This window comes from Sarcophilus harrisii, chromosome 5 (genome assembly GCF_902635505.1).
Source record: "Sarcophilus harrisii chromosome 5, mSarHar1.11, whole genome shotgun sequence".
Taxonomy (NCBI): domain Eukaryota; kingdom Metazoa; phylum Chordata; class Mammalia; order Dasyuromorphia; family Dasyuridae; genus Sarcophilus; species Sarcophilus harrisii.
The window spans coordinates 111,062,787-111,206,965 of NC_045430.1; the positions used below are offsets into that span (position 1 = coordinate 111,062,787).

The 144,179-nt window shown below is 32.5% G+C and overlaps 1 protein-coding gene across 2 annotated transcripts; it reads right to left on the bottom strand.

Moving 5' to 3' along the window:
- Nucleotides 1-286: 286 nt before the first annotated feature.
- On the bottom strand, nucleotides 287-99,689 carry EPS8 (epidermal growth factor receptor pathway substrate 8). Of its 2 annotated transcripts, XM_031938361.1 has the most exons (21): nucleotides 99,562-99,689; nucleotides 97,603-97,676; nucleotides 82,449-82,516; nucleotides 80,846-81,007; nucleotides 77,953-78,102; nucleotides 74,828-74,910; nucleotides 72,491-72,627; nucleotides 69,469-69,539; nucleotides 67,942-68,068; nucleotides 64,992-65,080; nucleotides 63,125-63,199; nucleotides 57,788-57,936; nucleotides 48,398-48,581; nucleotides 40,811-40,944; nucleotides 33,341-33,449; nucleotides 25,124-25,267; nucleotides 18,431-18,454; nucleotides 13,830-14,055; nucleotides 5,413-5,593; nucleotides 4,233-4,362; nucleotides 287-1,572 (listed from the first exon to the last, which is right to left on the bottom strand). In XM_031938361.1, exons 1-21 carry the CDS (start codon nucleotides 99,618-99,620, stop codon nucleotides 1,459-1,461), a joined length of 2,490 nt encoding a protein of 829 aa, XP_031794221.1. In that variant the 5' UTR covers nucleotides 99,621-99,689; the 3' UTR covers nucleotides 287-1,458. The 2 variants fall into 2 exon arrangements, with proteins under 2 accessions (XP_031794221.1, XP_031794220.1); XM_031938360.1 differs by lacking the exon at nucleotides 18,431-18,454 and having other exon boundaries at nucleotides 99,562-99,635.
- Between the last annotated feature and the right edge of the window lie 44,490 nt (nucleotides 99,690-144,179).

The window sequence follows — 144,179 nt, forward strand, 5'->3', positions numbered from 1 at the left end:
AAAGACATTTAACTTGCAGTACTTGGAATCTAATGGAGGGCAAAGATATGTGCACAAATAACTATGCTAGAAAGAAGAGTGAGATAAGTACTAAGAGATCCAAAGGGCTCTGGGAAATTTGAGGAGAGATAATACTTTAACCCCTAAGACACAGGAAGAACAGAGAAGAAAGGCTTTAAAGGAAGTGTAGCCTGAATTGAACCACAAAGGGAATAAAAGATTATCACCACTACCTCACTCTTCAGTAAAAAAATAAATAAACAAATAAAAACAAACCCACAAATAATTAACATACAACAAATATTGTTTATTGCAGACTTTCAGTTGACATGTGAAGAAGGCACTATGAAAATTAATGAAACTAGATAATCTTTCTAAATGGATTTATGTTAAAATATACAACAATTGTTACATAGCCTCTGTTTATATATGTGAAACAATAGAACATTTAGTGACAAAAATCATTGTTTCCAAAAATAACGCATACTGGAAATGGGTTTTTTCTCCTTCTTCTCTCTTTATCTAAAATTAAAACATATATAAATTAAATACTTTCTTTCAGAAAGAAAAATTGACACAGATCAACACCTAAAATGGCCCAAACTTCTTTCTTACTATCTTCCTGCAAGTAAAGATGGAGGCTTTTCAGTTTAGGAAAAATACTGTGATACACATCAAAACATTTTTTCTGGTTATTTTTTAAATAATATAGTGTTTTTGCAAGTGTGTATTTGTGTACTTGTGTGTATATGTATGTATGTGTGTACATTTTTCCCTTGTGCTTTTTCATATAGAATGATTTGTAGTCAGTAAAACAGGAACTAAATAAAAAACGGGCTACAGATTGCATTCTCAATAGCTCCAGGAAAAACAGAACACCTCACAAAACATTTCTATTTATCAGAGGCCTTGTTGCACTTTTCAGTTCAAATGTTTCCTCTTTTCAGAGATTGGCATTAAGAACTTTAAATAAATCTGCACGTCCTGTCACTGAACATGTGAGATTAGAGACCTGAGTGAGCTGAAGTCCAAACCAAAGCAAGCGAATACTCCGAATCACAGATACCATTGTGACAGACCAAAGTTAAATGATTTGAATTAAGAGCCATATACATTTTACTACTGTCCCTGCTTTGTTGTTGCAAATCCAAAGCTACAAAATATGGCTGCTTCATTGTTGAGAGAGAATTAAATAATCAATTGAACAACACAGCTTTTATGTTGCTGGATGAAGTATTTTTACAGTTTAAAAAAAAATCATTTCAAGCTCTTCAGTTTTCTACAAGTATATGTAAAACACAGGCCCAATGGCACATTCAGCTGTTGACTCAGGTTTTCATTATTTCTCTATGGCAAAAAATGATGTGTACCAAAAAACTATCAACATGACATTCTCTTCATGGCTTCCTAAAACAAAGTATTTTGGAATAATGCCAAGAACACTGGAGTTAAAAATGATTAGTGACTGTTTCCTTCATCAAAAGATTCTACTCCTGAATCACTGGCAGCTGCACTAATTTTTTCTTGCCGTCTTCTCATAATTTCTTGTAGCTCAGAGCTCCCACTGTTGTCCTATAAAACAAAACAAATTCACAAACAATGGTTACTGGATTATGTGGGATGAAAGTCTGTAATGAAAATAACTCCAATAAGTATTCCCAAGTGCTTTTCAGCTAATAATAAGGTATGGATTTTGAGTTTAAAGACCTAGATCTGAGTTTTTCTCTGATTATTACTCATAGGTTGATCCTTCTCAGCACTCAGTTTCTTCCTCTCTAAACTGAGGGCGGGTTAGATTAGATGGTTTTTATGTTGCCTTCTAACTTTTAAATTTTTATTGTCATCTCCTATGAACATTACCTTTTGGGGTAAACTGAAGGCTCGCTTACCCATTAGCTCTGTTCTTTGGGTATGACTAAAGGAACTTTTAAATAGGAATCTGATTATTATGACAGACATATTTTTATTTAGGTGATTCTTCTGCCAGAGGCATGGATTCCTGCCAGAAAATAATTGATTTCCGATCCCTTTATTTCTGTTCACTTTTCCCCACTGTGATCTTTTATTCCTCTCTTGAAGGTAGGTTGACCCAAGGAACATTGTTTCACTGCTTTAACTGTTTGTGAATGGGACAGAAATAAGGGTTGCCTCAGTAGGTTAAGTTGTAGGCATGGAAGAACACATAGATGATATTTAGAGATCCTAAGTTGTAAATTTTGAAATTTCTATTGCTCCTTGAACAAGTAACTTACATATCTATAATAAAACCAGAATCCTGGGCACCACTTTAATATTTACACAGTATTGAAACAAAATTAATTCAGAAAGTTTGTAGTCAGTTTCTGTGATCAACAAATGGAAATTGGTCTTTATGAAACCAATAAGGCAACTGAGGCCTCAAACTAAATAATAAACCTTATACTAATTTTGAAAAATAAAATTTTTCTTTATTAAGAATGGTTATAAAATTGTTTTGGGCTGGCTAACTTCTCAAATGATATTATATTCACTTAGGGAGAATCCAGTTACAATTTCAATTTCAAACCATTACAACAATTCCAAATAATTTATCCTTTTTGATGTATTATACTTAAACAAAGCTACAGCAGTTCTGAAATCTAGCAATAAAAAGTATACCACTCATATAGCACACTTTCAGGATCCAAGGTGATTTAAAGGCCTTTACCCATTAAATTTGATAATCAATTTGATATAGAAGATAGAAGACAGGTCTCAGAGTTATGAAGACCTCTTAACAAATTAGCTACATGATTCAAAGCAAGTCATTTAATCTCTAAGCACAAGTACTGAGAGTCTAAGATGCTATTTTGCAAAGCAGGTTTGGTAGGAGTTTCCTTAGCATTTCTCTATATCAAGAAAATCATGGGCATAGTATACATAGGCATACATGTGCACACACACACACATACACAGAAAAGAAAGAAAGAGAGAAAAAAGGAAGGAAGGAAGGAAGGAAGGAAGGAAGGAAGGAAGGAAGGAAGGAAGGAAGGAAGGAAGAAAGAAAGAAAGAAAGAAAGAAAGAAAGAAAGAAAGAAAGAAAGAAAGAAAGAAAGAAAGAAAGAAAGAAAGAAAGAAAAGAAAGAAACAATTTTTCTTTAAGACATAACTAATGTCCTCAGCAAGATAAGATTTAATGCCTGATTATTAAAATGGTCTAGATCCCAGCTTCTTAAACTGTGGTTTGAGACCCCTCTTGTAACTGAATGTGGGGATTGTGAAATTGTGATTTATTATCAGTAAATGTTTGATTTGTATATCCATTTATATAGCTATTTACAGGAATCATGTAAAAATTTCTTAGAAAAGAAGATCACAAATGGAAAAGTTTAAGAAACGCTGGTGAAGATGACCTCTTATTAAGGTCCTTCCTAGACCTTTGATAGTATATTAAAACAGGGTATAATTAGCTTAGTATCTTAGTTTCCTGATATCAAACAAGAAGACAGAAATATAGGAAAGTTTTAAAGCTTTAAGCCAAAGCATGGATCCTTAATCCCTGTCCCTAATGCCCTGGAGATATGGCTTGGGTTCCAAATACCACCTCCTGTTTAAGGAAGATTTTCGCATCCCTGAGGAGTCAGATATGGTTTCATGATTCTTATAGAGTTCACAGTTGGGAGACCTAAGAGATTAGAGGAAAGTTCACCATGGCTTTGGGGATCCAAGTTAAGCACTGAGTCTCTAAAAGACCGAATGCCTTTGCCTCTTTGTCTTTAGATACAACATAGAATCCTTGGTCTGTAAAAACCAGCTGTCCATATTTTTCAAACTTACAATAGGGGCAACAAACTAAAATTTGGAGAGATTGGAAAGAAATTAGGGACAGGTAATTATCATGCCTAAAACCAAATAAACTTATGAGTTCTCCACACAAAACATGCATTTGAGTATTTAAAATTATGAATTATGCAAAAATTATTTAATTGACTTAGAATAAGACAAGGTTTATTAAAAGGCAGTCAGGCTCCATGGTATATAAGTAGTAAGATGAGAATACTCTACTGAGTGATCAACAATTCTGTAGGGGTCTTTGTTAAATTAAATGGCTATCAAGGATTTGGGGGTTTTAATCAAAAGCATTAATTTCACAAAAAGTAGAGACACAAATAATTTGTATAGCACAAGGAAATTATTCATGAGTGTAGCAGTGATTTTCTGTCTGCAGAACTATTAATCTGAAGGCAGTATTATTTATTTCTTCTGAAACATACCTCTAATGCAGCTTTCTGTACAGTAATTTGGCTAAAGACTCTTGCCCCTTCAGGGCAAACAGTCCTCAGTTCATCTTTATTGAGAGAGAAAAGTTGTGCACCAGTCAGCACTCCAAGGCTATTTACAGTTCTAAAAAAGAAAAGATAAAATGTTAAAATGCCCATGATAAGCAGAAATCATTAAAGAAATCACCCAGAAAAAGGATGTATGTGAGAAATTTATCTCTTCAATACAGGCCTTTTGGGAGGAGGGGAGCTGAAATTTTCCCTAACTAGAAATCTCTGCTTGCTATTAATCCTACACCCATTAACAGCATAGTTCAAAATGATGATGAACAGCATAGTTCAAAATGGAATGAAACATTCTGAAATGTTAATAGTGCCTTAGAAATCATTTCCCTCTTGTTTGCCTTCTTCTTTCCTTCCTGCATGATATTATATTCTAAATCTTTAAAAACTGGTCATCAGTGTACTGTGTGAAAAGCAATGTTCTATTATCCAGAACTAGATAGCAGGATATTTACATTTTGTCTCAGGGACTCAGGGGATATATCCCCCTCCCTCCCAAATCTACTGGGATTCTGCAGTTTGCCAGATAACTGGGAAATAAACTAAAAATAAATCAGTGTGTTTATTTTTTTTTTATTTTAAAAAAGCCTTTAGCTCATAGATAAGATCATGAGAAAAGGGTTACTAAGGCAGATGTGATCTGATATGTCAAATAATCTTTGGAGAAAGCTTATTTCTATCTGTCTGAGCAATGACGCCAGGGTAGGATACTTGTATGTATATTCTATGTGGCCTAGAGGGTCCTTCTGCTAACTCTAGTTGTCCTTTTACAAAGGGAGGGAATAAAGTAGGGACCCCAATGCAACTGTCAGTTTATTCTAAGGAACACAAAAATAAACAGATATTCTACAGATAGAAAGATGAGGCCAAGGACCTTGACTGTTTCTGCTTCTTTCAAATATTTTCATAGTTACAGAGTACAGAGTAAATAAAACAGTTATTTACTAAGGGGAGAATATAGTCTCCCATATAAAACCATTATTTAGCATCATGTTGGTGTTTTGGGAAAATAATAAGTTTGCCTTCTAGGACTTTATTTAACATCACTCATCTTAATGTTTTGAGGAAGAAGGAAACTTCTAAAAGGGAAAGTTTACAGAGTCAGACTTACACTGGGTTGAATCCCTTTGATTGTAACCACATTTTCACATCTTTTGGTGTGGAATCATAAGTGATATTGACAATGGGCACATTCTGTCGTGGCACATGAAATTTTTTCTGGGCAGCACTTCGACCGATTGTCAGTCTATGAATAAGCTCATCTTGTACTTCTTCCATCTGAGATTTCCTCCCTACAAATTAAAATTTTGCACCTTTAATCTCTTAGATTACAGAGTTCAGATTTTTAGAAATGAAAGACACCATGGAGATCATATTATAATAGGATGAGGATCCTATCATTACAGATCAAGACCTGGAAGGAACCTGAAAAGCTACTTCATCTAACCCTTTCATTTGATGGACAAGGAAATTGATGCTCAGAGAGGATGTTGAGGATTTTACAATTTAGCCAGTCACACTTGGCAAGGATCTGAGGTGGAATTTTCATGTCTACTGACTCTTTTCCACTGCACCACCCTGTCTGCTCTTCATTTGTATCTTCAGGTTGTATCTTGGCCAAGTACTGACTCAAGATTATAGAGTCAGTAGTGATGAAGTCAGGCCTGATTTCCTGAATTATTATTTTAGTATCCTTGAATACACAGTTTTGGGTAACACATAGTTTTTACTACTTTTTGTTTCAAAGAGAATTGGATGAGAGTAGAAAGAGGCTAAGAAAAAAAACCAGACAAAATATTCACTAACACAATTAGATTCTTCCCCCTAATTTAGTCTCCCTTAAAAACAAACTCAAAAGAACTAAAACATTTTCATCTTCAGAGATGATATACCAGATAGAACTTTTTTTATAGTTCCTAAGATAAATCAATTTGCATTGTTATACCCCTCCCAAATGTCTATATTTTGTAAGATCAAATCTTGCTTAAATAACTGAAGTTTGAATTTTACAAGTGATAAGGAAAACACCTTATTCAATTTTTAGGCAGATATAATTATAAAGCAGCTTTTCCTTATTTAAACTGAATATCCCATCCTAAATCTATACTCTAGAACCTTGTTCTACACTTTGGGAACATGTTAAATACTCTTTTGATTTTTAGATGCTGATATTTCTTTCCACTAATTTGAAATAAAAAAACATACTGACATTATAGTCAATTGCTCGTTATGTCTACAATGTTTTTGTTTATATGATAAAACTTATACATGGGTTAGTAGATCTTTTCCTCATTTCTTCCTGTTCTATTTTGACAGAAGCAGAGTAGTATATGAGCAGTGGGCAATAATGGGGAAGGTTCTGGCCATGATGAGCTATTGCCAAAAATACACAGTCATCTGTGTCCACCTTGACAGCAAAATCTGTTTCTAAAATGTAGATGAAATTCAAAAATTAATTCAAGAAACTACATAAAAACAATTTAAAAGAGGAAATAATTATAAACAGGCTGGGTTTACAAAAAAGAAAATAAAAGGGCATACTTAAAACCCATCTGCTTGTATGACCTCATCAGTGTGATAAATCTAAAATTCTTGAAGTACTACAAAGGAAAACCATTATGTAAATATAAGGTATTGTTATATTATTTGTAAAGGAAACTAAGCATATGGATAATTTTCAACAGGTTTGTTTATGTTTTATATGCCAATAAGGAAATATCATCCCTCCATTTAATGAAAAGCAGACAAATAGTGAGTCATAATGTCAGGAGGTTTCTTAGTTCCTCATAAGATTCTAACCATGCTTTTCCCCCATTGGATTATTCTCCATTTCTGCACAACTGGACATAATACATACTGTTCTAACCTATAAACTGTTCTAAATAGAGATTGGGTTCTGATGAACTTTGATCTAAAGAACAGAACTAGAGGTCTATAATGTCAAGGATTACCATGTTGAAAGGAAATAAACGAAACTCTTCAGACTTAATTAGGAAAAAAATCATGGGGCTGTGATTTTCTAAGAGGAAACTCCTCAGGGTATACTAGCAGGAATATTCTTTTGGAATTTCTCATTTAAAAACATTGTTTTGTTTGCTTCTTTAAATAATAAAAATTGAAAACACATGTAGTACATAAACACATATACCCAAATACCCCTAAATCCAACTTTCAAGGCCTCTTTTAATTTCACTGAATGTTATTCCTTGTTCGTGTAAAAATATAACCCAACAACAACAGTCTTTCATGAGCTTCCTACTATACAAAATTGTAATTTACAAGAATTAAGATCTAAGAATTTCAATAGGACATCATCCTTAAGAAAGCAAATAAAAATATAAATCAACTGTTTTATTTCCTTTTTATTCAAAATAAATTAGGACAGGCCCAAAGGAAACAGATTGGCATAGAGAAAAGAGCATAGGATTTAGAGACAGAAAACTTGAGTTCAACAGCCAGGTACACCACTTACTACTATGTGACATCCTTAAGCCTATTTCATCCATACCTGTAAGAAGTGTTTTATAAACTTCATACTATTATGTAAATATAAACAACTATTACTATTATTCTCAAAAGGTTCCCTCACCTTACAAGAGATGATATGGAGAGGAGAGGAGAAGAAAGGGGGGGGGGAGGAGAGGAAAGGAGAAAAAAAGAAGGGAAAGGAGAGGAAGGGAGGAGAAGACAGGGTAGGGGAAGAGAGAAGATTCACAGGATAAAACTTTGGAGAATAACCACATTTAATAAGAGGGAGATGGCCGCCTGAGGAGTAGTCAGAAAATAACCAGAGAATGTGATAAGAGCAATGCAGAGTCCAAAGGAGAAGAAAGTACAGGAAGAGGAAAGGATCAACAGTGTTAAAAGCTATTGGGAGGTTAAAGACATTGAAGACGGAAAACACATACACACACACGGATTTATCTGTTAGTAGAAAATGCACTCTATTGATTGTACTAAATAGCCTCCTCTAATGTGGAAAAGAGGAGAAGAAAAAATCTATGTGAATATATTCAATATTTTCAATAAAGGGGGAGGTGAAGTGAAGTCTTAAAAGAGGAATGAATGAATGAACAAGCATTTATTAAGTGTTTATTCTGTGCAAATAATTTTTTAAGCAATGCAGACACGAATTGAAAAAGCAAGACTCTTTTAGTTAATAAAGATGGAAAGATTCAGATATAAATCAAATGAAAAAGTCCCATGATCCTTGTTGGTAACTCTGGGGAATGAAAATAAAAAGAGATGATGATCAACATGGCAAGTTTTGTAGAAGAAGAGAAAGGCACAAAGGGTAGATGTAGTTTGGATAATGATGGGGATCAAGATATCTTCTAAGATCCAAGTAAGGAGCAGAGGATGAGTGAAGATGCAGAAGTTTATAGATGTGAGGGGCATGAAGAAGGGAATAAACATTTATATAGCACCCACTACATGCCAGGTATTGTGCTTTAGAAGTATCATCTCACTGGATCCTTACAACAACCCTGCAAGATAGGTATTATTGTTATGTTATAATTGAAGAAACTGAGGCAAACAAGTGTTTTTCCCAATGTCACATAGCTAGTAAGTATTTGAGACTAGATTTGAACTCAGATCTTACTGGCTCAACACTAGCCACTGTACCAACTTTGTTGCTTCTTATATGAAAAAAAGAGAAAGATAAAGAAGTTTATGGTTCAACCCTGAAGTCAGGAGGACCTGAATTCAAATTTGACCCCTGACACTTACTACTTACTGGCTGTGTGACTTTGGGCAAGTCACTTAACCTCAATTGCCTCAGCAAAATAAATAAATAAATTTAAAAATAAACAAATAAATGAATGAATGGATAAATAAATAAATAAAACCTAATGATAAATGTGCTTGTTATTTTCTATAAGGGAGGAAGGTGAACTAAGGTCTTAAAAAACAAATAAGTGAATGAATAAAGAATTTATTAAGTTTTTACTATATGCAAAGCACTTTATTAAGTCATATAAAGTAGAAAAGCAACATTTTGCTCTCAAGGAACTCATATAATTCTAACATTAATCAATGTTTTAGCTGAAAATCAGATGGAAAAATCCCATGGTCTTTAAGGTAGAGTTGCAAAACAGATAGTAAGGCCATTTCTACTAATAAAATCATTTCTGTGACAGTGCTAAGGACTGTGGTGGCAAAAACTTTGCTTTCTTCGGCTTCAGTGAATTGTGGCTCTCTAAAGCACTCATTAGAACAAGTTACAAGATAGGATTTCCACAGAACTTGCTTCCAAATATTGTTTGAGGGATATTAGGCTGAGAATAATACTATCCCTAAACTTCTTGGGCTGTGTCCATAAGGGTCTGAGGAAAAGTGCTCTCTCTCCCTCAAGGTACCTTGTTGCTATAGTTAGGCTGGCTTGCTTCTCTCTGTGTGTAGTTGTGAGTTGATAATTAATTGGTGGGGATGACAGTTCCTTTTTCTGTAGGATTTATTTCCTTAGATGATAGCTTGACTGAAAGCAGGACCAGTGTGTCTGAAGGTGATACCACATCTAGGATACCTGCTTATTTGTAGCAGCTGATTAGGAGTTGCTGCTGGTAGGGATGGGGAAGGTAGGCTTCCTCTCCACAAAAATTTCTTTTCTCAATAATGGCTGTGGAAGATAAATTGGAGACAGGTCTAATAAATTGTGATGAACTGTTAGTCCTAGACTTGTAGAGGAAAGTTGGTGCAGTTTTTTTGTGATGTATGGCAGGGGCCAAATGAAGATGAATTAAACAATTGCTGTGATGTAGTGAGAACTCATGTGGCATTAGGCAACCAAATTTGAATTGGATCCAATTTGAATGATTCTATTGACTTTCTCTAGTAGTATCCAGTAGTTTGTGAGTGGAACAGGAAATATAAAGAATTGAGATGACCCAAGATTGAGGACTAGTAGATTATGAGCAACAAGGAGACAAGAGGGCAAGGGATTCATCAAGGTGCCTTATTGAACTAGTTAACTCTAGGATTAACATATAAAAGGAAGAAAGTAAGAAATGAATAGATGAGAAATACTAGAAAAATGAGGAAGTACTGAGGGATCAGAGGTCACAGTGAGGATATAAAGCAAATAGAATGTGAGAGTGGGAGAACTTGTAGGATACAAGGTGTGGTTCAGAGAGCAATATTTCAGTTAAATTGTGAAGGTAAAATGGTTGTGATGATAGAAGATTTAAGGTATCATTCATTACTCTTGGAAGTGCATGAGGCAGAAGAAAAACTTAAATCATAAGACATTATGTTAATGAAAGAGGAGGCTAGTGTAATAAAAAATTATGAGCACAAATACCGTAGTCTTGAAAATTGGCAACAAGATTTCTTACAAACGCATTATTGAATAATGGAGTGTTGACTAGAGATTGACAAATGATAGTAACTAAGATCACACTAATATAGAGAAATGGAATGAACTTCAAAAAAAAGAGATGCTAGTAAAGTGATGGGCTAAAACTGGCAGTGAGGAAGTCCAGAGACAAGGTATAAACAGTATTGAATAGAGAAAAAAGGGGGTAAAAGGTATTTTAAAAAGAAACACTTAATTTGTGAATATAAGCTATTTAATCTTGCAGAAATTCAGTTCTCATTTAAAATTTTAAAAATTAATTTTAAAATACCATTTCTGCCATTTCTGTGTATGCTTGCCCTAATACAGCTGGTTTTCCCTTTTTGTTCATTTTGTCATTAACACCTCCTTTATAAGTATATTCTAGACTGTGATGTTAGAATCCAAATGTTGTAGCTCTACTGTCCTTGATACTGAAGAGATAGTAATGTAAATCTTTACAGGTCATTTCTATCTTTCATTTGCTTGGTTTCCTTTCAATTTCATACTTAAATGATGCTATAATATCTTTATTTAGTTGGATTTGTCACCGATCTTTCTTTAAATTGGTTTTTCTCCTCTCCTCACTGACTCTTACTATTTTATGAGGCACTAATGATTTTGCCATCATTTTTCGTAAGTTTAAAAAATGCAATTGATATCCTTTGTTTTTATATCACCTTCATTTCCAAGTTTATGACTCCCCCACCCTAGTCCTAAGCCATCTCTTGTAATAAAGAATAGAAATAACTGCAACAAAATAAGCAGAACTATAGGAACAATGTATTCAATGAAAATCTCTTGAAGAGGAAATTTTTTAAAAAAGACTTTAGAATACCAATAATTGCAAAACAGGGGTTCAAAAAGATGAATATAAACACCCTACTCAAGTAGTGACAGATTAGGTGCTTAATGAAAATTTTCAGAGATCCATTTTCAGGCATGATTGATGTGGGAAGTTGTTTGTTGAATTATGCAGTTATGTGTGAAGGATTTTTTTTTTCTTTAAAACAAAATCTGCTCAATTTTGGTGGATAGTAGAAAAGATAGATTAATAAGAAAAAAACTTTATTTCAAAATAAAAATAGTAAAAATTTTTAAATTGAAAGGAAAGAGGAAAAAAAGCAGTACATTAAAATTAATGTCAAATTAGTCTGCCAGTATATAATAAATTCCCTACCTAGGAGTCCCCGTTTCTCCAAAAGGTTTTACAAATAAATTTATATTTAACAATATATATTTTCCTTAGTTCCTATAATTCTCTATTTAGCAAATAGTCAAATGGTTATTGAAGGACTTTTTAGGGTTTTGGTTTATCTGTTTAATTTTTTCAGGGTGGGGAAAATCTTTTTGTTATAGCAAGAGATTTATATTAGTTCAATGGTTAATTTTGATATTATACTGGCTAGCCAATCCCCAATTTTCATTACTAACAATTTTGTTAATTAAATCAGATTTGGAATTGTTTTAATTATACTCTATATCCCTTTTAAAATTTTTTATTCCATTTTATAACTTTGAGTTAATTCTTAGTTTTTACAAGTTGAAGGTATAACTATACGTATTTAGCCGATTCATAAATTATTTTTACATCAATAGCCATTCAATTAAAAATAATCGATGAAATATTTTGTGATTTTATCCAATATTTACCATATTCAATCCCTTCTGTTTTTTTCCATAAAAACTATTCATAATATATGTACAGAAAGTTTCTGTGTAGCAAAAAAAAGTTGGTCTTTCTTATTCTTTACTTCTGAATTATATTTTTCATTGCTTTCATTCATTTTAACCTTTGCATTGAAGTTCCCTCATATCAAATTATATGATCATTTAACTGAAGGTTTATTGAGTTCTTTAGAGAATTTCTCTACATCTGCAACAGATATCAGTTTATAAACTTTCTCTTCTTCCTCCATCCAGGATTTTTTCAAAGAGAGAAGAAATCCAAGAACAGCCTGAGAGAATGGGAGGGGCAACTGAAAGTTTTTGTAGAGAAATAGGGAAGCTAGACAGGAAGAGATTTAAAATTAGGAAGAGGAGAATGATTGTAGATTCCAGTCGCCAGAGAAGAGTAAAGGATCAAGGATATTGAAGGCATAAATATTAGTAAGAAGAAAGGTCACCTCTTCACCAAAGAATGGAGAAGGTGAGATATGATATCAATGAATTTTAGGATATAAGATATATAGGAAGAGGAAATTCATTGTGAATTCCCTGCAGCAATCTCCCAGAGGTGCTGGGGGGAACAAATGAGATATTTGTTAAGTTCTTAGTACAATGTTTAACACATAGCAGGAACTTAAAAAATATTTGTTCCCTCCCTTTTCCTATTCCTGTTAATTTTGTAATTTTTGTAAAATATATGGCAAGTTCTTCTTCAGAGAGAGAGATAGTAAGACAGTAAGGGAATAAGATAAAGTTTGGGAGAATCTGGAAAGTAGAATAAGTTCAATTGTGGAAGACTGAAAGGATTGTCTTGCTTAACTAAAAACTTAGTTAAAATTAAATAACAAATTAGAAGAGGATCCAGCCAATATATTTATAAAACTTTTCCAGGATTATTCAGCAGTATATGAGTAAGAGTAGAGAAAGTGGAAGAAAGGAGTAATCCAGGGGTTTTGGAAATGATTGATGGTAGCTTCAAGATTAGAGTGTAGTTGACAATCTAACTCTAAGGTCAAGATTGTGAAGGGAGAAAAATGAAGCCTGAGCAGCGGTGATGGGCAGAAAGAACATTGAAGGGATGAACAGGAAGCAATGAAAACAACTTTAAGGTGAATGAGATCTGGAAAAATATGGAAGAACAGAAACTGACAGTAAAATATGGGAAATGTCAGACTTCCTGATCACGAATTGAAAAATATATTAAATTATGATTGTCAGTACATGCATTTGAAGTAGAACAAAGGTGTCTATTATAACAAATAAAAAGATTGATTACTCAGGTTGCTGGAATGTTTGTGGGGGATCTAAACATGCATACTAAAGTCCTCGAATATTAGGGCAAAGTTTCCTTTCAATAGGAGACACTGTGCTTCTTAAATAGGTTTTTCAAACCATTTGAAAGACAATATATAACAGTATACAGAAATATATTTATGTTAAAAATTCATCACTTGTAATAAAATTGGGAATGCATTTAATTCATTCACTAAATCATAGATATTTTCCCACCACCTTCAGAAACTTACGATCTGCAGGAAGCTGTTTATGTCTCTGGCTGTCTCGCACAATACTGCCTGCGCTGTCACTGGAGTTGCTGTTCTGGCGAGTTACATTTGTTGGTACCTTTGACACATTAATAGGAGCTGGTACAGATGGTGGAAGAGGGATAGGGGCTGTTATTGGTGCTGGAGGAGGTGGAGAAGGAGCTGAAGGAGTATCAGTGGGTCTGGGACCATAGTCCATCCTTTGTTTCTAAATAGAATCCCAAAAGTATTAGTTTACCACCAAAGATTAAATAACAATAACAACAACAATAACAACAAAAAACTGTGAATCTTTATATAGCTATATATAGCTGACATTTTTACAGAGCTTACTATATGTTAGGCACAGTGCTAAGCTCTTTACAATTACTATGGCATTTGATCCTTATAACAATCTTAGGAGGTAGATACTATTATTAACCCTATTTATAGTTAAGGAAACTGAGGCAGAGGTTAAGTGACTTGCCCAGGATCATAAGCTAATGTCTGAAGCCAAATTTGAACTCAGATTATTTTGACTTCAGGTCTACCACTCTTTCCACTGTACCAACCAGTTGCCCCATAGAGGTCCTTCAATAAGAAATCATTGGGTATATTATTTTCAATTTCTTTTCAACCACAGACACTGTTTCCAAAATGCCACAGGTTATATCTTGATAAAGATGCAATTTTTAAGGACTTTATTTATAGCACAATGTTAAAGTCCAAATTAGTAACACAGTATTAAGTTTCCAATAAATACAAAAACTTCAAAAATATTACAAGTTCCTCACACATCAGTTTATTTACATCAATCCAATCTAGGGTTATTTTATTAATTATTGTAATAGTCATTCAAAAGTCAATATCCACTGCAGCAGTAAAATATCATTATACTACATGTTCTTTATTTTAAATAAAAATGTGGCATAGAGGAAGATATAAACTCAGATAATTGAATGATTTCACATCTTTCTCCCATTCCATAAGAAGGTGATGTTGCTTTTGGGAGATCAATGAAATATTGTTTAATAATAAAACATCATAATGCTATTTATGGTAGACTACTATTTTTCAAATGATTTCCCTTTCTATTATTACTTTATGGTATTATGCCAAATGAGACACTCTTCTTATTAAAAAAGCAATATTTTGGAAAGTCAAGTTAAATTTATAATATAGTCTTTATCTTTACACTTCTGATTATAGCTTCTAAATAGAAACAAAAATATTAATATGGAATTTTTTGTATTAAAATTTAGATAGATTTAGTATAAATGTAATGGTTAGATTATTTTAATTGATCTTAAAATGATTACAATCTGTAACTATTACAGTTACTGAAAAAATGTAATCAAAATGCTGTATCTAAAATAATCATTTCATTTAATTGACAAATGTACTATGATATACTCCAAATTTTTAAAAACTACCCTTTTCAATATTCTAAGAGATCTTGCATTATTAAAACATCAGGACAAGTATAAGTACCATGAGATATAAAAGGAAATTCCAGTTAATACCTTTTTTAAAAAATTGACAATTCTAGCAGAAGTACATTTGCTTTCAATACTGTACTGGCACAAATATAAGACAAAATTAAATATTTTAATAGGGGACGAGTGACTTGAAAATGCACATAAGCCAGTGTTTCATTTAAATATGATCCAGAAAATTACCACTTTAATTCTTTGTAACTTTTTCTTCACAGTTGCACTTTGGAATGCTGATTTAGGAGTGAATTTTTAAATTTTATGATATTACTCTAAACTGTGCCTTTTATATGTCAAGGGGTAAAGAAACAGTGAGAAAGGATAGAAGAATCAGGAAAAAAAATCAAGAAGTACCAAATATGATAAGGGGAAACATGTTAATTCTACTAAAAGTCATATAATTCTTCCTACATTTGTGCCAATAGATAAAGCAATTACAGAACTATGAATGGCAAATACTACCAAAATAAATTGTTTATAAACAAAAAATCCAAGAGATATAAGATATGTCTTTAACATGTTAACTCTAATACATAGTAAATTCTGAGCTGTCATGTTCACAAATATTTCTGAAGCAAAATTAATAACAATTAGCATTTATATAGCACAATAAGGTTTTCAGAGGTCTTTAAAAATATCTTTTTTCTATCCTAATAAAAACCCATATTCCTATTTTTTTCAGAGGAGAAATTGATGCAGAGAGCTATGGAGTGTATTGCCCATAGTCATACAGCTAGTTAAGTGTCTGAATTTAACTCTGGTTTTCTGTATTTTAGTTACTCTGCTCCATTCTTTGGGCCATTTAATTACTTTAAGAAGTATAAAAGATTAAAACCTTTTTAGAGTTCAAATTTGGAAATGCTCATTGATGTGAATGCTCCAATGCATTGGCATTTACTCTCCTCACAAAACCAAGAACCACTAGTGTTTGCTATTCTGTAAGTGATTTCATTAAAACAAATAAACAAAAAATTGAAAATATTGGGTGTCACTGTCACAGCCGAGTATGAAGGCAGATATTCTAAAATCTTTCTGCCTCAAGTGTCTGACTTTGTTTCATAATAAAATTGCCAGGTAGAGATAAAGGGGAACAGGACAATTTAGGGAGTGATAGAGGTTATATAATACACAGAAGAAGGAGATATATGTAATCATGCACCTTCTACAAGTAAAGAGACCAAATTTTTTTTTACTTTATTAAAAAAAATCCCACATAAAAATTCTTAAATGATTACATTTACTTAAGATTTGTCTTTTTAGGCACAACATTTTTATTTATCAAAGCAGTAAGAAATAAATCACAAAATACTGTCATCCCTTCCTCATTTCCCTCAACTCATCCTCTTTTCTCAGTTAGAACAATATCCAAGGTTGCTTATTATGAAAAATAAACATTGTTTGATATTGGTTTGGGAGTGTTATTTGGGAGAGAAAAATGAACCAGTATTTATTTCTTAACTAATCTTTATCTCTCTCTCTCTCTCTCTCTCTCTCTCTCTCTCTCTCTCTCTCTCTCTTATTTCCCTTTCCTTTTATCTTTATCTCTTACTCTCTTTGTTACAGAAATGAAGAGTTCTTAGCTCCAATGAATTCTAATTCTGTAGAGCAGTGGTGTCAAATGCGAATGAAATGGGGCTCAGTAATCTGTACCAGGCCATATAATGACTTAGTTTTAAAATGTAATATGTTCTATATTTTATTACATATTTATTTATTTTGCTCAATATTTACCAATTACAATTTAATCTGGTTCAAGATCATTTGGGAGTACTGTGGGTTGCATATTTTTATACCTCTTCTGTAAAATGTATCAGGTGCCTGGAATTTTTTCTCCCTGGGTTTCTTAAAAAGATGGGAAGAAAAATAAAATTTTCTATAAGAACACAGCCTTTCCAACTTCCATGAACTGATACTGAGTGAAGTGAGAAGAATCAGTAAAACATTGTACACAGTAAAAACAGGATTATTTGATGATCAATTGTGAGGGTCTTGGCTCTTTTTAACAATGAGATGATTCAAGGCATTTCCAATAGAGTTGTGATGGAGAGAGCTGTCTGCACCCAGAGAGAAGACTATAGGGACTGAATGTAGATCACAGCATTATAATTTCACCTTTGTTGTTGTTTGCTTGAGTTTTTTTTCTTTCTTTCTCATTTTTTCCTCTTTTGATCTGACATTTCTTGTGCAGTATGATATATGAGGAAATATGTTTAGAAGAGGTGCACATGTGTAACCTATATTGGATTACTTTGTGTCTCTAGGGGAGGAAGGAGGTGGGAATTTGGGCAAGGTTTTGCAAAGGTAGATGTTTGAAAACTATCTTTGCATGTATTTTGAAAAAGGACTTTTAAAAAGAATATAACCTTTGCATTATTTCAAACTTTTTCTTGTTATTTTTCAGTCATTTCAGGCATATCTGACTCTTTGTAACTCCATTTTTTTTTGGCAAAGATACTAGAGTGGTTTACCATTTTCTTTTCTAGATTATTTTATAGATGAGGAAGCTGAAGCAAAGAGGGTTAAGTGACTTGCCCAGGATCATATCATCTTTCTATCTGAGTTCAGATTTGAACTAAGGGTCTCCTGACTCCAAGTCTGTGTTCTATCTCCTGCTCCTTTCTCCAAATATACTACTCATAATAAAAATGGTCTAGGTTGTTCTATCATTCTAAGGGACAGAAGTTTTAGGAAAACAAGTTAAGTCTGATGCAAAAGACTGCTTCATTTTTATCTCACCCAATTTCTAGCACAGTACTCTGTACTTAGTAATGCTTAAAAATTGAATAGAATCTAATTGATTTTTTTCACTGATTGTGTAATTTTAGGTATTTTATAAGTCAAAATAAAACTCAAATATTAGTGGAGCTTGCTTAGAAGGCAAATCAAGGGCTAGACAGATGTATATGAAGTCATAATACTATTTTATAAAGATTACTTTGTAAAATTTAAAGCTGCAATGAATTTATAGGCTCTTGTTCTAAAAATCTAGAAGAAACTGAAGACTCTCGCTATAACTAAACATAGTTGACACATATCAAGTGATGAAAAGCCAAAAGATGAATCCAACCAAGTAGTTTAAAAACAAATTTTCGTGAAGGAAACATGCATTACCTCAGACAGCTCTCCAAGTAATTGCTATTAAGAAAATGGAGCAAATCATATACATCAGATGAGAAAATAGAGACAATGAAGAAAACAATATTATGATTACATGTTATATATGAAAACAAAAAAAAATACTTTAGTTTTTTTTGTTTTGGAGGTTTTTTTTGGTTTGTTTTTTTTTTTTTTTTTTTTTTTTTTTTTTTGCTAATGAAATTCTTTGGAACTAATACTGGAAGCTTTTCTGATTGGTCCTCAATACTACTACCTATTGTAGGAAATTGAAAACCAACACAAAAATAGGCTTTGTTTTGTTTTGTTCTGAAAGCACTATTAGCTTAAATCTTAGGTTTAGACTATTGAATAATAAAATAAAATGGGCTTCCATCTTATTCTTCCTTTTTTATAACTTAGGAGTAAGAAAATGCATACTTTATTAGACAAGTTTTCCTTGATTTGGTTTTTTTAGGTTTTTTATTTCTTTCTGTTTTTAAGGATTAAACTTAGTTACATTTTCTAGAACCCATAAAACCCATAAAAAAAGATTAGCATGACTATGCTGTTGACTAACAGCTCCTATTTTCTTTGCAGAAAATGCAGGGGCAATGAGTTTCAAACAGAAAACTTGACTATATGGGATTGTACACTGGTGACAGAATTTGGAAACTGTCAACCCTCTATGTGAGAAACTGAAGTGTTATAATTTAATACATATTGTAGGAAAATAGTTCAGGAGAGAACAACTAATATTCAAAGATCCTTTGACAGACAGAATAAATTTGAAAAAAAGAATGATGTATACTAAAAGAGGAGAAGTAGAAGAAGTAGAGACCTAATGATGTATAAGAGTACTGATATCATTCAGTATCTTAGACAACCAACAATCCATGAATATTGCAATTAATTGTTAGTGTCTTCTCCTTCAAATTATTTTTTATTCACTTATCTGTACAGAATGATATTTCTCAGTAGAATAAAAGCTTCTTTGAACTAATGGCTGTCTTGATGTTCACCTCTTTATTCATAGGGCTTTCTTTGCACATGGTAGGAATTGAAATCATTTTAATAAATTCAACATTTATCTAGTGCCATGTGGGCAGAGTATACTCAGTCTATATCCCATAAATACAAAAAAAGCCCATCTCCCTTTCTCTATCCCTACCCCAACCACACCTTCATAAACCTCTGAAAATACTCAATTGAGTCTTAAAATTGCTGGAGAGAAAAATAATATAGAAACAAGCCTATTATCCCACAATTAAAGGAAAAGCTTAAAAATGTAAAAGACACTGGAAGTGGTATCACAATGGCATATCTATTCATGCTAAAATATAACTGTAATATGACATCATATCATTCTCTGAGAAAAATGTTTTTGTGGCACAAAGATGAAAGAGCATGAGAGCAATATTTAATGTGAAGATGTCAGAGACAAGGAAAGAAAAGGAACTAACATGTACTTTTTATCCAGAGCAAAATCTTGAGGGGACATAAGCTTCTTCTTCCAGCAAAGTTTGTTAAAAATCAAAGCCTCTTTTATTTAAAAGTAAAAAGAGTTATAGAGAATTGGTTCATATATTATTTTTCTTAATGTGAAATGCATGGGTTTAGCTCATTTTCAAAGGTGAAAATCACTTTACTTAGCTAACTTCATATTGTGCTTTAATTAAGCCATTTCTATTCTGAAAAACTGAACCCTACATTCAGAGAATTCTAGGTGTATTCATGCCAACTTACATAATAGAAGTGATGTTTGAAAGGAGAAATTAGTTTGAAATAATAAATTGAATTATTGAGTAATAAAATGAGTTGCCCGCAGTTGGAAAACAAACTTATGGCAGAGTCACTTCCATCTCCCATTCTGATACTTTTCTAGTGATATCATTTTGTCATACAAAGCACTATGCTGATTAACTTTTCCCCAAAACTCTTGCTACCTTTATCTATATTTCTGTGTGAGTTTTGTTACCTCTTTTGCTAAGTTTTTAGAGGTATCAGGAATGAGCATAATGTCAGCCCTACAACCCTACAGAGTAGGCAGACACATGATGTGATTTCATAGTAACTAAGAAATGGAAGAGACTCAGAAGAAACACCTTATCCAATCTGTCCATAACTTGCAGCCCATTCAAGATTGCTGTCAAGTGGCCACTGAGTTTCTGCTTAGAAAACCTCCAGCAATGGAGTATCTTGGAAACTTACAAAGTAACTCATTCCAAATACAAACAACTCAAATTGTTGTTTCTTGTATCAAGTTTAAATCTACTTCTCTTTTAACTTCCATTCTTATTCCTGGGTTTGATTTTTGAACCCAAGCTGCATGATATAATCTCTCTCCTATATTAGATCCTCTCAAATATTTAAGCATACTAGAATTATTATTTTTAATGTATATAAATTAACACTAATCAGTAGACAAGTATATATATTTTTTATTATTCTTTTTTAGTAATACATTTTTCAGTGCAGGTTCCCCAAGTCTTTCTTTGGAAAGCAATTACTTTTAGTTTCCTTGGATCTCTGACATAAGGGACTCCCAGAGTTTCAGAGCTGAAAAAGCCCTTAAAATGGTCTAGTTCAATTTCTTGTTTTATAGAGAAAACTGAGGACCACAAATTAAGGTGACTTCCCCAAGCATATCTCAATGCTTGCTTGATAGGAAAGTTAGCATCCAAGATATTAGGAGCACAGTGGTAGCAACAAACATGGAGGTTTACTGGATTAAAGCTTCCCTTGCTATTGTTGTTTGGTTATTTCAACCATGTCTAACTCCTCATAACTCTTTTTGGAATTTTCTTTGCAAAGACATTGTAGTGGTTTGTCATTTCTTTCTTTCTATAGCACTTTTTTTTTTACAGAAGAGGAAACTGAGGTAAACATGGATGATTTGCCCAATGTCACACTAGTTTGAAGCCAGATATAAAGATTTTGAAGATGAGTCTTTCTGATTCCAGGCCCAAAACTTTATAAATTACACCTAGTTGCCCAAGAAGGTTCTCTGTGTACCAGTAAATTCAGATCTACTAGTTGAGAAATCCTATTGGCATTTTATCAATGATGTGGCCCAAATTTTGTCACAGCTACATTGAGTTGCAAGTGTTTATCAATTGAGACTTTTCTGTGTGTATCAGAGATATTTTTGACTGAGGAAATCTATATCTTCCTCAGATTAATGCTTTTAAAAGCATGAAGTACATAGAGTTATAAAAGAAAGCAATCATATTGAAAATAAATTTGTCAAAAATGTATTTTTGACTGGGACTTTTTCCTGAGGCCCAGTTTCCTCATTTGGAAAATGAGAGACAGTGGGGAGTTGGACTTGCATGCTCCTAAGTTTCTTTTCAGTTGTAGATGTATGGTCCTATGACCTTATATTATCACTTCTAAGGGAAATCAGAGTGGCAAGATGATTTATGTAACTGCTTATTACCATGCATTGCTGCTTATATTATTGGAATTAAATCAGTTTGTAAAATTCATAAAATAACAATTTCACTGCTTTATCAATTTTAGGAAAAAAATTCCAAAACATAGCCTAAGCAGAGTAAAATCATCATGATCACATAAGTTTCTCTAACATAAATGGAAAATTTTTGACCTTCAAAATGAGACAAAGATAGAGAGAAGGAATGAATGAACCTAATCTTAAAAGAAAGTAATTACTTTTTTAAAGTAAGGCCCAATGCTAAAACAAATCAAAACTAAAACTTCTCCCTCCTACACATACACACACACACACACACACACACACACACACACACTTAGTCACTCATGCACACACAGTTTTAACACACTTTTTTTTTTCTATCACTACATGTACAATCACAAACAGAAATGTGCATATTTAATTCAAATCCTACTGAAAAGTTTTTAAAAAGCTAGGAATGGGCAACTCTCAGATGAAACACATTTATCATCAGAGAAGAAAGACAAATTTAAAAATTTTAAAAGTCTCTGAGCTAAATCAAAATTGCTTGTGAACATGAGAAGTTATTTACAGAAACTCCAGATAAATGGTGTCATTTGAGATATAGTTTTGCTTAGAAGAAGGAAATGTACTTGTTGTTTAGCAAATGTCTTCCAGCCCTTTGCATGAACATTTCTGGCTTATGACTTGGCTTATGATACTAGCCAGAACACAGAAGTATAGAGTCAAACCCAATTGAAAAGCAAAATAAGATCTGTGGATCTTGAAAAGTAGAAATCTGGATTTAGAAGTCTTAAAAATAGACCATAAAAAGCAATCTTATTTAATATTCATCTTTTAAAAAGAAAGATAGTGGAAAAAAGTAGATTTAGAATATGAACTTATGGTCTTAACTCCCCATAAATCTGTCTTATGTATACTTGGCATATAGATGCTTACATATTTGTTGACATGTTTACTAGAGAGTGTTATTTTGCCAAAGTTTGCCCACTCCTAGCTATCACGCACCAAAGAATGAAAAAAAAAACCCTCTAACAGATAGCCATATCTATCTAGGTACAATCAGATAGATATATATTTATCACCACAAATGGAACTCCTTGGCCTGTGCATGCCTATAAACATGCGTGCACACACATGCACAAATGCAAACAAATACAAGGATCCACTGGGAGAGTCTTTTCCGTGCAGTAAAACCACAAGGTTAAACAAATAAAAATTAATCCAGCTAAGTCAAAAGTGCAGACATAAGTTCAGTTGAAGCAGAAATTCTCAGTTGCTGGTTAAGCAATAAGTAAACATGATCTCATGGATAAGCTAAGAAACTACAGCATCCAGAAGGTAAAATAAGATTTATATTACAGCAATAACATCCTAAAGACAAACAACTGGAAACTTGTTTTGTTAATTGTTGCTGTCTTTCTTTTTTCAAAGCAAAAATTTCTAAACCTAAGATAGAAAGTTAAATTCAAAGTCCTATAAGAAATGAAATTTTTTTTAGGTAAGGTAAGCAATCCCATACCTTAAATAATTCAAACTCCTTCTTTGGCATTAACAGCTAATAACAAATGATGAACATAAAATTAAATATTTAATATATCATACCCACAGTTTGGATAAATAGAAACACATTTCAATATCAGTTTTCCTTTATCAAAAGTATATTTGACTTATCCATCTATATATCTATCAGTATGTATGTATATATAAGTGTGTATATGTGTTAATTTAATATATTGAATATATATATATATATAATTCATATTATGTATGTTAATTCAATCTTATCAGAAATTACATCTTATATATTCTATGTGGCTATTTTCATGAATTATGGTGAAATCTTGAGTCACTTGAAACAAAGGGAAAAGTCCATCACTGTTCTAAACTTACAGTCACCAACTGATTAGCCAGAAGTATGAAGATAAAAATTTTGTAAGAACTTTACCACAATTTCAGATTTAAAAAAAAATTACTTTCAGGCCTGAAATGTTACCATTTCAAAACACTAAGACAAAACTACTTCATGGCATATCCAACATACTTTTTACACATGTTCATGCCATTATCCTTGGACCTAATGTAAATCTGTTTACCAAGTTTCGGGCAGTTAAAAAACAGTTCTAAGAATTTGACAAGAGAATTATATTAACCTTAAGGGCCACATGTGGTATTATGTCAGGAACATAACCAAATCAAAAGCACTATAATTCAAAAGTCCCAGGAGTGAAGAATGTAGGTTGAAGACATAGGGAAGATGTGAAAACCAAGGTCATAAGAGTCTAAACTTGTTGCAGAGAGATATCTGATATGATTCGATAATATATATATATATAAAAACACACATATATACACAAACATATCTCTATATGTATGTGTATGTATATATATTCTATCTATATTAATTTTGTGTATATGTTGTATTTTAACTTTTAACATAGAAAACAAAGAAATTTTACAGCCAGACTAGCCATCTATCTTTGATAGTCAATGCAGATTAGAACTAAGCAGAGGTTACAGGAAAGCCAAGTTGCAGGGTATATAGTATCTAAATATTAGAATTCTTGGATTATAAACCTCTCTAGGCCTCAATTTCATTATCTGTAAAATGATGTTACTAGGTGATCTTGATCAGGCCTCTCAGCTCTGAATAGATGTTCCTATCTTCCTATCATATTAGGTATAGTCCTCTAAGCTCTACTTCCTAAAGTCAAACAGGAGGGAATATGGTAATGGCAATGATGAAGGAGTGGGAACTTTAATTTTCTAAAAGATAGGAAGATCTTGAAAATAACATATGTGGAAAACATCTTGTAGGAAAAGTTATTTATTACCAAAGTTTGGAGTAATGAGTTTTTTTCCTTAACTGAAATATGTATGTGAGTGTGTATATATTTATATGCTAAGCACAAACATGTCACTTCTTCTTACTGTAAGAGATATTCTAGAATTAATTTCAGTGATTAAAAGCCAAAATATGATTGTCTTGCCTTTCTTTTTTAGACTGGATTTGTGATTTCATTGATGTATGTTGCTAATGTTGAGGATATTCCTCTTCTAAAACAGAATGATACCTTCTCTGCCAGTTGCAGTCTTGAAGAGTTGTTTGGGAAACTAAGAGAATAAACAACTTTCCCAAAATTGCACAGCCAAGAAGTAGCAGAGAAGAGAATTAAATTTAGGTTTCCAACTCAATGTCTATTACACCATAAGGATCAATTTGGACCTTGTCCACAAACAAAACAGTAAAAATTATATTAAGAAATTAATGGTACCTGTATAGTATGAGTATAAGGTGGATCAGCACGTCCTAATCCGGGTTCTTGGGGTCTCATAATATCTAAAATGTTATTTGGCACAAATCCAAAGTCTCCACTTGCACTTCGAACCTTCCACCATTGTTTTTTATCATCGAGAATCTGTCAGGAAAATTAAAAAACCACTTTAATAATAATATTAATCTTTGACTATAATTTCATTTTCATTATAATATTAATATTAATCAAGAATTTTTCATTTCTTGAACTATGACAAATGCCATTCTTTAATTGGCAAAATTAGCAAAAAATAGCAATAGTTAAATGTTGGGAGAGTTGTGAAATGATAGGTACGCTAGTATATAATTGGCAGAACTATGAAATGGTACAATCATTTTGGAAAGCAATTTGGAATATGCAAAGTAACTAAAGTGTTTATTTCCTTTAAGCAAGAGACTCCATTACTGGTCATATACTCCGATGAAGCCATTGATAAAAAAAAGTTGCCATGTGTACTAGAATATTTTAGTAGCATATTTTGTAATACCAATTTAGAAAATAAGTACAAACCCATCAATTGAAAAATAAATAAAATTGTGGTACATGTTTGTAAAACTGTAAAAAATGATGTGTGTTGTGAATACAGACAAGGATGGAAAGATCCTAATAAATTGATGCTAAGTAAAGTAAACAGAGCCAAGAAAACTGTATACTTATAATGTAGTAATGTATAACCACATGAAAAAAACAAACAAAATTATTTAGGTCAAGCTGCTCAAATGAAGAGGTGTGAAAAGATACCCCAGGCCATCGCTTATGGATAAGAGAGGTCCATAGTGTTATATACATCTTTTGTGGTCTTTAAAAATACAATTTATTATACAGAATGACTTACAGGGGAGAGAGAGGAGATGCTATATTGGAGATAGCAGTGATAATATGAAAAAAAGACATTAATAAAAACTTTTTAAAAAGATTTATTTTTTTTATTATTTATCTTGCAATTCTGTCCTTCTATTACTCTCAGAATCAAAGTGAGAATTTTCATTACTAGTTCAGTAGAGATCAGTGTTAATTCAGCTAATCTATATAACACAAATGCATCTAGACTCAGCAGGATTGCTTTGTCCACCTGTTTTCTGGTATTGTTAGATGATGTTCATAATCATGATCATATTTGAGGCTAGGAGGGAAGAAGGTAAAAACCATTTAAATACATTATGATTCCAGTCATTTAAGTCTTGTTTCCCTAAACAAGGCTTCCCTTTGCTTTTACCTTCAAACATAGCTTGACTATGATAGTCTAGCTAGAGCTCCCTAAGTGAGCAACATATTTAAAGGTAAAAGCAAAAAAACCCCGAGGAACAAACTGCTATATATTACATGCAACTACTTATATATCTCTATATAAATCATGGTGTTGAGATTAGGCAGATTGTAAATTTTAAAGTGACAAATTGGTTTGAACTTCAAATTCATCTTAATTGATTTAGTATATTTACATACACACACACACATGTACTGGCAAATAATGAAAGGCAAAAACAGTCCTTGATTGCAAGGAACTCTTCTAATGGGAAAGAAAAATGCAAACAATTATATATGTATAAGATATAAACATATTTACAAACACATATAATGGATATGTAATAAGTATGTATGTGTGTGTATATATATTTATATAATATGTTTTATATATATGATATATTATATATAATATATGTAAATTATATATATATATGTCTTTTACATATTTAAAGATGCATATGTTGCTTCATCTATTAGCCTGAATTCCTTATAATACCTGGCAAATAGTAAGTGCTTAATAAATACTTGTTGACTGCGTACCCTAAGCAATATTTCTTTTATCTTCTCATGTGCTTACCAAAGTAGTCCAGCCAACATCTTGGAGATCTTTCTAGTTTTCTTCTAACATTATGAGAATATTGTTGCTTTAACCAAGTCATCTACCCATCATCTCTCACTACAGGAACAGTCCATCTTTTCTTCCAATCATATATCTGACATTTATCTTACTCATATTTTTAAAAGTTCCTCATTGGTTACACATTGCAATTGACTCATATTTATATCATGTTCAAAGGTTTACAAAATATTTTGGGTATACTATCTCATTTGAGGGACATCTAGGTGGCACAATGGATAAAGTTCTGGGCTTGGAGTCAGGATTTGGTGAGTTCAAATTTGTCCTCAGATACATTTACTATCTATGTGACCCTAAGCAAGTCACTTAACCCAATGTACTTCAGTTACCTAATCTGTAAAATGAGCTAGTGAAGCAAATAGCAAATCACTCCAGCATCTTTGCTAAGAAAACCCCAAAAGGGGTCACAAAAAATTGAACATGATTGAAAAACAACTAACAACAACAACAAAAACATAAATATCAAGGAGGACTCAAAATATATAACAAACTACTAGTCCAAGAAAGTATATATACATATACATATATAGATTATATATATACATACATATGTGTATATATATATATATATTAGTGGAAAAAATTATATTCATGAATGCCCATCTTTTCTTTACTTCCTTATAAATTGTTCTCTGCTGTGAAATTTTTTTTACTTTATTCTTTTCCTCCTCCTTCCCCCAAACCAAGCTATAGTTAAGAAAAAATTTATTTATGTATACTTAGATGTGTATGTGTATGTATACACACACACATACATACATAAAAACACATACCCCACTCCTCCCTCCTCATACACACCCACACACCTTTCCTATCCCTACTGTCTCTGCTTTAATTTTGCTCTTTAACTTGCCTTGCTATTACTTAACCTCCCACACCCATAGATCCCTCCCTTGTCTTCTTCGCTCACAGTTAGCTTCCCTATCTGCCCATCCCTATACCCTTATTTCTTCACAGATTCTGGAGGTTGCTATACCCTTTATGATTTGTAAGCAGTGTTGCTTATTAAATTCATCCCCAATGTAAGTAGGTTTTCAAAACTATGAGCCCGTCTTCCCCCTCTAATGTCTGAGTCTATTCTTCCTCTGTACCTTGGTTATATAACATTATTACCTTTTTTACCTTAACTCTACCCCAAACTTTTTTTAAGCAACCCTATCATTGATGTCAAACTTAAATATATGGTGTACTTTTCATATATATATATATATATATATATATATATATACATACATACATACACACGTACACATACACACACCCACACACAAACAATTTGTCCCTGTTGAGTTCCTAAGGTGATCTTTGATTTTGGCTCTTAAATGATAAAATTTCTATTAAGTTTCGGGTTGGTTGAGAGAAAGTCCTGAAAATCCACAAGTTCATTGAATGCCCATATTTTCTTGTTCAATATTACAGATAATTTTGCTGGATATATTTTTGGTTGCAGGCCTAGTTCTTTTGATTATTATTATTATTGTGGCTGCTAAGTACTGTACAATGCTAATTGTAACTCAAGCATATTTGATTTTTTTTGTTTCTTGAAAAATTTTCTCTTTGATTTGGGGGTTTTGAAATAATATTCCTAAGTGTTGTTCACCAAGGATCTCTTTAAGGTAGTAATCAGTGGATTTTTTCTATTTCTACCCTCCCCTCATGTTCTATCATTCCAGGACAATTTTCTTGGATTATTTCTTGCATTATTGTGTCAAGATCCCTTTTTTTTTGGTCACAACTTTCAGGCTGTCCAATTATTCTTATATTTTCTTTTCTTGCTCTGTTCTCCAGATCTGTCATTTTTCTTAAAAGATGTTTTGCATTCTGTTCTATTTTTTTTTTCATTCTTTATAATTTGTTTTGTTATTTCTTGGTCTTTCATAGCTTCACTGGTTTTCCCTTGAAGTCCCTTCAAAGATTTATTTTTATCTGTGAGACACCGTATCTCCTTTTCTAGTTGCTTGACTTTTTTTTTTTTTGTAATCTTGTTTTTCTTGAATGGTTTTTATTTTTTTTTTTTATTTTTCCTCAATGTTTCTCATTTGATTTTTAAATTCTTTTTTAAGTTCTTCTATAAATTCTCTCTGGGCAGGGAGCCATTTCACATTACACTTTGGGGCAGAAACTTTTTTTTTTTTTTTTTTTTTTTTACTTCAGTATCCTGCTCTGAAGATGAACTCCAGTCTTCCCTCTTTCCATAGTAGATTTCTATGGAGTTATTTCTTCTTTGCCAGTTCATTTTTTTTTTTTTAATAAGAGGTATTAGTGTAAACACCTCTAGTCATGGGGGGAATGGTGCCTCAAGCTTCCCTTCAGTTTTCCCCTCTGACAAAGAACCCCAAACCAAAATCTCCCCCCTCCTACAAGTGTCCGCAGTCAGCAGTCTCCCTCCCCCACTGCTTCTGTACTCACTGGGTGTGCTGGTTTCTTCTTGCCCAGGCCATAGCTCTGCAGCACAACTGGGCCTTGCGTTCCTAATCAGCTGAAGTTCCCTCAGTCTTACCAGACTCAGGAGATGAAAGTTTCTAAAGTTCTTGCAGAGGCTATAGCCAAACTCAGCTCGCCCCAGGGCTCAACACTAGATGTTTCTGCAAAATTAGCCCAGAGGTGTTTGCTCTTCAAATGGGTTAATTGTCACCCTGGGGACTTTCTTCAGATCTTCTTGGGTTGTACCTGGAGGACTCTGGTTCTGCCCTAAATCTTGATTTTTCACCAGTCAATATTTGCCCTGAGGTACAAATTTGTTCTATTTGTGGGGGAAATCTAGAGAGCTTGAAATTTAGTAATCTACTCTGCCATCTTCCCAGAATCCTCCAAATATTCACTTTTAAAATATTTCTTATTAAATTGTTCAAGGGCACTAAACACATATAAATTATTCTTTTTAGAACTTAATTAAATATCAGTAGTGATTAATTCTAAAACAACCAAATAAATATAAATAAGAGACTAGACAATTATGCACAAGTGATAAAATAATATAAGTAATACAAGAAATTTAATATGTCTTTCATATTTGAATTATTTATTGTTGTAAATGAAATAAAAGGCTTATAGAAGAGGAGGCATTTTAAGGAATTAATGAAAAGGAAAGAATGCACTGGATGAGAGGAAGAGTATTCTGTGTAAGAAACAGGGCTTTGTCCAAGGATCTGATTCAGAAAAGGACTACATGCATGGCCTTTAAAGTCCCTTTCAACTCTAAACCCATCTTAAGAATCAGTTCAAGATAGTAAACAAACAAACAAAAGATCCATATCATAAGTTTGAACACCAGAAAAATCCAGATAGTTTTAATTAAGTCAAAATCTAAATAAATTTCTCTACCAACACGAGGATTATAATGATTACTGAATGGTCTTTGTAAAGTCATTTTGTTTGTCCTTGACTGATTGTTCTAGGTTAGGTCACCATCATAAAGAAAATAATTTAGTTAAGGGGTGGAAAAAGGAATAAACTTTTATATAATACCTACTATTAGCCATATACTGGGTTAAGTTTTGCAAATATCATTTCATCTCATTACCTCAATTAAAATTGTTTTTTTAATTAAGGTTTTTTTTTTTTTTTTTTTGCCTACATGATACAAAATGAATATTTTGCTCTATTTCCCAATTGACCTGATCAGTTATTTGGCTTAATAGAACATGTACAGCATAGTTTTGCTATGCCTTAGATCTAACCTTTGCTACACACCATATTACACAGTTAAATAAATATCATTTGTGTTTTACAATAAATAACAGTCAAATAGAATTTCTATATAGACATCTCATCTTCAAAGCCAACATCAGAGAAATGAAGCCACTGTTCTTGTTGAAGCAGTATTTGGGAAATTAAAAGAGTGCTTTGGAATAAAATAAAACCAGGGATAGGATCTTGATCCTATGGTAGGGGAGGGGAAAGGAGAGAAAGAAAGTAGAATCACTTGAATTTTTGTGTTTGGAAAAATATTTATATTCTAGAATTTACAAAGCTTCTTGCTGTTTGCATTAATTAGAAAAAGAAATATAACCAAAAGTGAGTAGTATCAATAGAAACTTCTTTAGCAGTTGCAAACAAGTCCATCAAGTTTTCAGCTTCGCCTCTGCTATAATATAAATACAATGAAACAGTATTCCACTATCAGAAATAATAAAAGTTAGGAATACAGGAATTGGTAATAAGTTATATCAGTTGATTAATACTTTGCAAAGCACATTTGTTTACTAGAACATTTGTGTGTGTATGATGTTCCAGAAGTTTTAAAGCAATTTTAGTCTATTAAAGCTTAAAAAGTTATTAAATCTTAAAACTTCACTAAGACTTTTGGGACATTCATATAAAAGTGCAAAGAATTCCATACTAGATATCTGAACAGACATCCAAACAGACCAGCGTTTTTTTCTCTGACAATGTTGCTAATTTATAGAAAATTATATTGAGTGGGAAGATTTATATGAAATGAGGCAGAGTAAAGATATCAGAATCATAGAAAAATACCAATTGCAAATATGCATATTTTAGTAGCAGACACGAAATGTTATGTTTTGAAGATCACTTATGCTTAGAGAAAAATATATGAGAAAACACACATATATTAAAACAGGGAATACCTCTTCCATCTAGATGCTCTCTCCCCCTGGTTTTTGTAACACAATTCTTGGTTCTCCACCTGTTTCACAACTCCTACATGTCCTTTGCTGGATTATCAGCCTTTTCGTATTAACCTCTCCAACTAAATCAGGTCATATATCAAGGTCCCTTTCCCCCTCTATATGCGTGGTCATCTCTTCATTTCTCATGGGTACAAATATTAATTTTATGCAGCTAACTTCCAAATCTATATTTATAGGCCTAATAATTGCTGTCTTCTGGAAAGGACTTCTATTTAAATGGGCTATAACCGTCTTAAATCCAATATATCCAAAATAAAAGCTATTATTTTCTCCCTCAAAAACCATACTCCTCCTAACTTCTTTATGTCTACTCAGGACACGACCAACCTTTCAATCATTCTCATTCACGAACTTGGAGTCATTTTTGATTCCTTCCTCTTTCTCAAGCTCCCATACTTATTTAGTATCCTAGTCTTACAGATTTGACCTCAACAGTATCTTTGGTCTCTCTCCCCTTCTTTTAACTTACAGAGCTTTTGTTCAAGTCGTTATTAACCCTCACCCATACTACAGTAAAAGAATTTTGATTGGTTTCTGCTTCCATTATCTACTCTCTCCAATCACTCCTTCACCCTGCTGCCAAATTGATGTTCCTAAAATAGATCCATGTCACTTCACTGCTCAAACACAAGAGGTTCCTTATAGTCTTCCAAGATAATGTACAAAATCCTCAATCTAGCATTCGAAGCCCTCTCACAATATAGCTCTAACCTACTTTTCTAGTTTTATTTCAGAATACTCTCTTTCACAATTTCTATTATGGTCAAAATGACCTGGTAGTCTTTCCTGTACATATTAATTCACTGCTTATTTCTGTTTATTTGCCATGAGGTGATCTTCATGTCTGGAATGATGTCCCTCCTCACCTTGATTTCTGAACCACTAAATTCTTTTAAAACATAGCTCAGGTGGAACTTCCCAATATGAGAAGACCTTCCCAATTCCCCCAAATAATGGTACAGGCTTGGCTTCCTCTTAAATTATTCTGTATTCATGTTTTGCATATATTTTATATTTACTTATTTTATAATGTTTTTATTTCTCCCAGTAAAATATAAATTCCTTGAGTGCAGAGGCTATTTCATTTTTGCCTTTTTAGTTCTAGCACCTAACATAGTGCCTTCTAGACAACAAGCAATTAATAAATGTTTGATAAGTTAGATAGACACAAAAAATAGATGGAAAAGAGAAAAACCAGAGTTAACTTTTTATTAAAACTGAATTTCAAATAGTTCATGGGAGATATTGTTGAAGCTTTTCATCCTATATATTCACACTCAGCAGCAAAACAAAGATAACTGGCTTCTCAAATAAATAAAGGACCAGAAAAGATATAAAATATATAGATAGTTTTTATCTAATTGAATTTCTACAAATAAGATAAAAACTCTAATTAATCATATGCTTATAATGGTAAGCCAGCTTTGCACTTGCTCTTATATCCTCAGCTTAACAAATATAAGAACAACAAACTTTTTTTTTTTTAAGCAGAAGTACTTATCTCCCAAGGTTGTTGCAAGGTTCAGACAAGTGTGTAAAAGTGACTTTCAAATTTAATGTGCTATGTAAATGACAATTATCATTGTTACCATCATTATAATTATCACTTACAGTAGGAGTTGAAAATACCATTACCTCTAATATGTCATCTTTCATTACAGAAAGCTCACTGCTGTTCCTGGCCACAAAGTCATACTTGGATTTGGCATATTTCTTGGAAGGGGCTTTGAGTAGGTCATAATTCCTGAAACAAATGAAAAAAGTTATTTCTGGATGTTAAAAAAAAAATCCATCAAAAGGAAAATATCTAGGGAGTCTCCAACTGAATACAATATTTCTTAGGGCTAAATGTTATAACTGTCAAGGTTGTAATAATCTAGATCATCATTCATTCATATCATTTCCCTACCTTCTTTAATTCTACTTTCTTGTTCCTTAGCATATAGGTAAAAGTTCATTAGCATTTTTAACAAAATGGATGACACAAAAGAAATCAAAAATCAAATCAAGTAAATTTTCTGCTTAATGCTATCAATTGAAGGATTTTAATTTGTCTATGGGTTCTACTTACTCAAGCTATGTAATCAAGTTATTCACAAGGCCTGTGAAAAGAGTTATGCACAAGTTAAACAAAAGGCCAACTTGCTGTGTCATGAATATGATACTGAGTAGGTAAATATCTTGCAGTATGGTAAATATAGATTTTTTTTTTTTTAAATGGGAACTTCAGCACCCAACTTAGTTAAGTGAGATCTTGTAATAAGATTGACCTTCATCACTTCAAAACAATAAGAAATGTGTCAAATACTTTCTCCTCTCCACACTTTCTCCCATAGGAACTAAAAGAAGGGGAAAAAAAGAAATTATATATCATAGATGGGGGAAAAAGCTGAGACACTAAGAGAAAATAGAAAACAAATATCTAATACAATGAAGAAAATACTATGAGGCTAAGATATTGTGAGAAGAAAGCTCCAAAAGAAAAAGAAACTACAGTTAGAATTGAAGAAAAGAAAACAAAGGAAAAAAAATCCCTAAGAGTGATTGGAAGGCCTACACTCCCCCCTCCCCAATTGAAGATGAGATAAAGAGAAAATATATAGCTCTCAATAAAAAAAATTAAAGAAGAGATTTTATGGCAGTACAGAATTTGGACACAATTTTTTAAAAAGCTTACAGGAAATAAAGCTCAAAAATTTTACAATATAGGAAATATTAAAGCAAAACCAAAAGATAATAAAATATGAAAACAATGAGAGCTCTTAGATTTGGAATCTGGGATTCAGAGGAATAATCTAAGAATCAGTCTACTCTCAAAATTATTAATTATAGAGATGGAACTGATCTACATCGATAGAGGGAATTTATTGATTGACAAATTCCCTATATTCATGAAATCACAGATCAATTTCCTATCCAATAAATTACTCAAAGTAATACATTAAATGAATTTTAAATTTTAAATGATTTTTGAAAAATAACGAAAATTCAATAAAAGATCAAGAATGTAAATAAAAAACATTTTGCCAAATTAGAATTATTATTATTAATGGTTAGTAACTGACATTTATCTACATTTAATTTTTAGATTGGTTGATCAGGAGAATGCTGTAGACACAGTTTTCTCAGATTTCAGCAAAGCATTTGACAAAGTCTTTCAGGCCATTATTATGAAAAGATAGTTAGAAATGGAGTAAATGATAACAGAGTCAGGATAAGTTAAAATGAGTTGAATAGATGGATCCAAATTTTAATAATTTTGTGTTAACTTGGAGAAGGGTTTCTGATGGAGTGTTCCAGAGATATGTTCTGGGTCATTTGATTTTTAATATCATTATGAATGACAGAGATAAATACAGAGAATGGTAGAGATTCAATGTTAATCAAACTGCAAGTGACACAAAACTAAAATGAGAGATGACAGAGTCAAGATTCAAAAAGTTCTTGACAGACAAATACACTGAGCCAAACTTAAAAAAAAAAATAATATGGGGTAAATATATTGTGACTATTTTTAGAAAAATTCCACTTCAAAAGTACAAGACAGGGAAGACATGTCCAGACAGGGAAGACATGTCCAGTTTGTCAGAAAAAGATCTGGAGGTTTTAGTAGTCTACCAGTTCCATACAAATTAACAGCAAGGTATCATAAATGCATACAACATTGGGCCTGGAGTCTAGATCTGAATTCAAATCAATTTCAGACATTAGTTGTGCGATCCTAGGCAAGTCATTTAATCTCTCTCTGCTTCAGTTTTCTTATCTGTAAAAATGGAATTAATAATAGCATCTATTTTTAGGAACGTGAGAATCAAATGAGATAATATTACTAATGCATTTTGCAAATCTTAAAGTGATATGTAAATGCTAGCTATCAGAATCCTCCAAAAGTTAGGTAACTTAAGGTTACACAGTTATAGTTACTACTTTGTTCAAAGTTAGGCAGAGAAGATGTGTTAAATAAATGTCATTATTATCCATATTTCATTTATACATGCTTCCTTCTCTATTCTCAATGTTGCTCATCTCTCCTCCTTACAGTTAACTGAGTGTGTGTCAGATTGTGAACAAAGGGTGAGATAAATGTTAGACACTCTCTGGGAAGTTTTTTCATTGTGATTGGGCAAGCAAAATCTTCTGTAGCAGCATTCTTTAAGGCCAGTTTAACCCTTCAACTTGTCTCAGAGAAATAAATCAATGTTCTATGGGGCCATATAATTAGATGTAGTCAACCAAAAAATAACAATTAGAAATAAGTTTAGTTCTGTCCAGGACTTCATATAAAAATCTATAATGTATCAGAATATGCAATTTCAATTTCTCATTTAGAACAAGAATAATGAGCTTGATATTTATGTTAAATGTGAAAGGCAAGGAAATTGAATTAGCAGTTTAAAAAGAACTCCAAAATTATTCCCCAGATTCTAAATAATCATTCAAATGTCATGGTATAAACCACAACACAGTAAATTCACTGATCAGTGAGTAGATTTCATATGTTATCTGCACTTCATTCTTGGCACATAATTAAAATCCTGTGGTAATACAGTAATTGTGATCAAGATGCTAAATCTCTCTTTGAACTTTAAACAAGAGAAGATCTTTCAGAGACCTTTGAATTTCTACAATACAGATGCTAGCAGATGGTTATGAGAGCTTCTAGATCAACTTGCTGGGCTTTAGAAAGTGACAGTTCTATATTTGGGGTTTTAAGGAAATTTCTCCAATAGAGGATACCTATTGAGAAGATTAAAAACACCTGCAAGGGTATGGGCTTGATCAAGAAGTTTCTTTAGAGTAGTAAGGCTTTGTTTGGAATTTCTGATTCTGTCTTCCTATGGAAGGCTTTCCTAGCACTTCCTGGAGGGACAGAACTCAAGCATGATGAATAAAATTATTGGCTTGGATTCTTGTTGAATAGATCTGTGGAATGGGCCAATTCTTCCTTCTGGATTACAAAAGAGATTATTCATTACTTGCTTGGGACCTTTTTGTCCTTGGGAGATTTTTTCTTTTTCTGGAGGAAGGACTAAAACAGGTAGGAATGGTTTTGGAATTTAGGGGTAGGAAGTCTGTTCTTCCCATGAAAGCTGGCTTAGCACAGACACAAATGGAAGCAATATGTGCTCTTGGGCACCTGAGCCATAAAAAGAATTTCTAGAATCTTGTCTCTGGCCTTCTAACCCCAGAGTAGCAGTAGTAAATTTTCTCTGACAAGAGATAACAACTGAAGGAAGGGAACCCTCTGATGTAAGTAGTTTTTAAAACCCATATTTCTGAAAGTGTCTGGTATTTCTAAAACCCAGCCTTCTAGAAAAGGGAGGGTCCCTGGCAATTTAATCCTCAAATTTAGTCTTCTAGTAAAAAAGGCATATTTCCTGGGTAGCAGAGGTAGGGAAAGAGAAATCACCTCTTAATCAAACCCAAGTTAGTGTTGTGTCACAGTTCCCTTTTGATGTCCTGACCTGGTTTCTCTATTGTCCTATTTAGTTACTCTGCCTCAGGTTATAACCTTTCCCTCTTAATGTTTGATGAGATAAAGGTCTACCTCAGTTGCTCTGTCCCCAAACCCCAGGCTATAATCATTCCCTCTTAATGGTTGATGAGATAAAGGTTTTATATCTTTAGGTTATAGACATTCCTTCTTAATGTTTGACAGGATAAAGGTTTATCCATTTTGGATGTCAGAATATCAGTAACTTCCCTCCATTGTGTCATCCTAGGGGCCTCCCTGCCATTAGGTCATCCCCATGCAGGTACCTCCCCCATTATGTCATTGTTCTTGTTATCCTATAAAAGAGTCCTGCTGTCCGACATTCAGGGCTGGATTCTTTGAGAAGATAGTCTCGTTCAACCTTGGGACCAACCATGAATCATTTGGTCCCAGTATATCTCACCATTTAATAAACTATTAAATTATTCTCTAATCTCTGTCTTGCTCAGTTTCTCTGGCATTACATTAGGAAGGTAGAGATTCCAGGTTTTTACTAAGAGAAGAGGATTTCTTGGACAATGAAAGTCTCTTAGAAAGAAAAGAAAATGGCTACCAGATCTGGAAGAAGTGAAATGAAGTTTAAGCAATAATATGGAGAGGTGGGAAGGGGAAACTTGAACTTTTACCATACATCTTTACCATAATTTATTTAAATAGTATAGACTGAATGATTGAGGGATTACCTCTCTAGCCACATCTAAATTCATTTCTTTTATGATAAGGACCCCTTATACAGTACTATCCTAAAGGCCTACAGAATGCCGTCTTGTATGGGATACCTGAGGAGAAAAGTGGGCATTTTAAAGGTTGCTTGTTTAGAAGTCCACAGTCTGTTTCCCTTCTGAGGGGGTAGTGCCATAAGGCTAGATGCCTATTTTTTTTTTTTAATTTTGTTGTTATTGTTTGCTCTTTTGTTTTTTGGGGGAAGGGCATTCAAATGGAACTCACCAACATGTTAAAAGATCCCTCATAACAAGCTTGAGTTTGTTTCCTTTCTCAGCACTTCTGGAGGGTGTTATGTCTATAGAGGACACTTCAGGCAAGGTAGAATTTATCAGAAAAAGAGAAGCGTGGTAATATTTATGGGCTATTTTGAGTCCTTTATGCATTGTCTACATTTTTCATGGGATTCAATAAAAGCAGCTCTGCACCTTGTAAATTGTATTGTCACACTGAATGGTTGTATTGGATGTAGGAACCCATTAAATGATGTCTTTACCTCTGTGATGTTGCAGTGGCAGTCCTTCCTATTTCTAATGTGCTCCTTCTCTACTTCTGTCTCTTAGAAGTATGCTTACCGATGTACATATTGTCTCTTTTCCTGGAATGTAAGCTCCCTGAGGATAATATTTTTGTGTTTGTATTCCCATTGTCTAGAATGGTCACTGGTACTTAACAGGTAGGCTTAATTAATGCTTTTTGATTGAGTGCTCTAAGGAGATCTAGATCTATGAGATTACACTTGAGCTATAAACTGAAACTTCCCAGAAGGAAGTCTGAACAGCACAAAATGAAAAACAAAAACACAAACAAAAACAAAAGGAGTAAAAACCTGGAGCCCAGATTGTATGAGCCCAGAGTCTATTTGATGGACTAAAGGCTGAATTCAGTTTTCTCTGTTTTTATGCAAATATTGTGAAAAATCTTTTTAAAACATCTTCTGTTGGGCTACCAAATACAAATGCTAGAAAGGCAATTAATCACTAATGTTACATATTTAAAAATTTATGGAAAATTATCATGGAAAAAACAGCTCTAAAATGTTGACTATGGCTAATAACAGGAATTGAAAGATTCCAAGGAGTTGAACTGATCTTTAGCACTCCTAAAGTATATTTAATCTAAATACATACCAGCCTATTTGCTAATACAGAGCAGTGTAGCATAGCAAATGAACTTTTCCCATTGTTTATTAGCTTTGTGACAATGGACAAATAACTTCTTTGGGTATTTCCACATTTATAAAATAGGTATAATAATACAGTGAGATAATATATGGAAAATGTTACATAAAATGAGTTACTATTGTTACTATTACTGTATTTGGATAATGGTTTAACTTTACTGAAAAAACAACTTCTTAAAAGTTTTCTCAAATTCTTATACCACAAAAATTTTTATAAGACACAAAAATTCATGCACTTTAATTCAACTTAATAGTAAAAATCTTAATCATTATGTAGGTTCTGAAAAAGTTTGCAATGTATGACATTAAATTTGAGCAAAAAAATCTCTTAAGAATAGTTTATCTTAAATTAATCTACAAAGCAGCAAAATAAAAAGATGAGAGAACTGAAAAGGTAGGATAGTAAAAGTACCTTTGAGTTTGACTGAAATTCAAGGTTTGGGTAGAAAATTACAAAAGATGGCTTTGTCAGTTGTATTTTTTTTAACCTCTAAGTGAATACAAATCATTTAAAAATCAGGAATCTTCTTGGCTCTCCCACTATTCTACTTGACTACTTTCCCTTGCTTTTCTTTCCTTTCCAAAATAACAAGTGCATGGGTGCTATCAGTTTGAATCAATTGCTTTCTTCCCCTCTTCCTATTTTTGACTCACTGCTGGAAAATGTTCAAGAAGGACAATATATGTAAAAACAAATAGAGACTTCTTTGAAATAGTAAAACTTTCAAAGAAAAAAAAAACCAAACAAACATATGTATATAAAACTACAAGTATAAACATTTCTATCCCAATTACAATAGTAAAATTCTGTTCTTTCAACTTGAGAAAACAAAAAGTACTGGAGAAACTTATATTTTGAATTCTAATTAACTCATTGCTTCTAATAGAGGTCTATAGTTTAATAAAAGGCAAACTCATCAAAAGATATTTTACACTGAGAATGGAATTAAGTGATTTTTCTTCCTCTCCCCCACTATCAATGGCATTTTTTCAAAGGAATGATCAATCCTTAAATAGTAAGGGTCAACAATTGGTGCTAAATCTATGAATTTATGACCTATGATTTCACTTGTATAGAAAGCTAATCTTTGTGTAGAAATTCTCTTTCAATGCAGATCAGCATTGTTTTTGAAACTTTAGTAATAATTATTCGCAATAACGATTAATAATAATAGAAACTAGCTATTATATATGTGGTCTGTTAGTATAGGTAGCATTTACAAAGCACTTTAAAGTTTGCAAAGGATCTTACAAATATTATTTCATTTGATTCTGATAATAACTCTGGGAAGCAGGTATTATTATAGTAAAATATGATATATAATACATATAGTGTATAATAAATAGTATAATATAATTATTACATATCTATATATATATGGAAAACAATGACTTTCTCAGAGTGACACAACTAGATGGTGTCTGAGGCTGGATTTGAATTCATATCTTCCTGATTCTAGAGCTAAATGAGCTGCCTAGCAAACTGCCCAGAGTGCTAAGAAGTCACGCAGTTTGCCCAGTATCTCAAAGCCAGTATATGTCAGAAGTAGGACTTGAACATAGATCATATCTCCACTAACAGCAACATCAAAGATGTTTTTAAATTATTAATAGACTGAATTTACAGAAGCAGAGAAGAATATATCACCAACAATTGGTAGAAAAAAAAGACAAGCACAAATTCTCAGTGGTCACTGAATGTTACCTGTCTACATGGTGGTTATAAGGCTGCTTAAAAGCAAGGGCAGCTTCCCCTTGGTCCAGTAAAGGCCCTCTTTTGTGAGCTGTATTATTGAATGCATACCCATCAGGTGGAGGATGCTCTGGTACATTAGAATGCTGAAAAACAGATAAAAAAAATGAGAAATTATTACAAAATTATTCTTTCATATAAGTGTAATGTCAATATAGTAATGCTAGTTTTTTAATAAGTATCTATAATCAGGTATGTATTGGTAAATATTTAACAATCAGATCTCCAAGGGGGGAAATGCATGCACAAAATACTTTTAAGTTTAATCTGAATTAATCTGAATCTGAATTTGAATGAACAAATTTAATTTAATATGCATCATTTTCTCAAGACTGGAGAATGAACAAAATAATAAACCAACCCCTAATCTATGTACATTCGCCAATGCTTAAGGTGTAAATGTTCACAATGAACATTTAACAATCAGCTGGAGCTGGTTTGATTTAATTCTAACACATCCCATCCCAGAAAGACATTCATTTAATTAGCGTACCATTTTCACCTGTTGATAGTTATTTTAGCTAATCATGACATACTGGGATTATATTTTTATCAGATATGGCTTCAAATATGTCATCAACATAAATGCAAAATCTTCACTCTAAACTGGAGATTCTTAACTTTTTTATGTCACAAGACCTCTCTGACAGTCTGGTGAAGTCTGTGTATTATTATAGTCTGTTGCCTACATTCAGGACCAAAGGAAATGCTAAATTTTAGCTAAAGGTTTGTGAAAATAAAGATATAATTTTTCTCTCCTTCAAGGTCATAGATTCCTTTTGACATCCTTGGTTAAAAAAAAACAAACAAACCCTGCTCTACATATGAAGAACAAATTTTTCCATCAGGGTTGCATAACAGTATTATAGTTTAATATTATATAGACAATTTTATAGAATATGGCGAATCAGAAAAATCATGAATATTTTCTCTATTATTAAAAAGAGCAAACCCAGGCAAAGACATTTAAACTAAGTGAGAAGTAAAACATATAAGCCATCTTTTCTTGATCAAAGTCATTTCTATGAAGGAATTAGTTCTACTATTTCTAGTTAATCTAACCAGACCAGGAACAGAAAGGGGAATTATGGTTAGGATCAGGGCTGGCCTTACTTTATTGGCAGATAAAAGATGCTAATTTTTAAGTGAAATTTCAGGAGCTTATAAAAAGACCTCTCCCATAACAGTCAAAGATATCTAAAATAATGACTTGGTTTTGATGCTAGAGGTTCTCAAATTACTCAGTTCTGTGCACTAAAAATGACAGGAAAGTGGGGGGTATTAGGAGGAAGAAAGAGAATAGAGTGATACAAAGGACAATCTTTAATGATAAAAAATTATGCTATCTCTGGCCAAAAGAGTACAAAAGTAGTACCAATAAGGTACAAATCTGCCACTCTCCAGTGCTCATTATTTATAATGCCGAAATACAATAGGAATGCCTTAAGACCTACATAAAAAAGGTGGTCATGAATTAGGTTACCATAGCAAAGACTGTCTTGTCATGGAATTAATACATCCATTAAATTTTAGAAATTACTTTTACTTGATCTACTTCTCCTCCAAGCTCAAGGCTTGAAATATTCTAAAATGTGGTTAGTGGTGTTTTCTTTTTTCATTATTTTTTAAACCAATTATAATTTTGACCAAGCACTTGTTACTATAGTAACACTAATGGATGTTATTGTCCTTCCTGAGGAGGAAGATGACCAGCTATAGATAATCATCACAGCTCTTTTCTCCCCATTCTCTTTGTCTCTGGAGATGCAATAAAACACCCTGCCACACATAATTAGCTTATTTTTAAAAATCTGGGAGCAATTTAATGGCTCCTCAGCTTTATATATGCATCCTCTGCTACTTTAGGGAGTTTATATTAAAAAATTAGGATCACAACAACAGCAATTATTGGGATACAGTAAATTCTTTTATACATAACATGAAAAATAGTTTACATGATCAAAAACATTTTAAGATAGATATGTCATTACAGTATGAATTTTATTGGTGAGGAAAAACTTAGACAAAAATTAAATTTTAGAAACAAAGCAAGAAAGGTTTTGATTACTGAAAGTAATGAACAAGCATATATTAAGGATTTTCTATGTGCCAAACAGTACTAGGTACTGAAAATGAACAACAACAGGGAAAAAAAAAAACACAACAGTCCTGCCCTCAAGGAGCTTATGATCCAAATAATTAAAAGAAATATAAATAAAACAAACAAGATGCATGAGGAGTAGATGTATCTTAACTTTAAATGTGAGAGTACTAGCAAATAAGATCTCCCACAGAAAGTAATACTGTAGCTGAATATGGAAAAAAGCCAGGGATCCTAAGAGCAGGTGGTAAAGAAGTAAAGCATTTCAGGAATGGGCAAAGACAAGTACAGAAGCATAAAGACAGACAATGAAGAGTTGTATGTAAAAAATAGCAAGTGGGTCAGCATGGAGAGACCATAAAATAGATGAAAGGGGTGCAGGAAAAGAAACAAGCATTTATTAAGTGCCTCCTGAGTTCCAGGATCTATATTAAGCATTCTACAAATAATTTCTCATTTTCTCACAATAATCCTATGAAGTAGATACTAGGGTCCCCATTTTACAGTTGAGGAAATGAAGGCAGTCAGAATACTACTGAGGGTAGTATGTGTGAGAAGATTAGGCAGGAAGGGGTTATGTTATAAAGGAATTTAATTGCCAAACAAGTTTATATTTGATTCTAAAGATAAAAGGAATTTATTGAATAGAAGTGGAAATGTGGTCAAACTTGTGCTTTGGAATGAAATGAACTCATATCAAAATGCTCCTGTATTAGTTGAAGTGAGATGATAAGAAGCCTGAAATAGGGTGGTACCTGTGTGCAAGGAAAAAAGGGGATGTATGAAATAGATCTTACAGAGGTAGAAATCCCAAGTATTTGGCATCTGAATGAATATGTGGAATGAGAGTATAGATTTAAAGATGACACAGAGATTGCAGATGTGGGTAACTGGAAGTAGTGGTGTTCTCAATGATAATGGGAAGTTTGGAGGATGGAATGAGTAAAATGAGTTCTGTTCTGGAAATTTTGAGATTGAAATACCTATGGCATATCTACTTTGAATTGTCCAATAGACAACTAATGATGAAGGACTGGAGCTCAGGAGAGAGACTAGAACAGGATTCATTGATCTGAGAACTATCAGCAAGGATATAATAGAATCTATGGGACCTGATAAGATTATAATCAATATTGTTTAGGAAGAAAAGAGGTCCTAAAAAAGAACCTTTGGGGATATCAACAATTAATGTGCACAATATGACTGAAGATCCATGCTTAATCATATTTCTTTCTGGAAAAACTTCCAAGAGAATGAAATTTCATAGGAATATTTAGTCATAAAGCAATAAGAGAGGATATATTTATATATATATATATATGTTTGCTAACTAATCCCCAATTACTGTAATCTTATTACTTAATAAAGGGGAAAAAGACCTACCTCTTCACTAGCCATTTATGGCTAGAATTAAAAAAAATTTTTTTGTGACCACTAAATGTCAATAGAAATGAAAAGAATGGAATAGACATTTTGTTGAAAGCCAGATATTTTATTTGTTTTCTTCTTTAAAAACTATATGTTTATTTTTAAGGCCCCTTGAATTTTCTGTAGTTCATTCCATTTTGTTGATAGCTACAGAATCAATCTACAAGACAACAGATAATAGAAACTTAATTTAGATATGTGTTCCTATTTAAAAATAATGCAACCAGATATTAATTACTATCTACTGCTAACTCATTCATCTGAGTGTTTAAACAATTATATTAGGACCTTTATTGAAAGGATTAAGTAGCACTCAAATTGACTGCTTGCTAATTATCTACTTTTTGTTCTTTAGACAGGGAAATCAGAGAACAGAATGTGAGAAGTGCTTTCTGTTCCAGTTTGATCTTATTTATCTAATTTAGATCTTCAGGCTTGTCACTCAACAAAATGGAATTAATTTGGTTCAAATTAGTGGTCGCTTTATTATTCTAACAAGTCAGAGAAAGTCATGGAAAAACAGTATTTCCAGAAAATATGGCAACAAGGGGAAACACCATACTACCTGGGCCATCTCTTTGAACTTACTGAAACAAGAACAATGAATATTGGAAGGGAGCATGTAACAGATCTGAGGGAAAGTTTAATGTCTCATGGTAGTACAAGGGGTCTAAAGGCAACAAATCTAAAATATTAATTGAAAAAGTATTTTAAATTATGGAACCTTATGTGATTTGCAAAAGAGATCATATAATTTCCTCTTCATCTCCCAAAGTAAATATTTTTGAATAAGGCGACTGTAATGAATTTACTATTATCATCAATTAAGAGCCACTGAAGCAAATCAAATACTACAGGCATTATATTTGGAAATTTCTGTGTCTCTTATAAACTTATAATTATTACTAATCAAAGGGTTTCCTCCCTGACTTCAAAGTGCCTCTATGTTTCTTATCCTAATACTCCTACTTTTCTCTTTTTTTCTTACATCCCCTGTCGTATATCTCAATCTTTAGCTTAGATTTCAAGACTAAGGCTCTTAATCCAGGATCCATGTTTATTTGTTTTTTCATATTTTTTTAAAACAGTTTTTCAAATTTTAATGTTTAATGGATATTCAATATTTTTTCTTTTGGAATTTTTTTTTTTGTAGTTTTCTTTTGGAATCCTATATATTTATTTTACACATTTAAAATCATTATTCTGAGAAGATGTTGATAGGCTTCATCTTTCTACCAGAGGGCCATAATAGAAAAAAATGTTAAAAACACCTATTATGGACATCACAGAATCTCCATAGTATTGGGATAAGATGTGTGTGTGTGTGTGTGTGTGTGTGTGTGTGTCTGAAAAACGGCCAGATTCATTGTTTTTCTTAGTTTTCCCACATTTATATACTTGCTTCTACATATTTGTGTTTTCCTTCTTACTGCCCAGCCATACTTTCTTTTTTTTTTCTCTCTATCTGACCAATTTCCACAGCTGCCATATTTAATAGGTACAGAAAAAATAGGAAATGAATTGATACATGCTTTTAGGTGTGACAACCTGTTTCCCATCTCATTGTATGACTTCTTGTTTCTTTCTTTTTTTTTTTTTTAATGTTTTTCAAATTTTATTTATTTATTTATTTTTAAATAGCCTTTTATTTACAGGTTATATGTATGGATAACTTTACAGCATTGACAATTGCCAAACCTCTTGTTGCAATTTTTCCCCTCATTCCCCCCCCCCCAGATGGCAGGATGACCAGTAGATGTTAAATATATTAAAATATAAATTAGATACACAATAAGTATACATGACCAAACCATTGTTTTGATGTACAAAAAGAATCGGACTCTGAAATATTGTACAATTAGCCTGTGAATGAAATCTGAAATGCAGGTGGGCAAAAATACAGGGATTGAGAATTCAATGTAATGGTTTTTAGTCATCTCCCAGAGTTCTTTCGCTGGGTGTAGCTGGATCAGTTCATTACTGCTCCATTGGAACTGATTTGGTTCATCTCATTGCTGAGGATGGCTAGGTCCATCAGAATTGGTCATCATATAGTATTGCTGTTGAAGTATATAATGATCTCTGGTCCTGCTCATTTCACTCAGCATCAGTTCGTGTAAGTCTCTCCAAGCCTTTCTGAAATCATCCTGTTGGTCATTTCTTACAGAACAATAATATTCCATAATATTCATATGCCACAATTTATTCAGCCATTCTCCAACTGATGGGCATCCACTCAGTTTCCAGTTTCTGGCCACTACAAAGAGGGCTGCCACAAACATTCGTGCACATACAGGTCCCTTTCCCTTCTTTATGATCTCTTTGGGATATCAGCCCAGTAGTAGCACTGCTGGATCAAAGGGTATGCACAGTTTGATAACTTTTTGAGTATAGTCCCAAATTGCTCTCCAGAATGGTTGGATGTATTCACAATTCCACTAACAAAGTATTAATGTCTCTGTTTTCCCACATCCCCTCCAACATTCTGCATTATCTTTCCCTGTCATTCTAGCCTGACTTCTTGCTTCATTTAATTCATGATTCATGTGTGGTATCTGGAGTCTAACTACATTGACATACTTGTTCTCTCCTTTTCCACATCTCTAAACTCTTGGATACCATCCCTCAGTCATTCCTCTTTTACTCTAGTTTCAAAGGAAGAGGAGGCCCTTCTTTTTATCAAGGCCAATTCTTTTACATGTACTCTTGTTCCTATCTCCCTCCCATTTTTTCCTAGTAGATAATATCCACAATCACCTCCTCTCTTTATTTCAAGTTTTCCCTATACACGGACTCATTCCCTGATGCCTATAAATATTCTTGAGTCTTCCCTATCCTTAAATGACCTTTTTATTGTCACTCTTCAATTGTTCAGTCGATTCCAACTAAACATGATCCCATGAACTTCATCCATGAGGCTTTCTTCACAAAGATACTGGAGTGGTTTGTTTTTCCTTCTTCGGTTTCCATTTTACAAATGAGAAACTGAAGCAAAGAGGGATTTTGATTTGCCCACACAGCTTACATGTGTCTGAGATCATATATGAACTCAGATCATCCTGACTTCAAACCTGGTGCTCTGTACCTTAACAATTCCTCAAGCAACCCCTTCCCTTTCATAGACAAAAGCTAGAAAAAAGTTATATACATTCATTGCTTGTATTTCTACTCCTCTCTTTTCTTAATCTTTTTGTAATATGGTCTCTAACATCATCCATTTATTGATAGTTATCTCTGAGGTTACAAGGGTCCTAACTATAAAATATGATTGTCTTTTCTCAAGATCTCAGACTTCTAGATCTGTTTGCAAAACATGAAACTGTTTATTTACTTTTTTCCTCCCTGAAGAATCTTCCCTTTTTGCATTTTTGTAAACATTGATCTCTCTGGATTTTCCTTCTCCCTGTCAGACTATTTCTTCCCTTCTACTTTACTGGAACATCATTCACATTATGCTTTCTTAATTCTGAGTGTACTTAAAGGCTCTGTCTACAGTTCTTGTGTACCTTTCTTCCCTCCTTTCAACTCAATATTGTCTAAAATAACTCAGCTTCTTCCCTCTAAAATATATCCTATGACTAAGCTATTTCTGTTTCTGTGCTATTCCCTCTTTCCATCCTTCCTGTCACCCAAGTTCATAATCTCAGTTTTATCCCTAATTTTTTACTCCTTCTCTCACTACACATATCCAGTCAGTTGGCAAATCTTCTCATTTCTTTCTCCACCACATGATTCACATGTGCCTCCTCTGTACTCATTCACCCACTATTTTCCTTCAGGGTTTCCTCAGCTTTGTCTTGATTATGAAAACAGTCTCCAAATTGGTATGCCTATTACATGTTTTTTCTTCCTTTAATCCATTTTCCACACAGTTGCTCAAATGATTTCTCTAAAGCACAAGTATGACCATGTCATTTCCCTTCTCAACCAACTCCAGTGGGCCCAGATTACTTCTAGTATCAACAGAAATTCTTCACAACCTGATCCTAACTCATATAGAGTATTCTCACCTCTGTGGATAGTCTTTTCATTTCTTGTTTACGCTGATGCTCTGCTACATTTGCCACAGATTCAGCCAACTGAAAAAGATCTTGGTCCATTGGTGCTCCCATGAAGTTCAGCATAGGAGGTTCCCAACCATTGCGGAACCGTGGCACATAGGGTGGAATAAATTGTTCTTTGGGCCACTCCGCTCTAAATGAAAAAATATAAGACATGTAAACAATTACATTTAAGATCATTTTTATCATATGTGTACAAACTATACCCAAGAAACAAATACTGCTAATAATTATTTTTCCCTTTTCTATCTCCCCAAAATTCATGCCATAAATATGTTCACAATATTTTAAATAACTACATAATGACATACATAGGAAGAAACACAAATAAATGATATAATATTCTGTAAATTATTTACATTACATTACCTTAAATAATGAATTTCATTTCTCTATTGACTCTACTTTCTGATGACAACTTTAGAGGTTTTTAAAATCAATATGAAGAATTACAATTTAGTATATTTTTAGAGTACTATACAAAATTTCAATATCTGATATAGTTTCATGCCAATATAAAATATAATCATATTCCAACAATTGAATTATCTTTTATGAAAGGATACATATTCCAAAACACTCATAAGATTTACATCTTTAAAATTATGCAGATTGCTAAAATGAATCAAGATGATTATATATCAACATATAAACCAGACAAATTTTAATCAGGAAAAAGTCACAGAATGCATTTGTAATTATAACCTGTCCCAACTTATTACCAATCAATTCAGAAAAGAATAACCACTTCTTTAGCCATGTAGGAATTTTTCATTTATGAAGCACAGAAATAAACATGACACTAACATTTGTACTTTTTTTTACTGTCATTTTTTTTCTTTCTCTATCATGTATGATTCAGTTTTTACCTTTTAAAATATGTACCATTTACTCTAATATTTCTGTGAACTTCTTCATGATCCCTTAATATCTGAATAGTTTCCTTATGTTGATCATCCATTGCCTAAGGCAGTTCAGGGAAGGTATTCTTTATAGGTCAATGTGATTTGCTTATGATTCTGAAGCCTTTGAAATGTTTGTGTATCCAGTGCTATTTTGCCTTTTCGTATGTTTACACAGTCCAGATACTATGGTATTTGATTTTCCTATCCAGCTTGGTTGAACCTTAATATTCACCTAGCTACAGGGTTTTATTCTTCTTGCACAATGTCGTAATGCAATAAACCAATTAATGTATTTATATTGATTAATGTGACTTATTATCTAAAAGTCCTATGTTTAGAATTCATTCATTGTGTCACTTTAGTCCAGGGCTATTGGTCTCAAAAGGTAGGTAAGCATCTCTGGGTTAGTTAAAACTCTGACAACATCTATCAGCTGCATATCTCAGAATCTGAGACTTTTGAGCCTTGGGGTAACTCCATGAGAGACGTAATACATTCTAGTATTTATCATTTGCCCAATAAAAAGTTCATGTTTTCCATGGGTCATAAGTTTGGCAATACATTCCTTGGCTCAGGATTGGTACCTCAGAGGTATATTTTCTATTTCTCAAAATACTTTATACAATTATGATCTGAAATAACCAACTGCTTTTTAAAGACATAGATAATACAGAGTAAATTAGTTTTGCTAACTTTAGGTTCAATACATTTAATAAAGTTATATAGAAAAAAAGACTTATCAAGCACTACTTCTAGGTCTATTAAATCTATCATAACTCAGTTATTTAATAAACATCTAAATTTGCTGTCCCTTATTTTATTTTTCCAAATATATGCAAAGATAGTTTTCAACATTCACCTTTGCAAAAGGTGAACATTCACTTGGGCTCCAAATTTTTCTCCCTCATTCACCTTCCATATTTGTCATGCTACACAAGAAAAATCAGATAAAGGGAAAAAACATGAGGTAAAAAAAAGCAAACAACAACAACAAAGATAAAAAAAAAATACTATGCTTTAATCCAAATTCAGTCTCCACAGTTCTCTTTTTGGATGCAAATGGCACTTTCCATCACAAATCTATTGAAATCGCCTTGAATCACTACATTGTTAAAAAAAAAAAAGAATCCATCACAGTTGATCATCACATAATCTTTTTGTTACTGTGTACAATGTTCTCTTGGTTCTACTCACTTGATTCAGGCTCAGTTCATGTAATCTTTCTAGGCTTTTCTGAAATCTACCTGCTCATCATTTTTTATAGAACAATAATATTCCATTATATCCTTATATCATTACTTATTCAGCCTTTCCCCAACTGATGGGCAGCCACTAAATTTCCAGATCCTTTCAACTACAAAAAAAAAAAAAAAAAAAAAAAAAAAAAAAAGAGCTGCTACAAATATTTTTGCACATTTGGGTCCCTTTCCCTCTTTTATGATCTTTTTGGGATATAGACCCACTAGAGATGCTGTTGGATCAAAGAGTGTGCACCATTTGATAGCCCTTTGGGTATCTAGAACTCTCTTTTCCATCTCTGTCTCCTAGCTTCCCTGGAATCCTTCAAGTCTCAACTAAAGTCTTGCCTCCTGTAAGAAGCCTTTCTCATTCCTCCTTAATCCTAATGCAAACCCTCTATTGATTATCTGCATATAATTTAGCTGTATATAGTTGTTAGCACATTCTTTCCCCATTAAACTGTCAGCTTCTCAAGAGTAAGAACTCCTCTTACTACTTTTTGTTTCTAGCACTAAGACCAGTATTTGACACACAGTAAAAGCTAGTTTGTTGACACAATAATCTTCTTATTGAAAAATTGATTTGCGTAATGCAATACAAAAAAAGTTTAGATCAAATATTTCTTTGCATAGGGAACTCGTGAGTGAAAGCTCCTCTGTCGATGCAGATTGGCACTTTTTCTATAACTTATAGCCTTGGAGAGTTATATAGAACTCTGAATATGATCTTCCCAGGGACACACATTTAGGACACATCAGAGGCAGGACCTTAATCCAGATCTTCCTGGCTTTGAGATTGGTCCTTCAACCATTTATTACTCTGCCTCTCTATCCATAATGTCACACTCCAATAAATAACTTCTGTTGTATTTTTAAAGCAATTTGTATGACTTTGTAAGTTTTTATGTTCAGTGTTGCCTTCTGAAATCAAAACTATATTCCATGTTTCTCTAAAATAAATGAAGGGAAAAGGGCAATTGTATGGTTTGTATGTTATTTCAATTGTAAAAATAAATTAGTGGCAGCATAGTTATGAAAAGATCAAATAAGCAAATCTACTAAAAGCTATTGAAATGATATTTTATCTCATAGGAGAATATTGATATGATCACAGGAAGGTGATATAAGGATTTTTGAGATAGATTACTTAGAAGAGAGATTAGATGGAAAAGAGAAAAGAAACTAGGAAATCACTAGGAAAAGATTCTATGAGTTCTAGTATTAATGAATGAAAATGAGAGTTCTAGTACTGGGACCAAGAGAAAGAAAACAGTTTATGAAAGAGACAGGAGAATGAAATTTAAATTTCATTAAATGAGAGAGTTTTTAAAATAAAAATTCCTTTCTTAGAAAAATGAAAAAGATATAGTAATTAAATATAGATTAAATATTTAAATATATACCAGGCCAATACAGACAAGTCATAATCTGATTTCTTTAATTACTTTTGCACATTCACTCTAGAAATCCTCTAACTCATACTATTTATTTTAAAAATTAGTTTAAAAATAAGGAAATGAGTTTTATTTTTATGCTCCATCACAGTATGGTGTGATCTTAAGTTCTTAGAAGGCATTGCCTATGGACTAGAAACTCTGAACAGATCCACTAATCTAGAAAGCTTTGAAGTATGGACTCAGGGATGGGCTCATTTTGCTCTTTGAGGACTAGTATAACTAAGAAATAACATGATATTGAGAAAAAATGTTGAACTATGAGTATGAACCTGGGTTTACATATCACTGCTAATACTGACTGTGATGGCAAGTACTTAAAGTCTCACTTTCTTTATTTAAAAAAGTGAGTATAATAATATCATTAGTACTTAACTCAGGGTTTTGCAATCAAATAAGAATAATTGTCAAAAATACATATAAAATTATTAATTTTTCTAATAAAGTTCAGGAACTTGAAAGTGTCATAAAGTGGGATTTTATATAAATACCAACTATTATGATTAAGTAAAGAGATGCATCCCTAATATTTGGTCAATAAATGATGAATCCTTTGACAATCCTGTAAACAAAGAAATACAAAACAATGAATCCTGTGTGGCCTTTGACTTCAGCATGGTGACAAAGGCAGAAAAAGGAAAATCTATATTTTCCCTTTCTTATACACAAGAACATCCTGAGATAGTGTCAAATTCTTTGTGAACATTTGGAAAATTAGGTGTTCAATATTCCCTTGATCTATCAAATAACCTTATCCAAACAGGAAATGTGATTAGTATGGTATACTCTGTTCTTGATGAAGCCATGCAGTTTTTTTTATGATCACCAACTCTTTCTAAAGGTTCAAGGATAACTTCTGCAATTTTGTCAGGAATCAAACTCAAATTTATCAATCTATAGATTGCCAGCTATTTCCATTCACTTTCCTTTTTTCAAAAAGTTAGAATATTCACCCCTCTCTAGTGCTTTAAGAACTCTTTCATTCTTCTTCAGACCTGAACAACTCTCCATTAATTCTTCAAAACTCCTGACAGGAATCACTTTTGTTCAGTACCCTGGAAAGTAGTTTGTCTGAAGCTGGTGACTTGAACTCATCAAAAACAGCTAAGAGCTCTTGTACTATCTCTCCCTATTTAGTTTAGGTGTCAACTCCCTATTCATCATTTTGAACAGTCTCTTGTCAATCTAATGGTCATTCTTCTTGATAAGAAAATAGAATAGAAAAATGAAGTGAACAGCTCTTTCTCTCTCCCTTCAATTGTTATTTCATCTACCCCAAGCTATATTCTTATCCCTTCTTTGATCCTTCTTTCTTCCTCCACTTAGTCAAAAACAGCTATTAACCAAAAAAACTTTTTGTTGTCTTTGGAATATTTGGCAGACTATATTAACTATGTTAATTAGTTACTAATTAACCAATACTAATTAACAATTACTACTCTGCTTTACTTTGATGTTTGTCTTCTATTGTCCATGTTTGCTTTACTCTTCCCTACATGACTTTTAAAATCAAGTAAGACTGATGAAAATCTCTGTATATTTTGTCTCTCAAGGAAACTATATCCTTTCTTCCTCATTAAAATTGTTTCTCTTAGTAGCATCATAATTTTATTCTTGGGAACATCCCATATCTACTAGGCTGATTTCTAAAAATTTTAATTAGGTCATGTCCTTTGATATCTGCTTTCTAGCACATATGTCAGACTCTTCTTGGTTTTTCTCACTTTTTCAATCATAAATTATAAGAAGAAATGGTCCTCTTTGCCAAAACTTATCATTTCTATTTCATTAATCAATACATAATTTTTGATGGTAATCTAGTTCAGATGTTAGCTCCACTATCTTTTTTTCTTTCTTCTTTCCTTTTTTTGGTGCACATATTTGATTATCAGTTGCTTTTTTTTTTTTAACTTTTTTTAATTAAAGATTTTTATTTTCAAAACATATACATGGATAAATTTCAACATTCACCCTTGCAAACCCTTGTGTTCTAAATTTTATCCCTCCCTTCCTCCACCTCCTCCCCTAGATGTCAAGTAATCCAATATATGTTAAACATGTGCAATTCTTCTATACATATTTCCACAATTATGTTGCACTAGAAAAATCAAATCAAAAGATGAGAAGGAAAACAAAATGCAAGCAAACAACAACTAAAAGAGTGAAAATATTATGTTGTGATCCACACTCAGTTCTTACAGGCCTCTCTCTGGGTGTTGATGGCTCTCTCCATCACAAGACCATTGGAACTGGCCTGAATCATCTCATTGTTGAAAAGAGCCACGTCTATCAGAACTGATCATCATATAATCTCATTGTTGCTATGTACAGTGATCTCCTGGCCCTACTCACTTCATTCAGCATCAGTTCATGTAAGTCTCTCCAGGTCTCTCTGAAATCATCCTCCTAATTGTTTCTTATAGAACAATAATATTCCATAACATTCATATACCCTAACTTATTCAGCCATTCTCCAACTGATGGGCAGCCACTGAGTTTCCAGTTTCTTGCCACTTAAACGCTCCTATATCTTCTGAACAATGAAATTGTTACTATGTAAATCAAAAAATTTCTGGATATTCTTCTCTATGCACAGAGAGAACTCTAGCAGATGTCCAAATTGACATCTCCCATGACTTTTATATTAAATTACCATGCTAGGCTACTGATCTGTTTCTTGAAGCACTCATCTCTTTTTATTTTTTCTGTCCAGTATGAATAGTATAACCTGAAGACATTATCACTGATGTTTCTGTCTCCTTTGATTCTCACCTCAAATGCTTTCCTCTATGGTTCCTCCTCTAGTTCCTGGATTTCTACAAAATGAGGTTAGAGTAGATGGCCTCTATGGGTCATTCTATTTTCACTACTAGGTAGTGTTCCTATCACTTCTTGACCCGTTTTTCCCTCTCCGGGCCTTAAAATCGAATTGGACTAGATGGTCTCTGAGGTCTCTATCAGTATTAGGACCAGAGGTAATCTAGCCCAATAATAATCTGCTAGAACGCTCATTAAAAAAATCCGTTTTCCAGCTCAGGGGCAAGTAGGTGATGCAGTGGACTGAGTGTTGGCCTTAGTGTTAGGTGCAGCTGAGCTCAAATCCAGCCTAACAGACTTAATAAATGTGTGACCCTGGGTGAATCACTTAACCCTATTTGCCTCAGTTTCCTCCTTTGTAAAATAAGCTGGAGAAAGAAATGGCAAACCACTCTAGTATCTTTGCCAAGAAAGCTTCAAATGGGGTCAGGAAGAATCAGACATAAAAAAATCAACTAAACAACAACAACAACAATTTTCCACCTCAGAAAAATCCTCATCAAATCTCTATTTTATAATCCATATCTGATAAATTGCCAGGATTATAGATTTTTATCTCTACAATATTTCTCCTGTACATCTATTTGTCTGAACTCAAAAGGCAATCACCCCAAATTAGGTACCCATCTTGACTGGATTACTACGAAATACAGTGAGATAAGATATCAACTTCCTTTTCCTGAAAACATCAATTTTTAAAAAGCTGAAAATCATATTAATTTTTGTTGTTGTTTCCAATTGTATATTGTATGTTTCAACTTTTTACTAAAATCTACAAATCTGCTCAAGGACATGTGGTTAGACAATAGTTCATTTGAAGATCTGTGGCTAAAGTGAACTATAAACATGAAACTATCACAAAAATGAAAACGAATCTACCTTAAAAGATAGAAACTGATTATTTACTACCATAACAGTCATTTTTGAAACAGCCTTTATAGGAAAGATCAAAATTATCATTAAACCAGAAGGATGACGACTGAGACAATAATGTTTGCAAATATGCTAGTTCTGCTTTATCTCTTCCAAAAAGGCAATTAACATTAAGGAAGAAGAAATAGGTAAAACCCTTAAATATGACTATCTTCATTTCCTACGGAAGTTTAGCTAATGTCATAAACAAACTTGGGGAAGCCATAAGAGCCTGGAAACCACGCCAAGCCAAAAATATTTGATTTCTTTACCAGATGAAGAGAAATGGCAGCCAAAATCAACATTTGTTTAGAATAAAACTCATCTTTAAAACTTTAGGGAAGAGGATAATGGAAAATAATAAGTAGTATTACTTACAAAACCGCAAACAGGAATGGAAGAGAAAGGACAGAAAAAAAGCCCAGTAAAAGACTCCAAGTATACCACTATCTAATGTGAATTAATAGATAAAACTGGAAATTTGATTACAAGTTGGATGAAAAATGGAAAGAATATGTCAGTATTTTTATGAAATCTGTTTTATCCTCTCAGACAATGGAACAATCACATTTGAACTGCAAAAATATCACTTAATAGTGGGATTTATGAGGAAATAAACATGATACTCAAGTAAATTGAGTTGTTAAGAACAATTGGATAAGACCAAATACATCCAAGAAAAATCTGTGGGTATTCTTAAGATATTTGAAGATGGAGATTGTATTAGATGTTTAGAAAGACAATGAATAGCATTGTTTCTGAAATGTTATGTTATCTATCAACAACTATATTTATATATGAGATAATTTTCTGATCTCTGTGATATCATTAAGAACATGAACTATATATTGAGTGAATCCTAGAGAAAAAACAAAAGGGAACAGATAATTTTTTGGAATGTAAATTTAATTAGGGTTTTTTTGTTTTTTACATTTTAAAGTCATTTTTTGGAAACACCTACTCATCCACGGATCCTCTAGACTAAAACTTTTCACGTAACTAAGAAAAAAATGAAGCATAAACACTCACCACAAAAACTATATTCAACAAGATAACCAACACTCCAAATAGAAAACAAGTCCTTTATTTTTATGATTTAAGGAAAAAGCTATATTTCAATATCTGCTCTTCAGGATCATAATTTTTCCCTCCAACTGCTCAGAGGTCAGTTTTGCTTTATCTCTTTATTTACATTGTTGTAGTCCTTGTATGTATTGTTCTTTTGGTTCTGCTAATTTCATTCACCCTGAATTATTTCATATAAATCTTTCTGAATTCTTTATATTAATTATTTCTTTATGCACAATTATATCTGATCATGTCCACAAGTCATAGTTCATTTGTCTTCACCTATTTTCAAACCAATGGATTTTTGCTTTTGTTACTGGTTCTTAGTTATCATAAATTGCTGTTATGAATATTTTGGAATATGTTAGATTTTTGTTTCTTTCTGGGTCCAGAATTGATTGATTAGTAAGAAGAGCATCAGCTGTATTTTTATATGTGGTTGTTATAAAATACAGAATTTTCAATAATCCCAACCTGATTCCTAATAAAAAAAATCTATCATTTAAACATTATTCTTTGCATGAGCCTACATGACTGCAATTCTTGAACTTGCAAAGAATGTGAATTATATCTGACACAAAGGGAAGTGGAGTGATGCATGATATACATGAGTGGGTTGTAGCATGTTATTAATGATAACTAATGAACAATATGGCAGAAAAGATGATGGGGAAAAAAACTCAGCCAGTTATCTATTAAAAATAAAGGAAAACATTTATAGTCTGAGGGCTACATTTGCACCCATTAAATGTTAAAATGACCTACAGGGCTACCATAACATTGGAAAGAATCTCTGTGAAGCATTTTTAGGATTACAAAAATTCCACACGGATGATACCATGGATCCAATGAATTGTGATATAATTATTTTATTGATATGCCTACACCACAATGGTATTCCAAAACCTTAATTACTTAAAATGTTAGATTTGCATAATTCTTTACCTGGGTTTTATCCATGTTTCTCCCAAGGACATCCAGAGTTGCCTTTCTTCAACACTGACAGTCTGATTTAAGAAATCAATTGTATCCTTGGTCAACAGAGGACTGAGTACTGTACTGGCAAGTTCAGGACCTCCAGTTGCCTGTACCACCTAAAAGAACAACAATTTCTTCAGCACACAACTTCAGCACACAATTTCTAACAGCACACAAAAATCCATTAAAAAAATCAATGTATTTTTTCATACTCCATAATCTCCAATCTAATCTTGTTTAGATAATAGCATTAAACCATTACCAAGTATACCAATCTAGTTCATCTTGGCCTAAGAAAATAAAATGAAAGATTAACTTTCTTTAGAAACACTGGAGGAATCTATCTATTGATTTTTATATTAATATTTCCTTTGAAAACCTTATCTCTGTTATTTGTGATTTTAAGCTATAAAAATTTTATTGAAGTGATCCCAACTGGCAAACTCAATTAATTCATACTCGAAAAATATAGTTTTGAAAGTAATGTTAGAGACAGAAATAAAGGTCATATTGTGAGTAGCTGTATATTCTCATAACAAAAAATAAACAAGATGGTGCAAAAACCACAGAAGAATAAGTATTTATGTTTTAACAATCTAAATCTGGAACTATTTTGAACCCTTTCTTCTCCTCCCTCATCAGCTTTCCCATAAATTTTGACTTAATAAAGATAACAGTTTAAGAAATGGGGGAGGCGGGAGGATGAGGGAAGAATCTTTATAGGCAGGTTTCTCTGATAAACATCATGATAACAATTCCTTAGAAATCATCAACTATATCTTAAGACAGAAACAAGAATACTTTTGGACAATTATTTTTACAATCTTCAGGGATTTTTATCATGTGTTGGACCATGAATTTTTTTTTTTTAAAAAAAGATGCATTTTGGAAAGCTTCCAAAGAGGGAATAAATTTTAATGATACTACTAAATCCTACTAATTCTACTGATACTAGGTTAACTCAGGATCTCACCTTGACCAGATAAAACTGAATGATCTGATTTCCTCAACTTTTATTAATTTTCTCAGTTAAAAGTCAAATTTCAAGCCACAGAAATACCTTTCATTGCTTTCTTTTGTTGTTGTTTTTTAAAGTTTGTGATTTTAAAGAATGGTTACTTCTATGTATAAAAGTTTGCTCTTATAAAGCATACTTCAATTACTATTAGAAATATTTTTAGTATCTATATGGAAAACTCAAGTATTTCAAGCACACAATGAAACAGAATCAGTCACTTGAGAATACAAAGAGTCAAAAATAAAAAATGACATCAAGAAATGAGAAACTATTAACACAGAATAGCCTAATTAATCCTCGGAAATCAAGCAAAGATCTTCAAAGGGATCTGAAAGCTGGCAGGATTGTAACTGATTTTTCTACAATGCATTACAAGGCTTCCTGAAATTGAAAGAACAATGAAAAGACTAGTTTTGTCATAAGAAGGTTGAATGAGTCTGTCAGATCCAGGCATCTTCACTGGACATCTAAAACATTCCCAAAAATATTCTCTGGATTTTTAACTTGTATTGGGCTTAGAATTCTTGTCCCCATCAAGAGAATCATGAACTCTGTTAAAAAGACTCATATAAAAAGAATCAGAATTGTTTTAGAATTATAGAATTGTCCAAGTAGAAATGGATTACTACAATATGGTCTTGCATTATGCCATCTATCATGAAATGTGAAAATATTTAGCCAAGATCTATAGATTAACATGCTGAAGCGATTTTGAAACTTGTCTTACTAAAACCCATTCAAAAATCTATAGGCTATGATTAATGCTAGACTTGAAAGAACAGATTAGTCATCAAAGGTATACTTAAATTGAATGTGATAATTGTGTTTTAGTAAAGATTTAAAGAAAATGTATCAAAATCTTGTGAACTCCATGGTAAAACTTGTAAGCCAATGGAGCAAATATATTACATAGTAAAATAATTTTTTAAAGATGTAAAAAGTTGTTGAGGTTTATTATACCCTTTTTTTATTTTACTTTGTTCCAGTTAATTGGCACATCTTTGTAACTGGCTGTATTTCAGCTTTAAACCTCTCCTGTTGACTGAGTAAGGTCTTCCAGGGTTTTAGTAGTGACCAAGGCAAGAGAGTATCAAGCATTTATATAAGCATATTAAAATTTGCAAAGTGTTTTATATGTTATTTCATATGATTCTCATAATAACCTTGTGAGAGATGTTATTATCCATATTTTACAGATTAAAAAACCAGGTTGAGAGAGTTGAGACTTGTCCACAAAAATTTATGACTAACATAGTTAATAAGTGTATTAAGTCAGTTCTTCCTGAATCCAAGTTCCATACTCTATTCCCTGCACTATCTTGGTGCTTATGAAGTTGGGGAAAAGCTAAAATCTCAGGTTTAACAAAAGGAATTGAAACTGGGAGGAAAAAGAGGCCACACCCATATTCCTAGCACATAGGATAGGAAGCACATTTTCTCTCACAGATTCTATTTGTGCACACTGAGAAATGAAGATAAATAAGATTAGAAAAATGTTATGTCACAGAAGTTTATGTCTCATATGCTTCTCACCACTTCTAAAACAGTATTCATTACCTTTCTTCCCCAAACCCTTCATCTCTTCCCAACCTCACTACTTCTGTTTTTATTAAGGCACTACCATTTTCTAATCATGCAAGCTCATACATAATTTCAGTGTTATCCTGGACTCTTCTCTTGCATTCATTTCTCATGGCCAGTCTGTTGCCAAATTTTATCATTTCAACCTTCAACAACATGTGTCCTTCTTTTCACCCATATAGCCACCATTTTAGTTTGGGTGCTCATCATTTCCTGTCTGAACCAGGTAGATTCGTATTAGTTAAAATAATGAACTGTGGTCACATTTCCCCCCAATTCCCCACTACATATTTTCATTAGACTGGAACCAATTACTATATTTTACATAATTATAACTTCAAATATTACAGATTAAAACATACAAGATTATTTTATGAAATTCCTTACTTGCACTAATTAGGCCCTGGCTTTAATTTAATAACCTTCTGGTTTTCCCTTTGTTTCAACTCTTTCCCCAGTCCAATTCATCCTATATTTTTTTCCCAAAATGGATCTGTGCTTTAAGCATAAGTTTGATCATATTAACTCCTTGCCCTTCCTCCCCATATTCAGTAATTCCAGTGGGTCCATACCTCAAAAATAATATTCCTCCCAAAAATTACCTAAAGTATAAATTTTTCTGCTACTTCTTCTGAAAGCCTTTCAGAACACATACTTTTCCTACTTTTTCAATTGTCTTACAATTTTACTCCCTCCAACATACTATGATTTAGCAATTCTGTCCTTGAAAATCCTGTGCAATTGCATATAACACTCCATCTCCTTGCTGCTCTGCTAGTGAATCTTGGAACTTCATCATCATTCTCTGCACAGCTTACCTTTCCTCCTTTCTCCCCTAGGTGTAAGTCATATACCACTTTTCAGCTCCCTTCTGCTCACTGCCTGTTTTCCCCTAGAATGTAAGCTTCTTGAAGGCAAAGAGTCTTTTTTATTTCCTGTATTTGTATCTCTAGCACTTAGCACTCAGCCCGGCACTAAGTAAACACTTAAAAATACATGTCTTGCCTCCAGCTGTGCTTTTACTGGTTGTGTCCCATGCCCCGCATTCTGGCTTCCCTGGTTTCCTTCAATATTCAGTTCAAATATTATTTTATGCAAGAGGTTTTTCTTGATCTCCTTCTATAGCAGCTATACTTTTTTTTGAGATTACAAGAGTATATATCCTGATTATTAGAATGATTCTTTTCCCATTAAAATGTGAATCCTTGAGAATAGAGATTTTTGTTTCTGCCATTTTGGGTGGGAAGGGGGGGACATTCCCAACACTTAGTATATATGTTTGTGATTGGTTAACAAAAATTCATTTTAGCATTTCTGGTGGCAATGAAAAATTGAAAAAAAAAGAGAAGTGTTCATCACTAAGAGAATCATTAAACAAACCATTTTATATGGAATACTCCTGTCCTATAAGAAATAATAAATGTTAGGAATTCATAGAAACATAGAATGATGTGCAGAAATTGATGCCTACTGATATAAGGAGAAAAATATCATACACAATAATTATAATTAAAATGAAACCAACTTGAAAAGGCACCTAAACTTATTTGTTAAGTATCATGGCCAGTTTTGATCCCCCAGAGGAGATAACAAAATATATTTCCCTTGAAATATTGAATATATTGTTAAATACAAGAACTTTGTCAATTGATTATTTCTAATTGTTTTTCCTTATTACAGTGGAGGATTCAATGGAGTAGCAGAGAGTATATTGGGAAATTGTTACCATGCAAAATACAAAACGGATCAACAATTTAAAAAATATAAAATAAAAATATGTCGTTTATACACTATAAAAAGTTAAGATAGTGTAATCGATAGTTAAACTATTTATAACAAGTTCTTTTTATTAAGGAGTCATTTTCTTGAGAAGAAGCAAAGATGAAAATGTGTTGCATTTGTTTTAGTACTAGCAACAAGAACAAAATAATCATGCTTAAATTTCTAACCAAAAAGGACAACTTTCTATTCTCCATTCTTGTTCTGCCTCTGGGCTTTTGCTTATGCTCTCCAATATATCTCTATCCCAAATCTGCTGAAGTCCTTCTCTTCCTTCTAGATAGACCTTGTGTTCTACATTCTCCACAAATCCACAAAATCTTTGATACTCCATGTCTGCTTTCCCCCACCACCATTTTTTCAGTTCCCAAGGAAAATAATCTAGGAGCAGGATATGGTCTCAATGTCTCTCATATCTAGTAGGCATCGGGTTTCAAAAGTTAGAAACATTGCTATCAATCATTAGCACATTTTAATGGACTGAATAGATTGCTCTCACTTTTACTATCCTTAAATATTCATTAAAATATATTTAATAATAATTAATAACTCTTTCCTCCTCTTAAAAATATAAATAAACTCAATCCTCACTGTGAAGTAGCATAGCAAGTATGTCTCCCCATTTAAATTATTTAATTGTATATTTTAATAGATAAGCTGACACATCAAATTTCTCTACTCTCAGAAAATTCTGAACCCACTGATCCACATTAATTTGCATAGAAAAAATATTATATTTAAATTAGGCCATATATATATATATATATATGTGTGTGTGTGTGTGTACGTGTATATATATATATACACCCAATATTTTGGAGGAATAATAAAAGAAGTGGGGTGTGAAACAAAGTAGTAGGAAGTGGACAAAACATCAAGATTCCTATTTTTACAACTATTTGGGTGATTTGGAGCAAATTACTTACCATGTTTAATGGTGTATACAAAAAATGAACCAAATCTGCAGCGCTAGGATTCTGGATGTGAGATTTCAATTTTGCCTGAAACAATAAGACAACAATTTTTTAAAAAATGCAAAACAAATTCCAAACCATTTTGAAGGAAAGCGATACTCAATTAAGAAAGAAAGATATAGGTCAACATAACATTACATTGTCAAAATGGCAAGGTAAGTATAATTCTGAGGAGCTGGTAGATTATCACTTTGGGTAACATCACAGTAACCAAAGTTTTGCCTTGTTCTAAGAGCAACATAAGCAGATGCTACAGGTGTGGTCCAATTCAGCAATTGGTTTCTTCCGATATAACTCCCATAAGCTGGACTCTACTGCTACTCTGCTTTGACTGTAACCTTTCATGATCATAAACTAGCATGGAGAAATAACTACTATTATGAGCCCTTCCCAAGACAAGAGGCTTAGTCACTAGGCTCTGGTGCTCAAGGTGAGAGTCTGTATTAGAGAAGGAAGTGTCAGAGAACAGAAGGGGGGATATTTGAGGGAAGTTAAACCAGCAAGCCTTGGTAATAGATTGGATATGGAGATGACGGACACAAGAAGAGAGATGAAGGAGTGAAAAATAGTGAGGAGTCAAGGATGACTCTGGTTGTATGAGCCTCTGGATTGGGGGGATAGTGTTGTTCTTTGCAGTAATGGGGAAGGTTAGGACTTGGGGAGGATTTAGGGAAAAAGACAATGAATTCTGTTTTGGACATAGTTTTACAGAGAAAACACAAGTCATCCTTTGTGAGCTGTTTCTTCTCTCTATTCCATACCTCAAAACTTCTCAACCTCCCCCATTCTCTTTTTTGCTAGTTTCCGTTGAAGAGTTGGCATTTCTTTTTGTTAAGGCTAACTCCTTTAATATTTATGTCCTTTACCAATAGGAACTAAATCTCTTCAATTTTATTCTTTTCTTTCCCTACTTCTTTCCTTCCTCATTCCCCCCCCCCTTCACTTCAGTCTATAATCTTATTAATCTTCTCCCTTTCACAAAGTCCTAAAATAAACCTCATTGTTTTTTCATTCTTTCCATTTCCTATCCTATTATTAACTTCTCAACCAAGTTCTCATAATTTGGCTTCTGACCTCATTACTTCAATGAAATGACTTTCTCCAAGGTTATTTTAAAAAGCACTTAAATTTCTCATAATATGCTTCCATAATATGAACTTTTAGGTTTATTTTATATTATTCTCCTTCAAGTTTTCCATGTTGCATCCGAATTGGACTGCAAGTTCTCCAAATTGAAAATCCAATCTCCTGCTCCTGTGTCTTTAAAAGGTTGTGCTGATACTAGAATGCATTATTTTCTTACCTCTACCTTCTAGAAGTTGCAATTGCCTTGATTACTCATGTGCCACTCCCTTGAAGATTGTTCTTTCCCTCACCAAATAGATATAAATAAGCTTATCTGTTTCTATGTTTTCTTCCTCTAAAGAATATAAACTCCTTAAGGACAGGAGTTGTTTTGTATTCTGTCATTGAATCCCAAGTACCTAGTATGTAGTCCCCTAAATCTAATAAATATTTGCTAGACTGGATCTAATTAAATTGGGATAAATACTTCTTGATGGTTAATCCAATTTCTTAAATTGAATATTATCTTATATAAGAAGATCAGCAAAATAAAAAGAACATGTTACATTTTTAAACCAAGTTTTATAGATCAGGCTTCACCTTCTCTATGTTTTAATCAAATAGGCAAAATAAGACTAGAAATAAACATAAGTTTCTTAGAACTTATATAAAATTTTTTTTCTACCAAGTTAATGATTATAGTGTTCCTTCTTTCTCTTACTTGTACTATATACATAATTGTCTTTCTACTTACCAAGAGGTTAAATCCATGCTTAAATTTTTGGAAGCAGTCAAAAAATTCATCAGGAGGTGGTGGTTTTGCTCGGAGTGTTAATACACCCTCTAGTGAAATAAATATAGAGATAATTTTCAGAAATTAATTGGAAATACAATCTAGAAGGGCTTTTCTCTACACGTATTCCATCTAAAACCTAGCTGCTATAGCTTCTTTCATGGTGTTATCAAGTGAAAGTTTGTAAAAAAAAAAAATCCACGAAATTTGCAACATAGTAGATTCTCAACATAGTATAACAGAAGCAATGTTATTATTGTGCAAAAGATTTTATTTTATGTAAATAATTTGTTTCTTTTCCATAGTTGCACCAACATGGAATTTTGTTGTCTTTAACTTATCATGGATAATTGTTTTAGCTACATTTAATACTGTAATTTTTAATATAATTTTAATGGTTTTAATAATTTGGCCAATATTTGGCTATTTATTTTTTAGTCTCCAATTGAGTTTATACCTAGGTATCATATTTACCATTGAGGACTGTTTTCATTTATTTATTCATTCACTTTTTCCAAGAAAAGCCAAATTATATTCAGATCATGCAGTTCACCTAGCAGAATGAAATAAAAATGTTAACTGCATTGTCTCTTCTACTTGAATGGAAGCTTTTCACTGTCTATGGATTGACAGGAATTTGGCATTCCATATACACCATCATTATACTCTGAATGTGATCTGGTCAAAGCAGATAGAATTCCAAGACCTTGAATTAACAGTCATTTAATAGAAGAGGTGATATGGTATGATAAAAAGAGCATTGGCCTTAAAATCAGGAGAGATCCAGGCTGGTATCCTAACCTTGACAACCAACTACTTTCATGACAATAGGAAAAATCAGTTCTTTTTGAACCTCAGAGAACTTTAAGAGACAGGAAGATCTGAATTCAAATCCAGCCTCAGGTACTTACTAGCCCTGTGATCCTAAGCAAATTACTTAATTTTTTTCAGTTTTAGGTTCCTCAGATAAAATGTGAATGATAATAACATTTTTCTTCAGAGTTGTTCCAAGGATCAAATCAGATGAGATATTCTACACTACATAAAATGTTCTATAATCCTTAATACCCTATACAAATGTGAGCTATTAACTATTTTATGTTTCTTGATAATGATAACAAAATGTAAATAAGATCCACCATCCCAGTGAATATATCTCCTTTCTAAAAATGTGAGAATGGAGAAATAGCAAAGTATTAAATTCCTTTTGTCTTCCCCTAGATCTTGGAATGAAAATTTTACTTCAGAAGAGTTAGAATTTCCTTTTCTGGTTTTTCATGGGAATAGCGTCTCTTTCTTCATTTTCATATTAAAACATTAGTTAATAAATATTAAGGTATTTTTGATAATGAATGGTTTGCAGCTGTGTATTTTTGAAGACATCAATCTGGAACAACTGATTATTCATCAAATAAACAATAGAGAAAGGACAAGTTGAAAAATTAACAGAGCATAAGATGATTTTTACCAAGTTCCTTAATATATATGTATGTATGTATGTATGTATGTATTTTTTAAATGATGACAAAGGTTGCTCCCAAAAAATTTGAGACGTTTTCAAAGAACACATTATGACTCACAACTCAGCTCTGGCATTTCTTTGCTCATCTGCCACAGAAAGTTTCTTTTTTTATAAGATTTCTACACACTTTTTTCCTTTTCTTTTTCTCTGCTTCAGCCCCTCTTTTAATTTTCTGATTTCTTCTTTATCTTCCTGTCTTATTTCCTCTGTCAGTTTTTGCAGGTCTTACATGTAGGGTTTTTTTAGTGCTTCAATTTGTTCCTGAATCTTTTTCTTGGCCTATTGATATATATGATTGTGTAGCCAGAGCCTCTCTTCTTCCACACCAATTGCTCAATTAAGGCCAGAAGCTATTAGCTGAACTTCCTTCTCACTTTCATTTGCCCAGAAGATGAACCCATGCTACTTTCTACTAAACTGGAGTATCAGTCTTTTAAGCCTTCATCCCTAGTTTCACTTAAGTATTGGTTCAAGCCAATACCTTCCAAATGATCCTTTCAGATAAATAAAAGGCTCATGAACTCCATGGCTTTGGAACCAAAAATTTCCAGGATTTTCTTTATTGAATCTTGCTCCTTCTTGGTAAAACAATTAAAATTACATGTAATTGGAAAGATAAAATACTATTAAAAATCATAAAAAATTAGTTGTTATGCTGTTAGTTATGTCCAACATAAAATCAGAGGTCAAATATGAGCAAATCTAATATTTTTTCATTTCTGATGGTATCTTTAAATATGCAAATATTTTTTCATTACCATATAATTTGAATTTCTCCTTGCTGATTATTGGAACCCTAATTTCTAATTTTCTGGAGTAGATTAAAATATACCAAATTTTATTCAAACTTTTCATTTTAAAACTGTAGCTGTCTTTTTGTCTCACAATGCTTCCTTTAGTCAACATACTATTGGATAGTGTTTTAAAATACATCTTTGATTTTTCTTTGTATGCAAGAATCATTCTATTTGTATTCAAATTAGAAAAAATTGTAATTATTAAACTAGTTTTTCCTCTGTTATACATTTATTTACCACATATCTATCATATATATAAATACCATATGTAACATTTATTTTATTAAAATCCAATTCTAATTTTAACATGCACATAACACATATATACCACAATTCTTAAATTTCAAACAAAAAGTCCTAATGCTGATTTGAGCATGGCACCCTCACTACTTTCCTAATTAGAAAGTATGCAAGTACAAACATGCACTCTTTGCAGCATCCATCCCAATCCATTCCTATTATATCTGGGATCCCAACAAGACCAACAAACATTTTCTTGAATAGTTTTTCCCTAGGTTATGCTGGAACTGCAGAATTTATTCCAATTTGGAATTCTTACTGAATTTTAAAAAGTGAGTAAAATCCAACTTACCACCTGGGCCTTTCTTTTTACTTTTCTTAGTTTTTTTCCTTTTAGAAAGCTCAGAAAATGCTTCAGCTGCTTTTTGAAGTTTGGTGATAAAAAATTCAATGTCATCCAAAATATGATTTAAGATTTGCTAAAACATGAGAAGAAAAAATTTAAGTAATATTATGATTGCTATAAATATTGAGTCATCAAAGAAAAATTAAGAACTTGACAAAATTTTATTTGCAGAAATTTAAGATTACCATGAGAAGTAGGAAAGAGAACTGAATAAACATGCCAGTGACTAAAATGTAATATCATAGTTTTCATGGTTTATTTTTCCTATTTCCAAATGCTATCATGAAAACCTTTTATAATGACTACTCAAATTATTAGACAGTTATCAATTAATTCTAATTTATCTAATGTAATATATAAATGTATTTAGTTACATATATACACATACACATACACAAGATTAAATTACTTGCTTTAATACTGGTGTGTTTTCTTAATAAGTATTACCATGAAAAGTATATATAGTATTATTTTTTGGAATGAAGGAGATATACGATTTTATGACAATTTGACTGATATGCCATTTGGACACAATAATGGAGGCATTGCAAAGTTTCCATGTGAAAAAAATGATTTAATGATACATTAATATTTCAAATGTTTGAGAATTATCACAAATTGATTTAGTTGTCAGAAAAAGTCTACTATTTGTTTTTCTTCCATATGTATGTAGTAGGTTTTAATATTTAATTAGAAAAATTACAAACTTTCTATTGTTAACTAAATTTAAAGATATTTTTACACATATGAAACAGAGAATAACTGCACTAATACAAAACATTGTTGTAACTTCACACATTTAGATTGTGGTAAAAGATCGTCTAATACTAAATTATACCATTAGAAATTATATGTTCATTTTTTAGGCATTCTACAATTTCTTTTCAATAAGGGTCACATTAAAGGTCATACTAAAAGCAAATCTAAACTTGTTTTGGTACTTAGGTTATCAAAATTGCAATTTACAAAGTAGAGAATAAGAGAAGCCAGATATTAACACTATCCATCTAAATTTCTCACAGATTCCTATCATATGAACTACTTAGTATTTAATGCTCATTTACTGTAGCAAGATACAGTCATAAAAATAAAAGAGAAGTAGTATAATGGATAGGAAGCTGGCTTTGAAGTCAGGAAGACTTGAGTTCAAGAATTGCCACTAAAACATGTTTAATTGGTGACCACAAGCACATCTATTAACCTCACAGTGCCCCAAGCACATCTCAAGACCAACGATTATGGGTGAATTATTAATTGGTATTGATGGAGGAAGATTCCACACCAGGAATCATCATATACAATAAAATCAAAGGGCCAAAATAACAAACAGAGATAAACAGACATAAAGAATAACTTTAGCATAGATTACCAGTCTAAAAGAATACTTTCCTATTTATAAAATTATTATTTAAAAAATGTTTTCTTTTAAATCATCTTCAAAACCAACATCCCAAAGTTTATAGTTTTACTTACAACATCCCTGTCAATCCTGGCTGCCATCATCTCAGCTGTTTCTTCATGTTCATAATGCCTGGATTTTTCAACTATTAGAGAAAATAAATAAATAAACAAAAAGCCTCAGTCAAGAGTCCAGGAAGTACCAATCCAAGTAAATAAAAATGAAAACAGACAAGCAGAAGAAGTCATCTGGAAATTGCAGAACTTCCATTAGACATCTATAATTCTCATTCACTAAATATATTCCAATTCAAGGATTAGCACTCATTCTTTTCCTCCCTATTTACCCATCCCTTTTTTTTCTCCCTGATTAACCTGCAGCTAAACAGTTAGGTATTGGGGTTGGTGAGTCCTAGATTTAGAGTCAGGAAAACCTGAGTTTAAATCCTGCTTCATATCTTACTAGCTATGTGACCCTGGCAAATCACTTAGTCTCTGCTTTAGTTTCCTCATATACAAAATGTGAATAATAATTTAGCTACTTTACAGGGTTGTTGTGAAATTATTGTTTCCACTAAGGAAAAGGGATCAAGATTTATGTAGGAGGACGACTATGAACTGAACCTTGAAAGAAGCTCAGAGTGCTAAAAAGGCATTCTGAGAGAGCTGAAAAGGGAGCCCGTTCTAGCCATGGCAAAGATAGCCTATGGAAAGATAGGAAGGATAGAGAGGAAAGTTTGACCAATACTCACAAAACTTTTAGCCATTTTGGCTGAAATGTGGGTATGGGAAGGGGATTTATGTGGAATAAATTTGGAAAGGTAAGTGAAGCCACTTTACCTAGAAGCAATAAGGTATTCCTAAATTTCCTGAAAAGAAAAGTGAGCTGGTCAGAATTGTGCTTTTGTAAGATCATTTTGCTATCTAGTTAGAGAACGGATTAGAGAGGAAAGAGACTAGAAACACAGAGCCCAAATAGGAAACAGTACAATGGTCCAGGTGAAAGGTGATGAGGGTGTGAACAAAGTTGGTAAGAATGAATAGAGTGAAGGGAATGGATATATTGTAGGGAGATTTAATAAAATTTAGAAACTGATTTATTGAGGATGATACTAAAATTGTGATTGTATGTGATATGAAAGATTACAGAGTTAAGGAGTAAGGTAATGATATTTGTCCTTGAAAATTTTAATTTGTATGTTGAAAAATTATCCATGCATATGTTTTGAAAATAAAAGACTTTAATTTTAAAACAGAAAAAAAAATTAATTTGAAAAATCAATGGGGTTCCCTCTTGGGAATAGGTAGTTGATGATTACAAAAATGGAGCTCAAGAAGTGAGCCAAAGAGTATATATCTAGATCTAGGAGTTATGTTGAATCCATAGAAATGGATAACATTACTGAGAGGATATATATACTTTATGGTGACTTGAAAACTGTAGTGGTTGAGCATTGCTGGGCTATTAACTTATCTGTCTTTTATTATATGCTTTTACATGAATTTTTCATGTACCTTTACAGGTTTATTTTAAATTCTAAAAATGTAAAAGAGCTATTCTTTCTTTAAGAAAAACAAGAGCACAAAAGCCCTCCAGAAAACACATACACACAAACCAGAAAATATTCCAAGAAACTATTTAAACAGATTTTTAAAAAAATTGCCAAGTTTAAGGGAACATCAAGTATGCTTGCCAGAAATGTTCACAACTGCTGAAAATAGTAACTGTCAAAAATTAAGAAGAGTAATTTGTATTTTATTTTTAAAAGCAGTTACACTAAAGAGCTACTATTTTCATGGGTTTAGTTGTAGGATATAAATAAGCAACCTCTTAAATGTTTAGGTGTTTGAATAAAAACCCCCAAAAGTGAAAAACAATCGAACGTAAACTTTAGTTTTACATATAACATATCAAATCACTCTCCATACCATTGTTATTCAATATGACATGTCATATTGTTTTATTTTAGAGTTGTATATTCCACTGACTAATAATTGAATAACATAATAAGCGATATGGCACAGTAGAAAAGGAATAAAGTGGGACTCAAAAGAACTCAGCTTAGTCCCAACTCTAACATTTGCTAGCTTTGGCAAGTCCCTCAGTTCTTTTGGATCTTAACTGCCTCATCTGTCAAATGAGGGGGTTGTTTTTTTTTTCCTAAAGTCCTTTCCAGCACTAATGAATTCTAGTGATTCCAAGTACAACAGTAAGTAGTGAATACTATGCCTTATTTCCTTTTAATAATACAAACTAGTGGAACCAAATGGTTAGTTATCTATCCTCAATTCTAGTACTATTCCTGCATCTTTTATCAGATCATGGTATCATAGATATAGAGTTGGAAGGGACCTGGTCCAAAACTTTAATTTGCTATCAAAGAAAATTTTCAGTGTAGTCAGAACTATTCATTCTGAAGCTAACACAGAAGTTATGATGATGAGAAATGGAATAAAGAGTGAAGCAATTTCTCTGAAGATACTTTTGTATTCTGAAGTTTACCATTTGGATAGTCCTCTAATGGCTATTTGCCAGTGAAATAAAATTTCTTCTTTTCACTGCACCATCAAATTTATCATTTGGGACACTGTAATTGATGAATATAAAATGCTACTTGTACTAAAACATAATGGAGAACAATTTGTAGAGAAGGCACTCAGTAGATAAGAGTGTCATAAGTGGAGTCAAAAAGGTTCATCCTCTAAGTTCAAATCTAACGTCACACATTTACAAACTTTGTGACCCTGGACAAATCACTGAGCCCTGCTTGCCTTAGTTTCCTCATATGCAAAATGGAAAGAAAATGGCAAATCACTCTAGTATATTTGCCAAGAAGACCCCAAAATGGGGTCACAAAGAGTCAGACATGATTGAAAAATGATTAAACAAACCCCAAAACCCTCCAGTCTCCTGGCATCAAATTCCTATTTTATTTCATTTGTTTTTAAGTATCTATTAATCTTAGAACAATGAATCAATTTCAGCATTTGAAAGCTATTTATTAGCCAAATATTAACAGAGTTCTATTAGCTAAGCATCAACCATTTGTCTATTTAGAGTCAGCATTCTGTAAAAGCAGTTCACACAAATACTTACATTCTCCTTGATCAGCTGCCCATGCTGACCAGGCAGCCACACGACTTCTAACATCTACCTGTGTGACAGTCCCTGGGGGAACAGGGGCAGGAGCTCTTGGTGGAGGAGGAATACTGCTGTCAGATTTTGCAATCATCCTTAAAAAAGCAGAACAAATAAACCCTTTATCATCTGTTTAGAGAACTCAGCGATTCTTTGAAAAGAGTATCATTTCCTCAACTTGAAAATTACTATTGTCAGGCAATTATATTTTTGCTTAACTATTTTTTTGTTGTTACAAGGAAGAGTTGATGGGAGGAAGGAGTGACAGATTTTAAGTTCATCAGAAGACGACTGTGGAATAAAAAACAAAATGTATCAATAAAGCTAAAAAAGAAGAAAAGAGAAAATTAACTTTATCAAGATTAAAATAAATCTTGTTTCTGTTCCAACTTAATGAAAGCATTCTTAACCTTGGGTCCATGAATTTTGAAAAATATTTTGATGACTATTTCAATATAATTTTTTTCCTTTGTAATCTTCCAAATGTTATTTTATGCATTTAAGAATGTTGTTCTGAGAAGGTATTGACAGATTTTAACAGAATGACCAAAAGGTCCATGACACAAAGGTTAAATATCCCTGACATACTTGATATAATCTACTGCACCATTGAAAACTCTTAATTCAGGCCAGAAACAAATCAATTCTTTACTTAATAATCATATCATATGTATGTGTATGTGTATACACACATATGCATGTATGATCCTTGTAATTCTAAGATCCTATGACTTGATGATATGCAATATCCCAGATAATATTTAGAATATCACTATTCAATTCTTGATGCAAGGTTGCTTAGAAAAAACCAACTAGATGGTCAAAATTCTGAAACTAATTTCTTATAAGAAAATTGAATGATCTGTAAAGAAGAAAACTTGGTGAAGGGGAAGAGGCAAAGTTATTGTAGTCAATATACATTTATTACGTAGCTAGCCTTCTTCAATTATTTGAAGAGCTTTCATTTGAAAAAGGAACTAGACTTACTGGGTAGAATTGTCAAGTGATCAGCCTTGTGAAGCAGTATATTCTCTGTGATAAATAATATTCAAACAGAGGTAGAAAGACCATCTGTCACGAATGCTAAGGATACTACAAAGGGAATTCCTACAATGAACAGGAAATTTTACTCAACAATTTCAAAGGTCCTTTCTAACTTTTAGATTCTATGATACTATAAACAAAAAATATATGAACAAATTTGAGGAAATTGAAGAGTTTAAAATTTCTTAAAATGTAACATTCTCTAATATGTAAACAAATGTTCAAATTTTAAGGTATTTTTTTATAACTCAGTTTTAGCTTCAAATTTTCTCCCTCTTCCAACCAATTAATAGGCAAGAAAAATGAAACTCATTACAAATATGTTCAGAAAGGCAAAATAAATGTCCAAATCAGTCATTTTCCAAGAAAAAAAGGCAAAAAAAATAAATAGGAGAAAACATGCTTCTGTCTTATTCTAAATTCATCAGCTCTCTTTCTATATGTCTCATATTAAATCTTTTGAAATTGTGTTTGGTCAGTATGCTGATTAATTCCTAAGATAAACTTTATAATTATTTGTGATTTCCTGTAAAATTGTTCTCCTACTTCTGATTACTTCACTTTCCATTTATTCGTACAAGTATTCCCAAAATTTTCTAAAACTACCTATGTCATCATTTCTTATAGAATAACAGGATTCTATCACATTCATATACTATAACTTTTTCAGCCATTTCTCAATTAATGGATATCCTTCCAGTTTCCAATTTTACAAAAAGATGTGCTATAAATATTTTTGGATGCTTTTGGCCCTTTTCCTTTCTTTGATCTCCTTGGGGTATACAACTACTAGCAGTATTTCTGGATCAAAAACATGTACAGTTTAATAAGAATGTGGGGCATAATTCTAAACTTTTTTCTAGGATAATTAGACTAATTCAACGATGTGCATTAGCGTACCTATTTTCTCACAACCACTCCAGCATTTATGATTTTCTTTTTTGTTCTTAGCCTATCTGATAAGTTCAGAGTTGTTTTAATTTGCATTTTTCTAATCATTAGTAACTTAAGGTATTTTATTTTACTTGGCTATTTATAATTCCGATTTCTTCCTCTGGAACTACTTATTCCTATCCTTTAACCATTTATCAATTGAGGGATGGTTCTTATTCTAACAAATTTGGCCTGGTTCCCTTCCTATAAAGATTTTTCCAAGTTGTATGCTTATCCTCTACTTTTAGTTAAATCTGAAAGTTTTAAGGAGATATGCTTTAACCTCTATTAATACTTGATATTGTTTCATATATTTACCTTAGTGCCTCAGGCCGCCTTTTTTGCTTTCCTCCTTTACTGTCACTGATTGCACTTTCAATATCTTCACCAATGAGATTCGCCTAAAATGATAAAAGCAAAAATTACCTAGAAGACTTTTTTCTATATGTTAATTGGTTGCTTAAAAACTTAGCATGAAGTAGTTTGGTACAGTGAATAGAGTGCTGGATCAGTCAAGAAACCCCAAGGTTCAAATCTTATACCAGGTACTTAATAGTTATTGCATTGAAGGGTCATTACTACTCTACTACTAAGTCACAAAATAATCTTTTAGGACAAATGTCCCTTTCAAACATGGACTATATTCTGGTATCACATCCCAAACACTCTCCTTAGACATTTGAATAATTATGGATCTTTCTCCTACATGATGAACTTTCTAAATATATAATGTTTTGTTGTTCCAATGTATTGTTCTTGAACTGAGTCGCTATTAAAATGTTTCTCTCTCACATGTATAATGACTTGTTTTTTTGGCCAGTCTCCATCATCAAGATCCCACTGAAAGATAGACTACATTCTTTTATAATATTTATTTCATATAACTACATTTTAAAATAAATTGCAGTGCAATATTAGAATCTTAGAATATTTGAGCTAGAGGTATTGAAATTCATCTCTGTATAATATAATTCTCACGTAGACATAACCAATATAATAATGATATATATCAATAGTAGCAGTAATAAAAATAATAATAACTACCATTTATATAGTTCTCTAAGTTTGCAAAGTAGTTTACAAATAATATGTCATTTAGGGAATTGCCATAAAGAATAGGAGGTTGGACCAATGATTTTAAAGGTTCTTTCCATCTCTAAAATTCTATGATCTTATAAACAAAAAACATATTGAAATTTGGGGGAAGTGAAGAGTCCATAATTTCTCAATTGGAGGAATGGGCAATTTTCCCAGGGCTACAGAGCACGTAAGTATTTGAGGATAGATTTGAAGTCAGGTCCCTCTAATTCTAGATCTAATACTCTATCCACTGGACTGGCTTATCTCTAGTAAAAGCATTTTGAAATCTTGATCATCTGCAGATATAACAGAAGTTACAACAATGCTATTGGAGTTTTCTATGTGTTTTGGAACTTACGAGGAGTTAAATCTAAAAGTGACAATGCAACCTTGATATTATATACATGTTAAAACTTCACTTTCCACATGATTTCCTAGAACTAGAGGAGGAGTGCAAAAAGAATTTACTGTTGTGTTTTATATATATCCAACAGAAGTGCTGCTGATTTTTAGGATTCCATGTGAGATTTTATATTCCTTTTTTTCTCATTATGATCTGTGACATCTTTAAGATCCAGAGAATTGTTAACAGACTAATAAACTAACAAATTTGGCACCTGATAACAAGCACCATAAAACCATTATCAGAATGACCAATTGAGTTAGATGGAAGGAGACTTTGTGACTTAGTCCTGTAGGCAGGAGGCAGAAACCAAGGGAGGCAATAAGCAGAGGCCAGGACAGCTAGAGAAAAGAAAAAGTTACCTTTACAATTTAGTTTTTATGTTTAACTAGGTGCTAAGATCATTTCTTTTCTACCTTGAGCTAAAAGAGCTCAAACTGTAAAAGGGCACTTTAAATTTTGGCATTTCCATGTTCTCCCATGCTCATTATGGTTTAAGTTGCTAAATATACACAGTGGAATGAGGAAGTATCTGCATAATTTATATAATAGCCCAACCAAATGGCTGTGACAAGTCAGTGTGCTAGCCAGTTTGACTATTACAAACAACATTATATCCTTTATCATAAGTACTAAAATCTGACAATCCTGATCAATTACCTTTGGATTCTGAAGAATTGGAATCTGAATATCTTCATAAACATCTGATTTGATCTGACATTTTATCTCCTGTGAAGTGGCTATAGTTCAATATAATCATGGAATGTCTGTTGCTTTAACATATCCAATTATTGCATAATTTAAATGTGTACTGCTAGTCTCAAAAAGTACTAACTACCAACCAGTCAATGAATATATGCAAATTAGTTGAATGTCAAGGGTCTTTTCAAAATGATTTTGTAATAAACCCTTCTATAATTTCATTAATTTGAATGTCTAAAGAAAATTATATTCATGTGATCAAATTGAATCTATGGGGTCTCTAACTTTAGAGAAATTCAGTAAGAGAAAAGGCAAATGAATTTCCAGAAAACTATAAAAGTCTCTTGACTAAGAAGCAATCAGTACAAAATGGCCCAATGAAGTTATCAGAAAAACACATCATTCAGGGAATTCCATTCATAAGATAAAGATGCAAGGTGAAAGGTACCTTCTAACTTTCTAAGAGAAATCAATACATTTTAATCATCATTTGGAAATTCTATAATATATAAGAATATGATCCCTTGACAACAGTCTGTTTGAGCGGGTAACTATGCTCATATATAACTTGAGGATTACTAATTCTAAGCAATTTAGTCATGTCATGTAATTAACCAGTCAACTCTTCAATGATATCCTGGGAAATGTTCCAAGTGTTTCATTGCAATAGACTATGCTATTTGATTAGTGCTTAACAGAACTGAACTTCGTGACTAATTTATAAAGCAAGATTGAAAAAATCCTATTTATTACAAATTTAGGATACTTGGAAAATATTTAACATCTTGTCACCTAATATATTCTAATGGATCTATATCCCATCCAATTATTCTCCCCCCTGAAATGGCTTTTCTTCTTAAAATAAATTTAACTCTTTCCCCATTTATATCTGATATTTCTCTTCATGATCATGCTAGAAAGTTTTGAGAAAGGAAAATCCAGTTTGTTTTCACAATATGATCGGAAAAATATAGAAATATGTTTAGAAAAATTGCCCATGTTTAACCTATATTGGATTACTTGCTGTCTTGGGGAGGGGAGGAAAGGAAGAAAGATTGAAAAATTTGGAACACAAGATTTTGCAAGGATAAATGTTAAAAACTATCTTTGCATGTATTTTGAAAATAAAAAGCTATTATTAAAGAAAAAAACAATATGATTAGAAAGATAAGATTCCCCCCCCCCCATAGAACCAATAGAAATCTGTTCAGTTCTAGCTCTCTAGAGAAAATTCTTCAATTCTTCAATAATTTTTTACCTTAATCTCATCACACTGGAAAAGATGAAGATCTGGTTTGCTCTGAGCTGGTTCTTTGCATATTAAAGCAAGAATTGAATCATAGTTGCATGCATTCATCATGGCTTGGCAGTGCTGGATTGTGTTTAAAGGGAAATTCTCCAGTTCATTCTATAGATTAAAGGAAGGAAAACATAAATTAGCTATAATTATATTTCTATAATCATCCTGCATTATATTTATATAATCAATTATTTATATATTTATTAAGAACCTGTTAAGTACCAGGCACTATTCTAAGTGTTGGGGAGACAAATACAAAAATAATACATTCTTTGCCCTCAAGAATCTAGAACTTGAAAGCAACTCAATCAATCACCCAGTGCAATTCCTTCACTTTACAGATAATTAAACAGAGGCCATGAGAATATAAGTGACTGGCTCAAAGTCACACAGAAAGAAAGTGACAGAGCCAGGATTCAAACCCAGTCCTATGATTTCAAGTCTATCAGTCTTTCTACCCTTTCCATCCATCACTGATTTATTTCTAAACTGCTATAGCTCTCTGGAATTTTCTATTCTAGAAATGGATAACTTTATTGTTGTTGTTATTCAATCTTTTTAGTTGTCTCCAACTCTTCATGACCATATTGGGGTTTTCTTGGCAAAAATGCTGGAATGATTTGTTCTTTTCTTTTCTAGCTCATTTTTACAGATTGGAAACTGAGGCAAAGTTAAGTGACTTGTCCAGAGTCACACAACTGATTAGTGTCTGAAGCCTGATTCATGCTCAAGGAAGATGAGTCTTCCTGACTTTAGTCCCAGCACTCTATCCACTGCCTCACCTATCTGGCAACAACTTAATTAGTCATTTTAAATTGCATAAATCACTCTTACTATGAACTCTGGAAAATGATTTAATCCTAAAAATTGACTGATACTAAGGAAACAGCCTAGAAAGAAAAGATGTGGAGTGGGGTAGGAAAATGAAGAGACAGGGAAAGGAATGTACATGGAGAGAAACAGATTATATTTTTAATTAACCGAGAGAAAATGCACTTTGGAATGGTTATTTTATGAGGGTATAGAACTGCTGATAATATAGAAAAAGGCCAGCTACACTAGAATCTTTCCCTCTTTCTCCCTTCTTTTCTACCTTCAGTCCCTTTGCTGTTTATTTTTTTCTCTCTCTTCCACTCCTTGCCCCCATCATATCTCTATCTCCATTTTTGTGTGTCTGACACACTTTCTTCTGTCTCTATCTCTGTATCTCTCTCTCTTTCTTTCTCCTTCCTTTGCTCTTTTCCTCCCTCATTTTCTTTTTATAAACATATAATAAATGTGACATCTTGTTCTCAGAATACTCAATCATTTGTACTATTTTGAGATTAAAACTGGAACTGTGCCAGTTTGGAAAGAACTATAAATACACTCCCACAATGTTAGTCTACTCAATGAAATCAAAGAATACTGTCATTAAGACAAATATATATTTTACAAGAAATACATTGAGGATGAATTGTTCTTCAAAAAGCAAGATTAAAAAAAACTAAGATTATAAGAGTTTTTTATATTATTTCCAAGTAGGAAGTACACAAAAACTTTTAAAAGCTGAATAAGTAACCCAGCTATTTCTTAAAGCTTTTCATCATCAATCTGTTAACAAGTAACCTATTGCATTTATCAAAAAACAAGTGAGATACTTTATCCTATACATTGGCATCTAGTACATACATGTGCATTTATATATAAAAGAGCTACATGTAAATTTGAGATTTTATTGAAATATATGAAAACTCTTTTTCAAGTATCACTTCAAAATTTAATAATAAGCAATACTGAGAATTATAACAATACATAAAATTAATTTAATTTATTAATTTTTCTTATTCATGCCCTGGAACATAATTGTGCTCATGATAAAATAAAAATTATGACAGTAAGAATATTCTTGTAAAAGAAAAAGAAAAGGAAAAAAAGAGTATCAATGAACAATTAAAAAAAATAAACAAGATGGCAGAATAAACTTCGAAAGGGAAACAGACATGTAGGATAGTGATGAAATTACCATGTTAATGTAGGATAGTAATGAGACTACCATGTTAAATTAGAATTGTATATGTGTGTGTGTGTTCAGATATATAAAGGACCCAAGATTTATACAGAGGAATGTACATAGAGAGGGTAAGTTTTATATACTTTTTTGTTTCATTGCAAAATAAAACGTTTACATTTATTTATATTTTATAGCTCATAATAAAAAAATTCTTAAAGCAAAACAAAAATAAAAACCTAATGTTAGGGCATACTGTTTTAGTACACAAGATTTCTTCATCTCTTATTTCAAATAACAGAAAATAAAAAGTTCTTTGCCTATGTTAGCTACTTAGTCAATAAACATTTAAATAAACCCACAAAATTCCAGTTACTCTACTAAGTACTAGAGATGAAAAGAAAAGCAAAAAATATTCCTTGCTCTTAAAGAGCTCACAATCTAATGAGAAATAGAAGATGCAATCAATGACCTACAATCAATAAACAAAGTGAATAGGACTTTTTTTTAAAGTGAAAGTACTAGAAATAAAAGGGATTAGAAAAGACTTCTAAAAGCAGGTAGGATGGTAGGTGAAACTTGAAAGTCAGAAAATTTAAGAGACAGAGATGGGGAGAAAGGGCATTCCATGCATGAGGGACAAAAAAGAATTTACTCTCAAGAAAAATTTACTTTAAAAACAAAGCATATATTTTAAATAATTACATTTGACTAAAAAATTCCTTTTTATGAGTTCTCTTCCATTGTTTGAATTATTAAGTCTTTCATTTATTGAATTATCTTCAATTCCATAATAAATTTGACCTGATTGAGTTTTCAGAGGATTTAGATAATGACAAGGTTGCAATTTACAAAATTTACCTTTGTCTCCAAATCAATCAGACACACAGCTCTGTCATCAACTTGGAGAATCATATCCTGCGTCCAAACTTTGCCCTTGGCATCAAGCAATTTCAGTTTTCTTATTCCATCTTCTACTGTTATCATAGCCTCTTTCCGATCCAGTACAAAAGTAGTCAGATGCTGTTGATTGGAACATAAATTTTAAAAACACGAGATACGACATAACTGTCATTTTCTAAAACAAATTGATAAGTTAATTACACTAGAGAAATATATAAAAATACAGTCCAGTTCTGACTCTATTATTTTAATTCTTACTAATCTGGCATCTTTTGTACCATTGTCTATCAAAGGGCAAACAATAGGGAAAAACTATATGGTTTGTTAGTGTTTTAATTAAGGGAAAATGATTGAACCTATTATATTTCTAATACTAAGCAATAATATACCACACTGTAATAAAGATTTAGTATATGGATATCACATTTGAACAAACATGAATTCCAATTTTTTTGTTTTTAAGAATCAGTACCTTGACTTTTTTCAAACACATCTTTTGGGGAGTTGATTTATGATTTCATTGTTTTGGCCGACTAGCAATATGGAACTTTCCTACAACAATGCAAATAGCAACTTTTCTTAACTTTTGAGTTGTCATGAGGCAAATAGAAGGAGAATCACTTGTCCATATTCACAATTATAGGAGCAGCTAGGTTGTACAGTGGATAGAACATCAGCCCTGAAGTCATGAGGACCTGAGTTCAAATTTGACCTCAAACACTTAACACTTCCTAGCTGTGTGACCCTGGGCAAGTCACTTAACCCCAATTGCTTCAGCAAAAAACAAAACAAAAGAACATATTCACAATGACATTAGGTATTAAAGATGAGTACTTGTACCTTCATCTTTTTCCATTATACCAGGGCTGTCTCTCTACAATTATTTAAATTCCATCACTATAGTTCAACTCAGTTCAATGACAACAAGAACTCTATTTTATAGCTTTCACAATATGGATGACTATCAACTGGGATATATGAGAATATCAGCTCTAGTCAGTGTCTGTGATAAAAACACACTTTTAATTTCTGAACAATCAACAGAAGGTACTTACAAAAGATTAGTGAAACTTCTTCCAGCATTTAAGCTAAGAATATGAACCTAAAAATGTTAACATTTGAATTTTTGTAGAAAAAATTAAATGTCACATCTCCTTTTTAAGTATTTTCTACTATAAGTAAAAGGAATCTAAATAGGATTTAATGAATAACTCCTTATCTTCACCCCCCCCAAAAAAAAAGTTTGAAAGAGCTCAGTGATTTAAACCAAATTACAAAATGAAAGCAGTTAACTAAATAGAGCAAGCAGAAATGGCTTGGGGGCACATCTAAAAATAAAACACCTGCACCTGAAGAAATTACTATTAGTTCAATTTCAAAATATATTTTGTAATGCAAAAGTATAAAAAAGGTTAAATTGTATGATATACAGAATGAGGCTGGGAATGATTGTGGATCTATGATTTGTTTTCATTCTTCATTAAAATACATTGGATATCCCAGATATTTTCGTATGACAAGAAAAACGATAATATAGGGTGAAGGAAGGAAAACATCTTACTTCAACACGATACTGAGTTGTATCTGACATGCTACTGATGCTGTCTCTGGCATAATTCTTTCGTTGTTCTGAAAGAAATGAAAAAGACATTATTCACTCTCAGTCTATGATTCATATCACAAGATCATCTCTAAAACAAGTCTGCTTCACATAGAAATACAATAGATGACAAATCACCATTGTATTTGTGTAGCTGAAGGCACGTGTTATTTACATAAAATCTTGGAGCCACAAAAAGAGCAACTAAGTGTACTGTATAAGACTATTACAACAATTCAGAATTCAACAGGTTAATGATATTTGAAAGGGTACCCAAAAAATTTAGTCTAAATGGAGCAAAATTTCTTAAAAGGACACAGACTGCTTTGACATTTCTTATAACGTTATGTTAAAATCACCAGTGAACTAGAGAGAACTGAAAATATATCATATATGTTAGATGAATTAAACAAAATTATCACTTTCTTTTTTTAAAAAAAGCACGACAAGACATTGCTTTGTAAAATCCAACATATGGATTGGGTTAGACAAATTTAAAATCTAATTAGATAGCTGCATCTCTTAAATATTCAATTTACACACAAGGATAATAAAAGTAAGGTCAGCTAAGAAAATTCAGAAAACAAGAAAAGTGGAAAAAATCATTCTAAGCTACTTAAAAAGCAAATAGGAATCTCTTGTTCTCTGTCATATAATGCTGCAAAATCAAAAATGCCACTAAATAAATATAAAAGCATTATGGAGATATTTAGTATCATTTACATATTAAGAACAAATGACATAATGATTGGTAACTATATTTAATGGCCATATTTCTCATGTTTAAATTAACTAATTTATAATATTCTTCCTAAATATTCAAAAAATTTTTCCAAATATATAATACAATATGATTTAGGCAAGAATATAGGAAGAATATCATATGCTTTTTATTTTTAGTTGATAATGATGATGACATTGATGTTGGTGGTGGCTAACATTCATATAGCACCTATTTTGTGTCAAGTAATGTACATGTGTTTTACAAATTTTATCTCATTTGATCCTCACAACAACCCTGTGAGGTAGGTACAGTTATCAACCCCATTTTACAGATGAGGAAACTGGGGTAATAAAAGGTTAAGTGATCTGTCCATGACCACACTACTAAGTGTCTGGTGCTGCATTTGAAATAGGTCTTCCTAACTTCTGGCCCCTGTGCTCTGTGCATTATGGCACCACCTAGTTGCACCTGAGAGAAGAGACAAGAGACCTTTCTATCTTTTCTCTTTTAAAATGAGATATCTGCAAAGTGTCTTTTAGATCTTGAAAGTGCTATATAAATGCTAGCTATGATAATTAATAATAATAAAAGAAATATAAAATAGTAAAAGAAATCAAAAAGTTGTCTTGAAAAAAGTAAACAAGTATAAAATGATAAAAGTGACATAAAATGATAAAAAAAAATAGAAGTAATGTTTAGAATGAAAAAATAAAAACAAGTTTTTTTTGTTTTTTTTTTTCATTACTAAGAACAGATGAGGAGCAGGTACATGGTGCAGTGGATAGAGCACCAACCCTGGAGTCAGGAGGACCTGAGTTCAAATCCAACCTGAGACACTTAACAGTTATCAGCTGTGTGACCTTGGGCAAATCATTTACCCCCAACTACTTTTCCAAAATAGCACCCCCCCCCAAAAAAAAGAGCAGTTGAAAGGATCACAGATTTAGAATTATTAAGCACCTCAGAGGTCATCAGAGTCAACTTACTCATTCTACAGAGGAACTAAGGCCTATGGCAATTAAAGACCAAATATGCTACAATTATGAAAGTAGTAGGGGGCAAGATTTGAATTTAGATCTTTTGACTGCAACTCTAGCTCCAAATTGGAGTCCAAATTTTGACTCCAACTCCTAGTAACTGACAGCATATGCAATTATTTTTTCAAAAACAGAAAAGAATTCCCTTTTATCTTTGCAAATTATAAGGTACATTTAGGATGAAACTGGTTTTTTATTTAAATTCCACAAATCTGAGGTTTTGTGCACAGATATATACTCAATGATTGACTTGAAAAGAATTATTTATTTTATTTTTGCTTTTGCAGCATATCAAATGCTTGTAAGATCAGACACACCACAAAGTTCAGTGTTTGCTACCTTTCTTTTTTTGTTTGGATGATGATCTGAAGAAGTATAATCCATCTTGCCCTGATGAAACAAGGTAATTAAAAAGAAATGCCTGTTCAAGTTCTGAAATTTATTATTTTCATTCCAAAATGTCACAGTACATTATATAGTTAGGTCCCATTTATTGAATAAAAGATAGCTCAGATTTGTTCTGATTTTAATTTAGGTTCCATTATGAGACTTTACTCACTAAAATTTCATTATGAAAGAGAAATGTTAAAATCCTCTGCTTGAAATGTTGTCTCGTTATCCAGGAACTCGTGATAAATGACCTTAAGAACTATCTCAGGATCAACTGGGCAACTATCCTGGTGATGCATTAGACCATTCCTGTTGTTACTCTCAACAATATTCAATCAGGACATTGTCAGGATGTGGCAGCCTCAGGATGTTCAGCTCTTTAAATATGTCTTACACATATATGATTACAAAATACAATAAACAGAAAGTTAAAGATAGGAGTACATTTTGTTTTTACATTTCCCATCATATTGCAATAGTAATTCTGAATTATTTCATTCTATATGTCTCCAAATGAAGATCAAGCTATACTAACATTCAATACAAGTTTCATAATTCAGTGAAATATATACTTCTCAGAAAAAAATGAAAGATTAACTATTTGAAAATGATCAAATAACAACATTGATAATCACTACCTAATATTCCAGATGATCATTTAATGTGGGCTTTTTCTAAGCTTACTTTCTTAGTCTACATAAAATGGGAGATTTAAGTCAGGAAGTCCTGAGTTTTAATACTACCTCCAACACTTACTATAGCAACATATGTGAATGTTAACAAATCATTTGACCACTGGATGCATCAGGTTCCACATCTGTTAAAAATATCTATAATTCCTACCTCACTTATTTTACTTAAATGAGTAAACCTATCCAAAGCAATTTGCAAATTTTAAAATGCTATAGAAATGCCAATTATTGTTATCATCATTGAAATCTTTGTTGTTGTTATTGTCATTATTTGTTTTGTGATTTATCCACATACAAAATAGGAAAATCTGGGAAGGCAGGATACAATAACAAGGTTTATAAAAACAGGTAAAAAAATTTGCTCTGTTACATTAATAATCTTTAAAAATAGGATCTATTTTTCCATTTATTGTGATTCTAGAAACAAGTGCAATTTAATCTTAAAACACAAAGCAATATTTAAGGAGGTAATGCCTGAACTCCTGACAGGCTCTTGCAAAAATGAAAAAATTTTAAAAGGGGATTTCTCTTTCAGTAGAACTATGAGAATATACCATTAGTATAAGTTATAAATATCAATGATGCACCTGTTCTGAGAATCCCCACCAAAAGAATTCGAACAATAGTAAAGCTTCAACAAAGCTTCTTGACACAATTAAATCCTAGAAGACCCCTTTTACTTTCTCTGCTATTTGTTAGACTTCGTTGACTCACAAAACACTTGTTTCAGCTGATAAGCCTCTTCTAAACTTTAGGAGTTAAGGCATTACAAGGTTAAAGGATTTATTCAAAGACAATTGAATCAATATAGTACAAAATTTCCAAATTCCTTGACTTATATTTAGGTTAGCACTGGGTGAAATAACATGCCTGTAAAACGGTTGAAACACAATTAAGAGATCTTATAGGTGTCTATAAAGTAAGATTATGGCCTCTTTTATGATTTTAGTTTAAATGGAACAGCATGACTATAGTCAATATATAATGGATATATTTATCCAACATTAGCTTCTCAGACCATGTAAACTATGAGAAATGTAGAGGGATTTAAGAATAAAAAATATGAAATGAATCTAAGGAGGAAAGTACTCGGTTATGAGAAATTACCAATGCATATGTAAAATACTTTTGGAATAGAAATAAGCTAATTTACAAGTGGGATAAGAAGATTCTATTATGCAAATTTGAAAATACTTTCAAGCACTGTTCAGAAAAAGGAATTTAAGTATCAATTCACAGTATCAATTGATATACATTTTCCCCCAAATACTTCAACCATATATCAACTATATTCATCCCCAAATACTTTAAAGCTGCAATCATATATTTTGTAGAGCCCTGTACTGGTCCAATTATTCTGGTTAATTTTTCAAGAAAAGTTACCAAATTATTTGAACCCTTAGACCCAACATCATTTACTTTCAAGCATAAAATAAAACAAGGTCAATAATGGATTGGGGAGAAAGCCCCTTACTAGCATTTTTTGTGGTAGAAACAATATATTTAAGGAATTCAGAGAAACTAAGGAAAACTTATATAAAGTGAAGAAAGCAGCATTAAGAAATACATTTCAGAAAGGAAATAGCAAAAGAAATCAAAAGTCAGATTAAATAATGTTGATTTCAGAACACTGATGAAACATGTTGGGGCTTTTTTCTCTCAGTACGAAGTTGAGAGATACTGGATGTGATGTTACTTTCATTTGCTTAATTTTTTGTTATAAAAAGGAGGATGTGAAGTCTGGGTTAGCACCCTGGATGCCTTAGAGTCAGCTGGAGTCAGGATAAGCAAAAGTCCTTGGTCTTATTCTTGATATTTAGGGGGAGAAGTGAAGGGGATGGACACAAACTCTCCACAACCTCCCTTCTCTTCATCCCGCCAAAGTGACCCTGGCTTGTCTTACTCCACCACCTAATCCCTCCTACAATTCTCTATATACACCAAAAGATCGAGCCAGCACAGAACAGTGGGAAGGGCCATTTTCCAAGCATATGCTAATAGAGTATTATCCAATAGGTAATTAGCCTTAAGTGCTCAGTTGTCTGATTCCAGTGCACCTATTCAGAGTTTCAGCCCTTTACAGGAGGAGGGAAGGATGAAGATATATGTATTGAGTAAATGTTGTAAAAGAAAAAATCATCAATAATTAAAAAAATAAAAAGGAATAAATATCAAAAAGATCTCCATATGACTATTCTCCTTTAAGTCATTGTCATCCAGAAGTTGGCACAGTGATTGATTGAGTCTACCATCCCTAACTTTAGCTAATAAAGTCTCACTGTCCAAATATATTTTTTGAATATATATTTTGATTTCATATTTATATATATGTATATATTATATATATTCTTCACAAATCTACTGGTACTATTATGGTCATCTGAATTGAATACTTTTTAGGGTTCTTTTTCTTTATGTGACTATATTCTCTCTTGCCTTTATTGATTCATGGTATCATTTCATATGCATTTTCAAAGTTTTGGTGAATTCTACATGTTCATTATATCATATAGCATTATAGTATTTTGATACATGAATATTGTATATTTTGCTCAGATATTCCCTAACCAATGGTAACCAAATTTGTTTCCATTTTTTTTACTACTACAAAAATTATTGCTATAGATATTTTGTATATATGAGATCTTTCCATCTATCTTTGACTCTTCAAGTTATATATTACATATTGGATCAATCTATATATATAGGGGGAAAGAGTATGAACATGTTAATCACTTTTCTATTATAATTCTAAACTATTTTCCAAAATGTATGGACCAGTTCACAACTTAATTAACAATGTTTTAATGTAGCTATCTTCTTTCAGCCTCTACAGCATTAACTATTTTCATCCTTAATCATCTTTCATAATCTTATGGATATGTTAAAAAAATCTCAAAAGTGTTTAAATATTTATATATCTATTATTATTTGAATAATTTCCTCATATGGTTATCAATACATGTTTTCCTTAGAAATTTATATTCATAGTCTTTGAGTAATAGCTACTTTCGAATGGCAGATTTATTGATTCCATATATATATATTGGATGAGGCACAGTAGATAGAGTACTAGGTTTCGGATCAGGAAGGCTCATCTTCATAAGTTAAAATCTTGCCTCAGTCTCTTATGAGCTGTGAGACACTTAATCCTGTTTGCCTCAATTGGCAAAACACCTTGTTAACTTTACCAAGAAAATACTAAAAGGGGTCACAAAGGGTCAGACATGACTCAAACAACTCACCAACAACATATAAAATGAATATTAGACTTTTATTAGAAATATTTTATGCAAATTTTTTCTATTCAGGAGTTTTTCTATATATAAGTCCTACCTGCATGTGTTTAATTTGTGCAAAATCTTTTAAATTTTATGTAGTCAAAATTATTTATATTTTGTTTATATGACTATTTCTATCTCTTGTTTGATCAATAATTCTCAATTTACTAATAGTTGTGAATAGTCTTTCCTTTCATCCTCCTTTAGTTTTTCAGTAACATGTTTGACTATTTACATTTAGGATAAGTATCCATTTTGACTGCATTGTGATATATGCTGTAAGTTGCTGGTTCAAACCTGTTTTCTGCCAAAATACTTTACATTTTTCCCAGCAGAATTTCTCCCATATAAGAGTGTTTTCTGCAGCAGAATTGACAAAATAGGGATTATTTTCCCTAATATTTACCTTCTTGGGATAAGTGAACATTTGGCTACACTAAGCAGTTGTTTCTGGATCTTGCTTTTCTAATCTGTTTCACATTCAAAATTTGTTTTTAAAAAATACCAGGATCATAGGTCTCCTACACAGTTGATCTCAGCTATAATCAATCCCTGACTATACATGTTTTTCCCATGCATGCCTATCATTATAGGTACATATTCAAATTCATTTCCCTAACATTAAAATGGCCACAAAAATTATTTATGAAGAGGATAGTATAATTGCTAAAATGATAGTTGGGAAATCTATGGATCTCATTTCTATACTTTCAGTTCCTCTAACAATGTAGATTATTCATAACGGTTAAGAATTGACAATAAAAAAAGAATTATTAAGAATTTCTTATAATTTGGATTTTCTGAATATAGTCACTGACTTCAAAATTCCTAATTATAAATGGTTATGTTGTAAAACTATTAATATGATTTGAAAGTCACTTCTCCAACAACTTCTGCTATGACATAGTTGAGAGTCTAAAAAAGGAAAAAAAAAATTACAACTTGTAATTAAAATCGATGCTCCAAAGTTCATATGCTTAAATAATAGGATATTTCTTCAATCATAAACTCAGAGATAAATACTTTTTTCTTTATATACAATTTTATGCAAAATTGATTATTTGGTTTTCTGCCAACATAGAGCAATTTAAATGCCAGGGAATATGAGAAGTGGTGCTACTAAAAGCACACACAAAAGGGAGTTGATTGAAGGAAGGAGGCACAATGACAATAGTAATAAATAGACACAGTAAAAAATATAGCATCTTGGAGATATTGAATTTGAGGTCCAGCATTCTTATACACTTTAGTAGCTCTGGTGCCATCACAGTATTTATTATTGGAACTATATTATAGGAAGGTCCATTTAAGTATTTTCTGGCCCTCTACTGGCCCTCTACACTTTTGTACCTTTCTTATGATGCATCAATCACATCCTGCCTTATATCAGTGATATGAGTATGCATCACTTTCTCAATTAAATTATAAATTTTATAAAAGCAAGAACTGTGATTGTCTTCTTTATATACCCTGGGGCACCTATAACAAAACACATTTCATTCAATATATGCTTAATAAATATTTAGTTAAATTTCTATTCATCAAGATAGCCTTAAATCATCAAAAAGGTTATATTTAATATGTTGTAAAAGTATTTCCACTAGAGTTGGTTAATATTTTTAAAGTTTTGTTCTTTCAATTCCCCAATGATGCTAAATAAATGAGGGATTACTACATTGATCCAAATTATGTTCAGTAGATAAATTAGACTTAGACAAGAATATGAAACATGCTGTACTGTAAAATTTCCCATTTCAGAGACTCAGATGCTCTTTGACTAAAGAGTACCATTGGGAATTTAAAGGAAATAATGTAACATCTATTGAAATTGTCTATTTCTTTAGAGGCTCTACTCTAATGACCAAAAAATAATAAGAAAAGGAGGCAAACATTTATGAAAATGCATATATTAGAAAGATATAAATAAAATTACAACTCTACTACAGCTATGTTCACAAAGAAAAAAGTATGATGGGTGTGGGCAATTCAATGCTTAGTAATATGAAAAAATAGGATTCACACTTTTACTAAGAATTTATTTTGGATTTGAATATGCTTGTAAATTTGCAGATTAGTGCTATGCAAACTTTAAAGCACTGTTATTATTTAAAACCTTTTACAACCTACCCCCAATCTATGTTTCTAAATTCATTGCATATTACTCTTTCCTAAAATCTGTGATCCAAACTGGCTTTCTCTCCTTCTTCTCACACAATACTCTCCTGTACCTCCCACATCTATGTCTTTGCATTGGCCTTTTTGAGAGCCTAGAATCCATTCTCTCTTCACTTGAGTCTCACCATGTCACTATTTCAAGAATAAGAGTATGTGACATTTAATGAATACTCTTTGATTGAAAAAATGCCCCCCCCCACTCTAGTTATTAGGGACAATAAAGTGTTAATGTGGACCCAAACAAAAGCAATATGAAACAAAATAAAGTCAGTAAGCCTTTGAGAAGAGGCAATATGAAAATAAAGGGGAAAAGAATTTAAAGAGAGAGAATATCCTGAATAATGAATGAATAAGAAGTGAAGGAACCTCACTCATAAGAGAAGGAAATGATTATAACCTTTAAACAAGAAACAAGAAGGAGAATCTTACAGAAGAGGTCAGTTTCATGTCCCAAGGGTGAACAACTGCCTATGCTCCCAAGGAATGCTGATGTTGATCCAAAGAGATCATCTAGCAAGAATGAGAACTAAGTGGGGTTGGTCCAAGTTACCTCTTCATTAACCCAACAACAATAATGGAAGCATTTGCTATTTTACAAGGATATACGTAATACAAGACAGAAAACCTCGTAAGATTTTTTTAAGAAAGTATGACTACTCACTTCTCATAAGTTGTGTGGGAACACCTGATAACTTGGCAGAAGGAAACTACAAAGTGTCCTGCAAAAGAATTAAAAGCCTAATGGAAGGAAATGAAGACTTCAGAAAATGTCATTTCATAATCACTGAAGGAAGTGAAGGATTTCAATAGGGAAAGATATTTGAAAAGGGAATAATCATTTAATAAGACAGAATATGAAAATGAGATTTGTATTTTAGGACTACTGTTTAATATTTTGAATTGTAAGCTTCCAACCAGAAAGGAATATACCTAATGAGGGCTGTCAAGGATGCATTTGTTTGAGTCTTACAAATCAAATCAAAGAGCTTTAAAATGAAAAAGAAGGAAGGAAAAAAACCTGTCTATATGTCTATCCACAATGCCATATTCCAAGAACAGCAGATCCATTAGAAAAGGAATCACAGTAGAGAAGCACAAAATTTAAGAAAGTAACCAGCAAACCCATTGTCTCATAAGTCTATAAATATGTGCAAAGTATATTTTAAAAGCAAGATGAACCAGACTTTTTAACAAAAGAGAAACTTGGACTTAGCAGTATGGTTAATATTTGGTGGAAGGAGGCCCATGACTAAAAAAATAACCCTGCTAGGATGCATCTTATGTCAACGAAGGGAAATAGAAGAAAGAATATATGCACATGAGGAAATCCAGGAAAAGCACATAGCAAAAAACATCAAAATCCATGGAAATAGAGCAAAATAATATTGTCACTTGAATATATTGTAGAATATCTGTGGCTTCCTGACATATTATCGGTATCTTCAGTTCTTCATAGATCTGCTGGTGTTCTTTCAGCAGCTAATAAAGTTTTTACTTGCCTTTGCAAAATGTTCACACTTCAAAAGGTAAAGGAGCCAAAAAGGTGAAATACTGTTTTGGATCTGACATCCACTAACAAGGAGGACTTAGTTGTTGACATAGAAATGATGGGAATCTTAGATGAACTTTTGATCTTAAAGGTTATCATAGAAAAAGAGAAGAAAACCAGAAATAGTTTGACATGTACATAGATGTGAGGATAACACATTCCACAAAGTTTCGAGAAAGGGCATTTCAGATTATAATTCTACTGGGGAAGTCAGTCCAAGAGGGATAAGAAGCATTTAATAATGAAATTATGAAGATAGAAAACAAACAAACAAAACTGAAGAGGAACAACAGAGAAAGGTATTTTTTTAAAAATTAAGCTATATTTGGGAAAAGAAAAGGATCAACAAAAGAATATGCTCTGGATAGGATAATGACTAGCAATGATAATGAGAGGAGTCAAATATTTTCAATTATTTTTCTTTGTTTTTACTGCCAAGGAGAACAATTTTTGCATTGGAAAGGATAGGACCAAAATATCTAAGAGGGAACTGTTATTCACAACAAGGATAAGCAGACTAGAAGAAAGCATGTAGTTTCCTTTGATGAATGAATTAATGAAAATTTAGAAGTCTACATTCTTTTCTAATGATATATTTCTTGGATATATTTTACATTATTTGTTTCATTTTATTTTTGTATGAAAGTCAGTATTGGTAATATGCTGAGGTCCACTTAAATCTACATTTACAGAGTAAGTGCTTAATGCCTTTTGAAATTCAATTTGAATTAATACTTGGTGAAAGTGATAGGTTGAGGGTATTTTTGCACTAGGATGCAAGCAGAATAAGATGTCACATTGAAAAGAAAGTCTGGCACAGTGAAGAAGGTAGAAGAAATACAAACAGTAAAGTAAGATAGTTATTGCTCTCAAACACCTCACACCCTAAATGAAAAATAAACACAAATGAGTATTCAGTTCCCAGACAAGGACAAAGCGTGGTGGTCCTTAGGACATAGTCCAAGGGGCTTTAAGGTGCACTGGCAGATCAGATGGTCCAGATGAACAATAACTAAGGTAGTGATGCCAAATTCAAATAGAAACAGAGGCCACTAAACTGTACATGAGGATTCCTGTGGATATGTGCTGATTTAGAAAACCATATATTAAGATTATCTATGTTTTATATATATATATTTAAATTGTTACAAACTTCCCAATTACTTTTAATCTGGTTCCAGCCACACTTGAAAACATTATGGGCTGCATGTGCCCTCTAGGCATCATATTTGATACTTCTGATATAGGATATTAAAGTAAAAAGCAGATGTGACAGCTGAGTGACAGTCAGAAGTCTTTTGAAAGCTTGTAGAAAATGCTATACCAAAGAATTCAATGAGGATGAATACTCACTCTATTTTCAAAAAAGGAGAACATTTTAATCTATAAACTATAGAACTATGAGTTGGATTCCTAGAAATATTTTAATACTAAATTATTAAGTAGCTAATGAATATCTAGAAAAACAGCCAACTATTACTGATTTTTTTTACCATCTTGATTTTTAACATCTAATAAAGACAGTGTAGTTTGAAATCACTGTTTCTTTCCCAATCCTATCTTTGTATATGCTTGATCTTCACCTGATGCCCCATTAAGTTTAATAACAATTCACTTATCTGCCCTTTCCCTCTTCTAAATGTTCAACTTCAATTTTTCTCTTTTTTGAGATTCTGCCTCCACTATATTGCCTTCATTTTCTCAATGATTTCTACAAATACAAATAAAGTCCTCCTTATAAAGTGGGATTTTCAAAGACAATAACACTTGGAACTAGGTGGGGCAGTCAGTAAAGTGCTAGGCCTTGAATCAGAAATATTTGAATTCAAATCTGGTCTCAGACACTTAGCTGGGCAAGTCACTTAATTCTGTTTGTAAAATGAGCTAAAAATGCAATGGTAAATCAGTCTGGTATCTTTGCCAAGAAAAACCTAAAAAGTGTTCACAAAGAGTCAAAAGTGACTAAAACTAAATAACAATTCCCTCTTATGGTATATAAATATTAAATCATCCTTACCTTGACTCATTCAGTATCTTAACCTCGATCTTTTTATTTTTTTCATATTTTAACATCTGTCTGTTAACTTTGTAAATGATTTACAAGAGGACAATTTGCAAGTCAAAAGCATTGCCCAGCTCTCCCGCCTAAACAGGTCCACTCAGGAAGAATGAAAGTTTGATATTACTTTAGAGCCATCTTTACTTATAAAGAAAAATATTCAATTTTACAGGATAAAAAATGGAGAGGAACAAGTCAATTTCCTTTGATTTCCATTACTTCATATTCCGATAGTTTTCTTTAATTTCTTATCCTCATATATTAATTTTATATGATTCAAATCGGCATTTTTTAATATTTGAATTTCATTGTGTAAGAGTTTCTCTTTGATTACAAAGTTCTGAAATTTGGAAAACTTTTTCTGATTGAGCAAAATTTATAGTTCCTCTCTGTTGGAATTATATATTAATCTGCATTTGACCTTCCATTTCTAATTTTTTACATGAATTTCTGGATCAATATTCAACTTTGTTATTTATTTATTTGTTTATCCGCATTTTCTCCCAGGACATAAAAAAATTTGTCAGATTGTCTTGCTAAAATTCTGTCCTCTGGTTTAATTGGTTTATAGAAAGCAAGTCTTTTTCTAGGTTAGGTATTTTAAAACTTTATTCTGTTCCTTTATCTATCATTTCAAAACTTATGTATCCCATTTAAGTCATTCTATTCTATGCCTTTTATCCAGTTTTTGCCAACTATTCCAAATTTATGAGTCTTGGTTCTTTATCTTCTTTTTCTGTCCCTTCAGTACTTTAAAGTCCATATTCTTATACGCCAATATCAAACTTTCTGTCTCATATGATGTTTTTTAACCACCAAGAGGTTTTTATTCTCTCTTCTGGACATGTAGTTAATATTGCTATTTTTGAATTTTATACTTTCAAGATTTTTACTCGTTCTTTTTACTCTCATTGTATTTATTTATTGTTATCAGGATCTCTTTTTTCCTTAATCATTACTTTAGTTTCTATGCTAGTTTTTCTGGTATATTTCCCCTCTCCTGTTTATTATTCTTTTACTCACTGTGGCACATCTGTTACTGTTTTGAAGAGATGATGCGGAGATGAGCAAATGAGCTTACTCATAATCACTGAGCCTTCTTGTCAAAATGCCCTATTATATGCTGTTTTAAAGCATGTTTATTTCTTGAGTTATATTCTACTTAATCTAATGTCAAAATAGTTTATATTCATTCCATGTATATGTATGATATTTATATACATATAATGGTGGCACTGGAAACAGTTTTGTGGGTTATATGAGTGGTCAGCATGGAATAAAAAAACTAACCATGGATATACCACATAGACATGATTAATGTGACTGAATACACACATCAGTGTTTTCAGTTAAAAAAAAAATAGCTTCCTTAGTTCAAATGCAAAAATTAAATCTCACAGGAATCTATGATTGAGACACAGAATTTTAAAGGCATAAAGGAAAAAAGTTTCCCTATTTTTATCTAATTAAAAAATCTATTCTATTACCAAATAGACAAAAGCTACAAAGCAACCTTTAAATAGAATTATCCAGGAAATAATGCTTGAATTTTCTTTTTTCCTTAAAACAAAATTAATCAATTAAGGGCCACATGAGGAGAATTCCTTATGCAACATCCAACAAATGAATGTTCAGACTCTTCTTAAAGATGGGGGAACTAACAACTTTTCAGCACAACCAGCTCCACTTTTGGAGACCTTTAATTTTAGGACATCCAATCTAAATTTGCCTTTTTACAACTTTAGGCCATTATTACTGGCTCTATTTTCTGGGCCCAAACAGAACTTATTTAATCTTTCTTTTTCACATAATAGCCCTTCAACTTCCTAAACAAGCTATAATGTTCCTCTATCTAGCCTAATCCTCTTTTTCTTCAGGAAAAAGTACCAATTTTTTGACTGATTCTCATATGGTATGTTCTGGATGCCATGCAGCATCCTGGTTTCTGTGCTCTGGATACTCTCTACCTTATTAAGACTGTCTTTTATACTGTGTGCCACAAACCAAACACGGGTCTCTAAAGGTGGTCTGGCTAGGGCTACAGTTTGCTTAGTAGTTTATATTTTGGTAATATCTCATTAAGATAGTTGGGGGCTATATTGGAATACTTAAAAGTTTTTTAAAGTTACTCATTCTATTCTATTGTTGAGGGCACCTAGCTTGAAGATAGATAAAATATAAAACTAAAGCTTTCATATCCATCAACATATACCTTTTAAAAGTATAGCTATCAAATGCTAAATTAGGAGAACAAGTCAATGTTAAAATTTGTTAATGGGAGCTGTTATGTCCAGTTTATTGAAACATACAATGAATCATAAAGGCTATACAGCAATAACACAAGTAGGAATAAAGGTCAAGAGTTTTAATACAATTAATTCTTGCTAAAACAATATACTACGAATTTTAAAACTTTGGTTTACTCTAAGACAATAAAATTAAAAAGGCAAATGAGACCTAAAAATTTTAATCCCTTCAACACATTATTACACTTTTCAGAGACACCTAGGATTGCTCCGAAAATGATTGCATCATATTTGTCTGAATGCAAGGTTGTACTTTAAAAAACTCAAGTGCAAATTACAATGTTATCTTTTAAATTTATAATTTTATGTACACTTTTTCAAAATATTTTTAGAGGCAGAATTTTTGAGTTTTATACTTTCAAAGCACAGTCTGTATTTGGACCAGTGTGTTATTCCTCAATTCTCAAAAGCAACAACAACAAAAAGACCTGGCAAAACTGAAGCATTGACAGTATCTGATGCCAAGTGGGAAGCATATTTCTAAATACCACAGGAAAGGACCTTGTCATCTGTGGCTGTTGTCCAGAACTATCCATATTAAAAATACTCAGGAGTCATGACAAAGGAACCTTGTTAACTGCCAAATTGTAATAAACTTGGTTGGATCTCTGCCTATTAGGCAGTCTTTACAGAGGTAAAAGCCAAGAGTAGTGTCACAGGAAGTATCCTCTATACTTCAAAATGCATACTGGTAACAAAGAAGCTCTTGCTTAGTTTTCTTAAAGAAAAGTATTTAATGTAGTCTTTAAAAGTACATAGTGCTACTAAAAGTTCAGATCAAATAGCATAAGATTGGGTTTAAAAACACAATGAAAAAAATAAATGTTTAAATAAGAATTAAAAATTCATTTCTTGGAAATTATCCAAGAATAGAAGTACTATATCAAATAAATGAATCATACCATATAGAGCCTTTGCACTTGTTTTGGAGTTATGATCTCTGTCCATCTGAGAAAACGTGGGTGACCCATAACCACTGTAATAAAATAAAGATATCACATTATTATGTTTCAAGTGACTGTCATAGTGGCCAAAAAAAAAAAAAATGCAACTGATCTCTTAGGCTACATTAAGACAAACACAGTATCAGAACAGAGATCCTATATAGTTTTTCCTATACTCTATACTGCTGATGCTGTATTTAAACTACTATGGAAATTTCTGGTTAATTTATTTCACTAAAGCTACCAATATGTATGTCCAGAAGTGATATGGGGACTCTAATTTATGATCTTGGAAGATCACTTGAAAGAAATAGGAATGTTTAGCCTTGAGAAATGATTTACAGAGTGTAAGACTGCTATCTTCAAGTGTTAAAAGAATCATCACGTGGAAGACATTTCTTGTCTCCAAGAAATGGAGCATTAGTGAAGATGTGACAGTCAGATTTTAGCTTATTAGGATGAAAAATTTTCTGAAGAGTTAAGTTATCTAGAAGAATAATGGACTGAAGTGGGAAATAGGGAGCTCTCTACTTAAATATTAAGCATGTATTAAGTACCTATTACTTACCAAGCATACTGCTAAATGCTGTGGATGCAAATAAATAGAATGAAATAATACCTGGTCTCAAAGAGTTTACATTCTAACTGAAAGCCAAGTATATATATATATAAAAGTGTTAACACCAATATTATTTTAAAAAGCAACACCTCTTAACTCTAACACTTTCCCTCAATTATACATATATAAAAGTATACATATATATATACATATATATTTAGAATATATAGAATATGGAGAATGTATATAAGCAATATATAGGCATTATATAAATAGAAAGCTAATATACTTTATAAATTATATACAGAATTTAAAAACATGATATATAAAGACGATACAGCATATATATATATGTGTCTGTATAAATGTATATGTATATAACATATATGCATGTATTTTATTGTTCAGTTATTTCAGGTGTATCCAATTCTTCATGACCTCATTTGAGATTTTCTTAGCAAAGATACTGCAGTAGTTTGCAATTTCTTGCTCATTTTGTAGATGAAGAAACTAACGCAGAATTAAGTGACTTGGTCAGGGTCACACAGCTAATAAATATCTAAGGTCAGATTTGAATTCAGGAAGATGAGTCTTTATGAGTCCAGACTTAATGCTTTACCCACTGCACCATCCAATTCACACACACACACACACACACACACACACACAACTCCCACTCCCATACTCTGTGATCTAGTCAAATTAGCCATCTCCCTATTCCTCATATCTGGCATTGTCTCTCCTGTCAACCTTTCTTTTTACTAGCAGTCCCCCTACCTAGAATGACTCTCATTTCATCACTACTCCACAGAATCCCACTCTTTCTTCAATATGTGATTTTCCTTATTTTCATAATTGCAATGCCTTCCCTCTCAAACTAGTTTATATTTACTGTTTTTAATACTTATTCTGCATATACTCATATATATGTATGTAATGCCTATTCTATTGAAATATAAACGCCTTGCAAGCAGCAGCTGTATTTGTACCTCCAATGGCTACCACAAAGTAGGAGTTGCTTAATAAATACTTATTTAGGTGCAACTAGATGGTGCAATACACAGAGTACCAGCCTTGAAGTCTGGGGTTCTGACCTCAGTTCTGGCTTCAGATACTTACTAGCTGCAACTGCCTCACACACAAAAAAAATACTTATTGACCAGTTGTTATTCATTGATTTATTTGAGCCTAACTGACTAGATGCTATAAAGTTTTAAAGATAATATGTGTTAAAATGAAGGAATGTATATTGCTGAGATATTTAATAAAGAATATAAATTAACTTTACATTTGCAAATATGAAATGATATACATAATAAAACCACTTTCCCAAAGATTAGTTTAATCTTTCAACTTACTTCACTTGAGAAGGATAACTTCCAAAGCCACTGGAATGGCTGGAAATATGTCCATTCATCCTGCCTTCACGGCTTCACAACTATATTCTGTAAAAAAAGAAAGAAATGGATTTAACATATCTAACAGAGTGGATAGATAGATATAGACAAAAAAAAAAGATCTTCAAATTCAAAGCAAGTTGGCATAATCATGCTAAATTTCAAAAAAATTGCCTAAAATATCAAAATCTATTAAATTAAAAAGAAACCACCAACTAGTCTTGAGTCTCAAAGTACATATGCATGTATTTTATCTGGACATATTGTCCAGGACATGGTCTCAAATATTTTAAAAATCAAACTAATTTACACATACATATAATATGTATATGTATTTATATATAGTTCCAAATTGATTTTCAGAATGACTGGAACAATTCCTATCCCTAGCAAGTTTGTCAATGTGATATATCCTTCAGACCTTCCAAAATTTGTCATTTTCCTTGTCAACTTTGCTAATCTAATGGATGTAAATTACAACCACAATACTACTTTAGGCCATATAATTTACATATTAGTGATTTAAAACGTTCTTTTTCAAAATATGGCTATAAATAGAATGGATTTCTTCCCTTCAGAACTGCTTGTTAATATCTTTTGACCATTTATCAACTGGGAACTAGTTCTTATAATAAAACTCCTCCTCATGAAAATACTGCCACTATTATTTATCACACAGTAATTGCTTCATGTCTAGATTACTCCAAGGTTCCCCACTTGACCTTCTTTCTTCCACATCTAGCCTATCCTTCAAATTGCTGTAAAACTAACTTTCCTTCTATTCAAAAATTTAATTATACTGTCTATACTAGTGATTCTCATCCTTCTTGCCCAAATAACTCCAATCTCGCACCTCCAACTGACTTTCAGATATCTCAAATTGAATGTCCAGTAGACATCTTAAAACTCAATATATCAAAAACAGAATTCATTATCTTTCGCTTTGAATTCTCCCTCCCTTTCTCCTATCTTTTCAATTACTGTAGAAGGCAACCCTATTCTTCCTAATCTCTCAGGCTCACAACCTAGGAATCATTATGAACTCCTCATTATCTTCCACCTCTCAGATCCAATCTGTTGTCAAGAATTATCAATTTCACTTTTACAAAATCTTTAGGACAAGTCCCCTGCCTTCTGACACTGCTACCACCTAGCATAGGCCCTCATCACCTCACTCCTGAATCATTGAAATAGCCTCTTGTACCTTGCCTACCTGAAGTCTCTATTCACTCCAATCCATGTTCCATTCAGCCATTAAAGATATTTTCTTAAAGCACCAGTTCAACCATGTCAGTTCCAACTCAATTAACTCAAGGCTCCCTATTGTTTCTAGGATCAAATACACAATGCTCTATTTGCTATCGATGTTCTTCATCATCTAGTTCCTTCTGACCTTTCTAGTCATTTTACACTTCATTCAATTACTTCCATCCAGAGACACTGAACTCCCGACTATTCCATGAAAAAGAAACTTCATCTTTTGATTCTGAGAATTTTCTCTGTCTCCCATTTCTGAAATGCTCTTCCTCCTCTGCTCTAACCACTGACTTCATTGACTTCAAGTTCAAATTAAAATCTTACCTTCTACAGGAGCTATTGTACAGGAAGAAATGAAGAGATACTTTTAGAGAAACCTAGGAAAACTTAACATGAACTGATAAATAGTGAAATTAGCAACACTAACATTATTAAAAAGAGCAACACTTCTTAACTTTAAAGCCTTCCTTCTATTATTTCCTGTTTATCCTGCATACAACTTCTTTTGTATTAATTTGCATATTGATTCTTCCCATTAGATTATAAGCTCCTGGAGAATAGAAACTGTCTTTTTGCCTTTTTTTTTTTTTTTTTTTTTTGCAACCCCAACACTTAGACAACTTAATAAATGTTTTTGATGGATTGAAAAATCTTCAATGGCTCCACATTAACTAGAGTGCCACATGCAACTCCTATGTCTGAATGAGCATAACATGGTCCTCTTACATCTGACACATACCACAATAACCCCAGTTGTCTGGTAATATTGGACTATTTAGTTCAGGATATTTGCCCAGGGGGTTTCCCTTACTTTATATGATTCTTTTCCTTTGAGACCAAACTTGAACCCTAACTATCCCATAAAAAGATTTTCTAGTAGTGAAGTGTCATGGGAGGGTTGGACTTGGAGTAAAAAAAGCTATTATGAGCCCCTGCTTTATCATATGGTATTTGTCATCATATATGTATCATATAGTAACTGTCAAATTCTCATCTATGCTGGATGATCACAGAGATCTCCTTTCACTTCTGAAATCTTATAATCAATCTCCCTCTTGAACTCCAGAATTTATCTGGATGTAGGAGTATACAACTATCTCTTTCACCTTGCAGATGTTAGGGGCATGGCACCCCTATGATCTGAAAAATACAAGTAAAATTTTTGATCTTCCCTTCATATCAGAAAAGAAGTCTGAATTATTATGGTATTAAAAATAAAATATATCAATATAGTACAATACTACTCATGTATTGTAAACATTTCTGTGATTCTAAACTTTTTCTTTGTCATCTCCTGGTCTCATGATACTAAAGGATGATGGGGAAAGTCACAATTTGGAAGGGATAACTATATTTGCATTTTAGCTTTAAATTAATAGTGATTTTAAAATCACTTCTCTTCATGTTACAATGCTATCACATTAGGAAATTTTAGATTGAACAATATATGCAAGGCATTCCACTCATTATTTTTCCTCACAAGACCCTAATTATTACAAAATAGCTGATCTGGGTGCCACATTTCAAAAAAGACATTAACAAGCTACAATGCTTCCAGAAAAAAAGATACTTCAGATTGGTGAGGGAACTTAACAATATGTTACATCAGGATAAGTTAAAAGAACTGGATGGATATCCAGCCAAAGTCTTTGAATAATTGAGTTCATCTAATCTGAACTCCCTTTCATCACCTTAAAACAACAAAAAATAGAGCAAAAACAAAGAGTGAAAGGGAATCAAACCCACATGAGAAAAACTAGTAGAGAAAATGAAGGAATAAAAAATAATATGGGGTCAAATTTCAAAGATTTGTGAAGAAAGGAAAAGATACTCCTGGTGTCATAATTATGATTTAATCCTTCCAAATGATCTAGTACATAGCTTAAAATATAAATATAAATGCAAAATTACACAATACTTAATAAATTAAATGAGAAATTGGTCTATGTTCTAGATGGATGTTTATGAATTAGATATTGCCTTATTTCTTCCATCCTTTTTCTTGAGGCATACTTAAGCATTGGTACTACTATTTTTGGTTGCTAGGAAAAGTGATATCACACAAAGAAATGACAAAAGTCAGAAGAATGCTATTATGTTTGTCTCTGCCATTAATTAATCATGGAACCCTGAGCATATCACAATTTCTTAATTTGTAAAATGATGATGTTAATAATGCTGATGATAAAGCTCATGTTTAAGTATATAAAACACTTTGCATATTCTTCTGGAAATCACAAGGAATAAGAGGCAAATGTTTAATAGTTATAATGTGTTATGCAAGTCTATCTCACAAGTATCAATGAATCAGAGAAATGGAAGTGGCAATAGTCTTTTCTTGAGCAAAGACCCAGTACCTTTTAATATACTCCAGTTCACTCAGACACATCTTTAATTTTTAGGAAGTATTTCTTTTTTTCTTATTATTCATTTGTTTTGGTTATGTCCAACTCTCCATGACCCCATTTGGGGTTTTCTTGGCAAATATATTTTAAGTGGTATATCATTTCTTCTCCAATTCATTTTACAAATGAGGAAATGAGGCAAACAGAATTAAGTGCCTTGGCCAAGGTTATACAGGTAGTACTTGAGGCCATCTTTGAACTCAAGTCTTCTAACTAGACCTGGTGCTTTATCATTGTGCCTTTATCAAGCTTAAATCTTCCTTTCTGCATCTTCCATCTTACTCTCTTTATAAAGCTAAGCAGAATAAATTTCTTCATATTAAACATTCCTATTTTCTTCCATCAATCTCCCTTTGTTGTATCTATATAATTTCCAAAACTTGGCACACAGTACTGATTACAATATTCAAAATGGCATCTAGCCAAACACCATGCTGTTTTAAATGTTGTCTGGAATTTCATTTGCTTTTTTGTTCTTGTTATAATGTTATACTGTTGATACAATGAATCTATAATCCACTAAAGAACTCAGGTCTTATGTATAGAAGAATTGCACATGTTTAACATAAATTGGATTATTTGCCATCTTAGGGAAGGGGAGAGGGGAAAAGAAGGGAAAAATTTTTGTAACACAAGGTTTTAAAAAAAGGTAAATGTTAAAAAATTATCTATTCATATGTTTTGAAAATAAATAATAATAATAAATAATAATATAAATAAGTAAATGAAAATAAATAATAAAAACGAAAAAAATGAAATAAAAATAAAAGAACTCGGACCTTATCACAACCCAAACTTTTGAACTACACTTATGATTTCCTGAATTTCTTGAACCCAAATACAGAATTTTAATCCCTATTAAACTTATCTTTATTTGACTTGACCTGTGAAAATCTTTTTGGATACTCACTATTCCATTTCACATGTTAGCTATGGTTGTCAGCTTTATGATCAAAAATTGAGAACTGGAAGAAATCTTAAGGACTGAATCGAACCCCCTTATATCTGTGAGAAAACAAGCTAAGAGAGATTGTATGACATTAACAGTGTCAAACTGCTAATACATAGGTCAGGATTTAACCTCATCAGCTCCTGACTCTACATCTATTACATCACTCATTATATATTACACTTCATCACTGACATCAACAAGTTTGACATATAGGCTTTCTATGGTTTCACCCAAATAACTGATAAAAATATGGAACAGCATAGATGCAAGAATAGAAGCATTTCTGCTCTTGCTAAACTGACGTTCAGTGACTAATAATTACACTTTGGGGTTTAGTCATTGAATTTGTTCCAGTTTAGGTGAAAGTGTAGTATCAAAAATCCAAGTGCTATCTTGTCCATACAGTTGGCATGAGAAACTTTGGAAAATGCTTTACTGAAATCAATAAAATTCTACTGACCAATTCTCCTCTCATTTCTTTTTTAAAAGACAAAATTTTCCTTTGTTGTTCGGTTTTATTTGACTCTATAATCTCCATTTAGTGTTTTCTTGTCAAAGGTACTGTCATATTAACATTTCCTTTTCTAGCTCACTTTAAAAATGAGGAAACTGAGGCAAACAGAATTAAATGACTTGCCCACAGTCACACAGCTAGTAAATAGGAGCCCAGATTTGAATTTAGGTTTTCTTGATTCCAGGCTGAGTGTGCTATCTCCTATACCACCTAGTTGCCCAACATTTGACCTATTTTAGTTTTTTGTACACATACTATTTGCACAATTCAAATATTATACCTTTTAACTAAAATACATCTATATTAAAACCTTCATTTCCAACAGATAAATGGTCAATGGATATTTAAAATTTCAGGAGGAAGGCAAGTGATCTATAATCATATGAAAGACATTCAAAAGAACAATACAAATGGAAAATAGGAGCAATTTTGAGGATTTTCCTCTCCAAACCTGGATCAGTGACCTAGAACTGGGTAATAGATGACAGAGTTCCTAATATTAATTGAGGGACTCCGAAGATCCCTTTCTTTCTGGTATTTCTTGCTCTGCTATTCTATCTCAGTTCTTTTTCTATCCATGGGTATTAAAATCTTCCCAGTCCTGATGATACTGCTGCCACTATTCCAAACTCCTAGCCAGCTCTTACTCAGTGTCCATAAACCTTTTTGTATTTCTTCCTAAGCTTCTTTGGACTGGAAAAATTACTCACTATGACACTTCCTTGGCTTTCCAAACAAAAATTCAGTTTGGCTCATTTTTTAAAGTTGTTATAGAGAAGTTTTAGAGGAAATCCAAGCAAAAATATTGACTCTCAGTATTCCATCTTGTCTTTATCCTCATTTCTTGTACATCCTGAGCTATAAATGAAATGTAAGATACCTCCACTCCATAAATGGGTTTCCGTCTTGACTATGATGCTCTTAAATGCAGGTATTCAAAATTCATTTATTCATTCAACTATCATTTATTAATTATCTAGTATGACTTAGCAACTGTCCTAGGCACTAGAAATAGAGACAAAAATGAAAATCTTTCATCTCAAGGAGCTTTTTAGTGATGTGATTATAATAAAAAAAACCCTAACCTAAAGATTCATCTGTAAAATGAAAATAATACTTGTACTATTTACCTCATAGATTTATTGTAATACCAGTTATTTGCAACAATAAAGTTCTTAGTAAGTTTAAGTTATTAGTATTACTACTTCTGCTACTACTGCTGTGATGCTAGACAATGATAGCAATGATTACAATGACATAGAAGTTTTAGAGCATGAATCTGGTAGTCAGACTATGTCTAGTTCCAAAAAAATAGCTTAGCCAAATTAAGAGAGGTTCATGATTAAGACACTGGTCACCAGCTAATGATTTTCATGGCCATATTAACACATAAAACCATCTACTAAGATATGGAAGGTCATGATTTCAGCTCAACTCAACAAGCATATATCAAATTTTTACTTGAGGCAAGACCAAATATTGGAAACCAAGGATTCAAGGATGAAAATAAAACAGTCCTTGCCCTCATGATATTTATATTCTTCTGGAAAGGATATGACATATTCCTATGTAAGTAAATAGAGGATCATTTGAGAAAAAAGAATGCATAAAGAACTGGGAAGATCAAGAAAGGCTTCTCAAAGAAGGTACAAACTAAATTCAGTCTTAAAAGAATTTTGAAAAGATAAAGGTAATAGGGCATGGAGGAAAGCTGGTATAAAGGCCCAAAGACAGATGACCGAATGCCACTTCTGTGGAATGGCTAGTAAATAGCCCAGTTTGGCTAGTATGTAGATAGAGCAGTAGGGTCAACTCAAATAAAAAGGAGGGCCACTGATTCATATATAAGGATTCCTATGGGCTGCAGGTAGACTTAGAAAACCACATATTAATATTATCTATGTGTTATATTTTAAAAATATTTATGTTACATTTTAATCTGGTTCTACAATACTCAAGAGTGTTGTGGGCTACAGGTTGGATACCGCTGATATATATATATATATATATATATATATATATATATATATATATACATACATATGTATGTGAATGCAAAATGAGTAGGAAAAAATAGGTTGGGATGATATTGTAAAAGGTTTTAAATGCCAAAGACATTTGGTATTTGTCCTGGATGTGATAGGTTTCTTAACCTGGGACCCAGAAACTAAATTTAGCATTTAAAACATATTTTGATAATAGTATTTCAATGTAACTGGTTTCCTTTGCAAAATAATGTATTTTAATCAATATATAAAACATTTTTCTGAGATGTTCATAGGCTTCAGACAATCAAAGGGGTTCATGAAGCAAACAAAAAAAATAAAAAACTCCTTATTGATGGTTTTTAAATGAGGGGATAACAAGCTTGGACCTGTCTTTTAAGATTATTTAGTAGCTGAATCCAACATAAATAATAAAGGCTAAGTAGTTCGAGTGTTTTACCCAAATAAGCCTGTTAGGACAATATCAGGCAAAAGAGTGTGAACTATTCTTGGAAATAAATGATCATGCTGCTATAAGAGATCAGATTTCAGTGGGTTTAAAAGAAAGGGACCAAATGTAGACAGATTTTCCAGAAGTTTAGCTGAAAAGGGAAGTAGAGATATAGAATATTAGTGGGGATGGTAAAACCATGCAAAGGTTTTTTGGTGGTGATTATAGGTGATTATAACAGAAAAAGACCCAATACACAAGGAGAGATTGAAGATTAAAGGAAAAGTGGCAATAAAAGTTTAAACAAGATACTGGAAAAGATGGGAACAACACATTAAAAGTATGTAGATTCAGTGATTAAGGCAATTCCAATAAACTTTGGATGCAGCAGGTCTCCAGTGTATTTAGAACTTGGTGAGAACAATTTTTATTTGAAAGCCCTTAAATATAGTTGGAACAATATCAAAAACAGGTCGTTTTTTCAAAATCTAGGAAGATGAGAATCAACATTAAGTAATAGCTAGCTAGTATTGAAAAAGCACTTTAAGGCTTGCAAAGCACTTTACATCTTATTATTTGAAGCTCATAATAACTGTAGGAGATAGGGACTGTTATTATCTCCATTTTACAGATTAGAAAACTAAGGAACAAGGAGATTAAGTGGCTTGCCTTAGACATTCTAAGTGTCTGTGATAGAATTTCAGCTCACATAATCCTGACTTCAATCCAGCACTTTTTTGCATTGCATTACCTAGCTGCATCAAAAATTGAGTAGTAAGCTTTTTGATTCCTTGGGCCACATCTCTGCTTGTTGTTGCCTGCCCCATTAATTATGGGGTTTCATAGGAAAAAATACCAATAGCTGCCAGGTATTGGACCTTGAGGGAAGATGTTCAACTATCTTTTCACTTCATTTCCTTAGCAGGCCTTTTTCCAGCCATTGATATCCTACTTGGAGACCTGCTCCTTCCTAAATTATATCTTAAACATCTAACTAGGTAATGAAAAACAGCTCTTGGGGAGGAGAGGGGGGAAAGAAGGGAGAATCAGACATTTTCTTCAATTAGACTTTAAATGCTTTAAAGAGTAGGTTGCTGATCTCCAATCTCCACTGTGTGATCTTGAATAAGTCACTTTTCTTTTATCTCTCTTATAAGAGTGTTGTATTACATGATTTCTGAGGTCTCCTCCCAATTCTAACATTCTAAGTTAGAGGGTCTTTTGACAGTTAAGATTACATGTTATGCTTTTAGAATTTACTGTATCCACTCTGCCAAATTGCTTCTCAAGTAAGGTGCAAATAAATAGGCTTCACAATCTAGTTTGATAGAAACATTTGGATTTGTTCTAAAGCCATTTTAAATGTGGATAAAATTGTTTCTGAATTTGAATTTTAGTGACAAGTGAAACTGGTTCTAAAAATAGCCAACTATGGAGACTTTGAAATAGAAGAGAATAATTCTTAACAAAGAAATTATCTGATACTTTGTTTAAATATTAAACTGCCCTGTTATTCAGAGTTGGCCCTCACCATCAACCTAGAGCAAAGGGCAGAAATAAGTAAATAAAGTCCTTTAGTTCACTCAGTCCTCAGTTAAAAAAAAGTCACTTAAGCAGGTAAATTAATTTACCAAAAACACAGTAGAATTTCATTATAAATGAAAGTACCAACAACCATAATTTTTCTTTCTTGTATGTGTGTGGGGGGTGGGGTGGGGGGGGGGTGGGGATTATCTAAATCTGGGATTCATTAGTGTAAGGAAAGGTATGGCAACTGGTCTTTGACTCTGGCTAATAATCTCTATCCTTTTAAAAAAATATGCTTATCCCTACATAAAATCTCTATGAAAGTCCTATTCTGATGCTATGGCCATGTCTTTTTGAGTCTACCAAACTAGAAAGTCTTTAAATGAAATAGAAGTAGGAAACTAACAGTTGTATCTTAAAAACCTATATTGAGATGCCCATCAAGTTAGCCACTAGGTGCTAAATGCTGGTATTTGGGAAGAGGATGAATCCAGGGAGGAAATAAGGCAATGGTGACCTGTCAACCTCTTAAAAACTACAGTGCAAAATTAGCACATATCATTTCTAAGTTGTCCTAAAAATGGTTCGTAACACTTTTATGTCATAGATCCCCCTAATAGTAAAGTTTTGTGCTTTTAAAATGCACAAAATAAAATATGTAGGGTTACAATGGAAACCAAATATATTGTTATCAAAATATAAAATAAAAGTTGACAGACTCCAGGTTAAATATGCCTGCCCTGCACTGTACTCCTTTGAAAAGGTTAGTTAATGTCCTAAAGGAAAATGTCACCCATGCATGAAGCTAAAATTGTTCATTTACAGGGCTCTCAACAGGACATGGGTAATCCTTCTATTAATTAATGACTAATTTCTCATCAAACATCCCATAGTCACTATTCCTAACCACTTCTCTAAGGAACCTAACAGGATTTCAATCAACCACCCATTCTCCTCTTTGTGCACATGGCTTTATCTTCTACTTTTGCAAGAAGACTGAGGCTATCACAAGATCCCTTCCACTCTTTATCTGAACTTCATTCACCTTGAACTCCTTTCTCACCTCTATTCTCAGAGGAAATTATAGGACTCCTTTTTAAAAAGCAAGATAACTTATTATTTTACTAAAAGGAATAGCAAGTTTCACATAATAGATTTGCAATTACCTTTTTTATTGTATTATGTGATGGAAATGCTTGTTTTATTTCATAAATTAAAAATAAATTTTTAAAAATTTAAGATACAAAGAGAAACAATCTAATGAGGAAAAAGGGATTCATCTGAAGAAAGTTAATATAGATATATAAAGAACTCAATAAGCAGCTTAGATTTTAGGGAGAAAAGAAGATGAAAGCAATGGTCAGGTAATAAAAGATGATTATAATATTGTAGCATAATGCTGTGAAAATATAGGGCTCCTAATTGCCAAAGCTAACTATTCGACATGTATCCTTGATCTTAGCTTCTCAAAATCCTTGCTCATTATTTCAATTTTAAATTTTCTTTCTCTACTGGTTCCTTTCTCTTTTTCTATAAATTTTCTCAAATTTCCAGTATTCAAAACCATAACCTTTTCACTGATCTTACTCAAGGTATTGACTTACATCTCTCTAACAATTTCTATAAAAAGTTGTAACACTTTCCTTCTGTGCCTCACCATGCATTGACTTGTTAAACTTTGGCAACCTGACTTAAAATGCTGACATTTTCTTGAAACTACTCCCTCTAAATTCACCAGAGATATTAATTACTAAGTCACTAATGTTGGCTGTGTGAACCTGGATTGCCACTTAATCTCTCAGCGCCAGTAGCACTGGTAAATGGTGAAACAGTTACTGATCTATTTTAGTAAAGGGAATTTTCCTAGTGAGAATTTCCCATGCAGAGCAAATTATAGGTCCAGACCAACAAAATAAATTAAAGAGAGAAAAGGAAAAATATTATATGTATACACACACTAGATCCAATGAAACCACTTCACAAACAGTCTTTGCATTCAGTTCATTGGAACTGGATCAGCAAAGAATTATTTCTCAGAGCCATCTGGCAAGATAAATAATTCTGCAATATCCAACTCTATAAAACTATCATTTAAATAGAATTTCACCTGGTCTACATCAAGTATTGGGGAATTTCAAGATAGCAATAACACTAATAAAAATTGCTCCCATTTCTCTGTTTCCGGTTTCAAGATGCTTTATATATATGACCTCATTGGATTCATGTCAAGTCTATAAAGTAAGTAGTATCTTATTACTCCCATTTTACAGATGAGGCAAATGAGACATTGAATTTAAGTAATTTGTCCAATATTTAAAAATATATATTACATGTGACAGAGCCAAGTATTTATCACATATAGTTTTTAAAATTCTATAATAAAAATTTGGTTTTAGCTATTTTCTGATAAAAATGCCAAAACAGCATAGTACATAACCCTAGTTAAAATTTTAAAACAAATATTACTAGTAAATCCAATTCTTTCTTGGTTCTACTTAACTAAAAGTAAAATAAACAATCAGTCCACTCAAGATCAAACTTTCTTATGGCCTCCTTTTATCAGAAAGGATGTCCGCTGGCAGTTGGCACTGACAGATCTTGTATAAAAATAACAAAGTGATGAATAACTTACAAAACTCCCTAGGCTAATTAATTCATTTTCAAGCATATATCAATCAATAGAAAAGAATTTTTAAGAATCTTCTGGTCCCCTTTTGACATCTTAGATCTAATTATTAGACAATTCCAAGTCTTTGGTACTTACTAGATGTCCCGATTTAAGCTCTTTGGTTTGAATACCATAGCAGCATAATAGTCTGTTTGCCATAGGCTACTGCTACTCTTGGAGCTTTCCTCTCTCTTTCTCTCTCCCCTCTCCTTCTCCTTTACCCACATAGTTATTCTGCCTTTATTTCACAGGACTTGGAAAAATCAATATTTTCTGCCTCTTGTAGTAGGAGTTTTGAGGGATAGGGCTCAAACTAAGTCATTAATATGGGAAGGGTTGTGTGTGTGTGTGTGTGTGTGTGTGTGTGTGTATGTAAGATTAGAAAGAGTTTCCCTTAACCTTATCCTGAAACAGGAGTCACTGAGCTTGCTAGTGGTGGACTAGGATCAAGTAGGAATGAGGGCTTTAGGTATTTAAAATGTTCCACCTTATTTTATGAGATTTTTACTCTGTGCATTGTATCTTCCTAAATATCTTATAATTTCACCTTTAATCAGTATGAATTTAGCTCATTTGTCTTCCTTTGATATTGTTAGATTGGAGAAATATATGGAAAACCCACTTTATTATATATGACTAGAAATCATCTGCCTTTAAAACTTAATTTGAATTCTAAAACTTCAATTTATCTTAAACTTAAAAGATTTTTTTAAAAATAAAAGGAGGTATACTTTGAAGATTCTCACGATAACCAATGATTAGGAGCCAATAATGTTCTTTCTTTTTTATTTTCTCTTGAAAATATGGTTAGTTGTTATACTAAACAGCAGCCAAAGGTAAGCTTCCAAAACATCACCACTATCACCTGATTGTATCTATAGTAAATTTCCTTATTTTTTTATGAGCAGCTTAGCATAGTGTACTCTGTTTTTAGTAAAAACAGATACTAATATTATATTTCAAGGTTTGGATCTTGAAGTTTTCAAGTACATAGAGGTGAGTCTCAATTTTCTTAGCATTTATTTTTTTTAAAAAATAGCTTAAAGGACAAATGTGGAAAAGATATTGCAATATTATAAAGCAGGATATTCTGAGCTTGAACAATTGGGGGTATTCTTTTGAAGCCTAGCTGTAGTTATATTTTAGTTTTAGGGTAGATTACCAAACAGTGAAGAATTGTCCAACTTTTATGTACTAAAATTATTTTTAAATTAGGAAATCTAAGGGCCAGGGATTGTCTGAGAAAGTTTCATCAAAAAAATGGCACTTGAGTTTGTCCTTGAAGAAAGAGGTGAATATCAGCAGATGGAATGAAAGTAATATAAGTGAAGGCACAAGAATGGAAGACATCAGTTGAAAGTGGTAAAGTCTGATAAAATGGAGAGGATGAAAAAGAACAATATGCAATAGTATGGAATCACTGAATAATTAAGTGAAAGTCACAAAAAACTGAATCTTGAATGTCACAATTATTTTATTCCACAGGCAAGTTGATGAAGGATCTTAGCAGAGGAGTCACATGTTCAGATTGATGTATTAGGAAGATGACTCAGGAATCAATGAGGAGGAAAGTTTGGAGGAGCACTTGAATAAAGATAGTAAGACCAATCAGCTGGTTCTTGTAATATTCTATTTGAGTAGGCATGAGAGACTGATTCACAGCAGTTGCTCTAGGAATGGAATAAAGGGGTGGTTATAAGAGAAATGAGTCAGATTGACAACTGATTTTTTATATATTAATGTAAATACACACATATACATGTACATATGCGTGTGTATATAAAGAAAGACTCAAAGAAGATTCTAAGAGGCTAAGTGAATTGAATACTTGTGTGATGGAAATTGAAGTTAACTATATTAATGCCATAAGAAATGCCATTTATATAATATTCACAAAGTACTACATGAAATAATCTTATTTGAACCTCAACAATTTCATAAAGTAGAAATTACAAGCATTTTACAAAACTCTTGATTTGCTTCTTGCTAATGAGTTGGAGGTAAGATTTAAGTAAGAGTCTTTCCAACTCTTCCATATGGAAATTAGAAGGAAGATGATAAGTTCAATTTGAGTCACATTGAGTTTAATATGTCATTGGTATAAATAGGTAGAAGTAAGTATTTAGCAGGTAGTTTAAAGATATAAAATTATTGAAGGACTATAAAATGTTAAAGGAAGAATTTTTTATCTTTTAATTGTAGCTTTTTATTTACAAGATATATGCATGGGTAATTTTTCAGCATTGACCTTTGCAAAACCTTTTGTTCTAATTTTTCTCTTCTTTTCCCCACCCTCTCCCCCAGATGGCAGGTAGACCAATACATGTTAAATATGTTAAAGTATATGTTAAATACAATATATGTATATATGTCCAAAAAGTTATTTTGCTGTACAAAAAGAATCAGACTCTGAAATAGTGTGCATTTAGCCTGTGAAGGAAATAAAAAATGCAGGTGGACAAAAATAGAGGGATTGGGAATTCGATGTAATGGTTCTTAGTCATCTCCCAGAGTTCTTTTGCTGGGTGTAGCTGGTTCTATTCATTACTGCTCTATTGGAACTGATTTGGTTCATTTCATTGTTGAAGAAAGCCACGACTATCAGGATTGATCATCATATAGTATTGTTGTTGAAGTATATAACGATCTCCTGGTCCTGCTCATTTCACTCAGCATCAGTTCAGGTAGGTCTCTTCAGGCCTTTCTGAAATCATCCTTTTGGTCCTTTCTTACCGAACAATAATATTCCATAACATTCATATACCACAATTTATTCAGCCATTCACCAATTGATGGGCATCCACTCAGTTTCCAGTTTCTGGACACTACAAAAAGGGCTGCCCACAAACATTCTTGCACATACAGTCCCTTTCCCTTGAAGGAAGAATTGAAGGGATGGAGGTCAGATTGAACAGTCACCTACCTCTATAGAGGTAATAAATTAGGCAATGGGAATGAAAAGAGGTCATCAAAGTAGAAAGTGTAGGAATATATACTTTTGTGTAAAGGAAAGCCCCAGATAAGTTTCCTTCATAAGAAACTGCCTGCTTATATCAATGATAGCATAAAGTAAAAGGGCACAGCTAGGTGTACTCACATAACAATTTTTATATTTTTTCTGCTCTTTTCTCCTGATTTTTAATGGAGGAAGAGGGAGATTGGAGAAAGAGGAACTAGCAAAAGTGATGTAAAAACATTGTATTTTTTTAAAACTCTTTTTATTGTATCTTTTTTTTAATGTTCAGAAGAGAACTTTAGAGCTAGTTTAGCTTAATTTCTTCATTTTTAATTGAAGAGGAACATAATACCCATAAGATTTAATTGATTTGTCCAAGATCATTGAAGTAGTAAGTGTCAAATTCAGGATTCAAACCCAGTCCTATGTCTCTAATACCGTGCAATGTCTATTTCACTGTATTGACATATTTCAAGCTCAAACCTTCTGTGGATAATCTGAAAGTAGCTGCCATCTACACTGAAGAATAAAGATACAAGCCAGTGGCTAACTCAGTAGCAGCAGCTTTTTTGTGACCTTCCTCTTAAATCCCTTCATCCCAAATTGTACACACACACACACACACACACACACACACACACAAACTTTAAAGGCAGGAAACATCCTCAGTTGATCCCCACAAACTGCTTTAGGTTCTTTACAATGCTTAGACTGAAGCTCACCTGCCCTTAGCCATCTCCTTCCATACTTTGATCTGTCTTGTTTCCAGTTTTGATGGCTTTGGCCCATGTCTTATTCTTTTTCTGCCCTTGGATCCCACTGCTGTCTTGCCAGTTGACTGCTTCAGTACATTATGAACCCACCCTTGGACTTTAGCCTATTTTATACTCTGTTTTGACTAACCAGGTGCGATGGTATACAGACAAATGCTTTGCTCTGGGCCCTCCCAGACTTTGTTTTGACTGATTTGTTGCCAACCTCTTCATTATATGTCTCTGTTCCGGTCACTACTCCAACCCACCACTGGTTGTCCAATTCTGAACCCAGTGTAAGATGGATCAGTAAATCAATCCGAGATGACTTGGATTTTTTCATACTGTAAGATTCTCATTCACTTCCTCTTTCCCACTTATGAACCTCTCTCATTTTAATCATGAACTGGGCCATAATAAAAATATTGGTGTTCAATTAGCTTAGGAAATGTTGCCCTGCCAAAAACAAAAATAAAAAAGCCATACGTTAACCAAATTGGCCTAATGTAATAATTTGTTGAAGTAGGTAAGACAAGAAGAAGAGTTAGTTTAGGAAAGGAAGATAATGAATGATGTCCATCAAACAATAGAAAATGTGGATCTAAATTTTGAGAGAGAAACTGCAACTAGAAATACAAATGTGTGAGTCATCTCCATTTAGGTAATAGTTGAAGCTAAGAAAATGATTCACCAAGGGGAACTGTTTAGAGAGAAAAGAACAGAACTTAGAAAAATGCCTACATTTAGGGAGTGGGAAGAAGAGTGAGTGAAAGAGATGGAAAGAGTCATGAGGTATGTAAGAGAACCATGAAAGTACATTCATTACTAGTATAGCTCTTTAAATGTTTCTCCCTTTACTGGAAAGATGACTGGCTTATAAATGATCACCTTTAATGTGAATATCATCTCAAAATGTTTTAAATGTTTATATTATATATTCTCTTGTAGCCGGGCATACACATAGAACAAGATTAATTTGTTTTAATAAGGTCCATTTAATACAGAATAAAATTAAAATTCAAAGGTTATAACATACATGTTAAAAAACACACAAGTATTCTCTGAAGTATTGAGCTTTCTTCTGGACTATAGCACAAAGGTTCCTAAATTGATGTATTTCCCTTTTACCAAAGAGGATATAAAAAGTCTAACAATGGGTGATGGGAAATACTTGACAAATAATGATACTATCCTAGTGAAATTACTTAATTTCTACTTTATTTTTGTACATATACCTGAGAAACTCTAGAATTTATACCCTGACATAATGATTAGTCAATAATCAGTTTACTGAAAATCACTGTTAACATGACTGGAAAAAACATCTGGGGACCCCTGCTCTAAACAGCACTAGGTGAACAGTCATAATTATCCTTCAATTATCAGGTCTGAGCTAGTAAGGCCCTGATCAACAAGGCAACTGGCAAGGAATTATTTAAACTCAAGGATCTGGAACGGGAGAGAATTACTAGCCTGGAGGTGCTTGAATAGGAATTTAAGTAACTCTAGTTATGCTAAGCCTCTAAAACTGGGAAGGTAACAACAATTAGAGAACTACCTTAAAAGCAAGTAGGTATGAAGGAGAAACAGGAATTAGTAAGTCTCATGTTAAAAAGAAAAAAAAAAAAAAGGAAAGGAATCAGAAAGTATAAAATAAAAAAAAAAAAGAATGGGGAGAAAATAGTAATTGAAGGGATAAGAAAATATGGTACAAAATAGCAGATGAAGTCATTTACATAGTATTCTATAATTCATAAAGTACTTTATATAAGTTATAACAAAATTTTCATAAAAGTAATGGATAGAGTAGAACATGAATTAGAACAGAATTTTATTACTACTCTCATTTTACAGATCATAGAGTTCTAGTTTTGGAATGGTTCTCAGAAGTTACATATTTCAATTCAGACTTGAATATGAATTCCTCTACTATATACCTAAGAGATCATTTGGATTCTGCTTAAAGACTTCCACAGTGGGAAAACTTCTCAAAGCAATTCAATCCACTTTTGTATAACTCTAATCATTAGGAAGCCTTTTTTAATTTTGCCTAAATCTGTTTCTTACACAAGCTCTTTTCCCAGCCAACTAAGCAAAAACATCTAATCCTTTGGCCAGATTACCCTTTGAAAAAAATTAAGGACAATTAGTTTATTTCTTTCACATCTCCACTTCTGGCTTTCTGGAGAAAAACTGGTGAAAGGCAAGACAGACAATAAACATTTAAATGTTTACTATGTGCCAGGGACTACACCAAGCACTAAGAATACAAAGCAGGCTAGAAACATTATCCATGCCTTTATAGAGCTCTCATTCTAATGGGAGACACAACTATATGCATTCAAGATATTTGCAGAAGACATAGAAAGTAATTTTAAGAAGAGATAGCAGTGGGAGGAGGTTGGTTTCTAATCCCCCTCCCCCCCCCAAAAAAAAAAAAGGATTGGAAGAAGCTTTGAAGGATGCCAGAGGAGTTAACAGATAAAAGTATAGAAAAAAAAATGACAGATTTGGGGACAGTAAGTGAAAAGGTATGGAGAGAGAGGATGAAGTACCATGTGTGGGAAAGTCAAAGAACCAATGTCACTGAAACAAAGTTCATGAGTAAAATATAAAAAAACTAGAATGATAGGAAGGGAGGAAGTTGTTAATAACTTAAAATTCTAGAGAGGTGTTGTGAAGGTAGAGTCTTCAGATATGTAGGATAAATGGGAGAGTGTGCTATTATGCTATTATATTACACTTGTGTAGTATATAGTATATATAGTAATCAGCCAAATTGTGAAGCAAAACTTGATTTTAGTTTCCTCTCACTTCTCAGAGCTGAAGCCCAAGACAGATGCTTTCAAATCATGTTTTTTTTTTAATCTCATTTTTAGAATTCACCTTCAGGTTAAGAAATTAATTACAAGTATCAATTAGATTATTATTGATAAGACAATGTATTTTCATGTATAAGTGATATATTGCTTGCCTTTCCAATCAATGACAGAAAATAAGGGTTAGAAGTGAAGAGGAAGAGTGAGAATTTGGAACTTGACATTTTCAGAAATGAGTGTGAAAAAATATAAATTGGAAATATTTAACAAATAAATGAAAATGTAATTTCTAAAGAACTTAATGTGTTTTGCCTATTGATAAGAACTGCATTTGTATAGAGGAAAACCATAAGACCAAAAGACTAAATGTCTAAAATGGAAAATCTCAGAAACAACACATCCAACAACAATTGGATTACAAAGGATGTCCCTGGTAGTAATATACCACAATTCTCACATTACTAAGCCAAATGGAACACTAGCAAAACAATTTGAGAAGCACTGTCATCTATCTCAACATGGCAGTTGTATTGGATAATATCAGTCTTAATAGCTTTCATCTCCAAATGAACAGCTGAATTACTGAGATATCAGCTGTCAAATTAGTTTAATGTTTCTCTTTGTCTAATTTTATAGCTTTCATTTTAACAATTTAATGAGAATTATTCACTTCTTCCTTTGTTACTTTTGGCTATATATGTTTTAGCAAGTAGTCATCAATTCCATGTAGGTTTCTTTTTAATTTAGTAGCATATATTATGCAATATGTACTGATAATATGGAAAACAGCATGATATAATGGGAAAAACAGTGGACTGGAATAAGAACAGAGGTTGAAGCTCTGACTCCAATATTTGATATATAAATAATGGGCAAATCACTTAATCTCTCTAGACCTAAGTTTTTTTATCTACAAAAAGAAGGGGGGAAGGGGTGTCACTTGTTGATCTCTAAGGTCCTATTCAGCTCTAAACCTATGATCACATGCCCTTATTCTTTGGTCCTTGTCTACAGTTATTTGAACTCTCTAACCCATGGGATTATTGTGAAGAAAAAGTCCTTAACCTAATATAAAAATGTTAGTCATTAGGATATAAACCTTCACTATAACTGAAGTGGTCCATTCACCATTCTATGCATACATTTTTTACTTTTTCACCTCTATACTTTTGTCCACATGTGCTCCTCTTAAGAAATCCTTCTTCCTCCTCCATATCTAACTGCAGTTTATTTACTTTTCTAACTCCAGATCACATTCCACCCCTTGAAGAAACTCTTCTCTGATTATTTCTAGAACTCTCAATATTGACACAACATTTTCAGAGTTTACATGAAGTTCCCCTATGCAATATCTGCAATCAAAAATGTCACTGAAAACACAAAGCAAGCCAGAATAGTGGGGGGGGGGGAGGGGAGAAGAATGATTTTTTTTTCCATTGATTACTTAGACTTCGTACTTTGTTAAGAAACAATAATCATTTTCCCTTCTATTAAAGAAATGCTATGAAAATATTTTCATACATGTTTTTGAAATAAAATATGCCACTTCTATGAGAAAACTGACCTTTCTGACTACCTATCTCAATACAGAACTATTTAGCAACCACAACACTCCACCCTTTTCTGAAGTGAAACCTAATAATGTAAAGCAAAAAAATAAATCTAAAACAATCAATTTAATTCACATAGAAAAAAGAATTTAGCTGGGCTGAAAGGAAGTAAAAAACCAATCTGGCAATAGATAAGGTTAATTTATTGGTAATGGTAGTACATTTACTTTTGCTAGTGTTGCCATATACATATCAATTTTAATATTATGTAAAAAGTACAATTTATAGTAAGATTGCACTGTCTTTATTTCAGAGATTCAGAACTGACTCAGAGGAAAGAGTGTTCTCCTCTGACTCACTAAGGCCACTTCCTGCAACACCCTATGTTGTTCTTGGAAGAAAGATCACATACTTTCTATGATTACTGTTTTCAATGTCTAATTTTTAAAAATTATTTTCCTTCAGATTCTAGATCTTTTACTCTTTTAAATGAACTTAATAGTTATTCTGTCTAGTCCTACAATGAATATTAATTTCATTTAATAGCACTAAATCTGTAAGTTAATTTAGAGAATATACTCTATCTCTCCAAATATTTGTCTTCCCTCATTTCTACTTAATTGTTTTTATAATTTTATGTGTCTTGATAGCTTAACAGCTCATATTTTACTCACTCTGTAGTTTCTTTGAATAAAATTTCTTTTCTTTTTTTCCTGAATTTGTAAAAAGTAATGGCCAAAAATCCTGATAATTTCTGTAGGTTTGACTTTTAAAATTTTTCTATTTTACCCAAACCATTAATTGCCTCTATTATATTTTCACTGACTCCCTAAGGTTCTCTAAATCAATTATCATAATATCTTTGAATAGATTAATTTTGACCTTTTTGTCAATGTTTATTCCCTTTTATTTCTTTTTCTTGTCTAACTGCATTTCTAGCACTATATCGAGTAATAATAGAAATATAGTGAATGCCCTTTGCTTTACTCCTGATCCTGTAGGAAAAGCTTTTATTGTTTTTCCAATTCAAATAATGTTATCTTTCTGTTTCAATTTTTTTATTTCTATGTTTTTTAGGGTTTTTTAAACAAATGAAGGTTATATTTTATGAAATGTACAAATGCACAAATAAAGAGATATAAATTAAAGTAACCCTAAGTTTTTATCAAATATCCATCAAATGAGTTGTAATGTTCTTCTCAAAAATATAATATTCTCTGGGAGCAGGTTTCTTGGGGGGCTTCTGGAGGCAGCCTTAGTTTCAGTTCAGAGTAATAATCACCTCAAATGCAGCCAGGTATTAAAGTCCAAATCCTTTATTGTCTCCTTCAAAATAGCTTGGTTAGCTTTCTTAGAGGCCTATCTCTCTCCTTGGTTCTGAGAGCTCTTGCCGCTAGTCCTTTGTCTCTTCCAGCTTCAGCCTCTGGCTCCCTCCAAATCCAAAGCCTCCAGCCAACACAAAGGTGGAAAATGGAATGAATCTGACTCCGCCTCTGAGAGTGGGCTTGTGGGCTTCTGTGACTTGTGAATCTCCTGAACTGAATCCTGACTTGTGAATCTCCTGGAAGTGCATCCTGGTTGAGGCTCCTAGCTTATATATGCTCTCTTAAAGGTGTGAATCTTAAAGGTGTGAAAGGTGTGAACTCTAATAAGTACTAAGTTCATTAGTGAACTAGAGAACTGTTAAGTACCATGCTAAATTAGATAATTATTGTCTCTATCAATTCCACTGACTTAGCCCCTTGTAAGAATTCTAACAATGAGTAAATGTGATTAAATAACCAATTAAACACATTAGATTATGAATTCCCATTTTATAACTAAAAAACACTGCTCTGTTTAAAAACTCTTTCAAAGCAATGTTCTTTCTGTTTTTGAATATTCATAGAGATCTGAATTCCCCAAAATGACTCTATCTTCTCCAAAATGAACTGGGAAGTGGTTATCCTATATCTGAGAAAATAATTCAGTTTTTGATAATCAAGAATTTATTTCACTGATTTTAGCAAGATATTTTAATTACTGCCATTCAAATAACATCAATTCAAACAATTTTAATTTATAAATTTTGTGACCATTCCTTATTGAAGAGGAATATGTTAGATTAAAAGGGTGGTGGAATAGAAGTGTTGTAGTAGAATAGAAAAAGTGCTGAATTTGGATTCAGATGCCATTGGTTCCAAGTCTGGCTTTGTCAAAGAGTGTTCTTATATTCTAAAGGCAGCAGGGAGCCACTGAAACCTCCTGACCAGAGGTGATAGTGATAGTGAAATCTGAAATTTAAATATTTCTATCTGGAATTCTGTGGTTAATGAATTGGAGAAGGGCTTGATTACAGCCAAAAAGACCAACTAAGAAATCATTACAATAATGCTAGTGAGAGGTGATAAGAGTTTGAATTAAAGTCATGTTTGTATTAATAGACAGAAGGGTATGGATGTCATAAGGGATAGTAGAACCTTGGTAATCAAACTCAAATAGAAATGAGGACTGCTAAACCATACATAAGGATTCTTCCAGGTTGCATAGTTGAGATGTCTGCTGTAAAAATGAGAAGGCACAGCAAGTGATTATGGAGGATGAGGAAGAGCTTTTGGAGATCAAGTAGCTATATTCGTCTCACAATAAATAAATTACCTCAGAGGTCAAAATGTGGTATAATTACTATATGTATTCTTGATTTTTAAAATCTATACAATATTGGCCAAACAAAATGGTGCAATGGATACAGCACAGGCCCTGAGGTCAGGAAGACCTGAGTTCAAATCCTACTTCAGATACTTTATACTTACTAACTGTGTGACCTTGGGCAAGTCACAATCTCAACTGCCTCACCAACAAAGCAAAACAAACAAACAGCTTTAAAATCTACAAAATAGATAATTATTTTATATCTGACACTTTAGTTTAAGCAAATAAATGTTTGGGCCAAGTATTCATATTAAAAACTGTTTCTTTCAGTTTAACCTGTGCCAGACTAGTAAAACCCAGTCTAGCTATTCACTCCATCCTTCAAAGATCAAATATTTGCTATTGCACAACCTCCTATCCCATCATCCTTACCCTCCCAATCCAGACAAAGTTAACACCATTCTGTTTATGTTTCATATCTAAAGGTCCTAATCTATAAATTGCATGTAAAATGTGATTCAAAGAGCACTAAGAAAAGCATATCTTCTCCAAAATATTCTCTTCACCCATGCAGGCACTACAATGTTAGTTTAGTGAATTGCAGTTCAAATTAGAGATACAGTCCTTTGAACTAAGCATTGAAATCTATAGATACTCAATTTAATATTAACATATATTCCTGGGAAATCGAAAAGATTTAATCATTCCAACCATCCTATAATCCAAGCTTCCTTCATTTCCAGATGAAAAAAATTAAGCCTAGGAATATGAAATAACTGACTCAGGAACATACTGGTAATGAAGGCCAGAACCTAAGTATCCCTACTGCAACATCCAATCTTTCCTATTACAACCCCCAGTGTTTCTACAACACTACCAAGTCTTTTTACAACATAATGTTTCAATTCAAGAATTCTTTAGTTAAAAACTTCTGAAATTGTGAAAGGAATTCCAAGTCAAACACAGAATGAAAGAAGCTTTATCCTTCTTTAAAGGTAAAAGCTTCCACTGTCTACTAAGTATATCTAGCTGAGTTGCTACTGCCTGACAAGAATCTCAATCAGCAAATTCCATCAGGAAAAATGATCGAAGAATAAGAGTAAATCCAAAGAAAGGAAAAAAGAAAAAAAAGTAAGAACCTCAGGTAAAATAGTCATCTTATAATTATTAAAAATGCTACATCTTGAGAAAATTGTATTAGGATATGTTAAAATGTGCTGTTTTATAATACTTAAAGTATTATGTGTTAAATATAATTATTACTATCATTATTGTTGATAAAACATTATGTTAAACATTCTAATACTTCATTGTGTCATGCCTTATGCTGCAATGAAATGAAAATTATGTAAGCAAAGTCATGACATTAAAAAAATTAGAAAATAATGCTTATTTGTTTCACCAACTAATAATCACAGAAAATTTCATTTCCAGACATTATATGATAGTTATAAAAGAAAAGAAAATACTTAAACACTTAAATAACAAAATTTTAAAGTTTTACACCAATAAAATTAATGCAGCTAAACTGACAAGAAATTGGGTATGTTGAGGGAAATCTTTATTATAAAATCTCTGGAAAAAAACTTGAATCTGTACATTATAAAAACAAATTTTAAAAATTCCTTAACAGATGTGATCAAATGATATACATATCTTTTAGGAAAAAAATGTAAATGAGTTTCAAATCTGAATTTGGAATTTTAAGTTTTGAAAAAAAAATAAAAAAAAACATTGCACTCATTCTATATCAATGAAATTGGGAGATATAGATGTAGAAGAAGAAAAATTCTATGTGGCAGGCTAGAGAGAGACAGAAATAGGATTTTGCTGTTATTGGAGCTGTGAGAGTCCCAACATTGGAAAATAATACATACTAAATTGTTCATATTCTTTGATCCAGAGATAATATTTATAAAGTTTTAATATTTGTAAAAAGCTTTTAATATATTGTCTCAGTTAACATTTGTATGAGATAGATAGTATCATTACCTCTATTTTATAGATGAGGAAACTAAGACTAGGAGAGGCTAAATGCCTTGCCTAAGACCAAACAGTTAAGTGAATGACTAATGCAGGATTTAAACTCAATTGTTTCTGACTCCAAATCCAGTATTTAATCCATTTTCATCATAGATTCCATTACCAAAATTGTGCCCCAACAAAGTTATTAAAACTTTAAAAAGACCCTCCTCTTCCCAATACCTACTTTATTTTGCCTCCCCTGACTGAGGTCACCTTGACAAAAATTGGATTCAGGTAGAAAAATTCATGGCTATTCATATCACTTGGATAAGCTAGAAGTCATCAACTATGAACCTTGCAGTGAAATGGAAAACCAGCAGCCTTACCATCTGCTCTGTCACTATCATCTTTGAAACTACCATCTGACCTGCTGGTATACTCTAAGGACCTTAGATTTTGCCATCTGCCCAGTATCTGAATTCTTTTACATGTGTTATTTGTTTCTCCAATTAAGTGTGAACTTCTTAGGAGGGATGATCTAATCTTGGAATGTAGTAAGTGTTTAATAAATACTTTTTTTCATGTATTTGTTTAGTCTTCGAGGAAAAATCTACATACGCAAAACATTTTAATATGTGATAACAAAAATCTGGGAACAAAAAATATAGGTTCTAAACTAGGAAATGGCTAAATAATGTGTGACAGGATAATATAATGAATATTATTGTACAATTAAAAATAACAAATATGAATATTTCTTAGGAACATCCAAAGACTTCTAAAAAGTGATGCAGGATGTAGAAAGCAGTCAAAAGAACAGCTAAATAAACAAAATTTAACATTAAAAAAAAACACCTTCAGGTTACAACTGATGACACTGATACTAACCAATTAAAATAAAATCATATTTTTTTTTCTTTCTTTTAATGACTACTGGAGTGAAAAATGACATTTACTATCAAAAATTTTTTTAAAAATATTACATGGTTTGACAGCTTTTTTTTTTTTTTTTTTTTTTAGCAATTTTATTTGGTGGTATATTTATTTGAGTGTTTGTTGTGTCAAAACAAAGTGCATTTTACCTATTCTGGAAAGCAATTTGAATAAAAAGAAAAAAATGATACTCAAATGCCTGTATTCATAGATTTAGGAATTCTATTTTGAGTCATATTCTTCAAGATGAAACAATAAAATATTTATCAAAGTATTTTTTTGTGGCAACAAAGAATCAAAAACAAAGGAGATACCAATCAATTAGGAAATGGCAAAATGAACTGTGGTATGACCATTTAATGAAATATTTTTGCTCATAAAAAACTGATAAATATGAAGAATCTACAGTAATACAGGAAAAATGAATATGAACTTATAAAGAGCAAAATCAAGTATAATCAGAAAAATATCATATACAAGGACTATAATATTGTTCATGAAAAGAAAAAATATACTGAACATTGTATAGTTATAATGACCAGGTTTGTTCCCAAAAAACGTTTCAATCAACTGAAAGGTGTTGAGAGTAGGGATAGGAAGAGCAGCTTCTGAATTTATAATGCTAACTGATGTAAGCTGAACCCTTTCTTTACATTTTTCAAAGCCTTTTCAATCCTAGTCTCTTTTGATCTTCTCAAAACCCCAGAGAGATAGCAAGAACAATGTTAATTCCCTTTTCAGATGAGGAAAATAAGTAACTGAGATGTTAAGTGATATGGCCAAGGTTATAAAACTAACAAGTATCAATCTGACTGTTCTATGAACAAGGCCCTCTATTTCTTAGCTCAGGTATTTCCTCCAACTTTCCTCCACTGTTAGAATGCTCTCCCTTCTCCACTAAGACTACTAAGCTCCCTGGTTTTCTTCAAGTCCAAACTAAAATCTCATCTTTTACTGGGAGCTTTCCCCAATCCCTTTAATATTCTAGTACCTTTCGTCTGTTAATTATTTCCTATTTACCCAACTTGTTTACATGTAATCTCTTCCATTATATTTTAAGTTCCTTGAAGAGTGTCTTTTGCCTCCTATTTTCCTGGCACATAACACAGTGCCTAGCATATAATGGATAGTTAATAACTATTGATCAATTGAAATCAAAACTTATTATTTCTAGTTTAGTATTAATTTTGCCATACTGTGCCTCTGACATTAAAATCTATAGAGTATAAAGATGATCAAGCCATCTTTCCCAAGTAGCATTTTTATAAACCAGTGAAGAAGTCACATTTGAGAACTTAGTAGTTAATATTATTACACTTAAAAGTTCATCAAGTTTATACTGTTTCCCACTTCCCTTAGGATTTTCTTAGTAACTATACTTTTTAATTATCTCAAGGAGGTAATTGCAGCTAGTGGCAAGAATGCATAGGGTGCTGGGGTCAGGAAGACTTGACCCATCTCAGCTCTGTGATCCTGAGCAAGTCATGTAATTTCTTCTGGCTTGTTTCTACAATTGTTAAATGGGAATAATAGCCTTTACCTCCTAGGGTTGTTGTAAGGATAATATAAAGTATTTGTAAAGGGCTTAGCATAGTGCCTGGCACATAATAGTACCATATAAATGCTTATTACTTTTCTTCCCTCCTCATTTTACAGAAAGATTAATTCAACAATGAGACTCCCACAATTTCTTTCATCTTTTCCATCTCGAAAAAGAATATGCATATTAAATCCATTTGGCAAATATAAACCGCCCTTATTTGACTGAGAATGTGTAAGCAAAAAATCATACAGGGCTGAGAACTGGTCATCTTTAAGATTTGCAAAGTGCTATTATCTCATGTCATCCCAAAAACAACTCTGAAAGGTAAATGCTATTATTAAATCCCCCCCCTTTTAAATAAATGGTAAAGCTGAGACAAATAGAGGATAAGTTATTTATTCTGAAATCATAAGTCTAGCTTGTATCCCTGACCTATAATAGAGGTAGCAAGGACAAATAAATTTCACATTTCCTTGTGCTAATGGCTACTAAGTAAGTCCATTTAAATTATTTTTAAAATGTAGTTGTATTTTTAAAAATTAAGTTTCTATGTAATTTATTTTAGTGTTACATAATTCCTTTTTAAAGCAAATATTTCTAATAATTATTTAATAATAATTAATTAATCTAATTTAATAATAAAGTAAATATTTCTAAGGAATAATTTGGGGAAAATTAAGTATCATTAAGCCTAGGGAGAGCAGGGACTTTGGTGCCAGTAGTAATACAGGACAAAATTTAGCTGCTTCACTGGATGGTCCTAAGCTAGGTTCCAGGGTAATTAAGGGAATTTCAAGCTAATAGCTAGGTATATACTAAGAGGGCTGAAAGAACTTTTCCTTAGACCAAAACTCTAAGAAGATACAGCTGAGAGCAAAGAAAAACAGTTTGGAAAATAGATTTGACTTTAGGGTTTTTTCCTAGCTGAATGGGTGACACTAAGGATATGACTCACAGGAGAATAGGAATAGCCCTGAGGTCATGGGTTAGTTGTACAAAACACACACAAACAACTATGTCTCTTACTTGCAGAAAGGAGATTTCACATAAACTAAAACTCAATGAACAACCAGAAAATGCCAAGAAAGCAGAGAATCAGCAACTGGGAACTAGTAGGTAGCACAGGGAAGAAAAAAAAAGTCATCAGACTAAAAGATCTCCTACCTCATACCCTGTGGAAGAAATTTCTAAGACAGGATTCAAACCTTGGTCTTCTTGACTCCCTAAAGACTTATTCTATCCACCACATTCAATACTTCAGTGGCAGCTTTGAAAGCAGAGAGAAAATCCAGATAGTACAAAGTCTTCAGTCTATGAGATATTTTGTCTACATGTACTCCCTCTCTCACAAGTGTTTGTCCAACTGTTTATATTCCTTATATGTTTCCTGTATTGTCACACAAACTTGTTAATAGGAAAACTATCAAAGTCAGTTGTCAAGAATAGTTTTGCATAAACATCCTTCAAATGATTGATTGCTGTGGCTGAGAATCTCTAAAAGTTCTGGATATAATGGGGAAAACATCTTAAAAGTTTTTTTTTTCCTTAGTGGATTCCATGACAAGCTTACTCTTCCTAAACTGGAGGGATTTTAAAAAATGCACTTCCACAATATTTGGCTATATGGCTCAGTGAATACAGTATCATAGCTGGATTCAGGAACATCTGAGTTCTAATCCTGCCTCAGCACTGATGCTATGGTGCTGGACAAGTCACTTAACCTGTCTACCTCTGTTTCTTAATCTGTAAAAAATAATCATTGCACCTGCTTCCCAAGGTTTTTCAAAAAATAAAGTGAAATATTTGTATTTGCAAACTTTAAAGCATCATATATGATGCTTTAGGTTGCAATTTGTTTGCTATAAATGCTATTATAATGGATTTTGCAGTAACATTTCCAATCCTTCACAATAACAAATTTCAAAAGATAATTTTAAATGTCATAAAATAGTAAGTCTACCATCTCCTTTTCTTATTTTAAAAGCTTTGTGTAACATTACTTTTTGATCTGTGAGTGCTTATATATTCCTTGCGTGTGTTCCAATTTAATTTGCTACTGATCAACCAATCAATCAATCAATAAACATTTATTGACCATTGTATTAAGATAAGCAAAGTAAAAGCCCCACCTGCCCTCAAGGAGTTTATATTCCAAAGAAGAAGACACATACATAACCTATACATAAATCTGTGTATATCAAATAATATATAGTAAACTGAAGATAACCTTAGAGAGGAAGTTACTAGAAGTTGGAGGGAGCACAAAATGCTTACTGGAAAACATGGCACTTCTGCTCATGAAAGAGAAATCAGTTGGAGAAAATGTCATGTGATTGAGAGGATCTTCTTGTTATACTGCTGCTTTTTAATAAAATGCCTTATGCTTTGAATTAATGTGTGTTCTGGACTGGTAAAATAGAAATGACTTTGTGTTAAAAGTGGCTCCCTTCATTGCAGCAGCAATGTTCAATCAAATGCCTTATGCTTTGAATTAATGTGTTTTCTAATTTGCACTGGTAAAAGAGAAATAAGTTATGGTTTAAAGAAGTGGTTCCCTTCTTTGCAGCAGTGACAACTATAGGTTTGAAATATTTCACATACTACCAGCTGTAGGCAATTTGTTGGTTTGTTTGGATAAACTGCATTCTTTTTCTTTTAAATCTTTGTTACAAAGATCACTGGGGATAAAAAGGGAAAAAAATATGCCATATTTGAAAATGAATGTTCCATAAAATAGAAAATAAATAATATAAAATGTCACAAAAAATTCAGAATGTTCACCATGTTAAAAAAAAATTATTGCATAAAACAACTTACATTGGCATCATAAAATATCCAGAAGGAAAAAAATATATATAATTATCTGTGATCTGTTAAAGTGGTTTCAAAGGTTATACCTTATACTTGTAATAAAAATGTGTTTTTATTTAAGGCCATTAATTCAAATCCAAAGTTCAAAGAAAACTTCTAAAAGCTTTCCAATAATTAAAAATAAGAGAAAATAATATATCTCTAAAGATTGAAGTAATTTTAAGATAAGATTTTTTTTAATGTCTTAAAGCAAAATCCTTACCTTCTTTAAGGATAAAGTTGCTATTAACTTGCTTACATAGCAAGTCAATTTTTAACAAGAAAATTTATCTAGTCAATTTTTATCTGGAAAATCATACACCTCTAATTACTTAGGAACTATTTCAGGGAATGATCACCAATAGATAGAGACTAAACACACAAACATACATACATGTATACATACAATTATATATTACCAGAAATTAAAAAAGGGGGAGGTTGTAAATTGTGGTAAATCATAGATGCCTATCTATCTGTACATATATATATATACATAAATAACATATACATATGTATTATAAAGGGCAGCTAAATGGCACAGCAGATAGAATGATATGTCTACAATCAAGAAGACTCATCTTTCTGAGTTCAAGTCTAACTTCAGACACTTACTAACTGAATAAGTTATTTAACTCTGTTCTCCTCGGTTTTCTCATCTGTAAAATGAGCTGAAAAAGGAAATGGCAAAACAGTCTAGTGTCTTTGCCAAGAAAATCTAAAATGGGGTTGAAAGGAGGCAAAGAGTTGAGCACAACTGAAACAGGAATAACAACATAATGATAGATGGATAGATAGATAGATAGATAAATTGATAGTAATCGAGAGATAAAGAGAGACAAAGACAAAGAGAGACAGGAAAATAGCAAATCACTCCAGAATCTTTGTCAAGAGAACCTCAAATGGGGGAAGGAGGTCACAAAGAGTTGGATATGACTAGAAAATGACTAATAACAAGAACATAATGCTATGTTTTATTTACATATGGTTTCATTGTTGAATCAATCTTTCTGTAAAATGAGAAGGGAAGGGAAATAATTTGTTCAGGGTCATATAGCTAGAGCTAGTCAGAGATGACTGTAATTATTATTCTCATGCTGGCATTTCCCACTCATGAGAAAAGACCTGAAATAAAGTCTCGGTGACAGACAACATTGCTATCATCCAGGGACCATATAGCTAATTCACAAAGGCTATTATCATCAAGTATGGTGGCCCAAATAATATTGTTCAGGACAATGAGGTGATCCAATGGATACTATAGTACCAGGCTTGAAGTCAGGAAGACCTGAATTAAGATGCAGCCTTGGACTCCAGGCAAACTTTTGAAAACCTCAGTTCTTATAAGAGGGATAAGGAAGAACTTGAAAGTTTATGTTTTCCATCCATATAGAATGAGTACTGTTCCCTTATTCTTCCCAAACTGTAAATGCACTGTGACTGATTGGGACTTTGCTGTGTTACTGAGGGAATAATCTTTGTGGAGAAGGGCTCCCCACCAAACCCAATCCAGCCAACACCAATGAGTGACCAACTGCAGATAGAAACTAAAGGACTCTGAAAATAACACTATCAACAGCACTTCACACTTGTCCCAGGTCAACATCTCTGCTTCTGGTCTGGGATCTGTATCCATAGTCCAAGGAAGCAATTCTTATAAAGATACAACCAAGCAACTCTCTCTCTGCAGGGACTACAGACCCTTATTTCTCAGCAGCCACAGCTGCAGAAGACTTGGAAAAGAAAGTACTCCACCAAAACCCTCAACACTATCAAGTAGTTCCACAACAGAAGCTGATATGGTTTAATCAATGCACTACTTTCTGCTTTGCCATGTCTCCCTAAGAAGTATGGACCTTTCCATAAGACTTGAAGATAACATTTCCTATATGTGTTGTCCCCCCAATAAGAATATAAACTGAGAGCAGGGGTTGTCTGCCTTTTCTACTTGTACCTTCATTGCTACCTTCACACAGCATTTTGAACAGGATTTAATAAAAATCTTTTCTTCATTCATTCATAAAACCTCATTTTTTTTGTAGGGCCTGTTGCTCTCTAAAGCACTGTCCAGTAAAAGATAATGATCAAGCAGAATGATTTCAAAAAGGCCTGGAGAGATTTACATGAACTGGTACTAAGTGAAGTGAGTAGAACCAAGAGAACATTGTACACAGAAACAAAATTATACAATAATCAATTCTGATGGATATGGCTCTTTTCAACAATTAGGAGATTCAGGTCAATTCCAATAAACTGGTGATGGAAAGAGACATCTGGACCCAGAGAGAGAACTATGGGGACTGAATGTGGATCACAACATAGTATTTTCACCTTTTTTGTTATAGTTTGTTTGCTTTTTGTTTTCTTTGTAATTTTTTCCCTTTTTGATCTGCTTTTTCTTGGGCAGCATGATAGTTGTGGAAATATGTATAGGAGAACTGCACATGTTTAATCAATATTGGATTACTTGCCATCTAAGGGAAGGGGGTGGAAGAAGGGAGAGAGAAAAAATTTGTAACACAAGATTTTGCAAGGGTGAATGTTGAAAACTATGCATATATTTTGAAAATAAAAAACAAAAAAAGTAACACTGATAGCATTAAAAGACAGTGATGAAAAAAAGCTGTCCCTTTTTTAAACTCCTCATTTTTAATATTGGCTTTCCAACAATACACATCTATGTGACAAATACTGACTGAAACTGTTCTTTGATCAAACTTTGGCTCTTTTGCCCTCATTATTTGTATATATGGTCATCCCTTTTACATTTAGACTTTCTCCACTATTGCAGGTCAGCATAAGAAATAAAATGAGAATTTTGGGGGAGTTTTGTGGAAGCCAAGGATGAAGGGCAACTGATGATACAGAAAAAGTTTGGAAATCCAGAAATGCATAAATATATGTATAGTATTTTTAATGTTGACTTACATATAGTATACAACCAAATACTTCACCCAAATTTTAAAACAAAATATAGTAAGCATCCCATAAAGGAAAAAAAGTCAGATTTCTTCTCTGGTATTAGAAGGAGGATTGAAAATTTTTATGCAGATTTTCCAGATTGCAGGAAAGGCACATTCCCAATTCCTGTGATATAGGAAATGGAAAATTACTGCAGTATCTTTGACAAGAAAAATCCCCAAAAGGGATCACAAAGAGTTAGACACAACTGGACTGAAAGTCATGCAGAAGAATACAACTATTGGATAAAAAGGCTTTATACGCCTTTTTTCTTTGTTCTATGAGTTTGTTGCATGGTCACATAAGAATATGGAGCAATCCTCAAAAGATGTTCCTCAAGAGATTGGAGATGCCTTTTGATGTTCAATTTCATTCAACAATCACTGTGCACATTAACACTGTACCAAACACTATTCCCAAGTAAATGTTTCTATACCTAAGTAGGTACCTTAGGACACTGCTTTCCATATAGTAAGCACTCAAATATTTGTTGAGTTAAAATGATTCCTGGAAAATGGTTTTACTTCCTCCTTCCTTGGCCACCATTCTCCCTTACAATTACATTTTTCTAGTTTACTGACTGACTCATGTCCCAAATCTTCCCTGTATTTTTACATAGTTAACATGAATTGCAATATCTGTGTATAACAATATCAGAGTTTTATCCCATCCTACTCAATAGTTCATTTCTACTGGTAGCTAGACTGATGGAAATACAATTACTAAATAAATAGCTCCACACTGAAAATCAAAAGAGCTCCAAGATATCTACACATAATTTTCAAGTTGAATAATCAGGAATTACACAAATTTTTGCTGATAGCAATTCAACCCAATCCAAACAGCAAATATTTCAGCAATAACAACTTTTATTTATATGGTGTTTTTTACCAAGTACTTTCCTCAAAACAACTTTATCCAATAAGTTTAATCCATAAGTAGGAGATGTGTTATTATCTAACATAATAATATATTATCAACATTTTTAAAATAAGAAAATTAGAGAATTATAACAGGTTACATAATCAATAAATGCCAGAACAAGGTTTCACATTCAATTCTCTCCAAATGACAATCCCAAGTTCTGTCTATGATAGTGTGCAGCTCACAATGAAGGTTGCCAAGTACTTAGCAATGAAAATTTCACTTGTTTGTGGGTTTTTTTCTTTGTTTAAATCTGCTAAAACATATTTCCTGAAATAACAAAATGATCTTGGGCACATGTCTGTTACAATGAAGTATTTTCATAGTTTATTAGTTTTACATGAATCCAATTAATTAAGAAAATATACATGTTTGTCCTTAATAAAATAAGAAATACTTTGTTCCTATTATTCCTGCATACCATGAATAAGCTACTAATTGCCTAGGGTAATAACTATTCTTATGATTTTTTTTCTTACAAAGGGCTTTTTATGCTGAACTAAACATTAGTCTGGTTCCCAGACTACATGCCTTGCAAAAGAAAGACAGAAAAGGGAAAGACTCAACCTTTATGCTGTGCTTAATTATACCTTTAGATCTGGAACCTTACAAATCAGAAGACTAAATAAACTGCTACCATTTACTCGGTCTTTGGAAAGAGTTAGGAAAGGTGGGTCTCATATATTCTACATTTACCCCTTGATATCTCAAGATACAATCTGTCAATCTGATGGATGTGAGGTAGTCTCAGGGTCGCTTTAATTTGAAAAACAAAACCAAAAAAAACACTAACATATGACAAAGGAGATATTCCCCTAAAAAAGGCAATTGTGATCCTACTTTGTTAACTTTAATACATATTTTAATCAAATATATAAATGTAACAAGTTTATTGTTTATTACATAATATTTTGTATGGTATACTTTTAGATTGCTTATAATTATTTTCTGAAGATAACAATAAAAATTAAAATCTTATCTTTCCTCTCTATTTCCATTGTTGACACCTTAATAAAGTTTCTTAATTTGATCCTCTCAGGGATCTAAAAGGTCTTCCTGCTTCTACTTTCTCCCCATCTCCAATTCACATTTATATAGAACTTTCAGATTTTATAATTTTTCCCTCATAATAATCTACTGAGGCCAGTAATATATACATATATATGTGTGCATATATATATATATATATATATATATATATATATATATATATATATATTATTGTCCCTATTTACTTAAGAGGAAACTGAGGATCTGAAAGTTTAAGAGATATGATCATGAATCCTCAGCTAGTAAGTCTGAGGTAGAATTGAAAACAGATCTCCTGAATCCAAATGAAACACTCTCATCTATTATACTGCCTCCTCTAGTCAAAACCTTTTGATGCACCAAATTAAAAATCTAGTTTAGTGTTCAAGATCTTTTCAATATGGCATCACGCCACCTGCCCAGAATTGCTCCATACTTCCTTGCATACTATGTTTTGGTCTACTCTGAAGACATGCTACCCGTGGCATGTGCCCTGAATTTGTATCTTGGTTCACTTTGCTGAGCTTCCTGCATATGTATTCATCTGTACTAACAATCAAAATGTGAACATTAAAAAAGGAGGAGAGAAGGTATATGAGAGCTCCAAAAATTGTAAGAATTTTTCTATTTCAGTCTTTCTGAGAGTCACTAACAAAAATTCAAACCCTTCAGTTTTTCAATCAAGAGCCTCTCTTATTTGACACTTTTCTAGCCTGAGATCCCTATGCTAGAGTTACATTGAACTATTCCCCATATTCTATCCTGTGATTTTCCATCTCCTTCCTTTTACTCATGATGTTTGCTATGTTTGGAATGCTATCTATCTTCCCTCACCCCCTTCTGTTGAAATCTTACCAATCTTTTAAAGACCAGAACAAATTCTATCTCCTCTGTGAAGCTTTCCCTGATTCAGCATAGGATAGTGCTAGGATACTTAACCTTTTTTGTGCCATAAATTCCCCTCAAGAAGTTTGATAAACCTCTCAGAATCATATTTGTAGGTAACCAAAGGAAAAATAAAATTTTAGGTAGAGATAGAAAAAGTTTTTGCTCACCCCCTCACATTCAAATGGGTTTAAGGAAAAATTATAAATTCAGTTTTAGATTATATGGGTTTGAAATTATTATGAGATAATCAGTTCTGAATGTCCAATAGATTGTTGTTGATGTGAGACCATAACTGAGGAGTGAGACTAAGAATAGATATATACAGATATGTTGATCATCTACATAAATATGATTATTAAATCTATGGAATGAAAAAGTCACCAAGTATGAGAATATACAGAGAGAAGAAGGTTCAGTACAGACTCTTGAGATCTACCCACAGTTAGGTATCATTGTTGATGATCCAGAGAAGAAGGCTGAAAAAAATTGTCAAATAGGTAGGAAAAAAAACAAGAAAGCAGTCATAAAAACTCAGAGAAAACACTATTGGGAAAGAGGAAGGGTGGTAAATAGTGTAGCAGACTATAGTGAATTCAAGAAGGGGGGGAAGAAAATGGAGACTAGATTCTACTTCCTTTATAAAGTATGAAATGAAGTTCAACAATAAGCTGAATTGGTCGAGGAAAGATATGGTATGGGAAGTTTAAGGAGAGGAGAGAATGCGTCAAACAACTTTGTAAGGAGTGGGACAGAGAATAAGTAAAAAAAAAAAAAAAAGGAATAAATGAACTGCTTTGCTGCAGTGAAGTCTCAGTTGAGATTAGATATCATGAATTTGTCTTAGACAAATGGTATATCACTTCCTCCAGCTGTATTCAAGAACATTTCAAGGGAAAAAAAAAGGTGGATAATAAAAATAATTCAAGATTGGGGATATGGGGAGATATGGAAAGCAGAAGAATTGGGGATGGGGGAAGGATTAATAATAGAAGATAGAACTGAGCTAAGTTAACTATAGATTTGAGAATGGGAAGGAACATGAAGGCAGAAAATATGGCCTGGGAAAATACTAAGGAATTAAGATAAAAGTGAGAAGACTTGTAAAAACTTGCACAGAATGAAAAGCACCATATGAGAAATTATACAAATTATGTAAATAAAAATTACATGAAAAGATGACAAAATTCAGATTTTACAGTATTATGGGATATAGAGAAATGATGGTGTAGCACACTTAACCTATTTTGGAGAAAAGTGTTGAATTAGTGGTACGGATTATTGCATATATTGTCAGACTCAATTCCTATGTCCCTTTATTTTGTTTAAAATTTTTTCTTTACTATGAGAGGGTTCTATGGGAGAAGGGGGAAAGAGAGCAGGTAATATTGTATATTATAACAAAAATGTTATTTGGTTTACAGTTGATTACATTTTTAAAATATATGTAATCTTTTGCTCAAAATAATTCAGTCCAAATCAAATTTATTCTTGAAAGGGGGCATTTGAACTCCTAAAAGCAAAATTTACTTAAAATATTTATATGTGAGCAGAAATGAAGCAATAAAATGTATTTATTGTCTTCCAATTCAGTAGCAATTAAAGTCAAACGGCATACATTTTCAGGTTTTATACACTGTTATCAAGATGATACAATTATATTAGACAACCCAGTGTATTATCTCAAAATTTAAAAAAAAAGTAATGTTTCCAATACCAAACTATAATGGAAAATAAACTGAATAAAATGGACTTTTTAATAATATTTTTAAATGTGGTAGATATAAATATACAATAAAATAAATAATTTCAAAATATAAAGTGGTACATATTTTATATAGCATTTACCATAGAACTTTAAGCATTTCAATCATTCTCATTTAAAATCTTAATGCCTGTTTTCTGTTATTGTTGTTGTTGTTTTAGCCCTTTAAAATCTAAGACAGTTCTAGGATTTACATTTTACACTTACCTTGATGGATTACTAATTATATGCAATGCCACAAAAAAGGAAGGACAAAAAGCTTCTCTTCAGAATTTACTTCAGAACTTTTCACACAGAAAATGAGACTAAACAGCTTATCCCCACCACAATCATTTCCTCTCCTATGCAATTTACTTACACGATACTGAAGAGGCCCTTTCCAAGTTCAACTGAGTGAAGAAAGAAACCTCTGTCTTAAAATCTCAGCTAACAGAGACCTTCCCTGACTATCAATAAATGAGAACTGGTGGGCCAAAGTACTAAATATTTTACATACCGTACTGAAAGTTTAGTTTCAATATTATTATAGTTTACCTTGGAATTTGACCTGTTAGTTGACAATATTTTATTGCAGGGTGTGAACAAACCAACCCTTAAACACTTACACCCACTTTTTAATTCATGTTTCATTTGTCTGTGAAATATTCTAAATGCCGCATATGCACTGTAAAAATCAGCACTGCTTTTTGTGTGGTTAAACCTAGAATACCTTCTTTCAACCGGAATAAACAGTACTGAAAGAAAATAAATTACAGGATTTCAAGGTGAATTAACACAGCAAATAATTCTTGCTTTAAATACAAGTACAATTATCAAAGCTTGATGTCAAAAGAATGATTTTTCTCCTTGTTTAGTGCTTTTCTTAAAAGCACTTAAAAGTTTCTTAAAACATCTATTTATTTCTCCCTTTGTTTTAAGTAAAGCAAATCCTCTGGACCTGTAATTTCATTAGCATATGGAACTCTCAATGAGGAAACTCCCTATACTAGTGGAGATTAATACTTGCTCTGCAAATGATAGTATTTACCTGGGGGTAAGTTATTTGCCCAGGGTCACAAAGCTTGTATGTGTGGCATGTGGGGCTCAGGTCTTTCCAATTATAAGGCTGGAAATCTATCCACATATACCATACTGATTCTCAGCACACGGAGATGTTCCTAACCCTAATATACCATATTGATTCCCAGCACACAAAAATGTTCCTAAATATTAATAGCTAACATTCCAAAATGAAAAATAAAACTTAAATCAGAACCAAAATATTTTAAGTGAATATATGGTAAAGTTAACTACAAAATAATTACATACACAAAAATCTAATTTCTATGTCTTTGTAGATTTGATATATTTAAGTATATAAGGTATTTGTGCCATCAAACCTAAGATAGTTTCAAATTCAGAGGCCTCCAATTTATATTTAAGGATCTCTACAAGAAGCATATTGACATTATAGAATATTATTGTTCTGTAAGAAATGACGAGCAGGATGATTTCAGAAAGGCCTGGAGAGACTTACATGAACTGATGCTGAGTGAAATGAGCAGAACGAGGAGATCATTATACACTTTAACAACAATACTATATGATGATCAATTCTGATGGACATAGCTATCTTCAACAATGAGATGAACCAAATCAGTTTCAATAGAGCAGCAATGAATTGAACCAGCTACACCCAGCGAAAGAACTCTGGGAGATGACTATGAACCACTACATAGAATTCCCAATCCCTCTATTTTTATCCACCTGCATTTTTGATTTCCTTCACAGGCTAATTGTACACTATTTCAAGGTCCAATTCTTTTTGTATAGCAAAATAATGGTTTGGTCATGTATACATATATTGTATTTATGTTATACTTTAACATATTTAACATGTATTGCTTAACCTGCTATCTGGGGGAAGGGGTGGGAGGAAGGAGGGAAAAAGTTGGAATAAAAGGATTTGCAACTGTCAATGCTGAAAAATTACCTATGCATATATCTTGTAAATAAAAAGCTATAATAATAAAAAAAATCATATCTAAAAAAGAAGCATATTGACTTAGGTTTAAAATGTAATCTATGTTTATTGTGTTTATGTTTACTTTGTTAAATATATCCATTTACATTATAGTTTGGTTAAAGGCTATACTTTGAAGTGTGTTACACTGACTCCTCTAAGACTATAAATTTTATTTTAAAAATCTTCCTGAAGTATTCACTTGTAATGGGCTGAGGCTTGAGTTGATGCACTGAGGTCCCAAGCATGTGAGGCTAAATAGTAATTGGACTATAATCTATTAATATACATGCTTGGATAAAGAATGGCCCCCGCCCACTCTCTGTGCAAGTCCTGATGTGTTGTATAGGAAATGACGATTTTGGTGGGTAGAGGCAGAGAGACGGGAAGAGAGGCAGGAAGGGACTGGGCCTGGGTTCTATGCTCGTAGCTGCTGGTCATGTGGCTGCTGGTCTAGCTAGCTTTTTGACTCAGCTGCACACACTGCTATTGCCAATTCTCTTCCATTTCCGATCTTTCTTCACTGAGAATAAAGATTGACGATTTTCCCCTAACCTGAATTCCTGACTCTGGCTGATTTTAAAATAAGCGGTCTTCATGTTCACTGAATTGCCAAAACTTTCAGGAGAGAAGGGGAGAGGAGGTGAATGGCAATATGAAAGGTATATACAATTATATATGCTTTTTGTAAATAAAGCACACTCATCCGTACTGCTCATTATAATGTTGTCATCTATTTTAGAATTCTTGTAGTCCAACCTCATTTTATAGAAGACGAATTTAAGAGAGGTAAAGTAACTGACAAAAAAGTCACTGTTAACAAGTAAAAGGTCATCTGTCTCCAAAACTATCACTCTTTTCTTGGAGAAAGACCAACAAATAAGAGAAAATACCAAATATCCAATTAATGAGGTATATTAACTAATTGGCTTGAACAAGACCCCCCAATTCCTCAGAATTGAAAATTGTCTTCTTTGAAGAAAAACCTCATTGGAATAGAAAATAACTCTCCCTAATAATTCCCAAATAAGAACAGCATCAAATAATGATTCTATAGCAGAGGTCACTAAGCAATGAAATGGATAAAAAGCTTCTACTTGGGAGGCTGGAAAACCAGCCTCTGACACTTATTAGTGTTGGTGAGTCACTTAATCTGTCACTATTTGCCTCAGTTTCCTCATTTGTTAAATGGAGATAATAATAACACCTACTTTATAGGATGTTGTAAAAAGAAAATGAGATACTACAGTTACATGCAATGTTTCACAAACCGTAAGACTCTACATAAATGTCAATTGTTATATTATTAGTAGTATTATTATAGAATTTGGTCTAGAATTTCGCCATAGACTTTGAGGCATGTAATTAGAAGCAAACTAATGAACCTGGTCTATTTTTGTATCAGGTTTAAAATGTGACAGGGTGATCAATCATAGGTTGGGAAATGTTTCCTATAAAAGATGGAATTTTAGTTGGGACTTAAAGGAAGCCAGAGCAGCCAGCAGGTAAAGATGGGGTGGGAGAGCCTTCCAGGACTAAATGTCCAGGGACAATTAGTGAAAATGCCCAGAAGCAAGAGATGGAATGTCTTATTTGTGGAATAGCAATGAGAACAGGAGGAAGAAGTAAAAAGATTGGAAAGGGTTGGGGGAGATTATGAGAGGTTTTGAATGCCAAACAGAGCATTTTATGTTTGATTCTAGAGGCATTAGGAATCTACTGGAGTTTATTAGGGGGAGAGGAAGGATTGATCAGGGGAATAGAGGTTTGATATGATGAAACCTATGATTTAGGAAAATCACTTTATTAACTGAATGGAAATGGATTGGGGTAAGGTTGCTGGTGAGGAAAAATCCTTTGCAAACTGTAAAATTTTATAAATATGTCTTATTATCATTAATTGATATTCATTGCAAGTAGACTTATAAATAGTACTTCAGCCACAGAATCATAGCTATACAGGTGAAAAATACCTCACAGGCCATTTAGTCCATTCTCCTCATTGTACTAACAAAGAAAAACTCAAGCTCCAAACCAGCAGAGGCCCAAAGTAACACAACTAGTAAGTATCAGGGGTAGAATATGAACTCAGGTCCCTAATTCCATAGCACTGAGTGCTTAAATGGATGAAATCTTTACTTCATTATCATGTAAAGGTTGTTAGAAAACTTACCTGAAAGCAAAGTTATTTTTCATTTGTTAAGCAGCAATTCTGTGCTCATTTCTCTACTACCTGGTGCAGGTGATCAAGACAGTCTTTTCTTAGAAAGTCAAATACTCCATTTGGGAGGAGAGGGCAACAAATATGCATAAAAATAATCAGAAAATAATAGCCTATTATCAAAAGTCAGATTGTATGCCATAAGCTACATAGTCTGTACAAACTATGCTATTGCAATTGAGAGATGAGAATAGCTCATTTTGAGGTAGAATAGAATGGGGAGTTTGTTTATCAAGAAGTAAGAGCTGACTTGGGCTTGTTATGGGCCAGAATATTGATAGAACTGGAGAAGCATGAGTTAACCTTCCTCACTCTCACAACTCCAGCCAGGATTGTTATAAGCAAAGAAACTATTGTGCAGAAATGGGGAAGTCTAAATTAACTTTCACCCCAGGTGGATCGATCTGGGACTCAGCTGTTGGCAAGAAGAACATAGAAGTATTTTTTGGCAGACAACTCCTGAGATTCCATGGAACCTGCTGGCTGACTGCTTTTAATTTCCATGTCTGTGAGGCTTTTATTGGCTTAAACATTCATGAACTGCGTTTTAAATTACTTTAGGAACTGTTTTTTACCTAGCAGGTATTTGTATATATTTTTATTAAAGAATTGGTTATTTATTTGAACCCTCAAGCTCCTAATGATCCATCACACCCTATACTGAACTACAAAGAGTACGGAGCTTTTGTAGTTTATTTCTGAAGAAGAGAAGATGTAATACAATAATAATTTTGTGGACAAGCTAGAGTGGTATGGGCTAGGGAAGAATTTACAGTTAAAAAAATTAACTGGATGAATGACCTAAACAATAGTTATTAAGGAATTAGTATCAACTTGAGAGAGACATTAGGGGAGTATCTCTGGCCTTATATTCTTCCAAATTTTTATGAAAGCATAGTCCGTGTGATTATTAAATCTACAAGTACATAAAATTGAGAGCCACAAAGAGAGGGACAAAAGATTCAGAATTTCAAAAAGTATTTTAACAGGTTAGAAGCAAATCAAATCAAATGTCATTTGAGAATAGCGAATGTCATTAGAATATATAAGCCCCATAAAGATCTACTTAGTTTCTGCCTTTGCATCCCTAATACCTACCATGGTCTCTTGCAAATTCTAGGTACTTTAGAAAAATTTCAACAAATTGAATATATGTTAATCTCTACACTTGCAGTCAATAAAATAGTCACAAGTTGGAGGAAGAAGGGAAAGGATGGATAGGAAATAGAAATAGCTAATGTTAAAAAAAAAAAAGATCTGGGAATCTAGAGAATTGCAAAATCAATATGAATCAACATGATAAAAGAACAATAAAAAAGTAGTACTTTCCAAGGCTCCATAAAAAGCATGATGACTGGAACAAAGAAGTGATAATCTCATTGCACTCTTCCCTGATCAAATGATATGTAGAATATACTTTAGGAAGGGTATTGAAAAACTATAGCATGTGAGGAACAACTGAAAGAAGATTTATGATTAGCCTAGAAAACATAAGACTTAAGGAGGGGACAAAGACTGATATCCCCAAATATATGAAAGGCTGCCATGTAAATAGAAGAGGGATTAGACTTGTTTTGTCTGACCACTGAAGGGAGCAATGGGTAGAAAGTTCAGAGAGGAAGATTACCATAGTAATCAAGCCATTTAAAAGGGGAGTATGCAGACTTCTGAGGTGATGGATTGTTTAATCTGTGTAGAGATTGGCTTTTTAAAAACATGCATGCTCAATTGACAGTTATGAATAAACAGTGTAAAAGATAGTACATATTCATTTACTTTTGAGGACCAAACCAAACTAAAATGTTTACACAGGAATTTGGCAGTTTGAACCTGTGGATACAAGGCCAAGACTAACTATAGACAAACTGTACTCAGTTAATAAGCAGGTATTCATAATATGATTGACATTGCACAAATATCCCAAAGCATCTAATATTTAAAGTATAATCATATTATGTATATCAGAATAATTTTGAGGTGCGGTTTTAAAATAACTTTACATCGTATACAAGTGGTTTCAAAATGCCATAAACAGCTCTTCATTAATGCTATAAACAGATCTTTAATAGTCTCTTATTATCCTTACCCTAAAATATACAAAAGATCACCACCCAGAAGTCCTGTAAAGTTTTCTCCAAAGTGGGCTCAAAGTTTTCACAGATATTGAGTCTCTGAGAGTCAGAGGTAGTAGATGACATTCTTAAAGTCAGGTATTTAAAGTCACAACAGATTCTGAATCTCAGGGCATGAGAAGTAGTAGAAAAACTACACTGCAGATTTTCAAAATGACTGAACTCCATAAGCATTCATTAAGTACCTACCGTGTAGCAGGCACTGGGGATACAAGTACAAAGAATGAAACAATCTCTTCTCTCAAAGAGCTCACATTTTATTGGAAAATATGCATACATGAAGAGCATAACTAAAAGTTAATAAATATATGTATATAAAAAGTAGTTTAAATACAACATAGTTTGTACCCTTTTCTCGTTGCTCAAAGGCCTGAGAAAAGATTATGTTTGAGTAACATCTCAAGAGTGGCAAAAAAGTGCCACCAAGTATGGTCAATGTAAAGGCAAGGAAATGAAGACAAAGTAGACTCAAAGACTGGAAAAGGAATGTTTGAGCCATATACAAAGTGTCTTCTGAGCAAGGCATACAAGCCCCTATTCTGGCACGGGATTGCAGTGTCACTTCCAGCACAAGGTCCTCTCTGGATGTGGAAATATCAGTTTTTGATTGATCCAGATGTTTGGATAGAACACTTTGCCACCTACCCAACACCTACACTCCGAGCTTCACTGAACTAGTGCTCAGTCATCCAGAATCTTAGTAACTAGAGGCAGTGAACTGGAACTTCCTTTGTTCTTTGAAGAAACTCTTAGCTCCTCTGCTTATTCCTAGGATTCAAAGTTAATGTCTGCAGAGGGAAAAAGAAAATACTTTCCTTTTTTTCTTTATCTATTCATACTTGTTCACCTTAGCCCTATTTTTCCATAGTCCATACCTCCCTTAGAATCTATCTCCATTTCAC

Bases quoted from the DNA above. Each gene is read 5' to 3' on its own strand.
- EPS8 (XM_031938361.1), bottom strand. From the start codon at position 99,620: ATGAATGGACATATTTCCAGCCATTCCAGTGGCTTTGGAAGTTATCCT. The intron at 40,945-48,397 runs GTGAGAATACTC...TCTGTTTTTCAG, and splicing joins TGAAAAGACTATCCACAGAG to CATTCTAATGTACCAGAGCA. The intron at 25,268-33,340 runs GTAATGGTATTT...TTTTCCTGACAG, and splicing joins TGAAAGATGACATATTAGAG to ATTCTCGATGATAAAAAACA.